Source organism: Mus caroli, unplaced genomic scaffold, assembly GCF_978045245.1.
Source record: "Mus caroli unplaced genomic scaffold, Mus_caroli_1 scaffold_6, whole genome shotgun sequence".
Taxonomy (NCBI): Eukaryota; Metazoa; Chordata; class Mammalia; order Rodentia; family Muridae; genus Mus; species Mus caroli.
In genome coordinates this window covers 132,111,847-132,256,025 of record NW_028227261.1, presented here as the reverse complement: position 1 = coordinate 132,256,025, position 144,179 = coordinate 132,111,847, and the positions used below count along the sequence as shown (strand labels likewise).

Sequence of the window (144,179 nt, the reverse complement as noted above, 5' to 3'; positions counted from 1 at the left end):
ACTGAAGTGAGTTGGTCTAAAGAGGGTGTTTGATGTAAGCCAGGAAGAGCATCCAGCACCAAAGCTTGAGAAACACTGATGTTTAAAGATGCTCTGTTTCAGTGAAGGTCCTTTCATTATTCCTTTTCCAAACCGGGTCCTCTCTTCTGATAAAAACCTTCCCAGGAATACAGACGTGAGCCCTGGAGTCATCCCAACTCCTTGGCCTCCTTCTGTGCTCACTGAAAATCACCAGTAAGTCTTTTTTTCAACAGATTTTTTTTACTTCTGCACCTCGCTTTTCATTTCCAATATCTTAGCCACCTGAGTAAAACCTTCTAAACATGGAGGACTCTTATCTGGACCCTTGATCCAATAATTTATCAGTTTTGTATTGTGTCTGTTTAAGAAAGGGCTCTGAACAGCCCTTCTCTTCAAAGTCATGTCCTTGGTGCACAAAAATAATAGTCCTTTTAAAAACCGTGTACAGGTAATCTTTTATAAACTTTAACATCTTAACTGTATTATTCTCTACTAGAAGATATGGAGTAGGTACTGTGAGGAAATCTAATAATAAGATAAACTATAGGGCATAATGGTTTAGCAACTTATCCAAATACATATAAACAAGGAATAATACATTTGAAATTTGATTTTCTAAGTGTTGCTCTGTTGGCTTTAACCTCTGCTACACTATGTCACCTCCTCTGAAAATGCAAAATTTGCAAAGACCATGATATTCTACATGACTTTGTTTTTCCACCTAGACTTTTGCCTCTGTCTCACACATTCTTAACTACTTGTTTAGTCTTTCCCAAACAGATAGTTTGGATTTCAGAAAAATATTTACCTTTTTTTTTTCTTTCTGTAATGGCACCATTTTAAATGTATTTAGTTAAGTTGTGTATTATGGCCAAGGATCAGAATCAGCCCCGAGAAGAGGTGCTCTGATGCCTGCTGTGAAATTACTCCTCTGCAAGGAACAAGAATGTTGTAGTGTGTCTTGGTGCCAGTGGGCCCTCTGCACTAGTCTGTGGATATTTTTTTTTTTTTGAGACAAGATTTTACTATTCTTAAGAGTGTGTGATTCTTCTACTTTCTAGTTCTTCAGTGATGGGACTGTACACTTATCATCACACCTGATTCAGCCTATGGATTTTGGAAACCACGATTGAGAGCAAGGTTAAAAAGGCATTTAATCAAGAGGAGGCCAGCTAAGAGAAACTACCACTCTCTGTTTCCAGACTTGCCCACGGCTTTCAGAAGGAGGCAATTTTCTAATGGTTATGTCATTCACTGATCAAAGACATGCATCCATTTCTCCACTGCCACAGAGCAAAGTCCTGAGGCCAGCACAGACTCAAATTCTCAGCATGGCATTTAAAACCCTCAGTGATTTATCACAAACCAGCACTCCAAAGACATTTGTCACTTATCCCTTCCATGCTCCAGGAATATTAATCTAAACTTTCAGTTTAAACTTTGAAAAATCTCTTAATAAACATTATTAATAATTTCCTTAAGCAAAGACTGATCATATTTAAATCTTTTGCTTCCTTCTTCCTTAAAGCAGTAAGAGATATAAGGGATGTAGAAAGGGGAGGAGAAGGGAAGAAACACAGGATTTATTCTCTAAGGCCCTGTATCAGAGTGTGTTTTCCAAATACAGCTATGGGAATATTTTTGTTCTATCTACTTTAATTACTATTTTTAAAGTGTTTTGTTACATTTTAGTTGTGTGTATGTGTGAGAGAGAAAGTGAGAGACAGTGTGTGTGTGTCTGTGTCTATGTCTGTATTCATGTGGGGGGGGGGGGTTACATGCCACATGGTGATATTTAGAAGACAGAACACCAATTAAGGAGTTATTTTTCACCTTCTACAATGTGGCTCCTGGGACTGAACTCTGGTCATCAGGTTTGGCTGCAGATACCTTTACCAGCAGAGCCATTTTGACAATCTCTACTTGTACCATTCTTAGTGAGGTACATCCTTACTCACCATGAATCTGGAGCCTGTACACACTTCCAGACAATGAATATGACAAAAATACTAGTGCTATATGGTTTCCAAAGGTAGGCCACAGTCAAGAGAGGCCACACTTCACTTATCCTTTGGCCTTTGAACTCTGCCAGTTTATTGCAATGAAGCCAAACCAGAATTTTTGGAAGTGGTCCACACAAGCAGAAGTGAGAGCAACTCAGGTTTCCAGTTATTATCAAGGGTTGAATTGCAAGACATGAGATAAACCCATTATCTTGTTCTATATCCTGAACCCCGCCCCTCCCCCCCCCCATTTCCAAGCCTAGTAAACTCTTCTAGTTTTGAGTAATTTGTTATAGTCACAATATGAATAAATCCTTTGGGCAATGAAGCATATAAACAGCATTTTGATCAGAAATTTGAACTACAAGTGACCAGGAAGCAACTCTGTTTTTTGGATTATTTTAATCAGATTTTCACACTGAAGTCTGATACCTGGTACCTGCAGGTCTCTATGGACAGGCTCTCACCTCGATTTCCTTTTGTGCCTGTTCATTGTCTCTGTGTCATAGGCTTGTCAGGGGCTTCCCTTGGGCACCACTACATTCACTGGTGAAGACTTGCAATGTTATTGATTACAAGTTGTCTTGAGAAATTTGAAGTAGTAACCTTAATCTGTAAGTGCTCTCTAGAAAAATCACTTTGGGGACTAAGACATGGATCAGTAGGGGAAAGGTGTTTGTCACTGGGTCTGAAGATCCAAGTTCCTTTCCTGGGACACACATGGTAAAAAGAAGCAGTCAATTCTCAATGTTTCCATTTAGCTATCATACCTGCTCTTAGGCATGTACACGCATGCTCACACATGCACAAACACACACATGCACAAACACACACATGCACAAACACACACACATACACATACTCACATACACAGTAACAAACAAATAAATAATTGCAAAATTACTTCTTAGGACAGAACTTCTTCCGTCTCTTTCTTCCCCAAGACCCAATTCCATAGTCTCCTGAGACACAATCTTCTCAGTCTCACACCCACCTCTGTAGCAAGTTTCTCCCTTTCATCTTAGACTCCTTCCCTGATAGATTAAAAAGAACTCCTATCATCTTCCTTTCCCCAACTCCTTCCAATTATTCAGCCTACAACACCAGTGGGCATTCTCTGAACACATCAGCTGAACAGGTCAAGAAAATAGGCAACACACAACCATTACCCTCTCTAAAAATCCAGGAAGGGAACAGAAACCAAGGAACAAAATACCCATCCAACAAAGACAAATCCAGAAACCAGCACCTAAAGCTTTAATTGTCCCAAACCCAAATGCCAAGAAGCCAGCATAAAAACACAATCAACAATGGCCAGGATAAAATGTGCCCACTAGAATCCAGCTATCTAACCACAGCAGATCTGGAATATTCCCACATAGCGGAAACACAAGATAATACCTTAAAACAACCTTTATAAATGTGATAGACATCCATAAAATGAAATTAATAAATCCTTTAGAGAAGCTAAGAAAACAGAAATGAACAGTGTAAGGAAATAAATAAAACTGTTCAAGACCTGAAGCTCAAAAAAGAATCAATAATGGAAACCAAAATGAAAAAAATTCTGGAAATAAAAAAAATCTAAGAATTTGAACAGGGACTACAAAGGCAAGATTCACCAACAGAATACAAGAGATGGAAGAGAGAATCTCAGACATTGAAGATATGATAGAAGAAGTGGATACATTGGTTAAAGAAAATTATATATATATTCCTAACAGAACACATCCACAAAAACATGAGACAATATGAAAAGTCCAAACCTAAGAACAATATGTATCATCATCATCCTCATCATTGTTGTTATTATTATATAACAAGCTCAAAGGTCCAGAAAAAGTTTTCAACAAAATGATAGAAAAAAAATCTCTCTCACCTAACAATGGAGATGCCTATAAAAGAAATCCAAATAGACTGGACAAGAAAAGAAAGTCCCCCTTATCACATAATAATCAAAACACTAAACATATAGAATAAAGAAATAATAGTAAAAGCTGCAAGGGGAAAAAGTCAAGGAACATTTAAAGGCAGACCTATTAGAACCACACCTGACTTCTTAATGGAAACTAAACATAAGAAGGGCCTGGACAGATGTGCTACAGACTCAAAGAGACCACTGACACCAGTCCAGAGTACTATACCCTGTAAAACTCTCAATCACCAGAGAGGAGAACACAGAATATTCCATGATAAATTCAAATTTAAAGAATACCATGTATAAGATTATCCCTTACAAATGTACTAGAAGGAAAGTTCATATGTAAGAAGATTAACTACACACATGAAAACAGGAAATAATCTTATACAAGCAAAATCAAATGAAGGAAAACACATATGCAGAAACATACATGCCACCAACACCAACACTAAAATACTAGGAATTGACAGTTGTTAGTTATTGATATTTCTCAATATCAATGCTCTCAGCTCCCTGATAAAAAGATACAAACTAACAGAATAGAAAAGTGAACACTTTCTAGAATAATGAATACACAGCTTATCCAAATTTATGTAATACAATGCAAGTGTTGCCAAGAGGGAAGATCATAGTACTAAGAGACTATGTTAAGAAGAAGAGGAGGAGGAAGAAGAGGAAGTAGAAGAGGAAGAATAAGAAAGAGGAGGAAGAGGAAGTAGAATAGGAAGAAGAAGAAGAGGAGGAGGAGGAGGAGGAGGAAGAAGAAAGAGGAGAGACGAGGGTGCTAATACTAGCAGCTTAGCAGATGAAAGCTATAGAACACCAAAAAAAAGTAAATGGCAAGAAATAGTCAAATTCATGTCTGAAATGAACAAAATAGAATCAAAAGGAAGAATATAAATAGTTGCTTCTTTGAGAAAATCAATAAGATAGAAAAACCCTTATTTAAACTAAATAAAAGGCAGAGAGAGATTCTCTAAATTTACAAAACCAGAAACAAAAAGAGGAACATAACAACAACCATGGAGAATGCTAAGAACATACTTTAAAACCCTATACTCTACAAAATTGGAAAATCTAAATGAAATAGATAATTTTCTATCACTTACCAAAGTTAAATCAAGAAAAGACAAACAATTTAAAATATACCTTTAACACCTAAGGAAATAGAAGTCATTAAAAGTCTCCCACCAACAATGACAGCAAAAAAAAAAAAAAAAAAAAAAAAAAAGCCCTTCCGGTCAGCAGCAGTACCGGGTCACCTTGGGCACAGAGTCTGCAGACACCCCCAAGGTCCCTAGAGGACTCTCCATTCAATCTTAGGACCTCTGGTGAGTGGAAGACAACTTCTGTTCCAATCCAATCTCTCGGGACTTGAGACAGCATTAGGGAAGCAGAAAAACCTGCCTGACCAGAGTCACAAGTCTCTTCTGGTTGGCACCAGCACCTGGTCACCTTGGGTGAGGAGTCGACGGACACCCCCAAGGTCCCTAGAGGACAGCTTCTGAGATAGACCCCGTTTCGGGCTCCAGACATCCAGGCACCTTCCCTGCCAGAGGAGAGGTGTCCACACTGCCCAGGAGGGATTTGCCAGAGCACCTGGGGGAGACATCTTGGTTCCTGGATCCCTCTGAGAATAGTCTGCCCAGGTGAGAGTGTGGACTACAGACTAACAGCTTCTGGGACAGGTGGAAGCCACACAGATTCTGAGACAGGCTCTGTTTCGGGCCTTCATCTTCTGTCAGGAGGCAGGTCCCAAAGCCAGATATCTGTGCACCTTCCCTGCAAGAGGAGAGCTTGACTGCAGAGAGTGCTCTTGCTCAGACCACTGAAACTCAGGAGAGGGCTAGTCTCCCAGGTCTGCTGATAGAGGCTAACAGAATCACGAGAGGAACAAGCTGTAACCAGAGACAACTATAACAACTAACTCAAGAGATTACCAGATGCCGAAAGGCAAATGCAAGAATCTTACTAACAGAAACCAAGACCACTCACCATCATCAGAACCCAGCAATCCCACCTCACCCAGTCCTGGGCACGCCAACACACACAAAAACCTAGACCCAGATTTAAAAGTATATCTCATGATGAGGGTAGAGGACATCAGGAAGAACAAAATACAGGAGAACACTGCTAAAGTGTTACAAGTCCTTAAAGAAAACAGGAAAACACAACCAAACAGGTAGAAGTCCTTAAAGAAAAACAGGAAAGCACATCCAAACAGGTGATGGAAATGAACAAAACCATACTAGACCTAAAAAGGGAAGTAGACACAATAAAGAAAACCCAAAGTGAGGCAATGCTGGAGATAGAAACCCTAGGAAAGAAATCTGGAACCATAGATGCGAGCCTCAGCAGTAGAATCCAGAGATGGACTAAAGAATCTCAGGTGCAGAAGATTCCATAGAGAACATTGGCACAACAATCAAAGAAAATGCAAAATGCAAAAAGATCCTAACTCAAAACATCCAGGAAATTCAGGACACAATGAGAAAACCAAACCTATGGATAATAGGAGTAGATGAGAATGAAGATTTTTCAACTTAAAAGGCCAGCAAATATCTTCATCAAAATTATAGAAGAAAACTTCCCAAACCTAAAGAAAGGGATGCCCATGAACATACAAGAAACCTACAAAACTCCAAATGGACTGGGCCAGAAAAGAAATTCCTCCAGACACATAATAATCAGAACAACAAATGCACTAAATAAAGATAGAATAATAAAAGCAGTAAGGGGAAAAGGTCAAGTAACATATAAAGGCAAGCCTATCAGAATTACACCAGACTTTTCACGAGAGACTATGAAAGCCAGAAGATCCTGGACAGATGTTATACAGACACTAAGAGAACACAAATGCCAGCCCAGGCTATTAAACCCAGCCAAACTTTCAATTACCATAGATGGAGAAACCAAAGTATTCCACGACAAAGCCAAATTCACACATTATCTTTCTAAGAATCCAGCCCTTCAAAGAATAATAACAGGAAAAAAAACAAAAAAAAACAAAAAATCAAAAAAACAAGGACGGAAACCATGAGCTAGAAAAAGCAAGAAAATAATCCTTCAACAAACCTAAAAGAAGACAGCCACAAGAACAGAATGCCAATTCTAACAACAAAAATAATAGGAAGCAACAATTACTTTCCCTTAATATCTCTTAATATCAATGGACTCAATTCCTCAATAAAAAGACATAGACTAACAGACTGTCTACACAAACAGGACCCAACATTCTGCTGCTTACAGGAAACCCATCTCAGGGAAAAAGACAGACAATACCTCAGAGTGAAAGGATGGAAAACAATTTTCCAAGAAAATGGTCTGAAGAAACAAGCTGGAGTAGCCATTCTAATATCGAATAAAATCGACTTCCAACCCAAAGTTATCAAAAAATACAAGGAGGGACACTTCATACTCATCAAAGGTAAAATGTTCCAAGAGGAACTATCAATCCTGAATATCTATGCTCCAAATGCAAGGGCTGCCACATTCATTAAAGAAACTTTAGTAAAGCTCAAAGCACACATTGCACCTCACACAATAATAGTAGGAGACTTCAACACACCACTTTCATCAATAGACAGATCGTGGAAACAGAAACTAAACAGGGACACAGTGAAACTAACAGAAGTTATGAAACAAATCGATTTAATAGATATCTACAGAACATTTTATCCTAAAACAAAAGGATATAACTTCTTCTCAGCACCTCATGGTACCTTCTCCAAAACTGACCATATAATTGGTCACAAAACAGGCCTCAACAGATACAAAAATATTGAAATTGTCCAATGCATCCTATCAGATCACCATAAACTAAGGCTGATCTTCAATAACAACATAAATAATAGAAAGCCAACATTCACGTGGAAACTGAACAACAGTCTTCTCAATGATACCCTGGTCAAAGAAGGAATAAAGAAAGAAATTAAAAACTTTTTAGAGTTTAATGAAAATGAGGCCACAACATACCCAAACTTATGGGACGCAATGAAAGCATTTCAAAAAGGAAAGCTCATACCTCTGAGTGCTTCCAAACAGAAACTAGAGAGAGCACACACTAGCAGCTTGACAACACACCTAAAAGCGCTAGAACAAAAGGAAGCAAATTCACCCAAGAGGAGTAGACTGCACGAAATAATCAAACTCAGGGGCAAAATCAACCAAGTGGAAACAAGAAGAACTATTCAAAGAATCAACCAATCCAGGAGCTGGTTCTTTGAGAAAATCAACAAGATAGATAAACCCTTAGCCAGACTCACTAGAGGGCACAGGAACAGCATCCTAATTAACAAAATCAGAAATGAAAAGGGAGACATAACAACAGATCCTGAAGAAATCCAAAATATCATCAGATCCTTCTACAAAAGGCTATACTCAACAAAACTGGCAAACCTGGATGAAATGGACAAATTTCTAGAAAGATACCAGGTACCAAGTTAAATAAGTATTAGATTAATGACCTAAACAGTCCTGTATCCTCTAAAGAATTAGAAGCAGTCATTAATGGTCTCCCAACCAAAAAAGGTCCAGGACCAGATGGGTTTAGTGCAGAGTGCTATCAGACCTTCAAAGAAGATCTAATTCTATTTCTTCACAAACTATTCCACAAAATAGAAACAGAAGGTACTCTACCCAATTCATTCTATGGAGCCACAATTACTCTGATACCTAAACCAGAGAAAGACCCAACAAAGATAGAGAACCTCAGACCAATTTCCCTATGAATATCGATGCAAAAATCCTCAATAAAATTCTCACTAACCGAATCCAAGGACACATCAAAACAATCATCCATCCTGACCAAGTAGGTTTCATTCCATGGATGCAGGGATCGTTTAATATACGGAAATCCATCAATGTAATCCACTATATAAACAAACTCAAAGACAAAAATCACATGATCATCTCGTTAGATGGGAAGAAAGCATTCGACAAAATCCAACACCCATTCATCATAAAAGTCTTGGAAAGATCAGTAATTCGAGGCCCATACCTCAACAGGATAAAAGCAATCTACAGCAAACCAGTAGCCAACATCAAAGTAAATGGTGAGAAGCTGGAAGCAATCCCACTAAAATCAGGGACTAGACAAGGCTGCCCACTTTCTCCATACCTATTCAACATAGTATTTGAAGTCCTAGCCAGTGCAATTCGACAACAAAAGGAGATCAAGGGGATACAAATTGGAAAGGAAGAAGTTAAAATATCACTTTTTGCAGAAGATAAGATAGTATTTATAAGTGACCCTAAAAATTCCACCAGAGAACTCCTAAACCTGATAAACAGCTTCAGTGAAGTAGCTGGATATAAAATTAACTCAAACAAGTCAATGGCCTTTCTCTACACAAAGGATAAACAGTCTGAGAAAGAAATTAGGGAAACAACACCCTTCTTATAGTCACAAATAATATAAAATACCTTGGTGTGACTCTAACTAAGGAAGTGAAAGATCTGTTGATAAAATCTTCAAGTCTCTGAATAAAGAAATTAAAGAAGAACTCAGAAGATGGAAAGATCTTCCATGCTTATGGATTGACAGGATCAATATAGTAAAAATGAGTATCTTGCCAAAAGCAATCTACAGATTCAATGCAATTCCCATCAAAATTCCAACTCAATTCTTCAAGGAATTAGAAAGGTCAATCTGCAAATTCATCTGGAATAACAAAAAACCTAGGATAGCAAAAACTCTTCTCAAGGATAAAAGAACCTCTGGTGGAATCACCATGCCTGACCTAAAGCTTTACTACAGAGCAATTGTGATAAAAACTGCATGGTACTCGTATAGCGACAGACAAGTAGACCAATGGAATAGAATTGAAGACCCAGAAATGAACCCACACACCTATGGGCACTTGATCTTTGACAAGGGAGCTAAAACATCCAGTGGAAGAAAGACAGCATTTGCAACAAATGGTGCTGGCACAACTGGTGATTATCATGTAGAATTCGAATTGATCCATTCCTATCTCCTTGTCCTAAGATTAAATCTAAGTGGATCAAGGAACTCCACATAAAACCAGAGACAGTGAAAACTATAGAGGAGAAAGTAGGGAAAAGCCTACAAGATATGAGCACAGGGTGAAAATTCCTGAATAGAACAGCAGTGGCTTGTGTTGTAAGATTGAGAATCGACAAATGGGACGTCATAAAATTGCAAAGCTTCTGTAAGGCAAAAGACACCATCAATAAGACAAAAAGGCCACCAACAGATTGGGAAAGGATCTTAAACTTCCTAAATCAGATAGGGGACTAATATCCAATATATATAAAGAACTCAAGAAGGTGGACTCCAGAAAATCATTTAACCCCATTTAAAAATGGAGCTCAGAGCTAAACAAAGAATTCTCACCTGAGGATTACGGAATGGCTGAGAAGCACCTGAAAAAATGTTCAGCATCCTTAATCATCAGGGAAATGCAAATCAAAGCATACCTGAGATTCCACTTCACACCAGTCAGAATGGCTAAGATGAAAAATTCAGGTGACAGCAGATGCTGGCAAGGATGTAGAGAAAGAGGAACACTCCTCCATTGTTGGTGGGATTGCAAGCTTGTACAACCACTCTGGAAATCAGTCTGGCGGTACCTCAGAAAATTGGACATAGTACTACAGGAGGATCCTGCAATACCTCTCCTGGGCATATATCCAGAAGATGTCCCAACCGGTAAGAAGGACACATGCTCCTTCACATGTTCATAGCAGCCTTATTTATAATAGCCAGAATTTGGAAAGGACCCAGATGCCCCTCAACAGAGGAATTGATACAGAAAATGTGGTACATTTACACAATGGAGTACTACTCAGCTATTAAAAAGAATGAATTTATGAAATTCCTAGGCAAATGGATAGACCTGGAGGGTATAATCCTGAGTGAGGTAACCCAATCACAAAAGAACTCACACAATATGTACTCACTGATAAGTGGATATCAGCCCAGAAACTTAGAATACCCAGTATAGAAGATACAATTTGTAAAACACATGAAACTCAAGAAGAATGAAGACCAAAGTGTGGACACTTTGCCCCTTCTTAGACTTGAGAACAAAACACCCATGGGAGGAGTTATAGAGACAAAGTTTGGAGCTCTGACAAAAGGATGGACCATCTAGCGACTGCCATACCAGGGGATCCATCCCATGATCAGCTTCCAAACGCTGACACCATTGCATACACTACCAAGATTTTGCTGAAAGGACCCAGATATAGCTGTCTCTTGTGAGGCTATGCTGGGGCCTAGCAAACACAGAAGTGGATGCTCACAGTCAGCTATTGAATGGATCACAGGGCCCCCAATGGTGAAGCTAGAGAAAGTACCCAAGGAGCTAAATGGGTCTGCAACCCCTTTAGCTGTTCCTCTTATAAGTGGAACAACAATATGAACTAACCAGTACCCCCCGGAGCTCGTGTCTCTAGCTGCATATGTATCAGAAGATGGCCTAGTCGGCCTTCATTGGAAAGAGAGGCCCATTGTTCTTGCAAACTTTATATGCCTCAGTACAGGGGAATGCCAGGGCCAAGAAGTGGGAGTGGGTGGGTGGGGGAGTGGGTGGGGAAGTGTGTGGGGGACTTTTGGGATAGCATTGGAAATGTAAATGAAATAAATACCCAATAAAAAAGAACATTAAAAAAAGCAAAGAAAATTCAAAACCACAAAAAATAAAAATTAAAAAAAAGACAGTGCTACACAAGTTTATCACAGCATTGTACCAGACTTTCAAAGAAGAGTTAACACCAATACTCCTCAAATTATTTCACAAAATAAAGACAGAAAGAACATTACCCAATTCATTCTACATGGTCACAGTTATCCCAATACTCAAACCACAGAATGACTTATAGAAAGAATTATACAGCAATTTCCCTTTTGAACAGAAATGCAAAAATCTCAGTAAAATATTTAAACAAACCAAATCCCAAGAACATAGCAAAAAGATCATTCACCAAGATCCAGTAGGTTTCATCCCTGAGATGCAGAGATTATTCAAAAAGAGAAAATCAGGAAATATAATTCACCATATAAAGAAACTGTAGAAGAACAAAGGTATGATCATCTCAACAGATGAAGAAAAATCCTTTGATAAAATTCAACACCCCACCATAATAAAAGTCTTGGAGTGTTCTGGATACAAGTAACATTCATAAACATAGTAAAGGCAGTTTACAGCAAGCCTGTAGTTAACATGAAATTAAATGGAGAGAAATACAAAATAATTCCACTAAATCTCCCCATATCTATTCAATAAAGTCCTTGAAATCTTATCTAGAGAAGTGAGACAATGGAAACAAATCAAGGGGATGTAAATTAGAAAGGAAATAGTCAAAGTACATTTATTTGCAGATGATATGATAATATATACAAGCAAAACTAAAAATTCCACCAGAGAACTTCTTCAACAGATAAACAACTTTGGCAAAGAGGCTAGATATAAGAAAGATCTCCCATGCTTATGGATTGGTAGGATTAACATATTAAATCCTATGAAAAGTAAGCTACCAACAGATTCAAGACAATCCCCATCAAAATTCCAATACAGTTATTTATAGATCATGAGATGACAAATCTCAACCTCATACAGAAAATCAAAAGGTCCAGGATAGCTAAAAGAATTGTGCACAAAAAAAAAGAACTGCTGGAGAGATCAACATTCCTCATTTCAAGTTGTCCTCCTGATGTGTAGTAATGAAAACCACATAGTATAAAAGCAGACATATTGATCTATGGAATTGAATTGAAGAACCAGACGTAAATCCAAACACATGTAGAAACCTGATTATTTTTAAAAAATAAAGAAGCTAGAAAAACATACTGGAAAAAAGACAGCACCTTCAACAAATGGCGTTTCTCAAACTGGATGTCAACAGGCAGAATAATGCAATTAGACCCGTATTTACCACTCTAAACAAAACTCACGCCCAAGTCAATCAAACACCTCAACATAAAAACAGACAAACTGTAACTGATAGAAGAGAAAGTTGGGAACAGCCTTGAACTCATTGGCACAGGAGACAACTTTCTGAACAGAACACCAATAGTGACAGCCCTAAGATAAACTAATAAATTGAGACTGAAAAGCTTCTGTAAGACAAAGAATACCATTAATAGGACAAAGCAGCAACTGACAGAATGGGGAATTTTTTTTACCAACTCCAAATTCAATAGAAGACTAATACTCAAAATATATAAAGAATTCAAAGTAAGGATTAAAAAACTCCAAATAATCCTGTTTAAAAATGGGGAATAGATCTAAACATAAAACTTGCAGTATGAGAATCTCAAATGACTGAGATACACTTAAAAGATTAGCCTTAGCCACCACAGAAATGCAAATAAAAACTACTTTGAGATTCCATCTTACATCTGTCAGAATGACTAAAGTCAATAACATAAGTGGCAGTTTATGCTCACAGGATGTGAAGCTAGGAGGACACTCCTTCATTCCTGGTGGGAGTATAAACTTGTACAGTCATTATGGAAACCAATATGTTGGTACCTCAGAAAGTTAGGAATCCATCTTCCTCAAGATCCAGCTATACAATTATTGGGCGTATATCTAAAGGCCACTCCATCATACCACAAGGACCTTTGCTCAAACATCTTCATTACAACATTATTCACGATAAGTAGAAACTGGAAGCAACCTAGATGTTCCCCAACAAAAGAATGGATAAAGAAAATTTGGTACATTTACATAATGGCGTATTACTTAGCTATTTAGAAAATGACATCACTAAATTTGTAGGTAAATAGATACAACTAGAAGAAATCATCCTGAGTGAGATAACCGAGACCCAGAAAGATAAATATTGTATGTACACACTTGTAAGTATTTATCTGTCAGTAAGTAAATGATGACCAAGCTGTAATCCATAAGCCCAGAAAGGTTGAGTAGAGAAGATGGGTCTTAAGGAGGCACACATGGATCTCCCTGGAGGTCGGCAGGAATAGAATAGATCTTACAAGTGGACTGGGCCTAGGTGGGGGTGGGAGTGGAGGCATTAGGTGGTGGGGAGATAGGGAGTAGGGAGAGAGTGCAGGAGGCATAGTTGGAACATGGAGGGATGTCATTTGGGGGGAGGTGTGGAATCTTAGTGTAGTAGAAACTTCCTGGAATCTATGAAGGTGATCTTAATCAGGACTCCTAGAAATGGGGGATATGGAGTTTCAACTGGCCATCTCTTATAGTCAGACAGGCAACTAGTGATGGAATTTGGTCCCACCCACAAGGGGCCTTTCCCCCTTGATCACTAATTGAGAAAATGCCTTACAGTTGTATCTCATGGAGACATTTCCTCAACTGAAGCTCCTTTCTCTGTGATAACTCCAGATGTGTCAAGTTGACACAAAACCACCAGTACAATTGACCCCTTGTCAACTTGACACACAAACATATCACTAATAAACCTCAACCCTTAGTTTCTTATTCATCCCCAAGATCTAAATAACTTTAAAAGTCCCACAGTCTTTACATAGTCTTAAAATTTCAATCTCTTTAAAATATCCATCTCTTTTAAGATCCAAAGTCTTTTTACAATTAAAAGTCTCTTAACAGTGGGCTCCACTAAAATAGTTTCTTCCTTCAAGAGTGAAAATATCAGGGCACAGTCACAATCAAAAGCAAAAATCAATCTCCAATCATCCAATGTCTGGGATCCAACTCATGATCTTCTGGGCTCCTCCAAGGGCTTGGGTCACTTCTCCAGCCATGCTCTTTGTAGCACATGCTTCGTCCTCTAGGCTCCAGATGCCTGTACTCCACTGCTGCTGCTCTTGGTGGTCATCTCATGGTACTGGCATCTCCAAAACACTGCATGACCCCTTCAGTCCTGGGCCGTCAATTGCAACTGAGGCTGCACCTTCACCAATGGCCTTCCATGGCCTCTCACAGTGCCGAGCCTCAGTTGCTCAGCATGACCCCTTCATGCCTTCAAAACCAGTACCACCTGGGTGACCCTTACACATTACCAAGTCCCGCAACAGCAGGAATACAATCTTGGCTATCTCTGGAACACAGCCTCTTTGTGCTTTCAGAAAACACTTCCCAGAAGATGTCACCTCAACGATGCTGGTCTCTTCTTAATCACCACTAATTTCTTAGCTCCAGCTAACCAGCAACAATACTCCCAGTCATGCAAAGGTTTTACTTTAGTAGTTCTGGTATCTTGTTAATCACAGCTGATTCTTCAGCCCCAGCTAACCAGAACCACAGAATCTTCACAATCCAAAATAGCAATGGCCCTGAAAAGTCTTTAATTTTCCGTCTGAAATTTCACAAACCAGGCCTCCATTTTTCTGCACTGTTCTCAACATTATCTTCCAAACTCCTACACAACATCTCACAGAGCTGTTAACAGCGAATGGATCTTCTGGGCCAAAGTTCCAAAGTCCTTCCACAGTCCTCCCCAAAATATGGTCAGGTTGTTACAGGAATACCCCACTATGCTGGTACTAATTTGTCTTAGTCAGGGTTTCTATTCCTGCACAAACATCATGACCAAAAAGCAAGTTGGGGAGGAAAGGGTTTATTCAGCTTATATTTCCATACTGCTGTGCATCACCAAGGAAGTCGGGACTGGAACTCAAGCAGGTCAGGAAGCAGGAGCTGATGCAGAAGCCATGGAGGAATGTTCTTTATTGACTTGCTTTTCCTGGCTTGCTCAGCCTGCTCTCTTATAGAACCAAGACTACCATCCCAGAGATGGTCCCACCTACAAGGGGCCTTTCCCCCTTGATCATTAATTGAGAAAATGCCTTACTGTTGTATCTCATGAAGGCATTTCCTCAACTGAAGCTCCTTTTTCTGTGATAACTCCAGCTGTGTCAAGTTGACACAAAACTAGCCAGTACAATGTATGTATGTATGTATGTATATATATATATATATCCGTGTTTACATAATATATATGTTATGTATTTTCAATTAAAATTATAATTAATTTTTAATGTTATTTATTGACATCTAGGAAGTCAATAAACAGAAAGCTGTCAAATTTGAAAATCTAATTAAAATATTGTAAGAACCACACACACACAAAATTTGTTTTCTGAAAAATGGAGAATCATCCTCTGCTTTAGAATATTTGTCATAGCAGTCTGTGCTCAAGAACAAAGTTTACGCAGCATTGAGGAAAGGGAGGCAAAATGGCCCCATTCTGTGAGTTGTAAAAGGGCCAATACTCTTTATTCTAAACATCCCTTTCTCATTACCAGTGCCAGAGTGCTTCCTCCCTTCCCCTGCTTTGTATGTCTATATTGGTGCCTTTGCCTAGAAATCCCCACACCTCGTGGTTGGAGTCTAGTTTAGACTGGACCTTTAAGTAGCCAGGCCTATAACAATCTTATCCAGATTTTTCATTCCAGGGAGATTTGTTTGTAATGTTTTTAGACCTTTTCTTGTGATTATTTGAACACATGCATAATGCTCTTACCTGAATAGTAAGCTCCCTGCTGATCTTTATTTCCTTACAGGATTTATCTTGATGCCTTTCACAGATCCTCAGTGCACATTTGTTGAGTTAAATTTCTAATGAAAAGGAATGCCGAACTAGAAGGTGTAGTGTTATAAGTTTTATTTACCATGCTGTATGGAATATGATTTACAAATTTCGACTTTGAATATCAATGTGAGTCTATGTATAGGCATGCATTTAGGTATGATGTAAGTTGATATGCCATTTCCCACAACATTCCTAGAAACTATATTTCTCATCTTTTGGCCTTCATTGGTGTGTAAATTCACAAAAGTGTCTAGTCTGCTTCAGAAGAAGTTTGGTGCAGAAATTTTTGACATTTACTTAGTGTTTAATGTAGGTAATTGCTAGAAGTTCACAGTAAATATTTAGTTCAGTTTAAGAATTAACAAATTCTTGTAAAATCTGACTGTGAACATTTTAACACCGTAAATAAGTGACAGAAAAGTAAGAAAAAGAAAGAAATTTTAATATTTAGTACTTACCCTAAATTTAATTTTTTAGCATTTAGCTATCCCAAAGTATTTGGTAGATATATTAAAGAGTTTTGACTTTGGGAATGATAGAAAATACATATAGTAATTTTTATAACACATATTAATAAAGGAATAACTTCTTACTAATAATAGGACATAAACCTTTCATTCAACAATATTACTATCAATCTTTCTTTACGGAATATTCTTCAGCTACAGCACTCCAAGTTACCTAATCATCTAGTTTCAAAGGAGTCTGTGCTAATGTTATACTAATTCTTAAAAATGAGTAATTGAGATATCAGATGCAATGTCTCACATAACTCAGCCAGGATCACAATGCCAGAGAAAAATCTACATCACCTCCAGACATCCTGCTGTAATTAGGATACCCCCAGAACCCAGAAATTGCAAGGCAACAAATATTTGTGTATCTGGATTCTTCCAGGTTATGGTGGGGTCTTAGCAGCACTGTCATCAACCTTTGTTTTTCTCCCCACAACACAGTAGTGACTGAGAAATAGCAGAGAGCAAAGGATAAGGACCCCTGTAGGACTGTGGTCACCCTGCTTCAGAAAAGAATAGAGATGGAAACCTGACATGCATTATGTATAACTACTGTGAGTGACGGTTTAATGATAAACGCTTGATATTATGGCTTAAGTATTTTTGTTACTTGGCCACTCATGATTTTAGAATCTGGCACAGTATATTCAGGGGCCTCTCTAGACATCTTAAAGTACAAATGCTGCCATTGCAGTGGTTCTGGGAAGCCCCCAATACTCGGGTATAGGAAACTGAAGGTTAGCAACAGAGATGGAGTTTTCTAGGCCCTGTCATGAGCCTAATTTTGGTGTGTGGCTGGTACATGCATCTAGGTCAAGGGTGACAGATAATGAAAAGGAAAGACAATCACGATCTAGAAGTTAGGGTTGGTACTAGCTTTGGATTGAAAGAACAACACCCATACCTGTCCATTTTTCTCTGCCCTATGGCACTGGAAGTGAAAATCATTTGCCATTTTGGACAAGATGGACCTCAGAAATCCTTCTACATATATAATACCTTACCCAAATTGGACAAAAAGATTTTTAAAAATATAGTAATATGTAGTGTATCCCCTAAATTCTATATTCTGGCTACTTGCCTTCCTTGAATACATAGAAATCTGGTCAACTTTAAGTGAACCATCATGGGGCTGTATCAAGAGCACCAAGAAAGAGAGCAAACTGTCCTCTGTTTATATATGTACACAGCAAAGTTTGCGGAGAACGTGACTTGACTGATTCAATGTGTTTCCAAAGGAGAAAGGTATATTAGATTCCTGAAGGAAACAAGGCTGAGGAAACTTTGGCCATAAATCAGCAATTACTGGTAGTTAGTCAATATCATAGGTTTGATAAAGTGCCAGGGCTTACTAATGGTATGAGAACATTAAGACGTTGGTCACAAAGTCACAGCAAGTCCTTGTGCAGATTTACTTTGAAGCTGTCTGGACTTGGAACTGCTGCTCTGAATAACAAGTGTAATGTGTTTCTTATGTCCTCATTTCCAGGGTATTTGGTTGTGCTCACACTTGCTGAAAGCAAAAGCAGGCTAGGATGGACAACAGCTGCAGAGGTGACCTTGCTGCACCACAGCTCTGACACATGGAAGTTAAAGTATCAAACTCAGATATTTACAACATGACCCAGAATTCTACCCCACAAATTCTGCTAATGTTGGCTACCAGGCTCCTCAATTATTTGCAAGATTGGAAGTTGAAATCTTCTGAGATTAAAAGAATACCTACTCATGCCATCACCTCATGGTTTTTACTTTGCACCAGGTTTCATAGTAAAGGAACATGGTTTGACTCTTCCCAGTTCTAGGGACACGTAAGACAATCTAAAGGAATGAAAATAAATGTTTAACTCGAGTTGATACATTTGCCCCACACCAGTCTCCATCTGAAGTTCAAATATTTATTGCTTTGTAATATTAATACATGTTCATGGGAAGTCTTAGGCACAATATTTTATAAATCAAATGATCTTAAGCTTTTTACTCAAGATATAATTGAGGGTTTTCTTGCATCCTTGTCATCTGGGATCTTGTTATAAGTTCACATTGAAGACCCTGCTTACACCCAAACTTAAATTCTTCCTTTTAATATGATCCCTGAAAGATTCGCAAGCACATGGGGCTTGGGTAGTACTGGCAGATACTCATAAAAAAATACCTGCTAGTTTTCTTATTCATAGTTAAAGGCAGAGAACATTGTAATAGACTATACTAACAAACAATTTGTATTTAAGACTGACCCTTCATTTGAAGTGAGCAAAATTTTTAAAATTTTATTTTATTTTAATTAAAATAATGACAGTATTCTTCCCTCTCCTCCCTCCAATCCCTCTCATGTTCTCCTGCTACCTCAAGTTCACAACCTCTTTTCCTTTATTGTTATTTTTTTTTAATATTTTTATTACATATTTTCCTCAATTACGTTTCCAATGCTATCCCAAAAGTCCCCCATAGCGCCCCCCACTTCCCTACCCACCCATTCCCATTCTTTTGGCCCTGGCATTCCCCTATATTGGGGCATATAAAGTTTGCGAGTCCAATGGGCCTCTCTTTCCATTGATGGCTGACTAGGCCATCTTTCGATACATATGCAGCTAGAGACAAGAGCTCCGGGGTTCTGGTTAGTACATCATGTTGTTCCAACAATAGGGTTGCAGATCCCTTTAGCTCCTTGGGTACTTTCTCTAGCTTCTCCATTGGGAGCCCTGTGATACATCCAATAGCTGACTGTGAACATCCACTCCTGTGTTTGCTAGGCCCCAGCATCGTCTCACAAGAGACAGTTATATTTGGGTCCTTTCAGCAAAATCTTGCTAGTGTATGCAATGGTGTCAGCGTTTAGAAGTTGATTATGGGATGGATCCCTGGATACGGTAGTCTCTAAATGGTCCATCCTTTCATCACAGCTACGAACTTTGTCTCTGTAACTCCTTCCCTGGGTGTTTTGTTCCCAATTCTAAGAAGGTGCACAGTGTCCACACTTTGGTCTTCATTCTTCTTGAGTTTCATGCGTTTAGCAAATTGTATCTTAAATCTTGGGTATCCTAAGTTTTGGGCTAATAACCACTTATCAGTGAATACATATTGTGTGAGTTCTTTTGTGATTGTGTTACTTCACTCAAGATGATGCCCTCCAGGTCCATCCATTTGGCTAGGAATTTCATAAATTCATTCTTTTTAATAGCTGAGTAGTACTCCATTGTGTAAATGTACCATAATTTCTGTATCCATTCCTCTGTTGAGGGACATCTGGGTTCTTTCCAGCTTCTGGCTATTATAAATAGGGCTGCTATGAACATAGTGGAACATGTGTCCTTTTTACCGGTTGGGACATCTTCTGGATATATGCCCAGGAGAGGTATTGCTGGATCCTCCAGTAGTACTATGTCCAATTTTCTGAGGAACCGCCAGACTGATTTCCAGAGTGGTTGTACAAGCTTGCAATCCCACCAACAATGGAGGAGTGTTCCTCTTTCTCCACATCCTCGCCAGCAACTGCTGTCACCTGAATTTTTGATCTTAGCCATTCTGACTGGTGTGAGGTGGAATCTCAGGGTTGTTTTGATTTGCATTTCCCTGATGATTAAGGATGTTGAACATTTTTTCAGGTGTTTCTCTGCCATTCGGTATTCCTCAGGTGAGAATTCTTTGTTCAGTTCTGAGCCCCATTTTTTAATGGGGTTATTTGACTTTCTGGAGTCCACCTTCTTGAGTTCTTTATATATATTGGATATTAGTCCCTTATCTGATTTAGGATAGGTGAAGATCCTTTCCCAATCTGTTGGTGGTTTTTTTGTCTTATTGATGGTGTCTTTAGCCTTGCAGAAGCTTTGTAGTTTCATGAGGTCCCACTTGTCAATTCTCGATCTTACAGCACAAGCCATTACTGTTCTATTCAGGAATTTTTCCCCTGTGCCCATATCTTCAAGGCTTTTCCCCACTTTCTCCTCTATAAGTTTCAGTGTCTCTGGTTTTATGTGAAGTTCCTTGATCCACTTAGACTTGACCTTAGTACAAGGAGATAGGAATGGATCGATTCGCATTCTTCTACATGTTAACAACCAGTTGTGCCAGCACCATTTGTTGAAAATGCTGTCTTTCTTCCACTGGATGTTTTTAGCTCCCTTGTCGAAGATCAAGTGACCATAGGTGTGTGGGTTCATTTCTGGGTCTTCAATTCTATTCCATTGGTCTATTTGTCTGTCACTATACCAGTACCATGCAGTTTTTATCACAATTGCTCTGTAGTAGAGCTTTAGGTCCGGCATGGTGATTCCACCAGAGGTTCTTTTATCCTTGAGAAGAGTTTTTGCTATCCTAGGTTTTTTGTTATTCCAGATGAATTTGCAGATTGCACTTTCTAATTCGTTGAAGAATTGATTTGGAATTTTGATGGGGATTGCATTGAATCTGTAGATTGCTTTTGGCAAGATAGCCATTTTTACAATGTTGATCCTGCCAATCCATGAGCATGGGAGATCTTTCCATCTTCTGAGATCTTCTATAATTTCTTTCTTCAGAGACTTGAAGTTTTTATCATACAGATCTTTCACTTCCTTCGTTAGAGTCACGCCAAGATATTTTATATTATTTGTGACTATTGAGAAGGGTGTTGTATCCCTAATTTCTTTCTCAGCCTGTTTATTCTTTGTGTAGAGAAAGGCCATTGATTTGTTTGAGTTAATTTTATATCCAGCTACTTCACCGAAGCTGTTTATCAGGCTTAGGAGTTCTCTGGTGGAATTTTTAGGGTCACTTATATATACTATCATATCATCTGCAAAGAGTGATATTTTGACTTCATCTTTTCCAATTTGTATCCCTTTGATCTCCTTTTGTTGTCGAATTGCTCTGGCTAGGACTTCAAGTACAATGTTGAATAGGTATGGAGAAAGTGGACAGCCTTGTCTAGTCCCTGATTTTAGAGGGATTGCTTCAAGCTTCTCACCATTTACTTTGATGTTGGCTACTGGTTTGCTGTAGATTGCTTTTATCATGTTTAGGTATGGGCCTTGAATTCCTGATCTTTCCAAGACTTTTATCATGAATGGGTGTTGGATCTTGTCAAATGCTTTTTCCGCATCTAACGAGATGACCATGTGGTTTTTGTCTTTGAGTTTGTTTATATACTGGATTACGTTGATGGATTTCCGTATATTGAACCATCCCTGCATCCCTGGGATGAAACCTACTTGGTCAGGATGGATGATTGTTTTGATGTGTTCTTGGATTCGGTTAGCAAGAATTTTATTGAGGATTTTTGCATCAATATTCATAAGGGATATTGGTCTGAAGTTTTCTATCTTTGTTGGGTCTTTTTGTGGTTTAGGTATCAGAGTAATTGTGGCTTCATAGAATGAGTTGGGTAGAGTACCTTCTGTTTCTATTTTGTGGAATAGTTTGTGAAGAACTGGGATTAGATCTTCTTTGAAGGTCTGATAGAACTCTGCACTAAACCCATCTGGTCCTGGGCTTTTTTTGGTTGGGAGACTATTAATGACTGCTTCTATTTCTTTGGGGGATATAGGGCTGTTTAGATCATTAACCTGATCTTGATTCAACTTTGGTACCTGGTATCTGTCTAGGAACTTCTCCATTTCATCCAGGTTCTCCAGTTTTGTTGAGTATAGCCTTTGGTAGAAGGATCTGATGGTGTTTTGGATGTCTTCAGGATCTGTTGTTATGTCTCCTTTTTCATTTCTGATTTTGTTAATTAGGATGCTTTCCCTGTGCCCTCTAGTGAGTCTGGCTAAGGGTTTATCTATCTTGTTGATTTGTTGAATTTGCTTCCTTTTGTTCTAGTGCTTTTAGGTGTGTTGTCAAGCTGCTAATGTGTGCTCTCTCTAGTTTCCTTTTGGAGGCACTCAGAGCTATGAGTTTTCCTCTTAGAAATGCTTTCATTGCGTCCCATAAGTTTGGGTATGTTGTGGCTTCATTTTCATTGAACTCTAAAAAGTCCTTAATTTCTTTCTTTATTCCTTCCTTGACCAAGGTATCATTGAGAAGAGTGTTGTTCAGTTTCCACGTGAAGGTTGGCTTTCTATTATTTATTTTGTTATTGAAGATCAGCTTTAGTCCATGGTGATCTGATAGGATGCATGGGACAATTTCAATGTTTTTGTATCTGTTGAGTCCTGTTTTGTGCCCAATTACGTGGTCAATTTTGGAGAAGGTACCATGAGGTGCTGAGAAGAAGGTGTATCCTTTTGTTTTAGGGTAAAATGTTCTGTAGATATCTGCCAGATCCATTTGATCCATAACTTCTGTTAGTTTCACTGTGTCCCTGTTTAGTTTCTGTTTCCATGATCTGTCCATTGGTGAAAGTGGTGTGTTGAAGTCTCCCACTATTATTGTATGAGGTGCAATGTGTGCTTTGAGATTTACTAAAGTTTCTTTAATGAATGAGGCTGCCTTTGTATTTGGAGCACAGATATTCAGGATTGATAGTTCCTCTTGGAGGATTTTACCTTTGATGAGTATGAAGTGCCCCTCCCTGTCTTTTTTGATGACTTTGGGTTGGAAGTCAATCTTATCTGATATTAGAATGGCTACTCCAGCTTGTTTCTTCAGACCATTTGCTTGGAAAATTGTTTTCCAGCCTTTCATTCTGAGGTAGTGTCTATCTTTTTCTCTGAGATGAGTTTCTTGTAAGCAGCAAAATGTTGGGTCTTGTTTGTGTAGCCAGTTTGTTAGTCTATGTCTTTTTATCGGGGAGTTGAGTCCATTGATATTAAGAGATATTAAGGAAAAGTAATTGTTGTTTCCTGTTATTTTTGTTGTTAAAGTTGGCATTCTGTTCTTGTGGCTGTCTTCTTTTAGGTTTGTTGAGGGATTACCTTCTTGTTGTTTCTAGGGCGTGGTTCCTGTCCTTGTATTGGTTTTTTTCTGTTATTATCCTTTGAAGGGCTGGATTCGTGGAGAGATAATGTGTGAATTTGGTTTTGTCGTGGAATACTTTGGTTTCTCCATCTATGTTAATTGAGAGTTTGGCTGGGTATAGTAGCCTGGGCTGGAATTTGTGTTCTTTTAGTGTCTGTATAACATCTGTCCAGGATCTTCTGGCTTTCATATTCTCTGGTGAAAAATCTGGTGTAATTCTGATAGGCTTGCCTTTATATGTTACTTGGCCTTTTTCTCTTACTGCTTTTAGTATTCTATCTTTATTTAGTGCATTTGTTGTTCTGATTATTATGTGTCGGGAGGTATTTCTTTTCTGGTCCAGCCTATTTGGAGTTCTGTAGGCTTCTTGTATGTTCATGGGCATCTCTTTCTTTAGATTTGGGAAGTTTTCTTCTATAATTTTGTTGAAGATGTTTGCTGGTCCTTTGAGTTGAAAATCTTCATTCTCATCCACTCCTATTATCCGTAGGTTTGGTCTTCTCATTGTGTCCTGTATTTCCTGGATGTTTTGAGTTAGGATCTTTTTGCATTTTCCATTTTCCTTGATTGTTGTGCCGATGTTCTGTATGGAATCTTCTGCACCTGAGATTCTCTCTTCCATCTCTTGTATTCTGTTGCTGATGCTTGCATCTATGGTTCCAGATTTCTTTCCTAGGGTTTCTATCTCCAGTGTTGCCTCATTTTGGGTTTTCTTTATTGTGTCTACTTCCCTTTTTAGGTCTAGTATGATTTTGTTCATTTCCATCATCTGATTGGATGTGTTTTCCTGTTTCTCTTTAAGGACTTCTACCAGTTTGGTTGTGTTTTCCTGTTTTTCTTTAAGGACTTGTAACTCTTTAGCCATGTTCTCCTGTAGTTCTTTAAAGTCCTTCTTGATGTCCTCTACCATCATCATGAGATATGCTTTTAAATCCAGCTCTAGTTTTTCAGGTGTGTTGGGGTGCCCTGGACTGGGCGAAGTGGGAGTGTTGGGTCCTGATGATGGTGAGTGGTCTTGGTTTCTGTTAGTAAGATTCTTACCTTTACCTCTCGCCATCTGGTAATCTCTGGAGTTGTTATAGTTGTCTCTGTTCAGAGGTTGTTCTTCTGGGGATTCTGAGTATCCTCTGTCAGCAGACCTGGGAGACAGGCTCTCTCCTCTGAGTTTCAGTAGTTAGAGCACTCCCTGCTGACAAGCTTTCCTCTTAAAGGGAAGGTGTACAGATATCTGGGGTTTGGACCTCCTCCTGGCCGAAGAAGAAGGCGGAAAACAGGACCTTTCCCAGATGCTGTGTTGCTTTGGCAGGTCACAGAAGCTGTAGGCTTCTGTGGTACACACTCTCAGCTGTGCAGACTAAGTTCCTAAGTTCAGTGGAGTCCTGGATCCAAGATGTGCTCCCTGCTCCTGAGGCAGAGGGCTCCTGTGCAGGGCAGACCACTGTCTTCCAGCTAGGAGGGTGCTGGATGTCTGTGGCCCCAAAAGGGTGCTGCCTCAGCAGCTCTGTGGCTCCCGCCTGTCCCAGAAGCTGTCTGCCTCTGTGGTCCTCACTCTAACCTGTACAGACTAAGTTCGGCGGAGTCCTGGAGCCAAGATGGCGCTCCCTGCAGGGCAGGTCACTGTTCTCCGGCTGGGAGGGTGTCGGATGTCTGCGGCCCCAAAAGGGTGCTGCCTCAGCGGCTCTGTGGCTCCCGCCTGTCCCAGAAGCTGTCTGCCTCTGTGATCCTCACTCTGACCTGTACAGACTAAGTTCGGCGGAGTCCCGGAGCCAAGATGGTGCTCTCTGCAGGGCAGGTCTCTGTCCTCCGGCTGGGAGGGTGCCGGAAGTCTGCGGCCCCAAAAGGGTGCTGCCTCAGCGGCTCTGTGGCTCCCGCCTGTCCCAGAAGCTGTCTGCCTCTGTGGTCCCCACTCTGACCTGTACAGACTAAGTTCGGCGGAGTCCCGGAGCCAAGATGGCGCTCCCTGCAGGGCAGGTCACTGTCCTCCGACTGGGAGGGTGCCGGATGTCTGCGGCCCCTAAAGGGTGCTGCCTCAGCAGCTCTGTGGCTCCCGCCTGTCCCAGAAGCCGTCTGCCCCCGTGGTCCCCACTCTGACCTGTACAGACTAAGCTCGGCGGAGTCCCGGAGCCAAGATGGCGCTCCCTGCAGGGCAGGTCACTGTCCTCCGACTGGGAGGGTGCCGGATGTCTGCGGCCCCAAAAGGGTGCTGCCTCAGCGGCTCTGTGGCTCCCGCCTGTCCCAGAAGCTGTCTGCCTCTGTGGTCCTCACTCTAACCTGTAGACTAAGTTCGGCGGAGTCCCGGAGCCAAGATGGTGCTCTCTGCAGGGCAGGTCTCTGTCCTCCGGCTCTCCTTTATTGTTATTGTTAAGAAATATGTGAATAGAACTGTGCCAAAATTCTATCACCTAAATACTACCAGTGTTGCTACTAGATGTCTTGATTCCTTGTGAGACGGGGTCAGCTGAAGTCTCATGAGGTTAGGTGCATACCTACCCTTGCCGTTATCTCATGCTTCCCTCTGTCATGTTTGTATGTTCCTAGGGATGGCCACTTACTGCAGGATACTAAGGAGTTCTTCCTTGGAGAAGACTAATTATCCCTCTCTTAGTAGTCATGAATTACCTGTAGCTCTAATCTAGGGTTGGGTCTCTGAGATTTTTCCCATGCATGTTGGTGTGTCAGCTGATCTTGTTGCTATTCATGCCTTCCTGAGGGTCCCATATTTTGAAATTTCATAGGTGTGTCTCCCCTTTGCTATCTAGAAGACACAGTCTCACAGCAGACTTCCTGGTTTATCTTCCTGCTACTCCTGTGATGCTTTCTCAGCCTTAAGCACGAGGATTATACTGTAAATGGATTATTTGTGGGAGGGCACATTCGATATCTTATTTTCGAACAGTTGTGGCTTTTTGTAATGATACTGTTCTGCTACAAAGGAGGCATCTATAATGAGTAGTATGAGCTATATGTATCTGTAGGTATAAGGATAAGCATTTAGAATGCAGTTAGGAATTATATTAGTTGAGAAATGTGGCAGTAGTATGCTCTCTTTTAAGATCCAAGACCTTACTAGCTATGAGTGGTTGGCTAAGTAAAGTACCGGATATGATTTCCTTCCTGTCAAGTGGGCACTAAGTACAATTGAGGGCTGTTGGTTACAACCAAGATACAAAGGCCACTATTTCACCTTTAGAGATATTTTCGCACGCTGAACACCGCTGTAGTCCATAAGCACAACATATGGGTAGGGCTATTGATTGATTTCCTTACTGGCAACTTGAATAGCACTTTCCAGTCCTATGGAACCTGGTCCTTGGGAAGGAGGCTGTTGGGTAGGCTGCAGTGTGAATCCTTCAGGTCCTGTCCCTGAAGTGCATGGTAGCTTCAACTATAGGAACTTAACTTTGACCACTTAGAGAAAACCAAGGGCAATAGCTTATATTATTCTGAGAGTCTTTTGGATGCCTACTATCTCTAAGTTTTTAGAGTCTAGCAACTAGAAAGGAGGTAACTTATGCCTGGTACTGGGGTTTTTCTTAGTCTATGAGTCTTGGGAAAAATTATTATTTCTGGCTATCGTGAATAGAGAAACAATAATCAAATCTGAGTCTGTGGGATAAGAAGTATCCTTTGGGTATATGCCCAAGTTTGGTTTAGCTGGATATTAAGATAGATCAATTCCCATCTTCCAAAACAACACACTGATATCCATAGAAGCTATACAATTTGCACACCCACTTGCAATGCATGGGTATTCCCCTTGCTTCACATTCTCACTAGCATAAGCTGTCACTTGTTTTATTGATTTTAGCTATTCTAGAGGGTATATGGTAGCATCTCAAAGTAGTTTTGATTTATATTTCCCTGCTGGCTAAGGATGTTGAACATTTTGCTTCTCAGCCATTTAAAAGTGGGAATGCCTTTAATCCCAGCACTCGGGAGGCAGAGGCAGGCGGATTTCTGAGTTCGAGGCCAGCCTGGTCTACAAAGTGAGTTCCATCCAGGACAGCCAGGGCTATACAGAGAAACCCTGTCTCAAAAAAACCAAAAAAAAAAAAAAAAAGTGGGAATGGTGAGACCTCCTGCAGCTCTTTTTTTTTCTTCCATATTTTCACTGGTTATTTTAATTTTTTCATTTCATTTTTTATTAGATATTTTCTTCATTTACATTTCAAATGCTATCCCGAATGGTTATTTTATTTACATTTCAAATGTTATCCCCATTCCCATTCTCTCCTCCACAAACCCCCTATCTCCTCACCCACCCCTGCCTCAATGAGGGTGCTTCCACACCCTCCTACCCATTCCCCACCTCAGCACCCTAGCATTCTCCTATCCTGGGTCATCAAGCCTTCACAGGACCAAGGAGCTCCCCTCTCAGTGATGTCAGATAGCACAATCCAGCTGGAGCCATGGGTACCCCCATGTGAACCCTGTGCTTGGTAGTTTAGTCCCTGGGGTAAGCTTTAGGGGGTCTGGTTGGTTGACATTGTTGTTCTTCCTATGGGGTTGCAAACCCCTTCAGCTCCTTCAGTTCTTGCCCTAACTCCTCCATTGTGGTCCTGGTGCTCAGTCCAATGTTTGGCTGCATTCATCCACATCCTTATTGGTCAGGTTCTAGCAGAGCCTCTCAGGGGACAGATATACCAGGCTCCTGCCAGTAAGCTCTTCTTGGCATCAGCAATAGTGTCTGGATTTGGTGTCTGCAGATGGGATGGATCCCTAGGTAGGCAGTCTCTGGATGGCCTTTCCTTCTTCAGTCCTTGCATTTCCTTTTGACAGGAGGAATTGCGGATTATTATATTTGAGGTGGGTGGGTGGCTCCTTCCCTCACCCGGGGTCATGCCTATTCACTGGATATGGTTTCTACAGGTTCTATCTCGCCTCTGTTGGGTATTTCGGCTAATGCCCTCTCTGTTGGGTCCTGGGAACCTATCAGTTCTATGGCGTCTTTTATTGTTCAGGAGTGTTTTAGTTGTCCTGGGTTTTTTGATATTCCATGTAAGTTGACAATTGTCCTTTCAAGGTTTGTAAAGAACTATGATGGAGTTTTTATGGGCATTGCATTGAATCTGTACATTGCTTTGGGAGGATGGCTATATTTATGATAACTATCTTATCCACCCATGAGCATGGGAGTTTTTTTTATTTTTTTGTGAAGAATTTGCAGTTTTTATCATACAGATCTTTCACTTACTTGGTTAAAGTTACCCTCAAGCCATTTTATATAATTTGAGGATATTATAAAAGGTATGGTTTCCTTGATTCCTACGTATGAACATCTTTCAGTTCATTTTTCATTTGGCTATTGATTGTTGTGACTTAATTTTGTATCCATCTACTTGTTTGAAAGTGTTTATCAGTTATATGAGTTTTATGGTGGAGTTCTTAGGATCACTTATGTAACTGTCATACAACCTTCAAATAAAGATACTTTGATGTCCTCATTGTCAGCCTCTATCCCCTTGATCACCTAGAGTTGTACTACTGCTCTAGCTAAGATTTCAAATACTGTACTGAACAGGTATGGGGAGAGTGAACAACTTCGTCTTGATTTTAGTGGAATTGCTTTGAGTTTCCCTTCATTTAAGTTGATGTCTGCTATAAACTTGTTGTAAGCTGCTTTTATAATGTTGAGGTATGTGCTCTGCATCCCTAACATCTTCAGGACTTTTATCATGAAAGGCTTTTGGATTTTATCAAAGGCTTTTTTTTTTTTTTTTTTTTTTTTTTTGCATCTAATGAAATCATCATGAGGTTTCTGTCTTTCAGTTTTTTTCTATGGTTTCTATGGGACTTAACTTTTATTCAGGGTGATATGTTCAGGTCTAACGTTATTTTCTACGTATGAACATCCAGTTTTCCCAGCACTATTTCCTTAATATGCTGTCTTTAATGATGCATGTTTTTAGAATCTTTGTTAATTATCAGATCTCTGTAGGTAAAAGCAGAATTTTTGGTAGATTTCGGGGGATCTCTGATATATCATATTTTCTGCAAATAGAGATAATTTGACCTTTTTTTTTCCTATTCTAGTCCCTTTCACTTCTTTTTCTTGCCTTATTACTGCACCTAGTACATCTAGAAATATACTGAAAGGGGAAAGGAAAGTGAATAGGCCTTCTTTGCTCCTAATTTTAATAGGGTTGCTTTGATATTTTTCTCTGCTTAACATGATACTGGCTGTGGGGTTGTCATGTATAGCCTTACTTATGTTGAGGAATGTTCTCTGTCATCCTACCTTCTCTTTATTATGAAATTATGTTGGATTATTCTGTATCTTTCAGGATGATTTAAGCTCATTTATATAATCTTTATATTATTGACTTACATGTTGAATGATCCTAGCATCTGAATAAATCCAACTTTTGATTGCTATGGATGATCTTATTAAGATATAACTGTACTCAGTCTGCAAGTATTTGATTGAGGATTTTTGCATCTATCCTCATCAGGGATATTGGCCTGTAGGTTTTGATTGTTGTTGTTGTGTCATTACCTGGCTTGAACACACTTTTTATGGTGAATGAGTAGACCACTGATCTCGTGATTTCTCCAAACAACCCTGTTTGATTGCGAAATACCCTTACAGGCTCATGTGTTTGAACACTAAGTCTCTGGTAGGTGCTTCTGTTTTAGGAAGGTTATAGAGCCACTGAAGTGTGTCAATAGGGGTGAGCCTTGAGCTTTATAGCTCCATCATGCTTTCCAACAGTACGTGTGATGTAATCAAGCATCTCTTGCTCCAGCCTACATCCTTCTTCAACATGATTTACTGTATATTACCCTAAATCGTAGCCAATATAAAACTGTTTTCTTTGCATCAGCTCCTTTTCTATGGCTGTAATAGAATACTCTGACAGAAAGCAATGCAGGAGGAGTTTATTTGGGCTTATGGTTCTACCAGGATAGAATTCTTCATCCTGATGTGGAAGGCAACAGACAAGGGAAGTGTGGCCGCAGGAGCAGGAAATGAGCTGATCACATTTTCATCAAGATACAGGAAGTAAATGAAAGGAACAGGAAGTGAGATGAGGCTATAAACCTTCAAAACCCTCCCATAATGTGCTGTTTCTTCTACCAAGGCTCTGCTGGTGAATGGTATCATAGTCATCCCCAGTAGCTTCTTCATTAGCTATGAACCAAGTGTCCAAATACATGAGATGCTAGGGGACATTTCACGTTTAAACCACTATAGTCCTTTAGGTTGCTTGTCCCATTCTGGGTCACAGCAACAAGGGAAGTAAGCAATAAGATTTCCATCATCAAGATTTGACTTCAGTGAAAGTAGGTCAAAACTCTAGCATTTAAATGCTTGTGTTGGTCTTCCAGGAAGGTACTTTTGTGTAGCTACATTGAGGTTTTCTCTCAGTTGCATCAAAAGCTATAGAAAAATAGTCATCATTAGGGAAATAAGACACACAATATGAAATTAGCTTATAAGCTCTCCTCTTATGCAGCAGTCCAACACTACATGAATGGCAATGTACTTAGTAAGTGGTAAATAAAGTGCTGGATTCCATAACAGATTGATCCCAACTGGCCATCATTAAATTTTATCTGGCCCGTCTCCAAGCTGTTTGTGCTGTTCTGGCAGCTGCAGGCTTTGGAGGGGCAGGAGGCCAGGCACAGGCGCAGAAAGGAATGCAGCCTGTAGCCATGCCTGGCGCCTTGCCCTTTTGTGTTCCATAGGCTGTGTGAGTCATTTAATTTGGAGCAAAAACCTCCTATTCTAGAGCAACCGAATCTTTCAGCATTAAGGGTGAAATAAGAAGCCAAAAAAAGAAATAACAAGAGAATCCTGGGTTTTAAGGAGGCTCATTCTTGGTGATACTTTGATGATGTTCATTAAAGAAGCAAGGATATATATATATATATATATATATATATATATATATATATACTTTATTTATTTACTTTACATCCTGACTGCAGTTTTCCCTCCCTCCTCTCTGCCCAGTGGCCCCAACTCCTCCCTTTCTCTTCAGATAAGGTGAGGCCTCCCATGGATATTAACTAGTCTTGTCATGTCAAGTGGTAGTAAGATTAAGCACATCTTCAATTGAGTGTATATGAGGCAGCCCAGTAGTAAGAAAGTTCTCCAAAGGCAAGCAACAGAGTCAGGATCAGCCCCTGCTCCCACTGTTAGGAGTCCCATATGAAGACTTAGCTGTATAACTGTACATACACAGAGGGTCTAGGTCAGCATCATGCATGCTCCCTTGTTGGCAGTTCAGTTTCTGTGGGCCTCTATGGGCCCAGTTAGTTGACTCTGTAGGTTTTCTTATGGCGTTTCAATGATACTTATTTTTCTTTTTAAAAATATTCTGGTAATCTTTTGCTCATTTTTAACCAGGAGGAAAAATGGAAGCCAATTTAGAAATAATTTTTAGTATCTTTTGAATGATTTTGAAATAGAGAATTTTCTTTTTTCAAAAAGGCTCTGAAGAACTTAACAAAGAAACTCTAAGCTGGGTGTGGTTGCCTAGGCTATACATCCTAGCATTTATGAAGTTAGTTGGGGTCTGAGGATGAAGCTGGATGTGGTTACCTAGGTGGTGAGTCCTAGCTTTCAGGAAGCTGAAGCATGAGGAATTTTTAAAATAATGTTTTCTATTTGTTCTTGGAGAATTTTCTAGATGTAAGTAATGTATTTTGATTTTTATCTACCCCACCCCCTGGACATCTCTCCTTTAGCTCCTTCACATGTTTCTCCTTTCAAGTTCATGCCTCCCTCCCCCCCCAAACCTAATGAGTCCATTCAATGTTGCCCCAACATGTGCACATAAGTGGGGCTATCTACTGAGCATAGTCAACTGACCAGGAGCTACACCTATAAAGGACTGACTCCTCCAGTAACCATCAACTGTAGTAGCTCCCCAGTTAGGGGTAGGGCCGCCTGTGCCCCTCCCTACCAATATCAGATGTTGACTATTCTGGTCTTATAAAAGTCTTTTGTATATAATCATAGTTGTTCTGGATTGTTCATGAGTTCAGTGGCCCTGTAATTCCCGGAAGAGTTTCAGTAATCCTACCTCTTCATAACTGCCTCTGAACCTTTGAGGAATGGAATGCACAGATGTCCATTTATGTCTGAGCTCTCCACCTCCACTTAAGTTCTTTGAGTTCAAACCCAGACTGAGCTACGCAGCAAAACCTTGTCTAAATGAAAAAAAGAAAGAAAGAAAGAAAGAAAGAGAGAGAGAGAGAGAGAGAGAGAGAAAGAAAGAAAGAAAGAGAGAAAGAAAGAAACTCTGAGAAGCAACTATACACAAAAGATCCTATTTAAAGATGTACTTAGCAGTTTTCCTGTATTCTTTACATTTTATTTTATGTGTGTGTGAATGTTTTGCTTAGATGTTCATGTGTACCACATACAGTCTTGGTGTCCGTGAAGGTCAGCAGAGGCTGTCAGGTTCTCTGACTAGAGCTACTGTCAGTTGTGAGCTTCCCCGTGGGTGCTGAACTCAGAATCTCTGCAAGAGCAACCAGTGTTCTTAACCACTAAGACATCTCCATCTCCTATGGAAGCACTTTTAAAGGAGCTGCTTGTGAGATTTATCTTTTTCAAGAGGTACTGAAGACATTCTTTTATGATAAAGACAGTATTGTCAAAGGGTTCTAGGCTTAGGGGAAACCTTATAATAAAAACTCACTAGCTGTTGTAAAGATTAATTTAAGTTACCTGTAACTTATTTTGAAGACTGCCATTCCTGGGGATCCATCCCATAATCAGCCTCCAAACGCTGACACCATTGCATACACTAGCAAGCATTTGCTGAAAGGACCCAGATATGGCTATCTCTTGTGAGGCTATGCCGGGACCTAGCAAACACAGAAGTGGATGCTCACAGTCAGCTATTGGATGGATCACATGGCCCCCAATGGAGGAGCTAGAGAAAGTACCCAAGGAGCTAAAGGGGTCTGCAACCCTATAGGTGGAACAACAATATGAACTAACCAGTAACCCCCTCCTTCCCCAGAGCTCATGTCTCTAGCTGCATATGAATCAGAAGATGGCCTAGTCGGCCATCATTGGAAAGAGAGGCCCACGGTCTTGCAAACTCTATATCCCTCAGTACAGGGGAAATCCAGGGCCAAGAAGTGGGAGTGGATAGGTAGGGGAGTGGGGGGGGGTATGGAGGAACTTTTGGGATAGCATTGGAAATGGAAATGAAGAAAATACCAAATTAAAAAAAAAGAATATAAACTGTATTACCTATTTTAAGAATATGGAGAAATATTTGTGACTCAATTACAAGAACAGGGCATACATCTTCATGTATTAAGGGAGATGAGTAACTCAGATAATTGTGGTCTTCAGATTTTATTTAAATGAACAGGATATGTTAACTTGGGGGAGGTATATTAATAGGTCTATAGGGGCACAAATAAATAGGTAAACGCTGAAAGCTTATTAGGATAATCATTTCTCTTCAACTCTACCGGAAGGCTGGGTAGGGTACTTGTCAATCATGTGTGAGGTCTTGGGGTTGATCCCCAGTGATGACAAGGATCTCCTGATGAGGACAAAACATCGAGGAGAAATGGAAGCCCTTGCTCTGTGTGAGCATCTACGTTAAAGCTGTCTGCCGATCAGGGCTGCCTTAAAGGAGTGCAAAGGCTCTATTTCTCTATTGTCTACCTGGTCCTTCTAAAGAGATGACACAATTGATGCAGATACAACTCTTTCAGAAGTGTCACCACATAAAGAGAAAGTTGGAGGGAGAACTCTAGCCAGAGCACTCAAGTTTCTGGCTTGAGTTTCCTAATTTTGGGCTCCACCCATTCTAGAACTGCAGAATTGAAGCTGCCTTAAAAAAAGCCCTAGGGTATCCTATCCCTCATCTCCATGCTACCTCTCTCATATTATTTCCAATCATTGAAAACTTTTATTAAGGGTAAGTGTTTAAGTAAATAAAGAAAGTTATAGAAAAAGACCGGTGGAAATGAACACTGTACACTCACAGTATGTTTTTAAATTTCAATGTATTTCAATATATTTCTTTTAGGCCTCTACTAATTTGGCTTATAGCCTTATAAGATTGTTTTAACCTATCTTAGTGACATTAGTTCGTGTTCATATATCAAATATGTTAGGAACTGTTCACTGGAAGGTATGAGGAGGCCGGCATTCAGGTCTCAGTTTCATAAGCTGCTTGCTGCAAATCTAAATCTCTGTCAATCCCAGAGTCACTTGAGGCTTTTCTCGTGACTGATAACAATGTAAAAAGTTAAACTAGAACAATCTTGAAGGCTCTACACTGACATTTTGCGTTGAAGAGTCTCAATTTCTGATCTTCAACATGTTTTAATAAATATTATTAATATTCACCCATTTGCATACTATTTTATCACTCACAAAGCACTTTCATTTATATGATCTCTTCTAAATTTCTCCAGTGTCTGTAAGTTAGTCACATTTCATAGAAGTGCCAGCAAGCTCAGAGAAGTTATAACTGATCTAGGATCACAGGTTACTGAACGTGGCAGCACTGGGCAGCCACGGCTGCTCCTGAGTTCATTCATTTGTCTGCCTATTGCATACAGTTACTTCAAGGTTGTGGTAATATGGAAACATGATTGGTTGCTATTGAATTGTAAAGCAATTCGTTATCATTTTCAGAGAGCGCCTTTGATTTAGAGGTGGAGAACTGGGTATCATTGACAGCTCTGAGATTATGACATGGACAATTCTTCTAATTTTAGAGCCTGCTTCTTGGTCTGTAAAAAACGGGTTTGGACTATATGAGCTTGGGACCTTTTTTAAATTGGCTTTCTTCTTGCTTAAAATTCTGATTTTCTTATTAGTTACTATGACTATTTTTAGGCTAATATCATGAAAGTTTAATACTAAAATGAAAAGCTCTTATGATCTGTACGATGTTGAAAACATAGACTAAAAGATTTCGATCGGTGTCTATTATTCATGTTCTTTGGTCTTTAGCATATTAAAACTCACTAACTATCCTTACTGCCTGAATTCTGGTTTTCAACAAGTTGGTTCATTTAAGATTTCACAGGGCCAAACTTGGTGGTGGTTCAGGCCTGTAATCCAAACTACCCAGGAGGGTGAAGACTAGGCAGGAAGGTTACAAACTCAAGTCCTGACAAGGGTACAGAGTGAGTTCAAGGCTAGTTTGGGAAAGTTAGCAAAACCCTACCTCAAAATAAAAAGTAAAAGGAAGACTGGGTTTCTCAGTTTTAGAGAACTGATCTAGTGTGTATGGTTACCTGGGTTCATTGGGTCAATCTCAGAAACACACCTCACACTCACACACATACGTACTGGCACACACACACACATGCACACACAGAGGCACAATCACACACAGGTACACACACATACAGGTACACTCACACACAAGCACACACACAGGCACACACATGTGGGAACATGCAGGCACATTCACATACACAGGCACACTCACACACAAGCACACTCACACACAGGCACACTCACATTACACACAGGCACACTCACTCACATTACACACAGGCACACTCACTCACACTCACACACAGGCACACTCACACACATAAGCACACTCACACACAGGCACACTCACACACTCAGGCACACTTACACACATAGGCACACTCACACGCACAGGCACACTCACACACATAAGCACACTCACACACAGGCACACTCACACACTCAGGCACACTTACACACATAGGCACACTCACACGCACAGGCACACTCACACACAGGCACACTCACATTACACACAGGCACACTCACATTACACACATGCACACTCACTCACACTTACACACAGGCACACTCACACACATATGCACACTCACACACAGGCACACTCACACACACAGGCACACTCACACACACATAGGCACACACACACACAGGCACACTCACACACATATGCACACTCACACACAGGCACACTCACACACACAGGCACACAGGTACACTCACACACACAGTCTACAGGCATACTCTCACACAGGCACACTCACACACAGGCACACTCACACACAGGCCCACACACACAGGCCCACTTTTACATACACAGGCACATTCACATACACAGGCACATTCATACATCCAGGCACACACACACGCACACACACACACAACAGCTCACAGATTATTTTGGCTGAGTTATGTGGAAAGCATGTGGCCTTGCATTTTCTAAGAAGTCTTGATTACAGAGAGCAACTAATTGGGATGGATGAGAGAAAACTAAGAGGAAATCACTGCAGGGACATTTTCATTTTGAGTGATGCCTTTACCTTCTTGGTATAGGATTTTCTGGTCATGCATGCTCAGGAGCCCAAGAGGTATCTATCCAACTGATGAACATTTCATGAAGAAAGTCATGTAAGAATAGTGGTGGGAGGGTGGTGCTTCAAGAGATCAGGACAAAGGGGAGTTTTGAACCTGCTGCTTCTGGGCACGCCTCCCCAGGGCAGCAGAACATTGTAACTTTTGAAACTAACATGGATGGATCCCAACCAACTTGCTGAGCTGGTGACTTTATGCACAATTAAGCCTTGTTGCGATTTTATTTTTAATAGTGCCATTACAGCGTGGGATGCTTTTCAGCTCTGAGAAACATTCCATTTAATAACTAGGCATTAGTTCACACACTAAATCAGGCCAGCACTAACTGATAAGCATCACTTCCCCCACCCTCTTCAGCCTTATTGTTCCCTGCCCACAAAGCAAAGCCCTTGGGAAGAGAAGGTTAGAGGGAGCTTTGCCTAAGAAATGATAATTCCATTTAGTCACAGAAAGGAAACTTTGCTATGAGCCTTTTCTTTTCTTATATGAATCAGTCTATTTCACAATCAACATTTTAAGGAACATTGAAATAAAAAATATAATAACCCTGGCCCCAACTCCAACACATACTTCAAAAGGAAAATAAGCAAACACTACCACTAACTACATCTTTGGGGAAAAAAAGTAGAAATTGAAAATAAATTAAAATGTATATAATAGAAGGCCATGCAAAAAGCATGCACCAAAGACATAAAAACAAATGCTAAAAGCAGCAGTTTGTAGTAAATAAATAAATATCAAAAACAATAAAACTGCTAGATGTTTATGAAGAATATGTCAATCAGTGTTCTTTTTTTTTTTTTAACATAAGAGTAACTCAAGAAACCACCACTACACTTCACATGAATTATTCTTACCAACCTGATGCTGAAAGAAACCATATCAAATAAAATGGGTAATGTATATGATTCCATCCACCTTAAGGTCAAAAGCTGACAACATTAATCTGTTAGAAGTCAGGATAGGACTGAAGAGATGGGTCAGCAGTTAAGAGCACTTGCTCTTTTAAAGAGGACCCAGATTCGGCTTCTAGCATATACATGCTGACTAACAACCATCTGTAACTCCAGTTCTAGGAATCCCGACAGTCTCTATTGATTTCCACTGGCATTGGGAATGCATGTGCTACACACACATTCACACAGGCAATCACTCCTTTTTTTTTTTAATAAATTTTTATGGGATATTTTCTTTATTTACATTTCAAATATTATCCCCTTTCCCAGTTTCCCTCCCTTCAGGAAACACCCTATCACATCCTCCCTCGCCCTGCTTCTATGAGAGTGTTCCTCCACCCACCCACTCCCACCTCTCTGCCCTCTATTCCCCTACTCTGGGGCATCTATTGAGCCTTCATAGGACCAAGGACCTCTTCTTCCACTGATGCCTGACAAGGCCATCCTCTGCTACCTATGCAGCTGGAGCCATGTGTACTCCTTTGTTGATGGCTTAGTCCCTGGGAGTTCTGGAGGCTCTGGTTGGTTGATATTGTTCTTCCTCTGGGGTTGCAAACCCCTTCAACTCCTTCAATTTTCTCTGTAACTCCTTTACTGGGAACCCTGCGCTCAGTCCAATGATAGGCTGTGAGCATCCGACTCTGTATTTGTAAGGCTCTGGCAGGGCCTCTCAGGAGACAACCATATCAGGCTCCTTTCAGCATGCATTTCTTGGCATCCACAGTACTGTCTGGGTTTGGTAACTGTATATGGGATGAGTCCCCATGGGACAGTTTCTGGGTGGCCTTTCCTTTAGTCTCTGCTCTACACTTTATCTCCATATTTGCTCCTTGAGTATTTTGTTCTCCTTCTAAGAAGGACTGAAGCACCCACACTTTGGTCTTCCTTCTTGTTGAGCTTCATATGGTCTGTGAATTGTATTCTGGGTATTTGGAGCTTTGGGGCTAATATTCACTTATTAGTTAGTGCATACTATGTGTATTCTTTTGAGATTGGATTACCTCACTCAGGATGATATTTTCTAGTTCCATCAATTTGCCTAAGAATTTCATTAATTCATTGTTTTTAATAGCTGAGTAGTATTCCATTGTGTAAATGTACCACATTTTCTGTATCTATTCCTCTGTTGAGGGACATCTGGGTTCTTTCCAGCTTCTGGCTATTATAAATAAGGCTGCTATGAACACAGTGGAACATGTGTCCTTATTACATTTTGGAGCATCTTCTGGATATATGCCCAGGAGTGGAATAGCTGAATCTTCCAGTAGTACTATGTTCAATTTTCTGAGGAACAGCCAGACTGATTTCCAGAGTGGTTGTACCAGCTTGCAGTCCCACCAGCAGTAGAGGAGTGTTCCTCTTTCTCTTCATCTTTGCCAGCATCTGCTGCCACCTGAGTTTTTGATCTTAGTCATTTTGACTGGTGTAAGGTAGAATCTCAGGGTTGTTTTGAGCAAACACTCTTTTTTAAAAAGTCAAAATAATGCTAACTTTGGGGGCAGGGCAATGGGAAAAGATCAGAAGGACATATGGGGTCTTCTCACTAGTAATTATCCAGTTTTTATCTGAGGACTGATTGTGTGAGTGTGTACCCATTTTTATCCAACTGTACAGTTATTTTTGTGTCAGTTTCTCTTTTCACTTTCCCTTTCCTCTCTATATTTTTCCTTTTTGAAGACAAAGTCTAACTCATTTATCGAAGGAAGGCACTGACTTTGCTGAGACTTTCCTCGAATTCCTGATCCTTCTACATGTCTCCCAAGTGCTAGGATTACTGATGGACAACCAGGACATCCAGCTTTTGTGTCCTTTTCTGAATATGCTTTATGTTTCAGTTAGAAACCAAATTTCAACTTGGGGCCCATCCCATGGGTGAGCACCAACCCCTGACACTATTAATGATACTCTGTTATGCTAGCAGACAGGAGCATGTTGTTCTCTGAGAGGCTTCACCCAGCAGCTGACTCAGACAGATGCAGACATCCACAGCCAAATAGTGGATGGAGCTTGGAGACTCTTATGGTAGAATAGAAGGAAGGATTGCAGCTCTGAAGAGGATAGGAACTCCACAGGAAGACCAACAGAGTCAACTAACCAGGACACTTGAGGTGCTCAGAGTCTGAACTACCAACCAAAGAACATACACAGGCTGGACCTAGGCCTTCCTGCACACATGTAGCAGACTTACAGCTTGTCTTCACGTGGGTCCTAACCAACTAGAGTGGATGCTATCCCCAAAGCTGTTGCCTGTCTGTGGGATATTTTCTAGCTGGGCTGCCTTATCTGGCTTCAATGGGAGAGGGAGTGATTAGCCTCGCAGAAGTGCCAGGGTTGGGGAATACATAGAGGGCCTCTACCCTCTCAGAGGAGAAGGGGAGGAAGGGATGGGAGAAGGATTGTGGGAGGGGGTAACCGAGAGTGGGGCAATGAGCAGGATGTAAAGTGAATAAGTAAAAAAAAAAAATTAATTAAAAAAAATAAATATAGTGAAGAAAGAAGTGTGGAGAGTGAATAAAAGACTAAATGAAGGTCTTTGCTTAAAAACACACACTTCATTTTAGAATGAGTAACTTCTGTAGTTTAAATGGAGTTTGAGTTCTTTATACGCATTAACTGAAGTCTTATCAGAAAATATAAAAGGGTCAGGTTTTTATTTTATTTTTAATAAATTAGCATGATTTAAACCCAAATTTTATTTTAGAATAAATATTCAGATTTACAAAAACTCTGTGATGAACAGATTGAGATGACAGACAAGCTGACTACACAGCTGTCCTTGGTGTTAAGGAGATGGAATGCTCTTCCTGCTGGCCTTGAACTCACTGAGATCTGCCCGCCTCTGCCCACTGCCACAGACCCTCTGGGCCCCTTAGAAGCCAGGTGTGAGGTCTTTACACTCCTAGGGCAAGGGCTTTCATACCCAAGTCATCGTTCTAATTAGGGAGTTCTGTTCTAGCTAACCATCTCATGAATAATGCAATACTCTAAAACCACATCCCGATCTACTTCCTAAACCACTGTAAATTCCTGTATACAGGAGCGACTTGGCTTTTATTCTAAGTGATAGTGTAATACCAGAGGCAATTCTGAATGTCACTGAACAGGCAACATTCTTCCTGAATTCCAAGCCCATGGTCAGCTCAAGGACTTTCTAGGACGTTTGAACACTGGTGAAGGCTTAGCTATGTCAGAATTCAATCTTAAAAGGCACTTATAATAGGATAATACTAAAAGAGAGCACGTGGATCCATACACCAGACTAACTCGGGAATAGAATATGAGTATATGGGTTGAAGAGAACGCCAGACTCCAGGAGGTGAGTTTCCGTGAAACTCTCTGCCTCGTGAGTGGCTTCCAGGCCTCTCAGCCTGTCAAGCTGACTCCACCGGAGTGTGTGGCAGCCCCCCAATGGCTGGAATTAAAGACATGCTCCACCACACCCAGTTCTAACCCTCTCCTTTTAGAACGTAGCTCACCAGGTAGTGTCACAGTTAAGAATGGAAGATGGAAATTGAGTTTGAAGTTTTTGATTAAAATTTCACTTTTGTGTAGATTACACAGCATAGCATAATTGTTTCACTTCATGTGGTGGTCTGGATGGGATACTTTCATATGCTGGGGCATTTCAATATGTGGTTCCTAGTTGGTCTGTTTGGGGAGGTGGAGGAGGTATGGGTATGCTGATGGAAGTCAGTCATTGGGCCTGGCTTTGACAGATCAAAGACTCACCTGTTCTGAGTTGGTTCTTTGTACTTCGTTGTTTGCAGTTGGAGATGTGAGCTCTTAGTTGTTTGTGCCACCATACCTGCTGCTTGCTGCAGTGCTCCTGGTATGTAAGTGATTCTTAACCATCTGGAATCCCAAGTCTCATTGTTTTGGCTGTGATGTTTTGTCACAGCGATGGAAAAGAAAGTAACATAAAATCAACAAATATTCTTTCTATTTTGCTTCTTCAAGAGAAAATTGGAAATGATGAGTGGTTCAGCATATTATTGAGTTTCCCATAAATAGGGCTGGAGAGACGGCTCTTTGATAGACCCCGTTTGGTTCCCAGAATCCACTTCTGACAGCTCACAAATGCCTGTAATTTCAGCTCCAGGATATCTGATCTCTTCTGCCTTCAATGGCACCTGAACACGTGTGCGCATGAACAGGACACACACACACACAGATTCATAAAAAATTAAAATAAATCTTAAAGTTTTTTATTAATGGAAACCTTGTGGAAAGACAGATTAACGACAACTAAAGAAAGGTTCATTTGAAAAGAAATGGAGACTTAAGGGAGACCCGTGACAGCATCTTCATCACAGGTGGTCAGGTGAATATGAGCCTGCAGGGAAGGTTTGTTTCTGAGGGCTGAAGAATTTGTATATTAATTGGTGGGTTGTGCCTGCTGAGAACTTTTACTGCTCTAGAAGTTCACATTCTAGTGCTCCTGTGCTGAAGTGCTTTTTTGCATAATACTTGGGTTGAGTCACCAAGTCCGAAGAAGCTCCAGGAGAACTACATTACTTTTGGAGGGCTATCTTTGGAAGGATGAGTAGCGCAAAGGTTCTGCAACCCGCTGCCAGTCCCAGAGCAAACAGGCCATTTCTAAACCACCACTGGCTTGGCTAATCAGCTCAAACCAGGGCAGTTCGGCAGCAGCCAGCCCGACCCTGGCCCCGCCCTTCGCCAGGTCCTGCCCCGCCTCCCGGCCCCGCCCCGCCTCCCGGCCTCGGTCTTCCTTCCGGGTCGCGCTGGGCCGGGCTCGCCGCCGCGGCAGCAGCACGGGATACTGGGAGCCGTCTCCTGCTGCCCACGCTGCGGGCTTGCGGCGAAGTTCGGCTCGCCCAGTTCCGGACCCTGCAGGGTACGGCGCTTTCTTCCTTCCTCCCTCTTCAAGGTCCCCCCTCGGCGTGGGCGGGGCCGGGCGCGCGCCACTCTGGGGAGCGCGGGGCGGAGGCTCTGGGCCCACGCGTGCCTATGGTGCAGCGCCGCTGTGCTGGCGGAGACCGGACGTGGGTGCCGCCGCCTCTTGTCGCGGCTCTCTTGGGCCTGGCACGCTCACGGCGAGCTGCGGACACTGGGCCTGCAGGCTGCGCAGCCCCGACTTTCCTCTCACGAGGGAAGGTTTCTGTCCAGGCAGGCTCGAGCCAGGAGATGCCAGGCTGCAGCCTTCTTTCCATCGTCTGGGGTGGGCCCAGCCACTTGTCAACTATGTTTTGCGATGGGGTTGGTATCCTAAGACAGGCACACTGCTTATCTTGCACACTCTCTCATCCTACACGATTAATGAGTACAGGGTCCCTTGTACTCCTCTGTCTTGGAGTAAGTCTTGGGTGGAAGTGAAGTCTTATCTAGTGGCGCTAAGAATTAAACAGTCTTGAGTAGTCATTGAATCCCATTATTTCCAGACTTGCGTACCAATTTGAAAAATTCCTGTCCCATGTTTTGGCTCTTTTGAACCCCATTCCATCTTTGTTTTCAAAGTCAGAGAGGTCAGGGCCTAAGACCTGATTGTTTGTGGTCCTGTTGCTGCTGTCTTACAGTGTTGTTTACAGCTGATGTTTTGCTTCCAAATATGGTCGTCGAATAGAAGCTTCTGGATCTTTATCAAGCCAGTCTTACTGCCCAGTCTTCTCAGCTTTGGAAGCGTTACTATTTGCCGTCTTCGCTGTTCTAACTTTGGAGTCCTCTTGGGCCTTTCATAATGTGGATTGTGACTGACCCCCCACCCCTCTGTCTGCACGTGCCCCATGGTTTGTTGTTTTACTCAGTTTTGGTGTGAGATAAATAATGCTGTGCCTTCTTGGTTATTACTGGCCGATGACTTCATCCTAATTTGTCGAGTTCTGTTCTTTTTCTTCCTGTCAAGTGCTGGTATATGGTGAACACTTGGCGCCTGTGTATTCTTGAGACCTTTTGAACTGATAGCAGTGACCTACTTCCTGTGGTAATGCCATGCTGCTCTTGTTTCTCCAGCTTTACAGTGTGTGGCGATTCAAACCTTGTCTGGCATATCATGAACATCAGTGGATATTTTTGTAATGAACATTTAGTTGGGGGCAGGTTGGATTCCTTTTGTGTTTGAGTGTTTGTTGAGGTAGAGCTCTCAATGTAGCCTTGGCTGGGCTCTCTTTGAGGTCTTGTTGGCCCTGGCCCCTGAGAGATGGGGCTAAAGGTATGTAGAACTGCACCCAGTTGAATTCCCTTGGGTCTTGCCCCTCCCTCTAAAATGCCTTGCCAGTTTTTGGAATTTGTAAATTTGCCTTCCCTTTGGTCAGTTGATTTAATGGCCATTCTTAAATAAGCTCTCTGTTTGCTCACCCCGTTTATCCTGTCAAGTTGTTCCACATAGAAACTGATTCCCAGTCACACGTCTGTTGACTTGGGATCTTGTCTTCATGTGTGTAATGTCCTGTTGGCCGTTATCAGTGATAACATAACAACATTCCATACCTGCTTTCAGCTCAGGCCAGCTCAATGCTTAAAGCTCTTAGATATCCCTTTGAGTTTCACCATTCCAACAAGGTATCACAAACAGAATCAAATTCCTATGCTGATGCAGTAGATGTGTAAATAATAATCACTGCTTGGTGCTTTGCTCTTTCCAGATAGAAAGTGTATATGTGTGTTACATATGGTGTGTGGTATAGCTTTCTGCAGCTTCTACTTAGTAGTCACCACTGGTGAATGTGTCTTTACATAGATGCACATGGCATCTTACCTTTCAAAGGCTTTTTTGGCTCATTATTTTAGGACCAACCTAATATTGAACCAATTCTCTCTTAGTATTTAGAATTACACATTCATTTCTGTTGTATGTGAAATTACTAGGTCATTTCTGCATGTGAATAGCTGTTTCTTATTTCTTATGTCTCTTTGCTTGGTGTCAGTTAGTCTTAGTTTGAAGATATTAAGTGGAGAATTCCAAGGGTAAACAGTGTGTAAGTTTTAAATCCTGTGCTATTCTGAGTAGTGTGATGAAAGGACATCCCTTCCTGATCTGTGAACTGTATCTTTTCCTAGTCCAGCTACGTATGTCCATGTATACATATGTGTAGTCCATATGCCCATTACATATTAAGTAACAGACCTGGCTGTCAGATCAACTGTATTCAAGCAACTTTTTTTTTTTTTAATTTAATGTTGCCAAATTTGGATCAAGAGTACTACTGACTTCAGAAATCCAAGCATGCCAAAGAGAAGCCAGCCATTAAGTACTTCCTTTATGATTATGTATGTATGGGAGTGCATACGTATAGAAAGAAGCATAATCTACCTAGCATTCTCTGCTATCCATGGACCACAGTGGGATTTCAAAACAGCTCCTGGTGATTGAGGGACATTACTGTATATATTTGCGTATTTGTTTATTTCCTTGGTGCACATGATTACATGGTTGGGTGAAAGGATACTTATGGCTTTTAAATTTGCAGAGATTCTTCCATGTACCCTTTAATACAACTGCTGATACGGAGACTAGGGAGGTGGGCGGGTGCTTAAGAGTGTTTGTTGCTTTTGCAGGAGACCGGACTTTGGGTCCCAGCACTCACAACTACCTGTATCTCCAGTTCCATGAGATCCAGTGCCCTCCTCTAACCTCTGTAGACACCAGACAAGCACATGGGACACATACATACATGCAGTCAAAATACTCATACACACAAAGTAAAACATGTAAATCTAAAGCAGTAAGTCTAAAAAAGAGATCGCTCGCACCCAATGTATGCAATTTATAATGCTGATTTATATGATTTTTGTCATATCGTTGTCATGAATGGTTACACGTTTGTGATTACTTCCTCTTGGAAGCCAAGAGTCTGTGGGTAATTTTGGAAGGCGTGAGGCTCCTAGATCAGAGACAAAGCACTGTCAGACTGTGGCATTTTGTGCTGTCTTCAGGGTGCTATGACAGTGGCCACATGACACTAGCACCTGTAGTCAGCTGTGTTAGAAGGAGAGAATCCTGACTCTTTCATAGTGAGCTGTAAGTAAACCTGCCCATCTTTTGGCTGAAGAGGAAACATGGTGATTCTTCTCCCGGATAGCTAACAAAACTGTGTGGTGTTATTCCTAGGGAGGCTTCTGTATCTACCAAGGCCATTTGCTGTAAAAACCAGTGCACTTGTGCTTGAGACATGCATTAATACACATTAATGCCATGTTGAGATATGGTCACATTTTACATTCGATAGTTTGGGGAAGAAAAATGCTATATTACTATTGTTTTAATATTGCATTTCTTTGCCTATTGATAGGGTTGAGTAACTATTTCTTTACTCATCATGTAAATTTTTGTTATGTATCATAGCATTGGCTTATTTTTTATGTGCTCCTCTTTTATTGATGTGTTATACCTTTTTGTATATTGGGCCATTAAGATTTGACAATCTATTCATTAATATTTTTTTCTCAGCATTGTTTCATTTAATTTTAATTTGTGTTTATGTGTATTGCTCCGTGTATGAAACCTATGTGGGGGTACCTGCAGAGGCAAGAAGAGGATGCTCTAATCTTCCCCTGGAGCTAGAGTTATAGGCTGTTGCGAGCTGCCTGGAGGAGGTACTAGGAGCTGACGTCAGGTCCTTGGGAGATCAGGAAGCATGCTAGCCACTGAGCCACCTCTTCAATCTTTAGAGCTTCTTCAAATACTGGTTCTCAGAGCTTTTGCTACATAAATTTCTTGAAACTTACATAATTTTAATATAATAATTTTATATATTTTCTTGGGATATGTATTTTCTTGGAATGCAAGTTATGACCCAGAGTGAATTTAAAAGAGTTATGCCATTTAGTTAGTAGGGACCTAGGATCCTGAACATGCATTTTTGCTGGACAAGAGATCTATAAATCTAAAAAAATAAAGCGAATGTACTCTGCTGTACAAAAATGGATAGATAGTATTTGGTTGAAGTAAATGCATATAGTTAGTATGGTTTTAGCAACTGGGGATTCTGTTTTCAACCTCACATCCTTAGATTTTAATGTGTGCGCCTCTCTCTCTCTCTCTCTCTCTCTCTCTCTCTCTGTGCGTGTGTGTGTGTGTGCACACTCGCGTTAAAAATTCAGGGTTCTTGCCCCATCTTGGGATTCATCCCATGTGTGAACACTAAACCCTGGCAGGATTGCTGATACTAAGATGTGCTTGCAGACAAGAGCCTGGCATGGCTGTCCTCTGACAGTCTCTGCCAGCACCTGACTAAGACAGATGCAGATATTCACAGCCAACCATTAGATTGAGCTTGGGAACTCCAGTGGAAGAGTTAGGGGAAGGACTGAAGGAGCTGAAGGGGATTGCATAGAAAGAACAACATTATCAACTAAGTGGACCCCTCAGAGCTCCCAGGGTCTAAGACACTGACCAAAGGGCATACATGAGCCAGTCTGTGGCTCCTGCTACACATTGGCAGAGGACTGCTTTATCTGGCCTCAGTGTGAGGGGATGTGCTTGATTCTGTGGAGGCTTGATGCCCCAGAGAAGGTGGATGCTAGAGGAGTGAGGTGGGAGTGGGTTGGTGAGTACCCTTTTAGAGGCAAAGGGGAGGGGAAATGAGGTTAGAGGGTTCATGGAGGGGGTCAGGGAGGGGAGAACATTTGAAATGTAAATTTATAAATAATAAAAAATAAAAAAGTTAATACCAATTATCTACTAATTACTTATTTTTGTAGCCAAAGAAACATACTAAATATGACTTAGGAAAGATGTAGGAAACTGCAAAAATAAACATTTTCTTACTAAGACCTTAAAAATTCAGTGTGCTTCTAAATTTAGTCTTTCCTATTTAATCTTTCTTGTCCATGATGAGACAGTGAAGAAAATGGTTAAGTGTAGATACCATACATCTGTAAGATACTCTGTCTGGTAGTTTGTGGTTACAAACACTTTCCCTGTGCCAGATAGTATGGTGGGCAGGAACAGGCTTTCCATATCTGTTCCCCAGAAAACCATTCAACTCATCCTTCAGCTCTGTTTAAAAAAAAAAAAAAACAACAACAAACCCACAAAATCCCTCTTTTGCTATTCTTTTAACTAAACTGAACAAGTTTGGTGAAATGTTTTAGAAGCTTCGATATACTTGTTAAAGAAACCTGGGGAAAGAGGAATGAGATCTGATTCTGCAAACTAGCCATTAGTATTCTTCATTTAGTTAATCCAGCCTCTTGTGTGCCTCAGTTTCTCACAAGACACCCGATGTCTGGAGATCCAGACTTACATCCTTGCTGTCTTTAGGGGATACTTGGAAAACTGGAAGTGAGTTCCTCAATTCCTTCAATTTCTATCATGGGCCTTCCTGCTTTCAAACCTGGATGGGAGTCATTTTTCTCCATTGGTTCATTGAAGAATGAATTGTGCTTTATACTCTGTATTGGAGCCTGTGTTTATCAGGCTCTGTCACTATAACAAATACCTGAGGATTGATTCAAGAAGAGGAAGGGTTTATCTTGGATCAGGATTTTGAGGTTCTAGTCATGGTCAATGTCCCCATTGCTCTAGGCCAGTGGTGGCATAGAACATTATGACAGAGCATGTGAGGAAGGCCTGTTGACCTCATGGAAGTTGGGAGGCATGGAGGAGCCAGGATCCCCATATTCTCTTCAAGTCCTTGTCTCCGGTGACCTCTTTTCAGTAGATCTCACCTCTTAAAGGATCAGATATCTCCTATGGTACTTAGCGACTGGTATCTAAGCCTTCGACACAGCCTTGTTGCAGTAGGGTCAGGGGCACTGAGCCACAGCCTTGGTGGAATTTTTAAAGAAAATCTTTTTGTTCTTAAGACATTTAAAAAAAAATTCTGTTTTGAATTCTGTATGTGTGTGTTTCAGTATGTGGATTTGTGTACACTAGTGTGGTGCTCTTTAAGGCCATGAGGGCGGCTGGAGATTCCCTGGAGCTGAGGTTTTAGGGGTCGTGAGCCTCCTGAGATAAGTACTAGGAACTTAACTGCAGTCCAGCGCAAGAGCAGTATGCACTCCTAATGGCCAGGTCATCTCTTCACCATTGCCAGCTACCAACAAACAAACAAAAAATAAAATAGGATGCTTACTTAATTGGAGTATTCACTTAGAAGAAGAGAGGCACTGGAAGGTTTACAATACTTTCTTCATATCTTTTTTTAAGATTTACTTATTTGTATTCTGTATATGTATACATTGTAGCTGTCTTCAGATACACTGTCAAAAGAGTGCATCAGATCCTATTATTACAGATGGTTGTGAGCCACCATGTGGTAATTGAACTCAGGACATCTGGAAGAACAGTCAGTGCTCTTAACCACTGAACCATCTCACCACCCTACTCATATCTTTTTATTGTGCTGTATGTTTTCCCATACGTTTTAAGCATTTAGTATTGACTTGTGATGACAGAAGAGAGGCTTTGCTAACTTATGTTCTCTCTCTCTCTCTCTCTTTTTCTCGAGCACGCGCTCGAGCTCTCTCTTGCGCACACACACACTCTCTCTCTGTCTGTATGTCTGTCTCAGAAACTTTCTGTTTCTTCTGGTTCTCCATGAGCAGCTCATGTCCTTAGCACAGATTTGCAGTGCCAAAGCTGTTTCATATTTGAGAAAATAGCTGTCTTTTACTTCTCTAATCATATCTTTCATGACTCTTTCTTTAATTTCAATCAGAGTTCCTTTGTGGCCAGAGTCAAGTCTCTTTTATGTATTCAGGGGCTGCTTTTGTACTAACAGAAGTTGCCCCCTTTTGACATTCTCTTTGAACAGTAAAATTTCAATATGTATACTCTTCCTCCTTGGAAGGCTTCAGGGAAGACCATGCATTTGATTCTGGCCTATTGTGCTTCAGGTTTTATTATCCATTTTCCTCCTTTTTCTTCATATCAAGATATGGGCCTTTTTTTTTTTTTTATGAACTTTGTCTTGAGGAGTCACCAATTTCATTTCTATGTTTATTTTAAGGTTGTTTATTATTCTTTTGTGGTAAATTTATATAAATCAGGAAATGTTTATTGAGCTCATATTGGCATATTCTTTATCAGGCATATTTCTCTGGATTGGAGGAACTCATAATCTGTTGTAAAGGAAACATCTTTGCAGCTGAAATAGGGCTATGAGAGCGAAGCAGACATGGATGGTCAACACATTTTCAAACGGACCTTGACTGAGATGAAGGAGTCATGACCAGCTGTACCTCAGCAGAGGACTTGACGACATCAGGCATGGATACTCACTGCGAGGGTGGGCAGGACCATGGGTCTCGGGAAGAGTAGGGGACATAGAGGAAACTGTGGAAAAGAAGGGAGCAGAAGACAGGTGCCAATGGGGTTGAACTTTGTTGTACCTGTCGTACCCAAACTCTTCCTTGAACATTTTCTTTCTCTGTATACCTGAGAAGGAGGAAGAGGAAGAGAACATAGGAGGGAGACTAAAAAGTTCTCAGAGAAGCAGAGAGGATATAAGGATGTGTGTTATTGTGCATGGCTAGAGGAGACAGGGATAAATGTTGAAATTAATTTAAATACAACTAGTTGAATGCAGTATGAATCATATTCAAATATAATTCCACTCTCCTGGCCTTTTGTTAACCTTTGGACTGAACCCCTTTCTTTGACTAGCAGTTCTTGATGCGTTTCAGTCAGATTCAGAGAGACAGGCATTTCATGACTGGTTCCCGCAGCATACCTGTGGCAGCCATTGGTACTGCTAGAGACCTCTCTCCACCCTTCCTCCTGTCACTTAGGGCCTCAACTCTGGGAGGCTATTGAAGTGGTTTGTGCGCCCTGCTTTTTCCACTGCCTGTGCTTTTCTGCCTGCATCATCTGTCTTCCCGTGTCTTTTCTCTTTCCTATAAGTTGCGAATCTACTTTTGAGTTTTAAACTTGTTTTTCAGGTTCTTGTATTCTGGATGAGGATCATTCTGTCTCCACTTTTTGTTTATTGTTGCGAACCCTTTTCTCTCTCCTAGACAGGCTTCCTAGATGTCTTGCCTGCCATCGAGCTTCCCTTGGCTTTCCTGACTCCCACCTCACTTCCATTTTCCATGGTCAATGTGTATCCCCCACCCCCATGTCTATCTCTCTTGACTTCTCTTTTCCACTGTTCATGCTTTGTATGTAATTGTATTATTTAAGTTGGTCAAGCATTTTATAATATGCAAGATGTGATTGAAAACAAGCTGTATTAGATATATGAGAGTATGAGAGTCTCAAGATACAACTTAAAATGGTAGTTATTTGTGCTCCTTGGTTGTAGTTGTGTGAAGTTTGCTGTGTCCTGGGAGTTCTTGTAGAGGGCATAGGTTTCTTATGCTCACAAATAAGCACCAGGGAAACCAGGAATGTTAAGCACGGTGGCTTGTTTCTTCAATAGAAGGGATGTGTATACCTGTTTCCCACCGAGAAGTGAGAGTGGATACAGTTGATAGCCTGGTGATCTGTGCTGTCTCTAGGGCCAGGCCACACCTAACCCCCCAGACTACTGTTTATCTCAGAATTTCCCTTCCTAGCCTTTGTCTTTAGCTTTGTTTCTTGGTCAGTAGAACTCATCCGTAAGGGAGGTGTCACATGTACAGTGTAGCTCCACACAATCTGTGGCAAATCACACCAGATCCTAGGGCCTTAAGCTGTAGAACTCATCTTTATGGAAGAGGTTACCTTTGCAAGAGATTCCATGTAGTTATGCCCTGAGCTTTATTGTGCACACGGATTTGAGATAGTTGTTGCCAGGAAACTTTACCCAAAATTGTACTGTATTTAAATATCTCTAAAGCAAACTGCTCAGTGTCAGACTCTAGAAGTTCGAACCAACTACAGGAGTTATGCTGAATGGCAATTCCTTCTTGACTCATGATCATTGATGCTCTGATGGCCATTTGTGGAGACCTCAAAGTTTCTCACCTCATAACCACGATCGATAAGTAATAACTAAACCTGAAGGCCACTGTCTTGCCAACTTTGACTTATTAACTGCAAAGTCATATTTTTTTTATGCTATGAGAGTCTTCACAATAGCTTTTTCTGTGAACTTGAAAATTTCTCCCTAAAGGTACATTTTATAATTCATTCCCTAAAGGTACATTTATAATCATTCTTTTGTAGTACTATAGTATTTTATATTAGTTTTTAAGCTTACTTTTATAAAAATTAACTAAAGATTCTCTTTAATTCAGAATTAAGAAAAATAGCATTTCCATTTTATATTTTCAATCTGAAGAAACTTGACCATATAACATATATTTACACTATATGACTAAGGTTTTACATGTGTTCCCTTAATGCAAATTTTAGGTTTTACACAGCTCAAAAATACTATTACCCATATGACAGGCTTGCTGGATTTTACATTATGTGTAATCTGCAGTGGTAAAAACTAGCCGAGATCCTTTTGTCAAGAATGATTGTGAGGACTGACATTACTGAAGATGCCTACCCTGCTTTGTAGATGTTTCCTAGGTCTCATTATACTGACTGAGAAGTAAGCCGGAGCTTAGTGTGAGGAAGAGGCAGTGTCGGATGTGCTGCCTGTTGTGGCAGGATTTTCACCAAACTGCTGTGCTGTAGCACAGGGCTTTTCTCCCTGCATGCCTCACTGCCTTTCCCCACAAGGTCTCTCTCTGGTTGTTCTAACTTTCCTTGTCCTGGAGGGTGCAAATTCCTCTCTGCTGCCTTCAGCAGCTGACTCCTTTGTGATTCATTTTGTAGTGGCTGAGTTTTCATGGGCATGCATCTTCAGAAGGGTTTTTTTTTTTTTTTTTTCCCTCTGTGTGGAAACAATGTTGCATATTTGTGCCTACAATGTCCATAATGTTCCCAGTTTGAAGCTATTTTGGTTTTCCAGTTCTTTTACTCTGGTCAGTGGAATCCCAAACTCTAAGGTGGTACAAATTCAGGCCGAGTGCATGGCGCATGCCTGATGTTGACACTGTGCATGCAGTTTCCTGGCGAGGGAGCCAGGTTCTTAGCTCTGGCTCCATGGACAGGATTCCTTCTGATTTGGGCTTTATGAAACTCCTTCCAAACATTGCCTGTGTTTGTAGGGAGTAGTAATTTTCTTTCCGGTTGTTAGTGTGTTCTGTTGTAGCCAGTTTGGCTAATAAAGTAGTCTGTGAGTCAGGTTAGCTCCAGTGCTTGTCCTCTGTTCCGGACTTTGCTGTTTCTCACAAGTGTGCGTTCTCTACACTTGTTTTACACATAATACTTTATTATAGCACTGGTTAGCATTTTATACAGCACCTCAATATGTTTAGACCAGGATGGCATAGAGAGGCAGAAGATGCTGGTGTGTATTCTTAGATGATTCTGAGCTCTTTTGGGTTTGTTCCATATCATCTTTCTATCAAAACGCTAAAATGCGGAGGAGTATGCATCAAGCTGCAGATTAAGAAACGTAGACCTTCCTTTGCCTGGGCTTAGTACTTCACAAAAATGAATTACTAACTATAAACCCTGCTAAACATGCTTCTGAGACAAATGCAGGACCATCGTTAGAGTTAGATGTTAGAGTTAGAGTTAGGTGTTAAGAGAGCAAGCTTGCTGCTGCCAGGCAACAGGGCTGGAAAAGAAGTGAGTGTTGAGACATGCAGTAAAATATAAAATAAAATATGAGTTTTCTAAGTTAGCAAAAGAAGTGCTGCCTGGCTCGTGGGACGCCTCAGTATAAGGAATGTAGATTGAATCTTGTAGTTCAGAAACAGCCATTGGAGGTTTGGGATAATACAGGTTCTACTTTGTAATCTTAGTGCTCACATTTTGTAGGCTGCAACATTGCTCTACTTAAATTTAAAAAAGGGGATGGTGAAGGGAGTTTTGTGTTCTTTTTCTACATAGAAGAAGTTGGAGCCAGGATATTACAAGTTCAGTTTCCCTTTTCATATTGACAAGTAGTAGGCTTTTTACCAACTTAACAACAGTAAGTTAGTAGAGATGGCTTGAAACAAGAGAGGCCTCCTGGTGTCTGCTTGACTGTGGAAGGTTACAAACTAGTCCAGAATTTTTTTTTAATTTTTTTTTAATTGGATATATTCTTTATTTACATTCCTTTTTTTCATTTTGCTATTTCTTTCTTTTTTCTTTTCTTCTTTTTTAAAAAAGATATTTTCTTTATTTACATTTCAAATGTTATTTCCTTTCCTGGTTTCCCCTCCAAAACCCCCTAATCCCACCTCCCCATTCCTGCTTCCAGGCCCTTCTACACGGGGGCATAGAGCCTTCACAACACCAAGGGCGTGTCTCCCATTGATTGCAGACAAGGCCATCCTTTGCTACATATGCAGCTAGAGCCATGGGTCCCTCCATGTATACTCTTTGGTTGATGGTTTAGTCCCTGAGGACTCTGGGGGTACTGGTTAGATCATATTGTTGTCCCTCCTATGGGGCTGCAAACCCCTTCAGCTTCTTGGGTCCTTTCTCTAGCTCTTTCATTGGGGACCCTGTGTTGTTAGTCCAGTGGTTGGCTGAGAGCATCTGCTTCTGTGTCTGTCAGGCACTGATAGAACCTCTCAGGAGACCGCTATATCAGGCTTCTGTCAGCAAGCACTTGTTGGCATCCACAAAAGAGTATAGGTTTGGTGGTTGTTTATGGGATGGATTCCCACATGGGCAGTCTCTGGATGGTCATTCCTTCAGTCTCTGCTCCACACTTTGTCTCTGTAACTCCTTCCATGGGTAGTTTGTTGTCCCTTCTAAGAAAGACCAAAGTATCCACACTTTGGTCTCCCTTCTTCTTGAGTGTCATATGTTCTGTGAATTGTATCTTGAGTATCCTGAGCTTCTGGGCTAATATCCACTGATCAGTGGGTGCATATCATGTGTGTTCATTTGCAATTGGGTTAGCCCACTCAGGATGATATTTTCTAGTTCCACACATTTTGCTAAGAATTTCATGAATTCATCACTTTTAATACCTGAGTAGTAATCCATTGTGTAAATGTACCACATTTTCTGTATCCATTCCTTTGTTGAAGGACATCTGGGTTCTTTCCAGCTCCTGGCTATTATAAATAAAGCTGCTATGGACATAGTGGAGCCTGTGTCCTTATTACGTTGGAGCGTCCTCTAGGTATATGCCCAGGAATGGTATTGCTGGGTCCTCAGGTATTACTATGTCCAATTTTCTGAGGAACCACCAGACTGATTTCCAGAGTTGTTGTACCAGCTCACAATCCTACTAACAATGGAGGAGTGTTCCTCTTTCTCTACATCTTCACCAGCATCTGCTGTCACCTGAGTTTTTGATCTTAGCCATTCTGATTGGTGTGAGGTGGAATCTCAGGATTGTTTTGATTTGCATTTCCCTGATGACTAAGGATGTTGAACATTTCTTTTTTTTTTTTTTTCTTTTTTTTTTTTTGATTTTTAATATTTTTATTACATATTTTCCTCAATTACATTTCCAATGCTATCCCAAAAGTCCCCCATAGCGCCCCCCACTTCCCTACCCACCCATTCCCATTCTTTTGGCCCTGGCATTCCCCTATATTGGGGCATATAAAGTTTGCAAGTCCAATGGGCCTCTCTTTCCAATGATGGCCGACTAGGCCATCTTTCGATACATATGCAGCTAGAGACAAGAGCTCCGGGGTTCTGGTTAGTACATCATGTTGTTCCAACAATAGGGTTGCAGATCCCTTTAGCTCCTTGGGTACTTTCTCTAGCTTCTCCATTGGGAGCCCTGTGATACATCCAATAGCTGACTGTGAACATCCACTCCTGTGTTTGCTAGGCCCCGGCATCGTCTCACAAGAGACAGCTATATTTGGGTCCTTTCAGCAAAATCTTGCTAGTGTATGCAATGGTGTCAGCGTTTAGAAGCTGATTATGGGACGGATCCCTGGATACAGCAGTCTCTAAATGGTCCATCCTTTCATCACAGCTACGAACTTTGTCTCTGTAACTCCTTCCCTGGGTGTTTTGTTCCCAATTCTAAGAAGGTGCACAGTGTCCACACTTTGGTCTTCATTCTTCTTGAGTTTCATGCGTTTAGCAAATTGTATCTTATATCTTGGGTATCCTAAGTTTTGGGCTAATATCCACTTATCAATGAATACATATTGTGTGAGTTCTTTTGTGATTGTGTTACTTCACTCAAGATGATGCCCTCCAGGTCCATCCATTTGGCTAGGAATTTCATAAATTCATTCTTTTTAATAGCTGAGTAGTACTCCATTGTGTAAATGTACCATAATTTCTGTATCCATTCCTCTGTTGAGGGACATCTGGGTTCTTTCCAGCTTCTGGCTATTATAAATAGGGCTGCTATGAACATAGTGGAGCATGTGTCCTTTTTACCGGTTGGGACATCTTCTGGATATATGCCCAGGAGAGGTATTGCTGGATCCTCCGGTAGTACTATGTCCAATTTTCTGAGGAACCGCCAGACTGATTTCCAGAGTGGTTGTACAAGCTTGCAATCCCACCAACAATGGAGGAGTGTTCCTCTTTCTCCACATCCTCGCCAGCATCTGCTGTCACCTGAATTTTTGATCTTAGCCATTCTGACTGGTGTGAGGTGGAATCTCAGGGTTGTTTTGATTTGCATTTCCCTGATGATTAAGGATGTTGAACATTTTTTCAGGTGTTTCTCTGCCATTCGGTATTCCTCAGGTGAGAATTCTTTGTTCAGTTCTGAGCCCCATTTTTTAATGGGGTTATTTGACTTTCTGGAGTCCACCTTCTTGAGTTCTTTATATATATTGGATATTAGTCCCTTATCTGATTTAGGATAGGTGAAGATCCTTTCCCAATCTGTTGGTGGTTTTTTTGTCTTATTGATGGTGTCTTTAGCCTTGCAGAAGCTTTGTAGTTTCATGAGGTCCCACTTGTCAATTCTCGATCTTACAGCACAAGCCATTACTGTTCTATTCAGGAATTTTTCCCCTGTGCCCATATCTTCAAGGCTTTTCCCCACTTTCTCCTCTATAAGTTTCAGTGTCTCTGGTTTTATGTGAAGTTCCTTGATCCACTTAGACTTGACCTTAGTACAAGGAAATAGGAATGGATCGATTCGCATTCTTCTACATGTTAACAACCAGTTGTGCCAGCACCATTTGTTGAAAATGCTGTCTTTCTTCCACTGGATGTTTTTAGCTCCCTTGTCGAAGATCAAGTGACCATAGGTGTGTGGGTTCATTTCTGGGTCTTCAATTCTATTCCTTTGGTCTATTTGTCTGTCACTATACCAGTACCATGCAGTTTTTATCACAATTGCTCTGTAGTAGAGCTTTAGGTCCGGCATGGTGATTCCACCAGAGGTTCTTTTATCCTTGAGAAGAGTTTTTGCTATCCTAGGTTTTTTGTTATTCCAGATGAATTTGCAGATTGCACTTTCTAATTCGTTGAAGAATTGAGTTGGAATTTTGATAGGGATTGCATTGAATCTGTAGATTGCTTTTGGCAAGATAGCCATTTTTACAATGTTGATCCTGCCAATCCATGAGCATGGGAGATCTTTCCATCTTCTGAGATCTTCTATAATTTCTTTCTTCAGAGACTTGAAGTTTTTATTATACAGATCTTTCACTTCCTTAGTTAGAGTCACGCCAAGATATTTTATATTATTTGTGACTATTGAGAAGGGTGTTGTTTCCCTAATTTCTTTCTCAGCCTGTTTATTCTTTGTGTAGAGAAAGGCCATTGATTTGTTTGAGTTAATTTTATATCCAGCTACTTCACCGAAGCTGTTTATCAGGCTTAGGAGTTCTCTGGTGGAATTTTTAGGGTCACTTATATATACTATCATATCATCTGCAAAAAGTGATATTTTGACTTCATCTTTTCCAATTTGTATCCCTTTGATCTCCTTTTGTTGTCGAATTGCTCTGGCTAGGACTTCAAGTACAATGTTGAATAGGTATGGAGAAAGTGGACAGCCTTGTCTAGTCCCTGATTTTAGAGGGATTGCTTCAAGCTTCTCACCATTTACTTTGATGTTGGCTACTGGTTTGCTGTAGATTGTTTTTATCATGTTTAGGTATGGGCCTTGAATTCCTGATCTTTCCAAGACTTTTATCATGAATGGGTGTTGGATCTTGTCAAATGCTTTTTCCGCATCTAACGAGATGACCATGTGGTTTTTGTCTTTGAGTTTGTTTATATACTGGATTACGTTGATGGATTTCCGTATATTGAACCATCCCTGCATCCCTGGGATGAAACCTACTTGGTCAGGATGGATGATTGTTTTGATGTGTTCTTGGATTCGGTTAGCAAGAACTTTATTGAGGATTTTTGCATCAATATTCATAAGGGATATTGGTCTGAAGTTTTCTATCTTTGTTGGGTCTTTTTGTGGTTTAGGTATCAGAGTAATTGTGGCTTCATAGAATGAGTTGGGTAGAGTACCTTCTGTTTCTATTTTGTGGAATAGTTTGTGAAGAACTGGGATTAGATCTTCTTTGAAGGTCTGATAGAACTCTGCACTAAACCCATCTGGTCCTGGGCTTTTTTTAGTTGGGAGACTATTAATGACTGCTTCTATTTCTTTGGGGGATATAGGGCTGTTTAGATCATTAACCTGATCTTGATTCAACTTTGGTACCTGGTATCTGTCTAGGAACTTCTCCATTTCATCCAGGTTCTCCAGTTTTGTTGAGTATATCCTTTGGTAGAAGGATCTGATGGTGTTTTGGATGTCTTCAGGATCTGTTGTTATGTCTCCTTTTTCATTTCTGATTTTGTTAATTAGGATGCTTTCCCTGTGCCCTCTAGTGAGTCTGGCTAAGGGTTTATCTATCTTGTTGATTTTTTCAAAGAACCAGCTCCTTGATTGGTTGATTCTTTGAATAGTTTTTCTTGTTTCCACTTGGTTGATTTCACCCCTGAGTTTGATTATTTCCTGCCCTCTACTCCTCTTGGGTGAATTTGCTTCCTTTTGTTCTAGTGCTTTTAGGTGTGTTGTCAAGCTGCTAATGTGTGCTCTCTCTAGTTTCCTTTTGGAGGCACTCAGAGCTATGAGTTTTCCTCTTAGAAATGCTTTCATTGCGTCCCATAAGTTTGGGTATGTTGTGGCTTCATTTTCATTGAACTCTAAAAAGTCCTTAATTTCTTTCTTTATTCCTTCCTTGACCAAAGTATCATTGAGAAGAGTGTTGTTCAGTTTCCACGTGAAGGTTGGCTTTCTATTATTTATTTTGTTATTGAAGATCAGCCTTAGTCCATGGTGATCTGATAGGATGAATGGGACAATTCCAATATTTTTATATCTGTTGAGGCCTGCTTTGTGACCAATTATGTGGTCAATTTTGGAGAAGGTACCATGAGGTGCTGAGAAGAGGGTATATCCTTTTGTTTTAGGATAGAATGTTCTGTAGATATCTGCCAGATCCATTTGATTCATAATTTCTCTTAGTTTCACTGTGTCCCTGTTTAGTTTCTGTTTCCATGATCTGCCCATTGGTGAAAGTGGTGTGTTGAAGTCTCCCACTATTATTGTATGAGGTGCAATGTGTGCTTTGAGGTTTACTAAAGTTTCTTTAATGAATGTGGCTGCCTTTGTATTTGGAGCATAGATATTCAGGATTGATAGTTCCTCTTGGAGGATTTTACCTTTGATGAGTATGAAGTGTCCCTCCCTGTCTTTTTTAATGACTTTGGGTTGGAAGTCAATCTTATCAGATATTAGAATGGCTACTCCAGCTTGTTTCTTCATGCCATTTGCTTGGAAAATTGTTTTCCAGCCTTTCATTCTGAGGTAGTGTCTATCCTTTTCTCTGAGATGAGTTTCCTGTAAGCAGCAAAATGTTGGGTCTTGTTTGTGTAGCCAGTTTGTTAGTCTATGTCTTTTTATCGGGGAGTTGAGTCCATTGATATTAAGAGATATTAAGGAAAAGTAATTGTTGTTTCCTGTTATTTTTGTTGTTAAAGTTGGCATTTTGTTCTTGTGGCTGTCTTCTTTTAGGTTTGTTGAGGGATTACCTTCTTGTTGTTTCTAGGGCGTGGTTCCTGTCCTTGTATTGGTTTTTTTCTGTTATTATCCTTTGAAGGGCTGGATTCGTGGAGAGATAATGTGTGAATTTGGTTTTGTCGTGGAATACTTTGGTTTCTCCATCTATGTTAATTGAGAGTTTGGCTGGGTATAGTAGCCTGGGCTGGAATTTGTGTTCTTTTAGTGTCTGTATAACATCCGTCCAGGATCTTCTGGCTTTCATAGTCTCTGGTGAAAAATCTGGTGTAATTCTGATAGGCTTGCCTTTATATGTTACTTGGCCTTTTTCTCTTACTGCTTTTAGTATTCTATCTTTATTTAGAGCATTTGTTGTTCTGATTATAATGTGTCAGGAGGTGTTTCTTTTCTGGTCCAGTCTATTTGGAGTTCTGTAGGCTTCTTGTATGTTCATGGGCATCTCTTTCTTTAGATTTGGGAAGTTTTCTTCTATAATTTTGTTGAAGATGTTTGCTGGTCCTTTGAGTTGAAAATCTTCATTCTCATCCACTCCTATTATCCGTAGGTTTGGTCTTCTCATTGTGTCCTGTATTTCTTGGATGTTTTGAGTTAGGATCTTTTTGCATTTTACATTTTCCTTGATTGTTGTGCCGATGTTCTCTATGGAATCTTCTGCACCTGAGATTCTCTCTTCCATCTCTTGTATTCTGTTGCTGATGCTCGTATCTATGGTTCCAGATTTCTTTCCTAGGGTTTCTATCTCCAGTGTTGCCTCATTTTGGGTTTTCTTTATTGTGTCTACTTCCCTTTTTAGGTCTAGTATGGTTTTGTTCATTTCCATCATCTGTTTGGTTGTGTTTTCCTGTTTTTCTGTAAGGACTTCTACCTGTTTGATTATGTTATCCTGTTTTTCTTTAAGGATTTGTAACTCTTTAGCATTGTTCTCCTGCAATTCTTTAAGGGAGTTTTGTGCTTCCTCTTTATTGTCTTCTGCCTGTTTAGCAGTGTTCTCCTGTATTTCTTTAAGTGTGTTATTAAAGTCCTTCTTGAAGTCCTCTATCATCATCAGGAGATATGCTTTTAAATCCGTGTCTAGCTTTTCCGGTGTGTTGGGGTGCCCTGGACTGGGCGAAGTGGGGGTGCTGGGTTCTGATGATGGTGAGTGGTCTTGGTTTCTGTTAGTAAGATTATTACGTTTACCTTTCGCCATCTGGTAATCTCTGGGGTTAGTTGTTATCGTTGTCACTGTTTAAAGATTGGAGCAGAAGCTGTGTTCCACTCACCAGCAGTCTCTAAATCCTGCGGCAGGGGTCGTGGGTAGCTGACGGTACCCCGTGCTGGTCCAGCCGGAAGAGGCCTGTGGTCCTACTCAGGCCGGTTTTCTGCTTCCCTAACTAATGCAGTCTCTGGTCCCGTGTGCAATTGGATTGGAGCAGAAGCTGTGTTCCACTCTCCAGAAGTCTTAAGATCCTGTGGCGGGTGTTGTGGGTAGCTGGTGAGTGTCAGCCGACCCTGCGCCCCAGCTGCCCCGGTGCTTTTGTGACCGGAAGAGGGTTGTGGCCCTATGTAGGCCGGATTTCTCTCTCCCCAACCAGAGCAGTCTCAGGTCCCGCGTGATTGGACTGGAGCAGAAGCTGTGTTCCACTCACCAGCAGTCCCAAAATCCTGCGGTGGGGGTCGTGGGTAGCTGGCGGGTGTCAGGCAACCCTGTGCTCCCGCTACCCCGGCGCTGATCCGGCCGGATGAGGCCTGTGGCCCTACTCAGGCCGGTTTCTGCTTCCCTAACTAATGCAGTCTCAGGTCCCGCGCAATTGGATTGGAGCAGAAGCTGTGCTCCACTCACCAGAAGTCTTAAGATCCTGTGGCGGGTGTTGTGGGTAGCTGGCGAGTGTCAGCTGACCCTGCGCCCCAGCTGCCCCGGTGCTTTTCTGACTGGAAGAGGGTTGTGGCCCTATGTAGGCCGGATTTCTCTCTCCCCAACCAGAGCAGTCTCAGGTCCCGCGTGATTGGACTGGAGCAGAAGCTGTGTTCCACTCACCAGCAGTCCCAAAATCCTGTGGCGGGGGTCGTGGGTAGCTGGCGGGTGTCAGGCAACCCTGCGCTCCCGCTACCCTGGCGCTGATCCGGCCGGATGAGGCCTGTGGCCCTACTCAGCTGAACATTTCTTTAGGTGCTTCTCAGCCATTTGGTATTCCTCAGTTGAGAATTCCTTGTTTAGCTCTATATCTCATTTTTAAATAGGGTTATTTGGTTCTCTGGAGTCTAAGTTCTTGAGTGCTTTGTATGTATTGAATATTAGCCCTCTATCAGATGTAGGATTGGTAAAGATCTCTTCCCAATCTGTTGGTTGCTGTTTTGTCCTATTGACAGTGTCCTTTGTCTTACAGAAGGCTTGCCATTTTTATGAGGTTCCATATGTCAATTCTTGATCTTAGAGCATAAGCTATTGGTATTCTGTTCAGGAAAATTTCCCCTGTGCCTATGTGCTTGAGGCTCTTTCCCACTTTCTTTTTTATTTCAGTGTATCTGGTTTTATGTGGACCTCCTTGATCCACTTGGATTTGAGCTTTGTACAAGGAAATAAAAATGGATGGCTTTGCTTGCATTCTTCTACATGCTAATTGCCAGTTGAACCAGTACCATTTGTTGAAAATGCTGTCTTTTTTCCACTGGATGGTTTTAGCTCCTTTTTCAAAGATCAAATGATCATAGGTGTGTGGGTTCATTTCTGGGTCTTCAATTTTATTCTATTGACCTACCTGCCTGTCACTGTACCAATACCATGTAGTTTGTTTGTTTGTTTGTTTGTTTTTAATCACAATTGCTCTGTAGTACAGCTTGAGGTCAGGGATGGTGATTCCACCACAAGTTCTTTTATTGTTGAGAATAGTTTTCTCTATCCTAGGCTTTTTGTTATTCCAGAAAAATTTGCAAATTGCTCTTTCTAACTCTATGAAGAATTGAGTTGGAATTTTGATGGGGATTGCATTGAATCTGTAGATTGCTTTTAACAAGATGGCCATTTTTTACTATATTAATCCTGCCAATCCTTCCATGAGCATGGGAGATCTTTCCATCTTCTGAGATCTTCTTCGGTTTCTTTCTTTAGTGACTTGAAGTTCTTGTCATACAGATATTTTACTTACTTAGTTAGAGTCACACAAAGGTATTTTATATTTTTTGTGACCATTGTGAAGGGTGTTGTTTTCCTAATTTCTTTGAATAGAGGAAGGCCACTGATTTGTCTGAGTTAATTTTATATAGAGCTACTTTGCTGAAGTTGTTTATCAGGTTTAAGAGTTCTCTTGTGGAATTTTTGGGGTCACTTAAGTATGCTCTCATATCCTCTGCAAATAGTGATATTTTGACTTCTTCCTTTCCAATTTGTATCCCTTTGACCTCCTTTTGTTGTCGAATTGCTCTGGATAGGACTTCAAGCACTATATTGAATAGGTAGGGAGAGAGTGGGCAGCCTCATCTAGTCCTTTATTTTAGTAGGATTGTTTTTAAGTTTCTCTCCATTTAGTTTGATATTGGCTACTGGTTTGTTGTATTTTGTTTTTATTATGTTTAGGTATGGGCCTTGAATTCCTGATCTTTCCAAGAGTTTTATCATGAAGGTGCATTGGATTTTGTCAAATGACTTCTCAGCATCTAATGAAATGATCATATGGGTTTGTTTATGTAGTGGATTACATTGGTGGGTTTCTGCATATTGAACAACCCCTGAATCCCAGGGATGAAGCCTACTTGATCATGATGGATGATTGTTTTAATGTGTTCTTGGACTTGGTTTGTGAGAATTTTATTGAATATTTTTCCATTGATATTCATAAGGGAAATTGGTCTGAAGTTCTCTTTCTTTGTTGGGTCTTTGCATGGTTTAGGTGTCAGAGTAATTGTGGCTTCATAGAATGAATTGATGACAGACAAGGCCATCTTCTGCTACATATAAGCTGGAGCCATGGTCCCTCCATGTGTACTCTTTGGTTGGTAGTTTAGTTCCTGGGAGCTCTAGGGGGTCTGATTGGTTGATATTATTGTTCTTCCTATGGGGTTGCAAACCCCTTCAGCTCCTTCAGTTCTTTCTCTAACTCCTCCACTGGGAACCCTGTGCTCAGTCTAATGGTTGTCTAAGAGCATCCATCTCTATATTTGTCAGGCTCTGGCAGATACTCTCAGGAGGCGGCTGTATCAGGCTCCTTTCAGAAATTTAATTTAAAAACATAGTTTGGCTCTCCTAAAATATTTCTTCAGGCATAGATTGAAGCAAAACAATAGGTTAGAAACCTCCAGAAAAGTATGGTTTATTATATTTTTTATCAAATTCTGATAAACAAAATTTTAAAAATTATAGTTCAGAATTGTCGACAAATGCTGAGAAATATAGCCTAGTAGGAAAATTATTTTATGCTTTTTATTTCATGGCTTTTCTATCAGTATGCCAAACTTTGGTCAATGTACTTCTCTTGAGCTATTTTGAATTCTTAACTTAGAACTAAAACTGTTTGTTTAACCTCTGTTTCAGGCTGTCTCATCTCAGCATCTGTAGGTGAAAGCAGCATGCATGTTTCAGACACGTGGATGGGCACCAACTCCTGCGCTTCCCGTGTGTGTCAGGTGACCCGTCGAGCCAGGGTGAGCGATTCCTAAGAGTGTGTGGCAGCAAATTAGTTGCCAGGTAGCTGAGAACTGCCCTAACAAATAACGCTAAGGGTATAGATTAAATGCCATCTGTTGATCTGTGATATGTAAGGCAGTTAATTTCCTTGGTCTAATTAACTGTCATCTCGAAAAACTGTATTTCCATGATGTGGAATCTGTACGTAGCATGTTTGGGAGAATCAAATAATTAACCACAGGGAATCATAGGACCGTGGTGTTGGTTCAGTAGGTAAAGGTACTTGCTGTGCCTAACAATAGAGGATTGTTCCTTAGAAGGTGAAAGTATGTCAGTGCCTGAGATGAGCTGAGGTAAAAGTGATGTTTGTAGTCTACGATATATTTTAAATAACATTAATTTTAAAAGTTCAAGTAGTTGATATTTCTTGAGTGATGGTTATTTTATATAAAATATGACTTTGAGATTCATATGTCTTCCATTGCCATCAGCAATTTGTTCCCCCTTTAGCATAAAGCTATATATGTCAGTTTCTTACAAATTATATTAGGTACATTGTTTATGACAGAGATCATATTTATAGTTGACAACTTACATTTTCAGATTTTATTTTGGGAAATGACACACTGGGGATAATGCCTCTTTGTTGCTGTATCCATGCATTTCTTTCTTTCTTTTCTTTTCTTCTTTTTTTTTTTCTTTGCTTATTTAAATTATTTTACTTCACCAAGCCATTCATTTTGTAGACCATCCTTCAGAGTTCATGCATCTCACCGAGGACACCTGACCTTTTGAAGCTTCATAATTCACGACTAGATGTCACCAGTCTTTCCCATGTTAACAGTTCTGACCATGTTTTATTATATGTGCCTTCGGCGTCGAGCCAGGACAGCTACAAGAGGAGATATGATGAACAGCCATAGGACTATAGTGTCAAACAGCCGGACTTCCCCTCTCAATGCAGAGGTGGTCCAGTATGCTAAAGAAGTGGTGGATTTCAGTTCCCATTACGGCAGTGAGAACAGTATGTCCTATACCATGTGGAATTTGGCAGGTGTACCAAATGTCTTCCCAAGTTCTGGTGACTTCACGCAGACGGCTGTGTTTCGAACTTATGGAACATGGTGGGATCAGTGTCCTAGTGCTTCCTTGCCATTCAGAAGAACACCATCCAGTTTTCAGAGCCAGGACTATGTGGAACTTACTTTTGAGCAACAAGTGTATCCCACGGCTGTCCATGTGCTGGAGACTTACCATCCTGGAGCAGTCATCAGAATTCTGGCCTGCTCAGCAAATCCCTACTCCCCAAACCCTCCAGCTGAAGTAAGGTAAGACTCATTTTCTCATTCTAGTGACCCAGGTCGTGTGGATAGAAGGCTGAGCTATGTCAGCACTGGAGTGTTTTGGTTTGATTTGTTTTTTTGTTTATCTTTTTTCTTTTTGGCAGCATCCTCTTAAGTCACTTAGATACCTCTGGTTTTCAGATTTCTTTTCTTAATGTCCTGATGAAGAAGAGAGATCACTCACATGAAAATTTAATGTATATTTTCTTCCTAAAACACCACACATTATACTCATAGATTATGTTGTTTGCTTGTCACGGAGTTTACAGTACATGAAAGGTATAGTTTGAGGTAATGGGAATGTGGTGCAATCTGCAGTGTCACTAAGTACTAGAACTTCTAAACTTACATTAAAGCCAACATCATGCTGCTGTTTTAAAATACTGTTAAGTACAACTCAAGATACTCCTATAGAGTGAAGCTGTCGAGAGGTCCTTAGGAGATTAGCATTGATGTTAGGTGAATGCTTTCATAGTCAACACGATCATTTAAAAATACATGCTAAGTTTGACTGAATTGCTGAGTTCCCCTGGAAGTCTGTTTCCATCATTAACCTGTAGAGCAGCCCCATGACTCTTGTTTTTGTAGAGTTCTTAGGGTGTGTGTGTGTGTGTGTGTGTGTGTGTGTGTGTGTGTGAGATGATCACATAGGCCACTTGTCTAAAGGTATGGAATGCAGCCATGCATACATGTCCTCTCCATGTGCCTGTGACCTATCCTTTCCACCCAGAGAAAAACCACTTGGTATTATTTCCATGTCTCTGTAGATACAAGCGAATAAATATAATATTCTTCTTCATCCATACAATAATTAGTGCTCAGGTTGTTTTGTAGCTGACTTGTTTCACTATGTAGCAGTGAAGCAGACCACTCCATGCTTTTTTCCTGTAGCTGCATGTAAAGTGTCCCATCTGTGCGCCCTGTTAATTTACTACTGCGTAGCTGATGGGTGCTTAGCCTTTGCCACTCTTCTGCTATCACAAACATTAATGCAGAGAATAAAGTTTCCATTCATCACTTCACTTCTCTGTAAGTCTTTGTGTGAGATAGATGCCCCCAGAAGAATTGCTTGGCCAGAGAGATACGTATCTGTATGGAGCCATATTTCCCTCTAAAGGGTCTATGCCTGTTTATATTACCACAAGAAATGTAAATGTGGGCATGCTTTGCTGAAATGCTCACAGTGTTAATAACTTTCATAGTTTTGTAATTAATTTGGTGAAAATGTTTTTGTTATTTTTATTAAGATTCTTTAATTGTCTCTGAGGTTGCATACCTTTTCCTATATCAAAGCACCATTTATGTATCCCTTCCTTTGATTATCTGATCATTTGTGTATTCTTTTGTTACTTGTTGATCTCTCCATTTTAGATCTTCATGTTAATCTTAGGAGACGCTGTCATTGGACATTTTAGTGTCTATCATGTGCTGTGTGGTTTTGTGCCTGTTGAGGATGCATCAACAATGTACATAATAAAAACCTTTGCCCTGTGAGCTCCTTCTAGCTGACAGTGCTTCACAGGCACCCTTCACAGGTACCAGTGAATTGTGGGGCCCCAGCAGCTAGTGTAAGAGAGGTAAAGCACAGGGCAGCCCCCCACTCCCCAACACACACACACTGCTGGCTGGCCTCTCTGTCCTGAGTGCCAAGGAACATGTTTCGACCCTGCCAAGAAACAAATACAGAGGTCAGCTCAACTATTGCTGGAAATTGCTTTGATAATTATTTTTTTTTTGCTTTGATTGCTTTGATAATTATTGTGTATAGTGTTGTTAATGAATTATTAAAAACACAAAACCATCATCTTATATACAGACTTCTTTCCTGAAAGGAAAAAACTAACCTCAGGAATTTGGACAGAATCTTTTCTCATGTGGGAATTATTTATAATATTCTGTCATTCTTTATCATCCTTATAAAGTTACCCACATTTTAAACACTGTGAACAGATCTGAGATTTATGGCACAGATGAGGCCTTTTCTCTCATCCCAGGTACTGCTGCATAGCTGATTTGATTGTGTAATATTAAAACTTAATTTGTAGATGCCTCTGATTTGCTTTATTGATTTTAGCTTTATTTCTCAGAAAACACCATTAAAGTTTAGGAGAAAAGGCATCAGATGAGTGTGTGTTCCTGCAAAACAAAACCTCTGTTTTGTTTTGGTTTTTGGAGACAGTTTCAGCCCCACGCTGTCCTGGAACTCACTGCAGTCCCCCTCCTCCTTCCTCTCGGTGCTGGGATTACTTAACTCAAAGAAGGCATTTTAAGTGTCACTGATTGTGAGCTTAAGAGATGCTTCATCATCTAAAGGGAAGATGAAAAGGTTCTTACAGATTCAGTAACTGTTAATATTTTGGTGAGTTTCTTTAAACAGTGGGAAACATTCATTGGGCATCCTTTCTCTGCTGGGAACAAAACAAAGAACCACACAAAGATGGCTTTTGTTCTGAGCTACAAACCATCCTGGAAGTGGACTGTGACATTTAAGGGACATGTCCTGGCTAGGGGGAAGCCAATGTGTCTGTGGCTCTGGGAAGGTCAATAGAGTGGTTTCCTCAAGGAAGTGAATTCACTCAGGTTGAGGGTGGCTCCAGCAGGAGGGTTAGGAAAAGTGGAGAAGGATGACACTTTCCAAGCTTAGATCAGAGTTGAAGAAGGGAGAGAAGCCCAAGCTCCATTAGGGGCAGCAAACCTAAGAAGATGGATTGAAGACGTAAACTAGGGGTTTCTGGAATTAGAGGTCTCAGAGCTGACTGGGCACTGGCTTTCCAGAAGCTACAGTGAGATTCATGTGTAGTCATTTACTGTGGAAGATACCAACAAGGAGAGGGGACGTTCAGAAGACAAGGGTACAATTCTGTGTGGTTTCAATCTCCTATTCCAGTCTGACTACCTGTCAGTCCTAGCATGGGCTGTAGGAATAGAACGAGGACCGACAAACCTGGCTACATGCTGCTCAGGAACCCAGGATAGTTTTCTTAACAGGGTGGCAGGTGAATGTTCCAGGGAGCAAACCAGAACTGTCTGGAGGATAAATACAAGACAGGGTCTTGCGAGTGGGAGAAAGGAGTCAGCTACTGCCAACTATATTATATGGTAATTGACAGATCATTCACTTTGCTTAATACACAGGCATTAGAAGACAAATGAAAGAGCAATACCATTTATCATCAAATTACTACCACTTATATCCAATTAACATGTGTCTTGAATGAAGAACAATTTCACAGTAATGTGTGTATCTTTGTGTGTGTGTAAGAAGGTGCAGTCTCTTTCCTTGTAGTAGGGAGAGTTCTGGACTGTTGCCATTTGTTTAATTGAATACTTTTGTGACATTTAGGAGTTGAAACGAATTCGAGAATGTTGGAGAGTTCAGGAATTTTATGTAGGGAATGAGCTTCCTAGGTCTTAAACATTCAAAGATTTAAAAGCCATGCTTTCATAGTTTTTGTGAGTTTGTTAGCCAACAGCATAGGAAATCACAGGCAGTTCTACTGATTTGGGTGTCTTTTGGGCTTTTTGCTTAGTGCTTCTTAAAGGAAAAGGAAAGAGGTAGTACAAAGTGATCTGTGGCTGAGGGTTAGAGAATAGGCTGGCTCAGGGCCACACTTTAGGAGAGAGAGAAAGAAGGTGAGGAGGAAGGCAGAAAATGACAAATTGGTGTCGTACTAACGCAACCAGGATAATGTTATTTGGGGAGTAATGTTTACTGATTTGTTTCTTTGTTTTTCCAGTGCTCAAAACACTTTGATAAATCAGTGACATTAGGAAAGCCGAGCAGCAGTGGCTGCCATGGAAGAATTTCCTGCCAAAGGAAGTTGCTTAAGCAGTGGTTTCATGAATTTCCGAATCCTGGTTCCCTTAACCTTGTAGGCCTGGGATGGTGATTTTATCAAGAAGTCAGAATTGAAAGACCAGGCCTTTCACACAGAATGGCAGCTTGTTACTTTCTAGTTAGTGATGGACTGGACTGTTGTCTCTTAAGTACAAAGGCAAGCCCTTTTATTTGATGGGTTTTGTTTTTAATCTTCAGAAGAGAATCTTCAAAAGATAACACATAAGGGGGTGATATTTATGGTTATAGAAGCTATACGAGTCCCCCCTGTTAACGTTGCTTGTTTTCTGGTTTATGACGTCCTTGGGGATGAGTTTACTAGAATTCCCGTGGAGGAATCTACTTCTGAGTGTATCCAAAGGAAAGGAAATCACCTCCCCAAAGCAGCTGTGCTCCTGTGTCCTCCGCAGCACTGTCCATAATAGCGCAATATAGATTCAGCCTCAGTGCCCATCAGCAGATGAATTTATAAAGTAAATGCAGCATGTATGCTCAATGGATATTAGCCAACAGTAAAGAAGTATACAATTTTTGTCATTTGCAGCAAAATGGGTGGACATTATGTGTTCTTCAGTTAAGTGGAATAAGCCTGACATAGAAAGACCAGCACCCCATGTTCTTTCTCATGTTGGAGTAGTTCAGGAATTATACGTAGGAAATGAGCTTCCTAAGTCTTAAACAGTCAAAGATTTAAAAGCCATGCTTTCGTAGTTTTTGTGACTTTGTTAGCCAACAGCATAGGAAGTCACAAAATAAGAACAACTTAAAAGGAGACTAGTGACTGTTAGAGATTGAGATCACTATTATGGGAGTAAGGGATAGATTAGGAAGCCTATGTTTGATCACTGTACATTGCATACAAATTTGAAATATCACACTAAATTCCCTGAAAAGAAAAAAATTTAAAAGAATTCTAACTGAACTTATGCTTTGATTCTTGATGGTAGGAATGGACCATAGATTCCTTCTCTTTTCTCTCAGGGTTGGGGCTATATGTTCTTCTTCGTTCCTTTTTGGCACATGTAAAGACTATCAGAATGCATATCAGTGGCTTCTTCTTTTAGATTTCTTCTTGAGTTTTATAAAATTGTGTTTATTGCAGTTTCTATGTGCCTTACTCTAGTTATTTTTATTTAGGGTCAAGGAACTAAATAGTCTGTTATATAATGGAAACAGTATTATTAGATACTATGCCAAAAATTTAAATATTAACCAGTGAATTATAAATTCCATCATCAGGAGATATGGCTCACTTTGGAATTAGAGATTACTGTAAACAATTGTGATCCTTTCAGTGGTCATTCTTTTATTCTGCATGCTATAAGCTCTTTGGGAAGCAATTTTTAAAATATTATATATTGAGAGTTAAAATATACTTTCTTCCCCTTTTATTAAAATAGATTCTTTTCTCATACAATACACTGTGATTTCAGTTTCCTCTCCCTCTGTGCCTCCCAGTTCTTCCCCACCTCCCTGTTATCTGGATCCACTGCCTTTTGTTTCCAATCATCAAAGAATAGGCCTCTAGGAGTTAATTATAAAAGTATAACAAAATAAAATATAGTACAATAAGATGGAACTATCTTATCAAAGTTTGAGAAAAAAATCAACAGAAGGCAAAGAGCCTAGAAGAAGGTACAGGAATCAGAGATCTACGTGTTTGCACCCTCAGGAATCCTATAAAAACACTAAACTGGAAGTCATAATATATATGCTGAGGACCCAGTGCCGACTCGTGCAAGCCTGGTGCATGCTGCCCCAGTCTGTGTTAGTTCATATGAGTTTTGTTCATGTGAATTCAGAGAGATTTTTTTCTTGGTGTTCTCCATCTCCTGTGACTCTTGCATTCTTTCTACTTCCTCTTCCTCAGTGTTCTCTGAGTTCTGAGGGGAGGGATTTGACGGGAAATCCCATTTATGGATGAGTGTTCCAAGGTGTCTGTCTGTTTGTCTGTCTGTCTGTCTCTCTCCCTCTCCCTCTCTCTCTCTCTCTCTCTCTCTCTCTCTCATTTCTGGCTGTGGGTCTTTGTATTTGTTCCCATCTAGTTTAACAGGAAGCTTGACTGATGGTGGCTGAACAAGGCACTGATCTATGCGTATAATTGGAGCTCTTTTATCACTACCTTTTATTTTAGACCAGTAGTATATAGTTCTACCCTAGGTTTTTGGGCTATCTAGTATCATGTTCTTCCAACTTCTAAGCAGTGTTGGGTATGGATTCTGTTATGTGGAGTGGACCTTAAATCAAATCAGTTATTGGTTGATCACTTCCACAAGCTTTGTGCCACCATTGCCCTAGCAAATCTTATAGGCTGAACATCATTGCAGATCAAAGGGGTTATGGATAACTTGGTTTATGTTTCTCTTTTGATAGCATGAAGTTATTTCCTGTACCAAAGATGTTAGAACATAGGGGCGAAGGCTGTATGTAGGCACCAGCCCAACTTCTCCATGTTCAATGAGTTGTGTAGGTTCTGCAATGGAACCTGGCTGTCAAAGCAAAATTTTGTCTTGGAAGCAGCCTGGGTTATTTGGGGTTCCTGTGGAGCCCTTTTGGCCAACAGCACAATTTGATGTAACCTAATTCCTTTGGTAAGAAGAGTTAGCCAGTTAATTCTCTGTCTCCCCATTATTTGGTGATATTATTTAGATTGACTTCCGTTTTAGGGCTTTAGTGCTGTGAAGAGACACCATGACCAAATCAACTCTTATCAAGGACAGCATTTAATTGGAGCTGGCTTTTGGTTTCAGAGGTTCAGTCCATTATTATCATGACAGGAGGCATGGCAGCATCCAGGCAGAGACAGTGCTGGAGAAGGAAGTGAGAGTTCTGTATCTTGATCTAAGGGCAGGCAGCCCGAAGGGGACTTTCTTCCACAGGCAGCCAGGAGGAGGGTCTCTTCCACAGAAGTGAAGCATGAAATTGGAGCTCAATGTTCACCCCCACAGCCATGCATTTCCTCCAACAAAGTCGCACCTATTCCAACAAGGATACACCTCCTAATAGCATTACTCCTTGTAGGCCAAGCATTCAAACACACGAGTCTATGGAGGCCAAATGTATTCAAGCCACAACACCTTCATATATGTATATATTTTAGGAAATCACTGCTGTATTAGGTTTTCCATTCTACTCCTCAAATGACAGTTGTAGTTGTGTATCCCTGTATTCTCTCCTTTGTTCCCCCATAGGTCACCATGTCATGCACTCTTTCAGTTTCCCATTATTCATGATTATCAGTTCTATTTCCTTGTACTATTTGTATACTCTAGTCCCTTACACTATACTTATTCTCTGAGTATCTGTAGATTGTAGCTTGCTTATCACTAACTAAGCCAAAATATTCACATGTGATTTGAATAGGAAAGGTCCCCAAAGTCTCATATATTTTAATTTTTGGTCATTAGGGAGTAGAACTACTTTAAATAGACTAGGAGATGTAGCCATGGATAGGTATGGTCTTGATGGGGGAAGTGTGTCACTGGGGGTGGGGGGGCAGGATTTGGGATTTCCGAAGCTCAAACCAGGCCCAGTGGCTCTCTCTCTTCCTGCTGCCTGCCAATCTAGATGTAGAACTCTTGGCTCCTTCTCCTGTACCATGTCTGCCTACAGGCTGCCATGCTTCCTGCCTTGATGATAATGAACTAAACCTCTGAAACTGAGGACAACCCCCCAATTAAACTCTTTCTAAGAGTTGGCATGCGTATGATATCACTCCACAGCATTAGAACACTGGCTAAGATACCACATGATCTGAGGAAGAGATGAAGATCTGCAGGAGTCAGAATATAATTTTTCTAATTTTTAAAGCTAAGTTGAAATATTGGACAGGAGAAAATGACATTCTGTTGTTATATATTAGATACTTGTTAAATTTTATGGATATAGGTGTGACTAAAAGAATAAAATATGGCAATTCAGGATAAGGGCATATAAGACAATTTCCTGAATATCTGGACTACATTTTAAAAATAGGAAAACATTGCTTGTAGGCTGAGTCCATAAAGTGCTTGAGGACATGAGTTTCATTCCCAGGTCCCATATGAAACAGAAGGACATTGTCTTTGTTAGGGTTCCCATTGCTGTGAAGCAACACCATGACCAAGGCAACTCTTATAAAGGACAGCAGTTAATTGGGGCTGGCTGACAGGTTCAGTGGTTCAGTATCATCATGGCAGAAAGTATGGCAGCATCTAGGCAGGCATGGTGCTGGAGGAGCTGAGAGTTCTACATCTTGATACAAAAGCAAACAGAACTGGCAGAACTTCATGCAGCTAGAGAAAGGTCTCAAAGCCCACCCGTAATGTGACTTCCTCCAACAAGGCGACATCTATTCCAATAAGACCATACCTCCTAGTAGTGCCACTCCCAGCGCCAAGCATATTGAAATCGTAACAGGCATGGTGGTGTACACTTGTAAGCTCAGTGTGGGCAGAGGTGGAGACAGACTTAACAACAACAAAAACCACAACCCAAAGCAACCAAGGTAAGTGGTGCCTGAGGAATGTCCCTCCTGGTTGTCCTCCTCTGGTCTTCATGCAAGTGCTCCTGCACACGTCCTCCCCACACTGAAGGAACATGGGATTTTGAGTTTTCATGGGGCCAATAACGGAAATGAAAACTGCTGAAGAGGAGATACCTGTGGAGTAAGAAGATCAGCTTGGCTTCCGAGTTAGCTGAGAATCTGCTTTATTATGTGTGCTTTTTTTTCTTTTTTTTAGTCAGAGTTTATTATTTTGTAAAACTGAATTTGGTTCTTAAGACATCTTTAACTATTGATTCTAGTCTTTAGCCAATGTGAAATCTTCGGAAAAACATAGAGCTTTTAGATGGCTTGTAGAAATATTTTTAATAGAGATATCTAACATTGAGGTTTTTTCAGTTTTAAAAATAATATTCTGGAAGTGAGTCTTGTGTTTGGTTCTTTTCACCTTATTTGGTCACTTTACTTCACACTGTACTAGTTGGGTAGGGGAGTGTACCCTAAGTGGTAGATCTTATTCTAAACTGTAGGGACGTTTCTTTCTTTGGCAGATGGGAGATTCTTTGGTCAGAGAGACCCACGAAGGTGAATGCTTCCCAGGCTCGCCAGTTTAAACCTTGTATTAAGCAAATAAATTTCCCTACAAATCTCATACGACTGGAAGTAAATAGTTCTCTTCTGGATTATTACACCGAATTAGATGCAGTTGTGCTGCATGGTACGAAGGACAAGCCACTGCTCTCTCTCAAGACTGCTCTTGTAGACATGAATGATCTAGAAGATGATGACTATGAAGAGAAGGATGGCTGTGAAATGGATGCTCTTAACAAAAAGTTTAGCAGTGCTGCCCTTGGGGATGGGCCACATAACGGGTATTTTGATAAACTACCATATGAGGTAAGCCAAATTAGTTGCAGTATTAAATATAACTCCTGGGGTTTAATGCTGAAATGGATGCTTGCTTAGCTGGTTATCAGAAGAACAGCAGTATTGGAGAGGCATATAAAATCTAATGTGTTAGAGATTTGGGGTTGGAAAACTAAAGACACTTAAAGAATTTAACTTTTGTTCTCGATTGACATCATAGATTCTGGATAAACTATTAATTTGTGTTGTTCTGTCAGCACATAGTAAGAACTAGGTACATACATTGATAATACACTGTACTTCACTTTTCTTAATTGTTCAGTATAGTAGCATGCGCCTGAGTTTATACCTGTTATACTGGGTATTAATAGGTAAATGCTTATCCCACTTCATAGCCACAGTTTCCCCGAGGGTCATCTTTACCAGCCTTAGTCTATATTCTATTTGTAAGTTTTGGCCTAGGCTGCACAGTATTCCTAAGAAACTTGTTTGATACCTGGTGTGAAATCTTATTTTCAGTGTGTCTGTCTTCTTAGGGAGCCCTTCTGGGGTTATTTAGCCTCTCTAGCTCCAGACATCAAATGCGAGAACTCGGTAGCTATGTGATGTCAAAATCTCTCCCCACCTGTTTCTAACACCCTGGGGTTGGGTAGACCAGGTATTTATGCCTCCCTTTGAAAACAATTGTGTGATGCTAAAAACAATATGGTTAGTTTTTAAATGAAAATTTTAGACCTGGATAACCCCTCTAGATATTATTCTTATAAATTGATGGGTGTTTTACTCTCCAGTATAATGATATAAGTAGCAATCTCAAATGGAATGATTAGGCAGCCTCTTGAGTGCCAGAGTAATAACAACTGTATCTGTTGAACGTTTTACACTTAAGATGCTGTGGCGCATCTGTAAAGTAGCTAAAGCTGTTAGTATAGAAAAATATAAGGGTCCAAAGTATTCAGTCAATAGGCACAGACCTAGGGCTTTACACAGGCCTTTATTGGGCAGGGGACATCACAGATTGTGCAAGACCATCCATACCTTAAAGGGGAAGGGATGCTCCATGGGAAGGCTGAGTTGGGAGAGAGAGGGGCATGAGATGGTGATAGTGTCATTCCTTGGGGCTCCAATATCTGTGTGACAGCAGTTCACCTCTAGAAAGTGAGTCAGCTTTCATTTTTGCCCACTTCTAAAAAATTATTAAGATAGGAATTTAGATTTAATATATTCAAATGACTTCAAATTTTAGCAAAACCTGATAAAAATGCCTAGCTTTTAGCACTAAAAGGAATGATGGAGGTTGAGAGGAGAGAAGAGAATATTCAGAGATGCAAAACATCTGTGGCTTGCTAGGAACACCAGCGTTTCTGTATGCCAGCGACATTAGATCTGTCAAGGAAAGAACAGGACATGTAAGTGGATGGAGATGCCACATGCTAGCTGTATTCACACAGACAGCAGCTGCAGGGTCACCCTTGCCTTGCTGAACTGTCATCTCTACTCTATCAAAGAGCATTGAATTTACCGTGAGCTTTGCAGTTTTTTCATCCAGCCAGCGGTCTTCAAGATGCCGCCTTTTTTTCAATGCTTAGTAAAACTGGTTGAGATGGGGTCAAAGATAATTTAGAATTAGTAAATAATTTGCTGAAAACCTAGAGTAGATACATGATTATAGTATGCTTTATGGTTTTTGTATAACATTTTGAATGGGAGAGAAGAATATGGAATAATAGCTAATATTCCAGAAATTGCCCATATTAATCAGGCAGCTTTATATACGTGCTTTATTCTACAATGAAGAACATATAAATGAAAGAATGTGTTTGTAAATTTGTTGTACTTCTGGCCTGCCCCAGCCATAGGAAACAGGGTGGGGGTTCAATAGAGTAGGAAGGTCTCTGTGATATGGATTGTGAAATTTTAGCTTGTTTATATGGTGAAAGGAAAGAGCCTATAGATGGTTTCAAATATGTATCAAAGGTTTAGTCAGTACAACACACTCTACACTTTGGTCTTCCTTCTTCTTTAGCATCATGTGGTCTATGAATTGTATCTAGGGTGTTCTGAGGTTTTGGGTTAACATCCACTTATCAGTGAGTGCTTATCATGTGTATTCTTTTGTGGCTGGGTTACCTCATTCAGGATATTTTCTAATTCCACCTATTTCCCTGATTTTGTACCTCTCAGAATGGTAAAATTTTAACACCAGTGTTGGCAAGTATTTAAGTGGATGGAGACTTACATAGTCTATGAGTATATAAATTGGTATGCACATTCAGAAGGGCAACTTTTAAATGTATGTCTCTTATCCTAAAGATAGATTGCCAGTTTACCTAGATGAACATGCATACATAACACATACAGTGATATTGCAGTATTATTTGCAATAAGAAAGAAAATAGCAGGAAATAAATCAGTAAACATCTGTTGTTGTTATGGTGTCACATGTGTAAAATAGAATAGCGTGGGTCTGCTTATATAGATAAAGATGTACAGGATAGATCATTAAATAAGAAAAGCAAGTTGCTGAGCAGTGAATATACTTTGGTTCTTTTAGTGCATACCCAAGAATAGAAGTGCATCTTATCTGGAAGAGATCAGAAAACAAAGCAAATCAAAACCAAACCAAACCAAAAAAATCCAACTGTTAATAGTGCTGATCTCCGGAGTGTGTGTGGTTACCTGATTTTCCAGCTTTCTTCTGTAGAAAAGTAATTTTAAGGGGGTTCTGCCTCCAGGCTAGTCCGTATAACTCTTGAATAAAAGACATGGAGTTGCTGTTTTTATTATCTAGCTGTGTGGTACTGTGCTGAGCAGGCTCTGAGCTGTTCTAACCTACATCCCAGCCATAGGCGCCATGTGTATCCTCAGGATGGACGTCATGCTCATGGTTCATCTCCATGGTCCAGCCACCTCATGATGACCTCCTTTTCCCTCTACCTTTATGTTCCTCATGGTCCCTACCTTAGATCCCACCACTTGATCTCAAGCTCTGTTTCCACCTCCCCCCTGCCCTGTCACAGGCTTTAGCATTTTATTATGCAATCAGAGATCTTTGGGGAGCATTCATTACAGAACATTGGTCAATACAATGCCCATGCCCATGATCCTGGGGCACACACTCAGCACCTGAACACACACGCACAAGACCAACCCCAACACTTTTGTGTTTGCTTTTATAAATTTTTACCTCTATATTTTTGTTTGTGTAATAATGCTCATGTCAACAGGGCTGTATGAACAGTGAAAAATCATTGTCATATTTGTTTATGATAGAGACCCTTCAGTGGTACTTCAGTGGAGAGAGATTGGGTTCTTATTGAATACATCATGGATTCTTAAAGCCAGTAAGCAGGTTTAGGATCAGGGGATGGAAAATTGCTAAGAAGCATTATAAGGAGAAGGGAGCATTTAAGCTGACCTGAAATAATGGGGTTTGTACTCAGAGACAAGTGATCTAACTGTACCTACATCATAGAAGATGATGCGGAATCTTGCTAACTTAGTGATATAGTATTTTTTAGTTTGTTTTGGTAAAAGCTGTGTTTTATAAAGCAACATAAGATAGGCCTTGGAGAAAGTCTAGAAAAAAGTTTCAGTCAGAGCTTTTATACTAATAATTTTCTGTATCCATGTTTTTCTAATAAATACGTACACAGGCATACAAACATCCTTAAGTCATTTTACAGCTTACTTCAAATGCTAAACAGAAATAGCAAATGTACCCCAAGCCTCACTAGATACATGTTAATCAGCAACTGCTCATGTTTTATAAATAATTTTTAAATTGATCTTAAAGATTATATTGTTGTTCAATTGAATGTTAGAATATTCCACTCAAAACAGTGAAATCTGATCTAACATTAATACGGAAACTGAAGAAAATCATTTATATTAAAAGGTATAGTTAATTACAAAATCAGAAAATTCACATAAAATCATTTATGTTAAAAAAAAAAAACTTAACCCCTCTCATCTAAATAAGGTTATTGTCATTAAACAAATATGCATTTTTAAATTCTGATTCCTGGTTCAGTTTAAGGCACTTAAGCTACTTCTTTGAAAACTAGTTTAGAAAGCTCCAACTGGAAAACAAATCTTGGACTAGCTCAAATGGATAATTGTAATTAAAGTTATCTTTTTGTTTCTAGTTTGTTAATAACATATGCTATCCCATGGTTGCTGGGAGCTGCAGTCAGTGGGGTCTGTCTTTTCCCTGCTTTCCTGGACTTCTGTATTAGCTTGCTTCCTGCTTCATGGAGAGCCCCTGTGTTTGAAAACACAAAGCATACTGTGTCACTATAATTTGAATCCTCATTCCTTTCAGGGAATCCAAGTGATGCTCGAGTAACCCCATCCTCACCACTAGACTCTTCCACCCCTGCTTTGCCCCTCACGTATAAGTGGCACTTGCCTGGAAGGCGTATACTTGCATGTCTCCAGTGAAGCTGTGCTTATCTTATCCTACTTACTGATGCCTCTAGAACTCAGAGTTCTGGCTTGTATAAAATCTTGTCTATGAAAATTTTTATTATTTCAACAATTACCAGTGTGTATATCTTTGTGCTATATAAAAATGAGAATTTGAGCAATTCTTAAATGAAATGCAATCTAATGTATGTGTTGGATAATGTGGTAAATGTTGATTTATCTACTTTGTAAAGATAATGTTTGAAGTAGTTTTACTGCTCTTTATTAGCCCACATTCTGTGTGTGTGTGTGTGTGCGTGTGTGTGTGTGTGTTTAAGCGATACTGTCCTTCACTGTTGATGATCTTGGCTTTCTGTTTTATATAGCTCATTCAACTGATTCTGAATCATCTTTCACTACCAGACCTGTGTAGATTAGCCCAGACTTGCAGGCTCCTCCACCAGCATTGCTGTGATCCTCTGCAATATATCCACCTTAACCTGCAGCCATACTGGGCCCGGCTGGACGATACGTCACTGGAGTTCCTACAGGCTCGCTGTGTGCTTGTCCAGTGGCTTAATCTGTCTTGGACTGGCAACAGAGGGTTCATCTCTGTATCAGGATTTAGCAGGTAGGTATAAAACCTTGTTGCAGCTTTTTTAATCAAGAGACTAGACTTGTATATAAGAATGTTCACAGTACAATTTTTAAACTGTATTTGTATATTTAATAAGAATAAAAAGATTGATATTTATAAAAATGAACAAGTGCTAACCATCCTCCTCAGATAAACTTCATAATGATGTAAGGACCAGCTGTATTCTTTACTTCTTATTTAAATCCCAAGTGACTTTCAACCGAACTGCTTTTTTTCTTTCTCCATATTTTCAGCACAGATGATTAACACATTTAAAAAACTATTTCCAAATCAAAATCTACCTCTCTAATGTGATTTGTCAGAAATGGAAAACAATTTATTACAGAACATTTTTAATTAAATCTTAATTACATGTGCAATACATCACCCAAATTTAGAAGCTCATTTAAGCTAATTATGTTGAAAATGAAATTGCATTCTAAATAGAGGACGATGCTTGCAGACCTGCCCAGGTGTTTCTGCTCCTTTCTATTTAAGCATTTAGTTTCCTTACTATTAAATGTCACCTGTTAAACATTTGAAAGCTAGCAAAAGTGCATATTCATTTAGTAATGCCATAGTAATTTTTCTTAGGATACAAACAGGTGCTTTTCTCTTAACTTGGATGATTGTTTTTGTATGTGTTATATGACTCCATCATTTTTATAAAGTCGAACATGGAGTGGAAACTTTGGAGACAATATCTGTTGTTTTAAATGAATACATGCTCCTTTATCTCGCATGGATCTGTACAGTCCCAGCTCTTTTTATTACTATTGTTTGCATTCTGTTTTGAGACAAGATCTTGCGAAGTAACCCTGGTGCCCTGAAATTGTTTTGTAGCCCAAGTAGAATTCTGTCTTGGGATTTCCTGCTTCAGACTCCTAAGCAGCTGGGATTGCAGGGATGTGTTGCAAGGGCCAGCTACAGAACTTTCTATGGCAGGAGGGCAGCATAGGCAAGGAAAAGGTAGCATAGTAGGTTTAGGCTTTGTGGGTTAAATTGTGTTGGGCAAGAGGAGTCCTGCTTCCTGTGACTCAGTCCATGTGAGAAAGAGGGAAGAGAGAAAGCGAGATAGACTTTGCTTCTGAGGTCACCTCTGAGACCCTCCACCACCTTTCCAATAACTTGGCAGCCCAGGTTTTTGTATTGGGGTACTTAAATTCTAGTGAGGCCTTAGTCCAATGCTAGTTCTCTCTACTTCAAAAACATTCCACTTGCAAAGTGTTCTCACTACTAAGACCAGTAAGAACTGAAACTGTCCATGGCTGTTTTGAGCATGTATTGTTGACCATAAACTAAGGTAAACAGTATGAGACAGTAGTGTCAGTAAATGTTGCTTTATGTTATAAAGGTCTAGTTCTTGTCTCACTGTTTTGCAGTAGAGAAATTAATTTTCTATTTTTAAAATTAGGAATTTAGGGTTTGACAAGATGGCTTAGTGCATAAGGGCACTTGCTGCCTAAGCTAACAACTCTCTCAGATCCCTGGGATCCACAAGATAGAAGCTGTCAAGTTGTCCTCTGATCTTCACGGGTGCCAGGGTGTGCATGCACCCACATGTATGCACACTGATGGTAAATACCTGTAATAAAAACAACATTAAGTGGGGCCTGTTTTCACCCTATGAATCAAGGCATGGTAGCAGAAGTTGTCAAATATGTAGTTATTTGTGATGTCTAAGTTAACCCTTTGTTCTATGGAGAAGAAAAACTATGAAGATAAACAAACATGTTGTTTACTTTCATAAAAAGTGACAGGTGGCAGCTTGTGACCGTGGAAGCTAAGGAGACAATGGTGGTGAGGTCTGACTTTGGCACAGTGATGTCTGTGACCATAACAGCAGTGAGTGTACTGTAAACATTATATTAAACAAGTTCTTAAAAACTCTGTAGCTTGAATAGGAAAAAGAAGAGGAGGTTGTGAGGAGAAATCCCAGCAGTCCTGTTCAGTGGGACTGGCAGTGAATAAGGTCTTGTGTGTCAGTCAGAGCTCCAGCTTTGTCAATAGCAGGTCTGCTTCTGGCTTCTAGTTCACCTAGATTCCTTGCTCTGCCGCCGCCATCTGTGCAATGACAGACGTAATAGTAATATATCCGTTGTCGTTACCCGGATTGTACTGTGGTGGTTTAGTCCGTCAAACCACACATTTTTTGCGAGCATCCCTTTCAGCCGCAGCCACTGTTCACATTTAGAAGTGTGTTTAAATACAAAGAGAAAGGGTTCTTAAGGGCATGATGGAACTTTGTCTGCTGATTGCTTTGGATTCTTTGACTTGACTGAAGTGACAGTCATTATGACTCGGAGGCAGCCTTCTCAAAATAAACAATAAATATGCATGACTTGATTATTAATGAATCATCTATGAATAAGTGGTGGTCTATTTATACACATTAGTCTGAAGATTTCTTTATATAATATTTCAATGCAGCAAGGCACGTTTACAGTAGCGGCCACTGGTGAGCTGTGCTGGATGAGGGTCTGGGAAGAGGCTGGTGCTGCTTCTGTGGCCTAAAACCTTATCTGTGGAAGTTAGAACTGGGTGGATTTTAAACAGTGTTCTAGGGACTTTTGTCATGAGAACAGAAAAGTTGGTTAAATTGAAATAAAGAATTTAATCAGTTATTAAAACCTACTTCTAGTGTCAGATTCATGAGTACCGCCCATGTGTACCATTACTTGTTAAAGTCAATTCTATCTGATTCTCCTTTGCTTACACATTCCTGTCTCTTAGGTCTTGTGTATTCACTTGCCTCCCTGCCTGTTTGTGTTTTAAATTGTATCATATTATGCTGTTTAAAAGCCTAGCTCCATTTTAGCAGTGCTGTCTTTCTTTCAGTGGGTGCTGTGTCTCTCTGATGCTCCTCCCTCAATGCAGGATTTTACCCCTCATACTCATTTTGTCAGGAAGCATTTTGGGTGCTTTTTAGATTCAAGGACCTTGTCATTTATTGCCTTGGTTGATTTCTTGTTGCTAAGATAAAAGGCCCTTTTGAGGAAAGGGGCTTATTTTGTTTTACATTTTCAGAGGGACACAGTCTGTCTCTGGCAGTAGATGGGGAAGGCATGGTAGCAGGGGGAGAGGCTGGCTGTATATACACACCGAGGAAGTAGAGAGAGTACAAACTAGAGACATAAAAAGCTCTATCCCCTTGCTCCTCAGCACAAGGCTAGTGGTCCACGACCTCCAGTGAAGCTCCATGCCCTAAAGGTTATACAACCTTCCACAACAGCACCACCAGCACATATCATAGCAGCAGACCTAGCTCAGGAGTCTTTATATGAATGTAGGCTCATAAAACTCTTAGAGAGACCTTGGAAAAAATGATGGGATGTCTCCATCAACTACCAGCACCTCAGAACTTAGGGAACCCCATAGAAGAGGAGTGTAAGAGCTGGAGGGAATGGACAGGGCCTTCAGGGTTCTTCACTGGTTCTTCTTTCTAGCTTTTGTTTCTGTTTTTATGGCATTCCTGAGTTTGTGAATGAGTGCATCTTTGATTCTTGTATCTTCTCTTGCACTCTTATCCTTTTATTGATTTGCCTTGTCCTACCTTTCACACGATGGCTTTTGTTTCTGTTTTATCTTATTTTATACTCTTTTGTTATGTTTTGTTGTTACCTCTTAGAAACTCATTCTTTTCTAATGAGAGACAGAAAGAGAGTAGATCAGGTTGGGAGGGAAGCTGGGGAAAGGCTTGGAGGAGTAGAGAGGGGAAACTGTCATCAGGATATATTATATGAGAAAATAATCTATTTTTAATAAAGGGAAAAATTAAAATGAAGTTCTAAAAAGAAAGTAAGTAAACCCCTCAATATCAAGTAATCGTAGATAAGAATTCACAATGTAGAACAAGCAGGCTGGAGGAGATAAGTTATTCTCCTTCCAAGTGAGCCATCTCATGATTGAAATGAATAACTAGTTGATCAATGAAAAATAGCCATGTAACTGCATGAAATAAAACTTCCACGAGGCACATTAAGAAATGATTCATGTATGGTCAGTTAAGTCTGTTGCTACTGCCTTTATGAGATCAATATATTATGTAAAGTTGGGAAGAGAGAATGTGAGCATATTGATTAGATAGCCTGCTCAGAGTGAAAATATGCATATCTGAGCCTTGGAGGGAAGAAAATCAAAAGCAAAGTGGCAGTGTAAGGGGGTCATGTCTTTATTGTGCTTTCTGACTATCATCAGGTCACTTGACGTCTTCCTGTTTGTTAGTGATGAGGTTTTGGGTGACTAGTTTGACACTCCTCTATAAATTCTTTGGAGAAAAAGTTTTTTATGATGGCAGCAAAGAAAGAAAAGAAATTCCCAGTTATTTTAACTCATATATGAAAAGGAAATCTAGATAAAAGTGCTTTGCCCCTTAGCAAAGATCTTCCTTACTTAGCAAGGAAGTAAGACCAAAGCTTCTAGTTCTAAGACTTCATTTATTTCTGTGAAGTCACTTTTCTAATCTGCAAATCATTTAAAAATTATTAAATTAATAAATAGGATTTTTGATCCATTGAAAGCCAGCATTCATTTTTAGATTGCTAACTTATAAATGAATGACTCACCATAACTGCTTGTATACTCACAATGAAGTAGCAGTGTTAATTTGTCCAGTTTGGGGGAAATAGTTTGATCCCATGCACAGAAACGTACCTCTACTCACTAAAGCTTACTTTTAGAATGGGTCTGCATAGATAGGGCTCCGGCACTAAGAAGGGAAGTGAACACAAGCTTCCATGCCTAGCCCAGAAGCTATGTCCAGATGACAGCAGCTGGCAAAGGAGAAGCTGGTTCTCTCACTGGAGTTTCCCTGGGTATAAAGACCACACCTAGGACAGGCTCCACATCCAGCAGTAGATGGCCAACACAAAAATGAGCTCAAGACTATTTTTTTTAACCTTACAGGTCTTTTGTTTAGATATCATGCTTTCTAATTTTGTGCTTTTATGGGATTTGTGTGTGAATGAAAGTGTGTCTGTGGCTATATATGCATCTTAGGCTCTTTGACTTTTTTTTTTCCTGTTTGTTTTCTTATGAGGGAGAGAAAGAAAAGGTCTGGATTTGGGTGGGTGGAGAGTGGAGGCTCTGGGAGGAGTTGAGGGAGGGGAAATTGATCAGAATATATTCTATGAAAAAGTCGATCTTCAATAGAAAGGTGAAACGTGAAGTAGTTTTGTTTAATTGGAAGATTAAACACATGCATTTCTTACCTTTTTTGCTGCTATGGCAGACTACCCTGCTAAAAGCCGCTTCCACAAGGAAGAGTTTGTTTTTGCCTCATAGTTCCAGGGGACAGTGTGCCATGGCAAGGAAGGCATGGCAGCAGGGCATGAAGCAGGTGGTCACATTGTTGCTGCAGTCAGGAAGCCCAGGAGAGATTGCTGGTTTGCAGTGAACTTTCTCTTTTGTGTTCAGACCAGGACCCCAGCCCATAGAACAGTGGTATCATCAGCGAACGTTGGGTCTTTCTACCTCTATTAACCTAATCTAGATCATTCTCCACACAACTGCCAGAGGCTACTGTAATCTCAGTTAATGCTCACAGACATTCCCAGAAACTAACATATTCTAGATAATCTCTCATGGACATACCTAGGTGATTCTAGATCTATAAAGTTAATAGATAATACAAACCATCATTCTATATGTAATGCTAAGGACTGTATGTGCCAAGGACCTGTTTCAGTTGCTGAAGAATATGAAGAAGCATACAGAATTCATTATAAAATGTTAGTAAATACCTGCTCCTAGAGGCATTTGTAGATATGGCTGCTATGTCACATGTGGGTCAGTGAATGACTGAGAGGAGAGAAGCCATGTCTATGCTCAGTGTTCTGACCTTTGAACATCTGAATAATTAGTAACCTAACATTCCCTGAAAAAAAGCAAGCCTGAGCCTACCTTCAGTCTGGTGTCAGGAGGCCTGGACAGGAAGCTAGCCTGAGATGACCACCAGTCTGGCATCAGACACACCTGGACAGGCTCCAAGGATGGAGAGCAAGATGGAGACTAGAAGGTTTCTGCCTGGGTCCGAAGGCTCCCCCTGGGGGTGAGCCCAAGACACATGACCCTTGCAAGGGGCCACTCAGGCATGCCTTACCACTTCTCTCTGAAGTGGTGGTGTGGACAAGGAAAAAACTCCTTCCCTCTTACCCCCTCATCACCTGCTGTAGGTGCGATTCCTGGCCCTGGGGTCATGAGAGAAGGAAAATTCACCCTGCATCTAGCCTGAAAAGCATAGTAGAGCTGACCCCAGATGTGGTGGTTGCAGGTGAGCCAGCACCAAGGATGTGAGCGTGCAAGAGCTGGCCCTGCCTCTTGTCTGTAGCATGGTAGTGTCTGGTAGGGAGAGAGCCCCTCCCCTCCCTTATGCCCTCACCACTGGTCAAGGTGGGAGAGCTGGTACGGAACAGGAGAGCAGACTTTGTCCCTCACCTGCTGCAGCACTTGGAAGAGCAGACTCTGTCTCACTTGGGCAGCACAGTAGAGCTGGCTCTGGATGTGGGGGTTGCAGATATGCTGGCACTAAGGGCCTGAGCCCAGGAGATCCAGCCCTGCTGGGTGGTAGAGTGGACAGGGAGAGACAGCCTTCTCCCCTCCTCATCCCTCTCTATGGCATGTAGGAGAACTGGTCCTGGGGTCATGGGATGGGAAAAGTGGCCATGTCCATTACCATCTGCAACACTCTGGAAAGTGGGGCCTGCACCTCTCCTGGGCACAGAGTAGGGCTAGCCCTGTTGTGGGGGTTTCTGGTTAGACAGCCCCAAGGGTGTGAGAGTATGAGAACGTGAGAGCCAGCACACTGACCAGCTCAGATAGCTCTCAGGCCTAGATCTAGGGCTTTGAATTAGCCTACCCCAACATCTACCCCACAGATGAACTGATGGTGTGCATGAAGCATCTGGTCCTACAGATCCAAAAGTACAGGATCCCCATGACACAGGGCAACAAGAGGATATCCAAGAGGAGTCCCAGTGAGAATCCAGTCTTGATAGGGTAGCAGAAGCCAGAGGCCTGGAACCAGACCAGTGAGTTGTTGCTGTGAACATGTGCAAGCAAAGAGGTGTAGACAGAGCATATAGTGCAGGGCACACTGTGACATGCTACAGCTTCTACAATGATTCTGGATTCTTTTTTTCTCTGTTTGGGGGGAGATTGCAAGGGTGGAGGGTAGGTACAAAGGGAGGGGAAGATGAGTGGAATTGGGATGCATGGTGTGAAATTCACAAAGAACCAATACAAAATTTTAAAATGCTAATAAATAAATAAATTGTATTTAGAAAACCAGTGGGAAACAGATTATGTGAGAATTGCATGTGAGTTATTGGAAGTTTGTCACCACTCAGCAATGCCACCTTTGAAGTGGAACTAGAACCTAGCTGTCACCATGTTTAGTACTACCCTGGGAATTCAGTGGGCAGTCCACTGTTCCCTAAGAATTGGAGGGTGTCCTGGTGGTGCTCTGTTCTTTCCCTTGTTCCTGTCAGTCCAATTATAGAGAAACCAGTGCAGTCTTGCTGTGACATAGGTGTGATATCACTCCTCTGTTCAAAGCTCCTGGGAATAGGGAATCATTCTCTTCCAAAATGAAAGCCAGAGCCTTTTGTGACACAGGAAGTGTTACATGTTCTCTGACTTACTGATTGCCCCTCGTCCTGTGCCTCCTGCATCAGTTTCTGCCCCAGCCAGTGCCCTTGCCCGTCTCTTTGATCAGAATGTCCCTTCCTTTGATGCCTGCTTTAGTTACCTCCTCAAGGAAGGTTCGAACCTTCCCTACCCACTTGCTGAGACTTCTCTGACCATGCTTTGGTTGTCCTGCTTTGCTTCTATCTCACCCTCGACATTTCCCCACTCACTGACATACTGTTCACTTTACTTATTTGTTTCTAGTCCCATCTCAATAAAATGTAAGTCAGCTTTATGAAAGTGAGGACTGTGTTTTATCCCTGGTGACTCCCAGTGTCCCCTCATGCCATAGTGGAAATTCAATAAGTATTTACTGAATGAATCAATGTCCTGGATGAATACTGAAGAATTCAAGTAATATAATTAGCAGAAGAAATAGAACTGTAGGAGATCCAGATCAAGGAGTCACAGGAGAAGCATCTGAGTCTTAAGGAAGAACTGTGCCTGTTGTGAAACATCACAGACAATGACACTAATAAGACAGGCTATTTGAATTTAGAGTTTAAAAGGAATGGGTGCATTTAGGAAGAGCTGAAAACGATTAAAGGAGACGAGCAAGTCATGCGGAAATGTGTGGGCTACTGGGACTTTTTCAGTATTTAAAGCAAATCAGGAACAACCAAATTTTTTTGTTTAAAGGGGAGAGGTACTGGCAAGATGGTTCAATCAGATAAAAATTCTAGCTGCACTATCCTAATTACTTGATTTCCATCCCCAGAGCCAGCAAAAAGGCAGAAAGAAAACTGACTCCACAAAATCACTTTCTGAATACACACACATGCACATAAATTTTTTAAAGACTAAAACTTTGCTCGCCAAAGTTTAACATATTTTTAATGTTTGAGGGGTGCTTCCATCTTTCCGAACTGTTTTCATATAGTCGGTGTTCAAAACCATGAGGCAATATGATGGGTACTGTTCAAGTCTGCCATTGATAGCAGAGAAAATGTTGAGATGTGGGTATGGTGGTTTGAATAAAAATGGTACCCATAGACTCCTATATTTGAATGCTTGGTCATTAAGGAGTGCCACTACTTGACAGGATTAGTAAGTATGGCCTTGTTGGAGGAAGTGTGTGTGGTGGTTTGAATATGTTTGGCCCATAGAAAATGGACCTATTAGGAGGTGTGACTTTGTTGGAATAGGATCGGCTTTGTTGAAGGAAGTGAGTCCTTGTGTAGGCAGGCTTTGATGTCTCCTAGTGTTCAGGCTCCTCCCAGTGGGGAAAAGAACCTCCTCCTGGATGAATTCAGATTAAGATACTGAACTCTTCAGCACCATATCTGCCTGCACAATTCCATGCTTCTCACCATGATGACAATGGACTGAAACTCTGAAACTGTAAGCCAGCCCCAATTAAATGTTTGCCTTCATAAGAGTTGACCTGGTCATGGTGTCTCTTCACTGCAATAAAACCCAAAGGAAGACAGAAGTTGGTACCCGGGACCAGGTTATTGCTATAATAGGCCGGGCAATACTTTTGTTTAGAGAAATATGGATTTTGGAAAGCAATGGAATGCTTTAAATGCCATCCGAATTTGAATATGGAAGACATTGGTGCTGAGGTTGATATGAACTCTGGGGGCCTGGCTTAAGAGGTTTCAGAGGAAAAGAATTTTAGTATATTGCTTAGAAATCATTTTTGTGATAATTTGGTGAAGACTACGCCTCTTTTTGTCATTGTCCTAAGAGTCTATTTGTATTAATTGCATTCACAAAGGAAGGCTCAAAAAAGCCTAGTTTAGACTTTGTCCTGTGGTCCACTCTTACGAGGAACATTTTGACCAACTGTAGCAAGCTTAGAAAGGAAAAAACACAAAATGTACAGTTCAAAGAGGAAGTAGGGTGGAGCTTAGTCCTGTGTTCAAGGATATTAAATGGAATGAAGAGAGTCATGATCTCTGGGCAAGATCCAACCCAGCTAAGCTTATTGTTTATACATTTGCAGTTAAAAAGGGGGATAGTTGGCTGGGCGTGGTGGCGCACGCCTTTAATTCCAGCACTCAGGAGGCAGAGGCAGGCGGATTTCTGAGTTCGAGGCCAGCCTGGTCTACAAAGTGAGTTCCAGGACAGCCAGGGCTATACAGAGAAACCCTGTCTCAAAAAGGGCGGGGGTAGTTATATCATGTTAGGCTTTATTATGACCTGGTTATTATTTTCATTTGGGCATAAGGAGATATGACTATGTGTCAGATTGACAAGGGATAGTTTATGATGGCTACTGTCAGTTGTCAACTTGATTATACCTGGAATGAACTACAACCCAGACCTTGTGAAAATCTTGTGGAAAGGTAAAGAAAAGCTCATGTGTCCAGGTGAAGTAGTACATGCCTCTAATCCCAGCACTCAGAAGACAGACACATGTAAATCTCTGAATTCAAGGTCAGGCTGCAGAGCAAGTTCCAGGACAGACAAACTTAGGCAGTGAAGGAGCTGGAAAACAGAAAGCTGGTGATGATATCAAGGAGGGCAGCGGTCCCAGCCCCAGCAAGCAGCAGAACTTGACAGCTTCAGCCATGTGGCTGTTGCTTTAGAGTCAAGAATAGAAGGTGTTACTGGGACAGTTGATGCTGGTTACCTGGAGCTAAGAAATTAGCAGTAATTCAGAAGAGACCAGCAAAAGTCAGGTGAAATCTGAGAAGTATTTTCTGAGAACACAAAAAAGCTGAGTTCCAGAGTCAGACCTTTTGCTGGCAGCTAGTCTTGGTAATGTTTAAGAATCACCTAAGTAGTACTGGTTGTGAAGGCATGAAAGGGTCATGAATAGGCTTGGCACTGTGAGAGGCCAGGAAAGGCCCTTGGTGAAGGTGTAGCCTCATTTGCAGGTTGAAGGGGTCATGCAAAGAAGTTGAGGCTTGGCACCATGAAGAGAGCCTCTGAGAGGCTACTGATGAAGCCTAGTTGCAATTGAAGACCAAAATGTACTTGAGATGCCAGTACCACAGCATGACCATGAGTAACAACAGCAGCAATGGAGTGGAGTCAATGAGAGCCTAGGGTGCTACAGAGGGCAGAACTGGAGATGTGACCTCTTTGGAGGATCCCAGAAGATCATGTAGAGATCCCAGATATTAGAACAAGAATCTGTGAGGTTGCCTTGGAGACGCCAAGATGTTAGAGATATTAGAGCCATGGACTATCTGCCAAGGAAAACTGCTAACAAGGAATGGAACCAGCCCAAGAGAAATAAGTGTGTTGCAGTCATCAAAGCTGAAAGGAGTCATCAGACATGGAGATTCAGAGTTTTGAGTTTGCTCTGATAATCTTGCTTTGGTCTAGTATTTCCTCACTACGACATTTTGGAACAGTAATGTATATCCTGTGCCATGATATGTTGGAAGTATGTGATTTGGTTTTTGCTTTGGATTTTACACGTGATTACAGTTAAGAGACTGCCTGAATCTCAGAAGAGACTTTGAACTTTGGACTTTTAACATTCTTGAGACTATTGGGGATGTTTGAAGTTAAACTCAATGTATTTTTCATTATGCTATGGCTAGGAATTATCCCTATAGACTCGTTTGTTAGAACAAGCCTCTGGGGACTAGGGAGTGGAAAGTGATGGTTTGAATATGCTTTGCCCATGGGATGTGGCCTTGTTGGAATAGAGGTGCTCTTGTTGGAAGGAGTGTGCTACTGTGTAGGCCAGCTTTGAGGTCTCTTAGACTTAAGCTCCTGACTGTTTTCAGATCAAGATGCAGAACTCTCAGTTCCTCCTCCAGTACCACATCTGCTTGTACAATGCCATGCCTCTTACCATGATGATAACAGACTGAACCTCTGAACCTAGAAGCCATTCCCAATTAAATATTTGCATTTATAAGAGTTCACTTGGTCATGGTGTCTTTTCACAGCAACAAAACCCTAACCAACCTTATAACTATGTTACTGTCTTTTCACAGCAACCAAACCCTAACCAATCTTGTAACTATGTTACGAGGAGGTGGGCTTTAAGGTTTCAGAAGTCAAATCTAATCCTCATGTTTTGTTCTCTTCCTGCTGCCTATTGATCTAGATGTAAAACTTTCACCTACCTTTTTCACCATCATGTCTGCCTGCATCCCACCATGCTTCCTGTCATGATGTTAATAGACTTGACTAAACAAATGGACTTGGCTTACAAATTCAGTCCAACTAATAAGTGACAACAGTACAGTTGTTATGTTTATATATATATATATATATATATATACACACACAGACACACACACACACACACAGACACACACACACACATATATATGTTGTAGGTCATCTCCACTCCAGCAGAGACAAGAATGACAGGGCCACCACTTGACACCATCCTTGCCGCCCCCTGAGACACGAACGACACGGACACCAAGTCGGGTTCACACAACAGCTTCTTTACTTGTTCTCCTTCTTGCAGCTTTTCTTACAACAACTCCCCTTACAACAGCTTCTCTTACTACAACTAGCTTCTACTTAGGGCAAGGGCTAAACAACAAAACTTCTATTCTCCCGCCGACTGACCTCATCTAGCTCCACCCCACCTCATACAATCAGAATTAACACTCCAGGCACAAGCTCAGGTTGGTCACCGATAGGCTGACAGGTCTGGATCATGAGAAACAGTCCAGCCTGGCAGGCAGCCCACACATGCAACCTCACTGCGCATGCTCGGGCAAGGCAGTAAATATCTTGGCCCATGCGGCTGCACCTGCTTCCCACATGTATATATATCCTAAGCTAGCCTAGGTATTTTCCAGATTAAGAAGCCCATCTGACTTGTTTCAGGATTTCTTTTTTTTTTTTTTTTTTTTTTTTTTTTTGGTTTTACGAGACAGGGTTTCTCTGTATAGCCCTGGCTGTCCTGGAGCTCACTTTGTAGACCAGGCTGGCCTCGAACTCAGAAATCCGCCTGCCTCTGCCTCCCGAGTGCTGGGATTAAAGGCGTGCGCCACCACGCCCGGCTTTTTTTTTTTAATAAAGTTTATAATATCTTTTTTTTTAAAAAGATTTATTTATTTTATTATATGTAAGTACACTGTAGCTGTCTTCAGACACTCCAGAAGAGGGAGTCAGATCTTGTTAAGGATGGTTGTGAGCCACCATGTGGTTGCTGGGATTTGAACTCCTGACCTTCGGAAGAGCATTCGGGTGCTCTTGCCCACTGAGCCATCTCTCCAGCCCCAGGATTTCTTAATTAAACCTGTCATTACTGTGTATAAAGTATATTACCCCATTCTGAATGGGCATTGTTGAGAGTGATATATACTGAGAGACTAGGGTTTTATGTTGTAGATTTTCCAGCTCGGATATGAATTGCAGGTAAGCAGAACCATCTCCTCTGTCATCTTAATCTCTACTTAGTATTAGCTGACTTTGTACCGTGTTAATCCGTGTGAATTCATTTTTCTTCTCCATGAACATTTCAGCATGCAGTAAGATCCCAGTGAATCAAGTTATGTATTTCCTTTAGTAGAAATCTGTTCTCTTAACTGTGTCTGTTAGGAGGTGATACAATTTCAAAGTTTTTACAAAGGTATCATTTGATTGTATAAAATTTCCATGGATTATTGTTTCCACAGGTTTCTAAAAGTGTGTGGGTCTGAGTTACTACGCCTTGAATTATCCTGCAGTCACTTTCTTAATGACACTTGCTTGGAGGTTATTTCTGAAATGTGCCCAAATCTACAAGACTTAAATCTCTCATCCTGTGATAAACTCCCACCTCAGGCTTTTGGCCATATTGCCAAGTTATGCAGCCTCAAGAGGCTTGTTCTCTATCGGACAAAAGTAGAGGTAAGAATAACTCATTTGTGGTTTTCTTAATAAAATATCTGGCTGAATAGTTAATTGCTTTCAAATATTATTGTGATTTCTCATTTTAAAAGAGGTTATGACATCATGTGAACACTCCAAAATAATTAAAGCATCTTTAGTCACTTCAGAGTGATAAACTTTTCAATGATGTTCCTGATCCCTGGGAAAGCAATGTGTAGGGTAGGACAGTGAGCCAAGTGCTGGCAGAGAGTGACTTGGAAGAAAGAGTGGGGAGGCTGCTGACATGCAGGAGGATTTTCACTTGAAGTAGGAGGAAGCAAAGTGCGTGGTATTAGAAGTGGACATCGAAGTAAAATAATTAGTGGTACCGTAGTAACTGGGTTTCATGTTCACAAAGCGGGATCTGTCGTGTGTGCTTACTTTTCTCACATATATCTGTAGGACATATTTCAATGTTAGTATGTGTTAGTACCTAACTTTTCATTAACTGTACACTGTGTGTTATACTACATTCTACTCGCCTTTCCCTAAATAATTATTATAGTGGGATTTCTTGGACCTGCCAGCAGAAGAATAATGACATAGAGGCTTATTAATATTTATATAGCTTAGGCCTAGCTTAGACTCCCTCTTAGCTAGCTCATTGAACATAATTAACCAATCTGTTCTAGTCCATGTCTGCCATGTGGCCCCTTACCTCTCTTTCCCCCAAGGCCTGCAGTAGCCCTCCTACCAACCCAAGCTGCATGGCCTGGAAGGGGAGATCACACTTGCACACACGTACCGCACTCTGCCTCCGGCTAGTGTCCAAGCCTATCTGAGAGTCCGAGGTTGCTAGGAAGCCACTTCTAGCTCTGGGAAGCGCCTGTTCCTCGCCTTCCTTCCAGAACTGTTCTCTAGGCCTAAGCTTAGATTTACTGCCCCACATTGGGGGCCAATATTTCTGGCTTTCTACAAACGTGTCAGCTATATTAATAAAGACACAGAGTCTCTTGTATATTTAAAAAGCGTAGGCCTCTAGCTTGAGCTACAGCTTCTCTAACCTGCCAGCTGCCATGCCTGGTCTACATCTCTGCTCACGTCAAGCCCATCCACCTCTGAGCCTCCTTGCTGATCCCTGCCTCTGACTTTCCTCCCATTGTCCCTTTCTCTCAGCCAAGAAGTGCACCTTCCAATTCTGGTCCAGTTATTGCCCAGCTCTTTAATAAAGCCACCCAGAGAAGGCCTTAGGCAGATGAGAAAGAACAGAGACACCTTAACACAGTCACTCCAGCAGATCATGATTTTATTTTCTGTGTTCATTTTATAACATGTCTGACTCATGACAGTCTTCTGTAGAGAGTTTCCACTTGCATAATCTTGTTACTGTGAGACAATGATACTTCAGGGATGCAAAGATCCTGTTTCTTCCTTCTTTCTCTTCCAGACAAGTAGGCCTGCTTTTGGTTAGTTCAACATTCTTACTTAATTCCAACTCGGAGCTCTGTCCATCTTCTTGTCTACACTGTTTTCCCAGCATGTTTTGTATCTTAATAATTAACAGTGGTATTGTTCATTTAAAATTTTAAAAGATGGCTCCTTGAATAGTGGTTAAAATAAAGTCTCTCCTTATTTGCACCTCTTACTTGCACACAGTTTTATTGTCTTTTAAACATTCCTACCAAGCTCTAGCATGATCACTATTTTCCTTTTTGTATTCTGTTTCTTCATATTAGGATATACAATTTTATATATAGTGGTGAATAATGCCCTTCTTTTTCATTGCCCTGCTTCTAGGTTCTAGAATAGAATCTGGTCTGGATATGACATGAGTAAATATTTTCTAAGTGAATGAATTCAATAAAAGAACTGTTACATTTCTTAAAATGCTATACCAATGACTTTCTCACTATAATGAACCTTTACGAATCTTAAATGTTTTTTGGTTCAGGGTGTTCAGCATCTTAGTATTTCAGTTTCTCCCTCTAAGATAAAAATACAGGTCTCATTGGGTCATTATGGTGACTAAATTATATGCATTGTATTTAGGCAGTTCCTAGAGCAATATAAGCAACTGATAAAGGTTGTAATAACATTGTTACAACTGTTTTGTCGGATAATGTTTTACTGTGAAGGGAAAGAATGTCCTCACTATTGTATTCAAATACTTTTGGTGGATCTATATACTTATTTTACTTGATCGTTCATTTCTCATCGGGAGTTTCATTTAGAAGTTATTACATTCCATTTTGCACTCTGATAAAACTTCTGATCTGCTCATGTAGGTCTTCTTTTATGTCTTGATACATGTTATAGTTTTCTTAACTTAGATCCTAAGTAATTCTGACCACGTTTATATGTTACACGTTATGCTTTCAGGTGCTGTTTTTCTCTTTCGTTTAATTTTTACTGTTTATTATTAATATATAGGGGAGCATGGGATTTTAAACATATTTATGTCCTATTTGTTCCCCTTAATGAATGCTTACAATTGTTCTAGTCATTTTGGGTCTGTGGAGTGTAGCATGGTATTGTCTATTTTATGGCTAATATCCACTTATAAGTGAGTACATACCATGCGTATCTGTTTGGGTCTGGGTTACCTTACTCAGGATGATATTCTCAATTTCAATTCATTTACCTACAAAATTTATGATGTCTTTGCTTTGAATAGCTAAAATGTACTTCATTGTATAGATAGAATACTTTCTTTTTTCCATTCTTTAGTTGAGAGACATCCAGGTTGCTTTCACTGATTTCATTTATTTACAAATAAGACTACTATGAACATAGTTAAACAAGTGCCCTTATGGTATAGTGGGGTGTCTTTTGGGTATATACCAGGAACGGTATAGCTGGGTCTTGAGGTAGCACTAGTCCTGGTTTTCTGAGAAAGCATGAATTGATTTCCAAAGTGATTGTACAAGTTTGTACTCCCATCAGCAATGAAGGACTGTTCTCCTTAGCTCCACATTCTCACCAGCATGTGCTCTTGTTTGAGTTTGTGATCTTAGAGATTCTGACTTGTGTAAGATGGAATCTGAGCATCATTTGATATGCATTTCCCTGATGACTAAGGACTTTGAATATTTCTTGGCCATTCCTCTATTGAGAATTCTTTCTTTAGCTCTGTACCCCATTTTTAATTGGGTTATTTTGGTTGTTGGTGTCTAACTTCTTGAGTTCTTTGTAAATTTTGGATATTAGCCCTCTATCTGATGTAGGGTTAGTAAAGATCCATTCCCAATCTGTAGGCTGCCATGTTGTCCTGCTGACAGTATCATTTGCCGTACAGAGGCTTTTCAGTTTCTTGAGGTCTCATTTATCAGTTGTTGATCTTAGAGCCTGAGCCATAAGTCACCCACTGTACCAGTGAGTTCAAGACTGTTTTCCTCTTTCTGTTTTATTAGGTTTAGTGTATCTGGTCTTACACTGAGGTCTTTGATCCACTTGGACTTGAGTTTTGTGCAGGGTGATAGATATGGATGTATTTGCATTCTTCACATGCAGAAATCCAATTAGACTCAGACCATTTGCTGAAGATACTTTCTTTTTTCCATTGTATGGTTTTGGCTTCTTTATCAAAAATCAAGTGTCCATAGGAATGTGGGTTTATTTCAGGGTCTTTGATTTAATTCCATTGATCAACCTTTCTCTTCTTATACCAGTACCATGCTGTTTTTATTAGTATTGCTCTGTAGTACAACTTGAGGTCAGGGATGATGATACCAACAGAAGTTCTTTTATTGTTCAGGATTGTTTTAGTTATCCTGGGTTTTTGTTTGTTTGTTTGTTTCTCCATTATGTAGTTGAGAATTGCTCTGTCAGGTTCTGTAAAGAATTGTGTTGAAATTTTGATGGAGATTGTGTTGAATTTGCAAATTCCTTGTTGTAAAATGCCCCTTTTCACTATGTTAATCCTACAGATAAGTCAACATGGGAGATCTTTCCATCTTCTGATATCTTCCTCAGTTTCTTCCTTCAGTGACTTGAAGTTCTTGTCATATAAGTCGTTCACTTGTTTGATTAGAGTTAAACCAAGGTATTTTATATTATCTGTGGCTATTGTAAAGGGTATTGTTTCCCTGATTTCTTCCTCAGCCCATTTATCATTTATATTAAGGAGGGATATTGCTATTTTTCTGAGACTTAGTTATTTGTTCAGTGAGAAGATGGTCATGAGTACCACTATTTCAGTGGCCTGTGGAAATGAGAGCGAGTCATCAGTTGGTGGAAAATTGTCAACTGTCTTTTCTTGAATAGGATTATCCATTCTAAAGTGCCATGTTTTTATTCTTGCTTTTACTGTATATGATATATACACATACAACTTGTTGGTGTCTATTCTTTATGCTATTAGCTTAGTGGCATATTTTATGTGACTGTATAATTTAGATTAATAAACTATAGTTTTAAAAGACAAGCAAAATTCTATGTTACTGGTCAGTGTACTATATAGTCTGAGACCCTTTAAATGAGATAATGCCTCAGTTTTAAATTTTCTGATTATTTAACTTCATTAACTTTGTAATATACTTAAGTATTAAAGATGACATTGAAAAGAAAATAAGGTAAAATCGAACTTTCAGGGTATCTCTTAGCTAAAATGATTTGGGAAAATAAACTTTTGAAATGTTATTTACTCATATGACCTAATTGTCAATGAATCATTAATCTGTGATTTTCTTAAGTTTTCCTAGAGACTGATGCACTATGACTGAATGTTTTTTATAGTGTGACTTAAGGGATTGAGAGCTCCTGTCTAGAGTGGACATTTATATATACATACTGAAGTCTAGAGAGTGCCAGTTCTAGTTTCTCCCACTTATATAAATATGGATGTAAAGTCTTCCACTGTATGGATGTATTATATAAGGTCTAGATAGTGCCTTATCTTACCTACCTACTTTTTTGGTGAGCTATCTGCTAAATTAACAATTTTTAATGTTGTGTGTATAAAATTTGGGTTTTTATTTATCTAAAGTTTGAAAATGATGTGTTTTAGTGATATAAGTGGTAGAGTCAAAATTGAGAAATTTGCTTAGGCTGTTCCCTTTAATGCTTCTCGAACCTGTTTAAGCTCTGCCCATGCCCCCTCACTTCATTACTTCCTCATTTGGGATCTCCACCAGAGTCCTCATAGACACCAAGTAAAGCCTGGAAGGGAGAAGGTGATTTCAGCTGATTTCTTTCCAGTCAGGCTGCAGACACCTCCCTCCCTCCTTTCTTCCTTTCTTCCTTTCTTCCTTTCTTCCTTCCTTTCTTTCTTTCTTTCTTTCTTTCTTTCTTTCTTTCTTTCTTTCTTTCTTTCTTCTTTCTTCCTTCCTTCCTTCCTTCCTTCCTTTCTTTCTTTCTTTCTTTCTTTCTTTCTTTCTTTCTTTCTTTCTTTCTTTCTTTCTTAAAATGACTCAAAATAACTACACATCTAACTACCCCAATAGCTTCTCTCAGAACTCTCACCTGGTTCACCATAATAGCCATCTATTAAGTTTCTTTGCTTCCTTTTCTTTTTACCCTACTTCCTTCTCCATATACAGAGCAGAATGATCCACTTAACATGTATGGCCATGCCAGGTCATATTTATCCTCAGAATCTTTTTTTTTTTTTTTTTTTTTTTTTTGGTTTTTCGAGACAGGGTTTCTCTGTATAGCCCTGGCTGTCCTGGAGCTCACTTTGTAGACCAGGCTGGCCTCGAACTCAGAAATCCACCTGCCTCCGCCTCCCGGGTGCTGGGATTAAAGGCGGGCGCCACCACGCCTGGCTTATCCTCGGAATCTTACAGCTCTTCTTCAGCCCCTTACAAATAAGTCTCTGGCTTCATTCCTTACTTCTTGCCTTTTTCCAACATAATGTTTTCATTGATTACTTGGGAATTTCACATAGTGCACCCCAATCGTACCCACTTCCCAGTCCTCCCAGGTCCATCCCATAATGAAAGCATTTTTCACTTCCTCCTTTCTACTCCCACATTCTTTGTTTGGCTTAATGGTGTTGGTGGATGGAAATAAGCAGAGATAAAGAAGGCAGTTAGGTGACTGCCCTCTCTTAACTTTCTGCATAGTCATCAGCAACATGTACAGACCTGAGGGTCTGATTTCAAGTGCACCTTATTACCCTGAAGATGTATATGAAGGGGAAAATAAGATGAACTTGAGCTTTCTGGGAGCGGTTGTTTCATTTTTAAAGGGTCATTATATTGCACACTGCAATACTTACTTGTTTAAGTTAACATTCTCACTGCGATGTCCAGGCTGTCACTGAACTTCTGGACTTGAGGAGGCTTTTTGTCCCCATCTCCTGAGTAACTGGGATTACAGATATGCACCACTGTGCCATCTCAACCTTCACCTGCAAACTAGAAAATAGGCAAAAATCAGTATTAGAGTATTGACTCTATTATGGAGTATTGATGTTTCAGGTCAAATTATGATAAGAAAGTTATATTTTATGTTTCTATATAATCCATATTAAAAAGTATAATATGTTTGTGTAATTTTGCAAAACTTAAGTCTGTCTGTATAACAAAGATTTAGAGGGCTTTGGAGACATGTTTTAGTTCTAAAGTTTGGTAAATTTTGTGATGTGTTCTGTTTGCTTTGCCATTTAGCTCTCTGACCATTCCAGTCAGAGTAGGTGATGTTTCCATTTCCCAGATGTTGAAATTGAAGTTTTAGAAGATATGGCCCAAAACAATATTTTCATTCAGACTTGAACTCAGGTCTGCTAGCTAGGCTAATATAGATAAATTTGTAAAATATATAAGATCTTAGAAAAATTACTCTAAAAGCTTGGCTGCTTCTGTTGAAAACACTGAAATCTTTTTACCACTTACTCTTGTTCTGATCTGTCCATGAGGGGTGTCCTACGGATAAGTCCTCTGCATTTCCTAGAGCAGTCTGGGTTACTGTTAACAGTTTGAGCATGTTTACCTTTTTTTTTGGAAAAAAAAAATGTCTGGAGTGGGAAATGAGAATGGAATGGCAGATATCTCAGTAAGGATGCCGTCCTGTTGCTTAGCAGCAGGCAAGAAAGCCAAGAGTGTTTTTTAAAAGTTGGACTTATAAATGGAACACCTGCATCCAGTTTTGATTGCCTCACTTCAAGAATGATAGAGCATAAATTGAAAGAATCTGAAGAAGTGAAAAAACTGATTATAGGTTTTGTGGGGAACTAGTATATGTCAGTAATCCACAAGTATAGTTCAGCAGCTGTTTACTGGCATAGTGGCTGTGTCAACAGTTTCAAGGACACCTTTGTCCTTGATGAACTAGCATGCAAGAAAAGTAGTTGATCTTCACTTGTGTTGGAGAAGAGAGTGCCTATTTTCTTTTTCATGTGTCATTTTAGTCTGCAAAGTAAAACCTCATACCAGCCTACTGATAAAAGTGCTTTGATTTTTTTCCACAAAAGACATGTGAATTGTCTTTCAGACACACTGTAGTTTGATTTGGTGCCATAATTTTTTTTCTGGCATACAGATATGGTGGTCCCTAACTGCTTTTTTTTTTAACCTACTTTTAAAACATAATGTGTGCTGACAGACACAGTTCAACTAACAAACAGCCTATATAAAACCAGGTAAGGGAATGGCCTTTCTCTTAGCAGAGCAGTTGATATTAGTAGGAAGAAATAATTTTGTCTGCCTATGTCAACTAATGCAGGCTGTATTAGCTGTCATCTAAAATGTTGTCTATTTCAGTAGGTTAGTTTAGCTGGTGAACATGAGGCAGAGGGATATTATGATTTGATGCCTATTTGGTGGCATTCTTTGGAGAAGGTTTAAGTGGTATAGACTTGCTGGAGGAAGTAAGTCACTAGGGCTGGGGTTTGAGAGCTTAAATCTTTGTCCCACTTCCAGTGCTCTCCATTGCTGTGATAAACATCATAATCAAAAGTAACTTGCTTGGCATATACATCCCATTTACAGTCGGTCTCTGAGAGAAGTTGAGGCAGGACCTGAACCTGGAACCCTGCAAGAGGAACTGCCACAGAAGCCATGGAGGAAAGTTTTTTTTTACTGGTTTGTTGCCATGGCTCACTCAGCCTGCTTTCGTATACAACACAGGACCACCTGCCCAGGGTTGGCACAACCCATAGTCATCTGGGCACTGTCACATCAATCATTAGTCAAGAAATGCCTCACAAACTCATTCATAGGCCAGGTTAGCTGAAGAATTTTCTTAATTTTGATTCCCTCTTCTCAGATGACTATGACTTTTGTCAAGTGAGGAAAAACTTAGGCAGTACATTTGACATGATAAACTGTGAGTACTGTGATTAGGAATAAACCCTTTCTCCCTTAAGTTGCTTTTATTGAAGTAACAGAAAAAGGAATTAAGAAATTATTACCTATTCTCTCATTGGTGAGTCTTAAGGACAAACAAATGAAAAGACATGTTTGGTGAGAATGGAAGGGCACTTAGAGTTATGTGAATTAAAGTTCTTAAGACATCAACATAAAAGAGGCTAGTGCCTTCTTATTGGGAGCATATTGATCGTTTAAAACAATGGATTATGACATTCTCATACATGTATGAACATACATATATGTACTGTCTTAGTCAGGGTTTCTATTCCTGCACAAACATCATTACCAAGAAGCAGGTTGGGGAGGAAAGGGTTTATTCAGCTTACACTTCCATACTGCTGTTTATCACCAAGGATGTCAGGACTGGAACTCAAACAGGTCAGGAAGCAGGAGCTGATGCACAGGCCATGGAGGGATGTTCTTTACTGGCTTGCCTCCCCTGGCTTGTTCAGCCTGCTCTCTTATAGAACCAAGACTACCAGCCCACAGATGGCCCCACCCACAAGGGGCCTTTCCCCCTTGATCACTAATTGAGAAAATGCCTTACAGTTGGATCTCATGGAGGCATTTCCTCAACTGAAGCTCCTTTCTCTGTGATAACTCCAGCTGTGTCAAGTTGACACAAAACTAGTCAGTACAGGGACTTTGTTAAAAAATGCTCCATTGCCTTCTTTTGTCCCTATCCCCCCTTTCTGCTGGTCCCCTTTCTCATAGTTCATACATGTTTTTACGTGTATTTTTAAAAATCTAGATTATAAATATGAGAGAACAGGTATTTCTGAATCTGTCTAGTTTATTTTATATATTATTATTTTATTTATTTACATCCCAAATGTTGCCCCCTCTCAGTCCCCACTTGCAGAGTTCTCCCCCTCCTCATCCCTCTCCCCTTAGCCCCTGAGAGTTTGCCCCTCCCAGGCATTTCCCCTCCCTGTAGCATCAATTCTGGTTCCATCTATTTACCTGCAAATTACTTAATGCCACTTTTTTTAAATGGGCAAATAATACTACATTGTACATATATACCACATTTTCTTTTTCTATTCATAATAGTTCATAATTATCCTGAATAATTTAATAACATGGCTCTTGTGTCCATTGTGTGCCTTACCACTTATTAATTGCCTTCATTTTAGCTCTTTATCTTAAGTGTTGGGGCTTGTTAGACTCCTCTCCAATCTGGATCGCCTGTCAATAGGTGGTGTCATTATGGAGGTCTTATTTAGGTGACCATATCATTGAGATTTCATGGGGGAAGCTTTTCTACTATATATTGAAGATAGGGTGTCACAGCAGATAGCATGGTTCTCTGGATCTACAATCTTTCTGTCCCCTCTTCTATGATATTCACTGAACCATAGATATAGGTATGTTGCATAAATATAGGTATGTTGCAGATGTATCAGTTGGGGTTGGGCACACCAAGATTAGTTATTCTCTGCATTTTGACCAGTTGTTGATTTCTATAATAGATCCATCTGATGCAGAAGAAAACATATTTGATGAGGGATTAGAGCTACTACTATTTGTGGGTATAAGGATAAGTATTTTAAATGCACTTAGCAAATATACTGGCTTAAGAGAAGGGCACTATAAAGTTCTTCTCCAGAATCCGGGACCACATCAGCCATGGGCACTTGGCTAGGTAAACAATACGATTTTGTGATATCTCAATAAAAAGAAAAGAAGTGCTTTCAGAAGAAGATATAGTCTTTTGACCAGAGTATCTTAGCTTGGCATCACTTAAATCAGTGGTTCTCAACTTGTGGGCCGCAGTCCCTTTAGGGGTCAAATGACCCTTTCACCTGAATCACATATCAGATACCCATCATATCAGATGTTTACATTAAAATTCATAACACTAGCAAAACTAGTTATGCCGAAGCCATTATATAACTTTATGGTTGGGGGTCACTACAACATGAGGAGTTGTATTAAAGGGTCACAGCCTTAGGAAGATTGAAAACCACTGGTTTAGATGGATAATGTCAAATAACATATACTTCAGATTCCTCTTCTGAGCTTTGGTGATAGTCTAACCCCTTAGCTTTGATAGAAATGTGACATGTATTCAGTATTACTTATCTAAAGGAAAGATGAATTCAGGTTTTTATGGTGGGCAAGATTTACCGTGGTGGAATGAATAAGTTCTGATTGGAGAGAGTCAAGCAAGACAGATGTGTAAATATGTAGTCGGAGATTGTGCTCCTATATACATGTATGTTATTGCAATGTGGCAAGCATCTGAACTTTGTACTGCAATTGGTACTTTAAATTCTGAGTCTCTAATTTAGAGTAGGACATGTCTGTAGTTAGGTTTAGAGAACATTTCATTTCAAAGGCCTGGGTAAGCTTTATTTATACCATTTATGATCTTTAATCAAAAGTCTAACTTTTCCACTACAATATTGATTGATCTTAAAATTCAGTTTGTAAAAGGTAATATTTTCAGTTTGTGAGTATGTTACATATTTGAAGTCTATAAAGAGAATAGTTTGTAGTAGATAGCTTATTGGAAAACTGTTAAATAAATTTAAATATTTGTCAACTCTTCAAATTTACTGAGTTTGATAATCAGAGATTTAAAAAAAGTTCAGAGAAATTCATGTGTATGTGTGAGTTCTAAACTGAATTACTGTGTTCTTAGGATTCCTTCAAAGATATCTTCAGTAAAATTATGAATTTTCATTTAGTGAATATATTTTAATAAAAATCCAAATTTATTACTTAGAGATTTTGGACTGAAGTGTTTGGAATATATTATGACCAATTAAATTACACTTGTTTGTAATCAAAGAGTGTCCTTAGTCCATATTTTAGGCAGTCTCTGTCTGTAATATATATACTTATTAAATGCCCCTTTATCAATATGCTTTCTGGGAATCATGTTTTAGAGTAGAGAATGCTGATTTGAATACAATCTTCCAATATTGAGTGTTATTGGAGGCTTTATTTTAATTAGGGATAAGGAACAATTAATTTTTAACACCAAGCTAAAAAGGGGAAGTATCAACTAGTATGACAATTATAAGCCTACATTACCATATTAAAGGAAACAAAATGTTCTGAATATATCCACTGTGAAATGTGAATGGTGTTCCTAGGTAACTCAACTAAGCCATAAATCTAGACTTTCTGAAAGTAAGATAAGTATAAATGTCACCATAGTTGGCATGTCTTAAAAAACTGTCAGTGAAGATGTGAGTCCAACCTCTTTTTTTCCTGCTAATAAATGTCTTGTAAGAGAACAAGTAATAGTAATTAGTAATAGTCCTCGGTAACCCCATGGGACTTCTTGTCTGCTTATTCCAAAGTTTCACATCTATTATCTGTTTCCTGACCTGTCAACACTTTCCTTGAAATTAGATGTTTAATAAGTAACCATTGCAGCATCTTAACTATTTGGGAGCCTCGCTGAGAACACTATTAGTAAATTTGCTGAAGAAATAAAAGAGGAAGGCAGCCATGGACTGAGGCTGAGAAGGAACCTTCACATGTTGTTACTAGAATATGGTATTCTGTCTTGAGTCCTTCCCAATCAGGTACCTTGGGTCCAGGAGAATAATGCATGTTGTGGTTTTCGGCTGATTGCATTTTGTTTTTCTCTCTGTTCACAATCCTTTTCACTACATTGTCATTTACTCCTTTACTTTGTATTGTACCAATAGTCATGTGACCTACATGAATATTTAATTATATATTTATAATTTGGCACTGTGTTTTGAAACCTATAGGGGCCAATACTGGGCCATTGGATTCTGAAGCTGCTGCTTTTATTTAAGTTTTAGGTAGAATGTAGAAGAACTCTTTCTTTTCTGAACATATATTATACTAGATGACATTTTCTCAAAGTACAGTTTGATCATTATGCATGGTTCCAGTCACTCCTTAACATACTTTTTCTCATAATAATTTGACTAGAGTTTGAAAATTATAAACTCATTTGAAAGAGAACATGATGCCTTGCATTTTTAAAGCTACTACTTAAATTATTTTAAATTATATGTGCATCCATTAAGTAAGTTTTACAGAAGCATCCAGTAGAATTTATGGACTTAGAGTCCTAAAGGATACTTAGAGCCTTAAAGCGAGTTTTAGAAAACGTTTAACCTTTGACTGTTGAATGTCTTTTTTTATAAGTACTCTTTATGTACTTTGTATATATACAAAAATGTTGCATGTAGTCACTAATGTAGAATTATTTCCGTTGGGTAAATATTTTACATCAGTGGTTCTCAACCTTCCAAATGCTGAGAACTATGAATATAGTTCCTCATGTTGTAGTGACCTGCAACATAAAATTATTTTCATTGCTACTTTATAACTGTAATTTTGCTAGTGTTATGAATAATAATGCAAGTATCTGTGTTTTCCAATAGTCTTGGGTGATCCCTTTGAAATGGTTGTTTAACTTCCCAAAGGGCTCACGCCCCACAAGTTGAGAATCATTGTATTAGATACTGTAGGTCATATGTTCTCCAGCACAGACAACTAACTCTATTTCTGAAATGCAATAACATCTATAAACAATGCTGAAAGACTCCTGTAGAGTTTTATTTACAAAAACATCTAGCAAGATACAGTTTGCCTGTGAGTCGTAGCTTGCCAATGTTTACCCTACATGATCAAGTCTCCCAAAATCTGATCATCTTCTATATGAACAGTTAGTTTCCATTCCTTGCTTCAACATTAGTCCAAGTTCTTTCATTCTAAATATATAGACAAAGACTGTTCTGCAATCATTGTGTGATGTGTTTACTAGATGTAGAGAGATTGTAAACTGATACCATAGATATAGTCCCTTAACCTAGACCTGGCTTGTCACCACTTAGCTGTGGGGGGTGGGGGAAACATTGGAAATTGGGTCTTTTCCATTTGTGCTTTGCTATTGTATTCCAGCCTTTGGTTTATCTGCTTTGGGTCCTTGTTAGTCCCTTACAACATCTCCTCCTTTGTCATCATTCCTGTCCTTCTACATTGCAATCCTTTGATCTCACATCTCTCTTTCAGCAAAGATGAATGAGGTCCTTAAACAGGAAGTTTCTTTTGTTCTATGATAGTTCCTCTTAAAAGTCAGAATAAAAATGATAGTTTTCTCAATTATTCATAACTTTTATAATTTCCAATTTAATGTGAACACTGGTTAAATTTTTGTAAAATATTTGCCAAAGTACATATATATTCAGGCATATTTTTCTATATTTTAAAGTTACTTCAGACACTCAGCCATAAATGGGATATCTCCATCAAATTTCTCCCCTCAGAGTTCAGGGAACCTCTAGGAAGAAGAAGTGGAAAGAATGTAAGGAGCAGAGGGGATGGAGAACACCAAGCAAACAAGGCCCTGTGAGTCAGCATGGGCAACGGCCCTATGACCTCACCAAGACTGAAGCAGCATTCACAGGGCCTGCACCGAGTCTTCTGCATGTGTATCATGGTCTCCAGTCTAGTGCTTTTATAGGATTTCTGAGTGTGCAAGCCAGTGGGTCTCTGATTCTTGGGCCTTCTCTTGAGTTCTCTTTGCTGTTGATGGTGACTTATCCTGTCCTTCCTTGATGTGGTAGTTTTTGTTTTATCTTATTTTATTTTATTTTTTTAAATGAATGAATAAGTGAAAACTACCCAGCAGGGTAAAGCAGGTTAACAATCGAACTGTCATTTATCCCTGCTGTGAGCTGTGAAGTGGCACTGGGCACATCATTATATCATCGGTCCCTCCAGGGCAGGCCTCATGTTCAGGAGTACTTGGCCAACATACAGTGGACCACACAGGTTTTCTGTTTTTTGTTTTTCTGTGTGGTTTTATTTGGTTACAATTTAGTGGGTTTTGATGGTTTTGTTTTGGTTTGTTTTTTTTTTTTTAATATAGTTTTATTTTCTTGGTTAGTTTGGGGGTTTCTTTGTCTTTTGAGAAAGAAAGTTCATGGGTAGGGAGAGGGAGGGGATCTGGATTGGGGAAGGGAAAGAATATGATCAAAATATATTTAAACTTAAGATTGTTTTATATAATAAAAATATAATTTAAAGTGGGGGGGATTTTGTTGAGATAAAGAATGTATTAAGATGTTTCTAGATTAAACTCTTGATTCAAAAGTAAGTTGGGCCAGGTGAAGGGTTGTCTGGCTAAAAGCATTTAACTTAAGGGGCAAAGAGCCCTTGCTGATCTTGCAGAGAGCCTAGGATTCGATGGCTCCCAACCCTCTGTAAACACAGTTTCAGGGCAGCCAATGCCCTCTTCTGGCTTCTGCAAACACCAGGCACAGTTGTAGTGTACATTCATACATTCACATCAGCATTCATACACATAAAATAAAATAAATTAGCATAAACTAAGTGATAAATTGTTTTTTTAATGAGTTAGGAAGATGTACTATTAGGCTTGTACATTAAAGTTACAGTCCCTTCATGGAGCATCACCACCAACAAAGGATGGAAAGCTTGTGAGAGCCAGAGGTTGTGGAAGACTGCTATAAATCAGTATCTTCTGGTCACACAGAACCTTTGTATTCATGAACTCAGTCAATATGCTTCCCGCCAGAACCTGCACAAGAGCAAGAAATAGTAAATAAGTGTAGATGAAAAAAGGACTCAAAAGTCTCACTTCTAACTGAGGTGCTAGTCGCAGCTGGTGGCTGCTGTGGGAGGGCCAGTTTTGAGAATATGGCCCTATTTTGTGGCCATTTTCCAATGGATGGTCTGCACACATTCATATCATATAGGCAGGTAATTTGATTTAATGAATTCACCTCAGAGTTCATCTCAAACAATTCCAAGAGAACATTGCTGTCCAGCCTAGGTTTGGCTACTCCAATCTGAGTGATGGTGGGTTCTCAGGCTGTTGAACGAGAGTCTTAGAGAAAGGGTTCATGTCCGTATATACAGATAAACCCAAAAGGACTGTATTCTATCTGTTATGCTCAGAACGGAACTAAGGTTCCTGCTGGCTCTGCAGTGACCACAGGACTCCTGCAGAGTGGGATTTTCACACGTTTATTAGGGATAGCATTGGAAATGTAATTGAGGAAAATATGTAATAAAAAATATTAAAAAAAAAAAAAGAAGTCCTGGTCCTAGAAAAAGATTTCTGGTCTTAGAGAGGAGCTGTCCAAGAGGGCCTCAAGGGAGGAGCTAGAGAAAGTACCCAAGGAGCTGAAGGAGTCTGCAACCCTATAGGTGGAACAACAATATGAACTAACCCGTAATCCCCAGAGCTCATGTTTCTAGCTGCATATGTAGGAGAAGATGGCCTAGTTGGCCATCAGTGGGAAGAGAGGACCCTTGGTCTTGCAAACTTTATATGCCCCAGTACAGGGGAACATCAGGGCCAAGAAGTGGGAGTTGGTGGGTAGGGGAGCGGGGGGGGGGGGGTGCGGGGGAGGGGGTTATAGGGGACTTTTGGGATAGCATTTGAAATGTAAATGAAGAAAATTATCTAATAAAAAATTGAAAAAATAAAGAAATAAAATGTAGGAGTAAGGAGTGAGGTTCTAAGAAGTAAATGAAAACAGCTATTAAAAACAAGCTGGAGCTGAGTGTGGTGGTCCACAACTCCAGCACTGGGGAGGCAGAGACAGGCAGAGTTCTTTGAGGTCAGCCAGGTCTGCATAGCAAGTTCTAGGAGAGCCAGTACTTCACAGTGAGATCCTGTCTCAAACAAAACCTAGAAATTAACAGAATGTAAACAACAAGACTAAACAACAGAACTTGTGGAAATGAACTGATTGGAAGTCCAGGAGATAAATGATAACTTTTTGTGATTTTAAAATGAATAAATGAGACAAATTCCAATTTGTATACAAAGAATAAATTGCTGACTTAACACCATTTGAAGAGTCTGTTCATTTATAGACACTGGACATCGGGTACTGCTTTAATTTCTTTTTTTTTAATCGTTTAAGGGAACCCTGTACATTTAATAAATGTCATACTCACTCTATCAATCGCTGTATTATATACATCATTATATATCAGTTGCTCCAAAACAAACTACATTTATTATCTCACTCAGGTCTATGACTCATGTGTCCCTCATGGTAGTTTTGGCTCTAAGGGAACCCAAAAAAGGCCTCAAGGGAGACTAGAGCAGGTTGTCAGCTGGGGTTCTGTTCATCTCAAAGCTGACTGTGTCTGGAGAACCACCTTCCAGGCTCACTCCCTGGGAACCTGCAGAATTCTTCTTCAGACCGTGGGTCTCTCTCTTCCTTTTATTCTGTTCAAGCCTTAAACTGATTCGATGGCACATTAGGGAGGGCAGTCTGCTTCATCCACTTATTTAAGTGTTAGCCCAAGTGTGTAATATTTGATCAAATATCTGTGAACCCCGTGACTCAGTCATATCCCATTACCAGTCACCTCCACTGTACACAGTTTGTTAATGAGTTCCTCTGAAAACAGAAAGTCAGCTCTGTGCCTGGAATGTGGGTGTCTGTGATAACATGTGGACGTATTTTCAAACCACTACAAACACTGGTACTTGGGAGAGTCTAGTGTTTATTGAACAGAAGTTACAGAAGGAAGGAAGTAGGAGTGTCAGGGAAGTAGTATTGGAAGTGAATATTATTAGTATAGACAATACAATCTTGTTAAAAAAAGAAGCAATACATAGTGAAGACAAATGTGATGTCATCGCACTGCTAGTTGGGTAATACAGTGAAGCACTTCAGAGACCCTTCAAGTTAACTTGTCTTGATGTGGCCTATCTAGTTTTCACATGCTAAAAATTACATAAGACTGTCTTACAAGTATTGTGTTATATTAGAAACAAGATATAAAACCAAGATAAACTTTCGCTTAGCTTTAAAAAATACTCAGTGGGGTAATAGACTGAAGTCTAGTATTTTCTAATGCTTTCTGTAATTAGTATTTTATTTGCTTGAAGTGATTTTGCTTTGCAGGAAGTACTTCATTACCACAGTGCTATTGAGAATTATCTGGGGTTTAGCCAGACCTTCTCTCCTCCCTCAGCGATCCTTTTCCCTTTCTGAATACATATGAAATTTAATAATTTGTTAGTAGTGTGCTCTGCACATCACATTTGAATAGCTTTTTTTCCTAAGAAGAGAAACTGGAATGTCTTTTTCCTTTTTTTTTTTTTTTTTTTTTTTACATTTGTTGAGGGCAGGCATGTTATGAGATGAATTGGCACCTTAAATATATTTGTAGGAGCTTACAATATAGTTCCATGGCTAAGAGCACTTAATGCACAAGTGTAAGGACTTCAGTTCAAGCCTCTATACCTATGTAAACAGCAGAGAATGGCCTCATATGCCTGGAAACGCAGCACTGGGGTAGAGCAAGGAGAATTCAGGCAGATCCCAGGAGCTCCCTGGCCAGCCACTCTATCTGAAGTGACGACAGACCCTGACTCAAAGGAGTAAGGTGGAGATCGGAGAGAGAGGAAGAAAGTAGAAATCCTTCTCTGGCCTCTTTGTGTACATTTGTGTACACACATACACACACACATGCAACTGAAAATGTATTTTAGTTATTGTGATTATACATCTGTCTAGCATACCTTTGGATGTTTAGTGGTCAGACATTTTTATTGCAGAGGATAGATGGGATTAAATGGCAGAAACATGACTAGAAAGTGCATGTTAGATATGATTCCGTCAGCATCTGCTACTGACAGGTGCTCAATGGTTGTTGGTATCTTTGTCAGCAAAGAGAATCCTTTGACATTAAAGTCACCAGCTCAGCCCTGATTTGGGGTGACTCTATTGGCAGTTCCATCAGACTGCAGCTGATCAGTGAATGTCAGAGCTGCTGCTGCTCTTCAGAAGTGTCACCAGCCCCCTGGGGGTTGCTCCCCCCTCCCTGTCACTCTTGCTTGTACACTCTCTCTCTAGTTCTAGCTCTCGATCTCTCCCCTATTGCTCTTAAGCAGACTCCAAATGCTTACCTGAGAAATAAACTGATAGGCCATGGGGAATACAGATGTCTTTAGACTATGTAAAACCGTACTAAGTGATGACTTACATGGAGACTGCTAATGATTACCTTGAAACCAAGCCAGTCAATGGTGGGAGCACCTGGGGACTCATTAAATGGCATTTGTGGACTCTGTAACCTAGGTTTTCAGCTGTATTTCAGGAAAAGCAGTGACAGCCTTTAATGTCTAATTGACCCCTTCTCTTTGTTTCACGTTCATTCACTTTCCGCCTTTGCCTCTGATGTGCTCCCTGATGGCAGCAAACAGCACTACTGAGCATTTTGAACTTCTGTGCAGAGCTTCAGCACCTCAGCCTGGGCAGCTGTGTGATGGTAAGCACTTGAAAATTCTTCAGACTCGATGGCTTGCTTCTCTTTTTGTTCCCATGGGTGAGGTTTACCCGACTCACCCCACCACATACATATCCATATACTTTTGCCCCACACTCAAACTTTTTTTCCCTTAAATTGGAGGGTGTCTTTGAAGGACTTACCTTTACCATAAAACAAGGGAGCACCGTGTGGTGGTAAGAGCACCGTCTCCGGCTGGTTTACTGTTGGGCAGATAGCACACTCAGATATCAGTGGTTTAGTGAGATATTCACAAAACTCAATTTCAGTCCTGAGATTAATTCTCAGAAATATGGTAGAACATAGGTGTGTGATTGCTGTGGGATTTTTGACTCCTTTGTCAGGCACAATAGAAAGATCAATGTCCTGTATTGGGACTCAGTTGTGTTTTATTTGTTCTTTTTAAAGTTTTACTACTCTGTGAAGTCCAGATGCTGGATTCTTAGGTTAGAAAACATCTCTAAACCTTTAAGATTTAAACTTCTATATGTCTATAGAAGAGGTAATGAGAAGAGTAAAACGTGTTTCATCTAAACTACATAATTCCATGGTCTATGGGTTATCCTAAGACTTAAGGACAGTTGAACTGTTGGGATCTGTGTGTGCACGCCTACACATGCACAGAAATGAGTCTTCCTATGGAGCAATCCATTATTATATCCTGCGGTACCTACAACCAAAGCAGATGTAAGAGATTTCCAGACCTGTCCAACATTGCAACCACTCAGTAGTGAGTCCTAAATAAGAACAGTCAGAGAAATCTTGTATCTTTTAGATCCTAATTGGACATCTTTATAGTTTACCATTTGGTTCAAATATGTCCAGAAATTTAGAGTATAGCCTAGAGAAACCTTTTATAGGGATGTATGTAAGGTATTCCCACCTCTTGTGTTCTGTAGTCCCAGTGCTTAGGTCCTGGAAAGTGCAAGCATGGACCCAAACAGTTCCAGTTTCCTGGGTCAGTCTTGGGAACCTACTAGATTCATGTACTTCAAGTTCAATTCCTACCTTTGTAAGCTACCTTGTAGTCTTCTTTGGAGCCCTCTAGTAGCTCTTCTAATGGATCCCAGTGGCCCTCGATGGTAGTTTCTATGACAACAGACCAGCTGCTTGACTACATATTGCTTGCCTGCCCCACTAAGATTAGTAAGGGCCCTATTTAAGTTTACTCAAAATATTCTATTGTTTGTTATTACCACCCCACTCTTAAATTGAAACATCTTTTTCTGGGAAATCAGGCCTCTGGCCACAGTTTGAGTTGGAATTTGTGTGTGTGTGTGTGTGTGTACACACATACATACATAAATATTCATAGTTAAAATTACATGTACTTTAATTCAGTGTTTCCAAAGTTGATCTGTGGAAAATTAGCCCTGAAGAATTTTCAATTACAAAAGAGTTTACATATGAGGATAGAGCAGGGATTCCTAATCAAGATTAGCAAGTGACACTAGTGTCCTCCCTATAAAGAAATCAGTTGCCTTTGCTTAACTCTTGCTTCCCAGTGTTCCTGAACCATGAACTCACGTTCCCGTATTACATCTATTAAAATGTAGCTCACTATGGGAAACAGAGCTGTCGGTAAACTGTTTTAAAGTGAAGTGTGTGCTTACCAGTCAGATGCTACTGCACTGATCTGCACGACTAATGCACCTAGGGCCTCTTCCAGGTGCTAGCATTCTTTGTAAACTGGCTTTTCCTTTAATTGGTGAAGAGAATAAAACAGTTATTTTTGAATAGATGGATGGTTCTTTCACTTAAATTTTGGGGGGTTGTTTTGTTTTTAGAACACAAGTCTGCTTTTGCTTACTCAGTTTAGTTTAAATCTCAGCCATTACAGTATCACGTGAACTCATGTCCAGCAGCCTTGGCAGGAAAGTTGTTTCCGAATTTGGCAGCAGCGACTGTGCCCATTTCCTGACTCCTTTGGTTTTGCTTGGTTTGCCTCCAGGCTTTTCTGCTGTTGCTGCTGTTCCTGTACATAAGCACACCTCTTCCCCAAGGAGCGTTCAGTCCACTTCAAGCATACGCCGCATTAGCTCTCAGAAGAGTTGTATGTCTCCTTTCCCTTTGGAAGTGTGCCTAGAGCCAGCACCACACATGTACCTGCCTTGTAGAAGCCATGTTCCCAGCACCCCTCCGGAGGTTCTGGGACACCATCCATATTCGTCCAACTTAAAGTGTTGTTATCTATCATAATAGAAAATAGCAGCCATGTAGGTAATAAAGCCCCATAGTAATCTGAAGCTTGCTTTGATAATTCATTAATAATTTAATAATTCAGTCTTTTGTCTTGAAAATACTATCAAGTTTGTAAGCAAACATACCAATTAAAATTAAGTAAAACCTACCAGTGACTATTTCTCCAAGGTTGTTTATTTCTCTGTAAATGGAGTGTAGGAGGTGAACAATCCAGGCTGTTTGTGAATGGGACTCCGCATTCCGCTGAGAGGTCTAGACTCTGCTCTTTAAGACTGTATGTTCACACATTGGAGCTCAAGGTTAGGACTAGAGCTCTGGTCATCTCGTTCCCATGTCAAACTGTAGACTGGGCAAAGGCACAGTACCCTTCCTCCCTTCAGGATTCTTTCTAGAAGTATCAGGCCTTTGCAGATTTATTTCCTACTATCCAGAACTTAATCATATGGCTCACTTTGTAGCACGGGAAGGTAAGAAATATAGTCTATATTCTGAGTCGTCATGGGAGCCATTTAAATTAGGAGTAAAAGTAAAAACCTGAATGAGTGTAGTCAGGCCCAGGATGAGAAACAAGTGTGTAGGAAGAGAACATATGTAATGCCCTGAACACTCTACATTCATACCTAGTTTCTACTGCCATGCTGTCAAGTCTGGTAACTGATGGACAGTTGGAAATATACTAGTTTCCATTTTGTATGATGTAAATACAAGATACAAGCCAACTTTTGAAGGCTTAGTATGAAAAATGTAAAATATTGTAATAGCTTAATATTGATAACATGTTGAAATGGTAGTGTTACAACTAGAGAAGATATTTTGTTAACATTAATTTTGTTTCTTTATGCAATTTAATGGGTAAGTAAGCAGAGTCCATGAGTTCTTTGCACTATTTGGTGTTTCTTGAAGTAATTTAAAGTTGTCTGGAACCCGCTTGCATTTCCTTAGGTGTTCTGTTAATTGTTAGCCTCTAGTCAAGCTTTCTTCTTTATGGTAGGTCCTTGGTTACTAAATGCTTATCTGTATCATGAAGAAAGTCCTGGAGACTTTAGTCCTTAACACTGGTTAGCATATGATAGTCTAAAGTCCTTTTGTATTGTATGTTTAGTCTATAAATTCATACTTAACCCCAAACTATTATCCTAACTAGTAGTTACAGCATTTCCACACAGTTTTAGAGACTACCAAAACATATATCTTTGTCAGGGAAAGATAAAATACTCAGCTAAGTACATTAATCATACATAAAGTAGAAGAAACTAGACGCTGCCAACAGGTAGCTATGGCAGTGTTAAAACAGTAGGCAGAAGTACTACTTGGAATTTAATTCATTTATAATTATTATAATTATTAATGAATTTAATTCATTAATATTCTATCTAGTTCTATTACATGGATCTTATGTGATTTTTTTTGCTTTGTGTGTGTAAGTATGCATTTGTATGTGAAAATGTGCATGCACATACATGTGTAGACAGAGGTCATTGTCACCCAGATGTTAATGTAGACATCTTCAATAGCACTTTTCTGTATTTTTGAGGCAGGGTTTCTCACTGAACCCAAAATTCACCAATTTGGCTAAACTCTCTGGCCATGGAGCCCCAGTTGTACCCCTGTTTCTCTCAGTGCTCTGATCACAGGTGCTTGTGACCACCCTGGGTTCTCCATGGGTGCTGGGGATCATACTAAGTCCTCCCATGCACACGACAAGCTCCCCACTAGGTGAGTGATCTGCTTAGCTCTTTACTCTCACCTTTTATGAAGCACTGAGAGATTTGGGATGGGTAAGCAAATGTGCATTAACAAGGACATGGGTGTGTTTCTTAGAAAGCAGCAATAAGAAATGATTAAGAATGTTCTAGGGAATTTATCTTTCTGCCTGTGATGTGTAGAACTTAGAACTCTTTGATTTCCAGATTGAAGATTATGATGTGATAGCCAGCATGATAGGAGCCAAGTGTAAAAACCTGCGGACCTTGGATCTGTGGCGATGCAAGAATATCACCGAGAATGGGATAGCAGAGTTGGCTTCTGGCTGTGTTCTTCTTGAGGAACTTGACCTTGGCTGGTGCCCCACCCTTCAGAGCAGCACTGGGTGCTTTGCCAGACTGGCACGCCAGCTCCCAAACTTGCAGAAACTCTTTCTTACAGCTAACAGGTCTGTGTGTGACACAGACATAGAAGAACTGGCATCTAATTGTACCAGATTACAGCAACTGGACATATTAGGTAAGAGTAGAATATATAAATATTTTTGTAAGAGTAGAATATATAAAGATTTTTAAGTTTGCATACAAAATGATGGAGTTTTAGTGGGATTTTTATACCTAAATATCATTTTACTTTATTCTTACTCATCCCCCTTTCTTTTCTTCCACTACACCAGAGCCACCTTCCTGGGCTCTACTTTCTCCCAAGTAATACTTGCTTTTGCTTTCATGTCCAGTGTATTCCATTACTCTTCCCCCACTGTACTCCCGTAATGTTTCTTCTCCTCTCCCCACAGTCTCCTTTCTACTATCATAGGAATCCTTAATTAAGCATACACACATATATATGAATGTAAATCAAGAACACACATGTGAGAGAGAACCTGTGGTATTTGTCTCTTGTAGTCTGGTTTATTTTACTTAGCATAATTATCTTGAGAGGCTTCATGCAAATGCGCATGCATTTTCATGCAAATGTGATGGTTTCATACTTTCTTCATAGCTGCATAAAATTACATTCATATATTTATCAGGATTTTCATTTCTTCATGCCTTGGTCCATTGCTGGACATCTAGGCTGGTTGCTGTCACTGCTGTGAACAGTGCATCAATAAACATGGATATGAACACATCTCTGTTGTGTGTTGACCTGAGTCCTTCAGGAACAGTGTGGTGGAGTCTTTTCAGAGCCTCAGTGCCTGTACCAGTTTACGTTCTCATCCATACAGTATAAGGGTTCCTCTTTCCTCATAATCAACATTGGCTGGCAGGTGTTGTCATTTGTTTGCTTGCTGAAAGCCATTCTTCCCAAGTCAGGGGTTGGGTGGGTAGAAGCTTAAAGTAGTTGTCTTCTGTGTTTCCTTGGTGGTTAAAGATGTTGAACACTTTTTCAGATAATTGTACTTTTTCTTTTTTTTTTGAAACTATCTGCTTAGTGCATTAGCCAACTAGATGGCTTCTTCTGGTGTTGTTTATTTCCTTATATAGGTTCCAGCCTCCTTTCCAATGTACAGTTGGCAAAGATTTTTATCTTCCCATTCTGTAAGCTGTCTCTATTCTAGTGATTATTTCCTCTGTTAGGCTGAAGTTTTTAAATTTCATGTAATCCTATCTGGAATAGATATCTTAGAATCCAAATATATCTTGGGGTTGTTTTCTGTATTGGATATTGGAGTCTTTTTCAAAAAGTCCTTGCCTATACCTACATTTTGAAGTGTTTTCCCTGTGTTTTCTTCTGGCACGCTCAGAAGTCTTTCTTTAAGGTCTTTGATCCATTCTGAATTGATTATTGTGGAGGAAAAGAGATAGGGATTATTTCTTCTATAGGTGAGCAGCGAGTTTTCCTAGAACCATTTATTGAAGAGGGTTCTTTCTAATGTGTGTTATTGGCAATTGTTGCAACTGTGTTCATCAGAAAAATTGTTCTGTAGGGCTTTTGTTGTTGCTGTGACCTTATCCAGTGGCTGTATATAGTGAGTCTGATAGCTTTCCTTTCTTTTCCATGTTGTAGAACATTTGGAGGAGTGTTTGTGTTTAGCATTTCCTTAAGAGTTTGGTTGAATTTAGTGGTGAATCCATCTGGTATTGGCCGGCCTTTCTGGGAAGACTTTTTTCTTCTTATTAATGTCTCAATCGTATTTCTTGCTATGGATCTAAGTTGCTTACACACTCTTGATTTAATTCTGCTACATCACCTACACATTCTTCTAGATCTTTCTTTTCTCAAACATTTTCTAGGCATTTCCTAGTGTTACTGGTTTTCACTGGAATTACTCCTAACTCTGTTTTCATCTTTGATTTCATGTATTGTTATTTTAGTTTCCATTAATTTGTATCTTGATCTCCCCTCTTTTTTGCTACCTAGTGTTTTTGAATGAATCTTCTAAGGCATCAATAGGTAATTTGTTTGAGGGATTTTTTTTAATATAAAAAATTATTTCAGCTTTCCTCTTAGAACTACCTGAACTGTTTTTCAAGATTCTGGTATGTTGTGCTTTAAATTTCATTTGATTATAGGAATTTTTAAAAATCAACTCTATTTATCACTCAAAAATGTTCAGTCCCCAAGAATTTCTATAGTTTTTCTTCATGTTGATTCTAGTTTTATTCCACTGTGATGAGATGGAAAGTTATTTCAAGTCCTATGTGTTTGTTAATATTATCTTTGTGGTCCAAAATGTGACTACCTCTAGATTGTTCCATAGGTGGAAGAAAAGACTGTGTTCCATTGGAACAGTGTAGATAAACTGCTTAATCAAATTGTCAAGTAGTTTACGTCTGAAACTGCATTGTTGATTTTTACTTTGGCCTAACTAAGATGACAGGAGATATGAAAGTCACCTAGTATTATTTTATTGTACCCACCATACTTATGCTCCTTAGTGCTCAGTTTCTGAAATCACAGCTTCCAACATTTAGTGCATATATATTTACATATACATTTTGTTGGTATTAATTTTCATAGTTTCTAATATGTATTGGCCTTCATTATCTATTCTGCCTAGCTTTGGTTTAAAGTCTACTTTATTAGATATTAGAACATTTAAGCCAGCTTGGTTTTGGATCCTTTTTGCTTGATAGATTGACTTCTGTACTTTGACTCTTAGTCTGTGGGTGTCTTTACCAGTGAGGTATGTGTCTTGAATACAACAGAAAGAGGAATCTAATGTTTTAGTCTGGTCATCTAGGCAGTGTCTTCACTGGTGAGTTAAGACAAGTTACCTTTAAGGTTATTTGTGAGAGATGCTTACTAATTCTTGATTGCTTACTTATTATTTGTAGTAAGTAGTTAGTAATTTAATAAATTAATTTTACTACTTAATTTTATTAGTTGTCTTCTGCTTTGTTGGGTTACTATCTATCTCTTCTTTTTTCTCTATTAGTATTAAGGTTGTTGATGTTGTTGTTCCTGTTGGATATGATGGATTTCTTCCATACATTTGTTTAAAAGCCTTGACTTAAAACCTAATTGTAGACCTTTTGCAAAGAAGCCAAGTCAATTTGCAATAAATATTTGTCCTGATAATACTGCTTGGTAGAAAGTATAAGATACATTGACAGAGAGAGAGACAGAGACAGAGACAGAGACAGACAGAGAGACTGAGAGAGAGAGAAAGAAATGGTGAGTTTCTCAGTGCAGCAACATAATCTCATAATTGAACTTTCCAAAAGCTTTATGTACTCTAAATAATTAACAAGTTTTGGTACAGTCAGATTCGTACGACTCATATTATCCATTTTTATTAAAGACAGAAAATGAATGCATTTGTAAAATGAATTCAACTTGGATTTTTAAATTTTTTATTGTTAAACTCTGGATTTAAAAAAACAAACAACAACAACAAAAAAAACTTAAATCACTGCCCCTAGCAATTCTAGATTTTAGGAGTTGTTCTTCCACAAGGCAGCTCTGTTGAGAATTGTTCAGAATCCCGGAATTCCATTTGCCTTCACTGCATTTGTCCACAAGGAATCCATGCCAGAGGCACCAGCAGTGTGGCCACTGGTACTATTTGGCCCACAAATCGTGATAGAATGTATGAACTCAGCACTTGAACTGTCTTTGGCAATATGTCAGTGCTGATAAAAATGAGTCTCCAAAGTGCTTGCATATACTTTTCTCTGTATTTAATATTCATCAAGGGAAAACCTGAAGCTTTTCAGCATCTGGGTTTGGTTTTGGTTCAAATTTCTCCATGTCCAGGTTTATGATACATTCATAGATGATGCTTATATTGTTGTACATGACTGATTGTGAATAACCTTAAGCACGCAGTCATACAAAATTTATACACTTTGGACCAACTGCTTAATTTGTGAAATATTTAGCCTGATCTTCACAGCTAAGGGAGTTATAGCATTGTCTTTTCATAGATGAAACCCAGCATTTCCTATGAGAGAGAACCAAGCCACAGGCCTGAGATGTTGGTCCTGTACTCAGTCTCTGCTTCTGTGCGAGTCTCATTTTCTTATTTCTTTTCCATCTGACCTGTCTTCTGCTTAACTTATCTTAGCTCTTTTATAATATTATAAAAGTTCCAGAATATGTAGAAATATTTTGAAAACTGCCATAAACCATCATGGTTCCCAAGAATAATAAAAGTCAGCCACAGCCTTTTACTGTGATGGAAGGTTCACTTTACTGGATAGCGCTTTGTTATTTAAAACCCATTTTTCAGCTCTTTCCTAAAAACAATACAAGCTATCAAGTAACTATGAACAATACTCATAGTCTGAAAGAGATATTATAGAACCACAAAGGAGTCAGTCACACTAATTGAGCAATGGCCATCTGATCTCACTTAATTGAAGCCCATTTGATATAAAATATTATGAAGATACAGTTTTATCCCTCAAATCCCATGCTTAGAAGGTACAGTCAGACCTCAGCAGGGATCACCTATCAAAAGGCATAGAGCCATTTTCTTTCCTTCTCCTTTAAAAAAAATAATTCTTTGATCATGTTTTTCTTCCTCCGCTATTCCAAAATTCTTCCCAGGTTCCTACCCACCCAGCTTTATGTGTTCTCTTTCTCGCTCACCAAAAACAAAACAAAAATCCCCACAAAAACAAAAATCAAAAGAAATAAACAAAACACCAGACAAAAAAGAATGCCAAAATGAACCTAAAAGTCCACCAAAGTAGCATGCAGTCTGTTCTGTGTTGACCTACTACTCCTAGGCATGGGGCCTGCTCTCAAGTGTGGTTGATACATGCAGTGGGCACTCACTGCATTCAAGGAAACTGGTTTCGCTCTGCCACTAGGTATCAGTTGAAGTCTCTTAGCTTACAGGTGTGAGCCTGTGTGTTCTCCTCTCCCTCTCAGTGCTGGACCCCAATAGGTTTGCACTTGTGAAGGTCTTGTGTGTGCTGCCCCAGGCTCTCCCTTTCCTGTCCTACATGTTCCTCCTGCCCCTGTCCTCTGCAGCACATTAGTGTGTATTCGAAAAGATAGCTGCTTCCCTCCTGCTTATGCCTATTCTCTCCTCATAAAAGCCATCCCTGCTGCCCTGGGCGCACAGCCAAACACAACAGTGCCATCCCAGCTTTCTATGTCCTTGGGCATTGGTATTTATGGACAGTGATGGCTTTGCCAAATCCCAATTCCAGGGGGAATCTGGACAGGTTTAGCTTGGAACCTGGTGCAGACAGGTGGCAGGAGGTTCCTTATCATTGCCACTCTGGATACAGTGAGAGTAATGGGTGTGGAAAGTCCTTCCACAGAATGAGGTTTGTGTTATTGTGGTCTGGGAGTGTAGATTAGTATAGAGCACTTGCTTAGCGTATACAAGGTTACATGATAGAAACAGAATGGTCCAATCCTTTGTCAGTGTATATGCATATGTGTTATGATGTCCTCCAGAAAAGCTGTAATTAAACCAGGTGTATTTTATAAAGAGCATCTCTTAGACTCATGTAACATTTGGTATTTTTTAAGTGTCTATCGTGTGTTAGATGCCTTTCATAATTTATGAAATTTACCTTCCGACTGGATATCCTATGATACTCCAAGTTGACACAGGCAGAAGTCACTTGCCATTCTTGATCACCTTCCAGCCACCCACCATAAGACAGTGAGCTGTGTTGCGTCATTTGTTTTATGCCCTGGTCAGTGGTGCCCTAAAGCAGACATGTCCTGCCCACTGTTTGTTCCCAGGCCTGAAACAGGTTTTCAAAACCGTTAGGATAGTTGCTCCGCTGTGATTGGAGGGTGAAATAACAGCATCGCTGTCTAATGGGCACCACACGAGTTGCTGTGAGTTAAGTATGGTGAGATGTGAATATCCTTTTGCCTTTGGGTAAAGAAGTAAGGGAGTGGGCATTCAGGAACATTAAAGTAGCAAAGGAGACAGATGATGGACAGAAGAGAATCGGCAAGGTTCAGATTCCCACTGTCAAGTTGTCTGAGAATATCCAGTTTTACTTTTGTTAAGCAGAACCATTTAATATAAAGTATTTTGTTTTTAAAAGTGCTTTGCTTTATGTAGTGAGAACCCCCCCACCCTGTCCAAAATATCAGAAGATATGTGGTTTTAGATCCCTGAGACTATGGATTCTGTGCGTTTTGTGTTCTTTACTTTTTTGTTTGTTTGTTTGTATAGCACTCAGCCCTACATTAAATGCTGTTGATTTATTTGACTTTTCTTGCACAGTAATTGTCTCAGGGTTACTGTTGCCATAATGAAACATCATGACCAAGGCCACTCTTATAAAAAAGAGCACTTAACTGGGAGCCTTGCTTACAATTTTGAAGGGTTAGTTTATTGCCATAACAGTAGGGAGCACTGAGGCATGCATGCAGGCATGGCGCTGGAGACATTGAATGAGGGCTTTATATCCTGATCTACAGGCAGTAGGCAGAGAGGGGCACAGGGCTTGGTGTAGGCATTTAAAACTTCAAAGCCCCCACCCCTGTATAGAAGACATTCAAATGTAGCATCTGCAACATGATCCAAAGACAGGAAGGCATAACGTTACAGAGAAGTTACTCAAAGCCTGGGACATGAGTACTCTCAATCCACTCAGTGTCTGAAGGAACTTGAATGAAAGATTATATTGTGTTTGTGTCGTGAAAAAAAAAAGTGCTTTGCTTTAATAGTTTATTTATTTTACATGAGCTTAAAATAAGTTAAAGGAGCTCATTATTAGTATGGGTTTTTTTTTTAATAAATGCTTTGTTTTTTTAAACAGGAACAAGAATGGTAAGTCCAGCATCCTTGAGAAAACTCCTGGAATCTTGCAAAGATCTTTCCCTACTTGACGTGTCCTTCTGTTCCCAGATTGATAACAAGGCTGTGTTAGAGCTCAATGCAAGCTTTCCGAAAGTATTCATAAAGAAGAGCTTTACTCAATGAGTTCATACCTGTTCTGTCACTAAAAAATCATGCTTTGGTGGCTTCTTTTGGGGGTGGCTCTTCTGTTTGTTTGGTTTTTATAATGATGAGAATTAAGGCATTTATAGAATTTAAAGGAAAATGTAAAATTATCCACTGAATCAAGTAAAAATGTAAAGAATGCTCCCTAAAATATTACAGGCACTTTTCTTTAGGAATGTGTAATCACTGATATTATTTCCCATTATGTTGATCAGTGGTATGCTTTAATCAGTAATTGTATGTTAAAGGAATAATATGGAAATATTCTAATTTATTTTAAAGGAATACTTTGAAAAATAAAGTGATCATATTATTTATGAAAAATAAAGTTGATTTTGCACATCTTTCTTTGTTAAGAATCATTATTAAGCCTTATGACCTGGCAAGGGTGTTGGTTGTTACACAGACTGGGAGAGATGCTGAGAGTGGGAACACTGAAGTTACAGCTCAGCATCACAGTGCTTACCTCACGCTAAAGCACCAAAAAAGGAAGTGAAAAGATCAGCTGGAGGGAGAGACCCGCTTTAATGTAGTTGTTTTGTTGTTGTTGACTTTGTTTAGTTGTTTACTTTGATGCAAGGCTTTCCATGTAACCCAGGCTAGCCGCAGGCCCAGCATCAGGAGACTGCTTTTGCTTCTAAATGAGATTGTTTTCAAGCTGACATACTAATTGTTCAGCTGCAAAATTAGTAATTTTCCCACTTTTATCTGCATTTTTCTTTGACTGCTGGATATATTAAAACATAGGCAGATTCAAGTATAAGGCATCAACTACCAACTGAAGTAGTTTTCTAACTGCTGAACAAGTGCCTTACAGATGCATAAGCCTTGGAGGCTTCGGGCTTCTCAGTTATTTGTATAACAATGTATATATGGATTCATTTATATTTTTCTATAATTCAGAACTTAAGTAATTAAAATTCAGCTGTAGTTCAGGATCAGGAGGAGGAGAGGAAAAATTTGTTACATAATGAATTTATTGAATTCTTTCTCCTCTTTAGAAAGTAGACAAAAATGCATTGTGGCATTCAGGGGCCCTATTAACCCTGTAGTATATATAACAGAGTTTTTCTACCCAGCACAGAAATGTGATATTCTAATATCCACGTGCCCAGCAGTAATTCCGTCGGTTTGCGCTGTTTGATTATCCACTTAATTGTATTTTAATTTCAAATGCCGTTTCTGTGTTTGAACTCAGTTTCTTATTGCTCACTAGTTGAATGAGGCCAGCTAGTAGCTACCATGTTGGGCATGTGGATGAAGAACCTTCTCATCATTACAAGAAGCTTTTGGATAGCAATAGTTGAAATGTTCTCATAGCATAATTCATTTACAAAAAGCGCATTATCACACAGTATCTTCAGGCAGTTTTTAAGATACTCTCACTAGTACATATATAAGGGCACTTTTTCATTCAAAGGTGTTAAGCTACTAAATTTATACATAAGCAAATGGCAGGCATTCAGCATATATTTATTTAACAACTAATGTATGTATTTTGAGTTGTCACACTTTAAAAGTGTGAATATCATACATTACTATTACTGTGTTTATTCTTATTTAGACTCTAAGAATGTAATATGAAATTTAAAGTAGTTAGGATTAACACAATCTCTCCATTGAAAGAAGGGTATGAGAATTACCACCCTGTTCAAGCTACAGTCGGCTCTGCCTGGTCTTCTGTTTGATGGAAATAAGAATGCTGGGGAAGAGCTTGGTTGGCTTCCACCTTCATGCACGGGGACTTTATTTTTGTCTCTGAATGGATGTAAACATTTCTAATGTTTTATCCAGTGAGTAGGAAATGTATAACTGATTACAAGCTCTCATCTTGAGCTAGCAGATTCCCTTTGCTAAATACTTACATAGCTGGCGCAAAGCACTGTACCAAGTTTGCGTTTCCTAGCGCACTTCACCCTTGTTCTCAGCCTGTTGAATTGATGCCATCGCTTACCCATACTACAGAGGAGAAAAGCATGCACAGGACGTTTGGTGAGTGTTGAAGACCGGCTGGTGACAAAGCCAGCATGCAAACCCAGGGCATTTAACCTGTGTCTTGTAAGTGTTCAGTGTGACTTCTGCTCTAGAAGCGAGACCTGGAGACCTGTGGAAGAGCTACACAGCATCTATGGGATTTGGGAGCTAAGAGGCCAAATGGAAACCTTGCAACATGGCTCTACTAATGGGAAGAGTTAAATACATAGAAAGCTTTCACTCAATTTAGATTCAAAGTGTCCTATCATGGAATTTAATTCCAGAGACTGAGGAAGTAAAGAGCCCAGCTAGCATGTGTGAGTTCCTGTGTTCAATCCCCACCCCACATGCACCACACACACACACACACACCGTGTTTATCTGCTGAGACTGTTCTGTAATAAGAATTTGAGTGTAATTATATATGTCCTTTTGAAGATATATGTTGCCAAATATTTCTTTGCACAGGTAAGTGAGACACAGTTTTTATAAAGCATATTCATTACCTGAAAGGAAGGCATTGATGAACTTTTGGTTAATTTTTTTCCCTCTTGATAGGCTTCTTTTAGCACATGCTAGATTAATCACTTCTAGCTGAAGGTTGGACAAAGACCCTCTACCAAATACTTAAGTGGATTTTGAAATCAGAAGTTACGTTTGCGTTTGTATTAAGCTCCTAACATGCTGGTCCAAATAATTTGAACTACAGCTTTATGTTTGTAGAGGTCCTGTCTACCTGTTGATAGTACACTGAGCTATGAGGAGACTAGATGTTTGAGTGTGTTCCACATATAATACTGTTTGCCCTAAAGTTTTTGGTTGAATTCATTACAAAACACTATCAAGTCTGTAGCAAAGGCTAAAATCAAAAGCAGTTCAGTATCATATTGACTATCTCATTCATTCTTACCATAGATAAGGACATAGCAGCCTTGAGTTCAAAACAAACAACTGTCATAAAACTATACTAAGCCAACAAACGAACTGCTCTGTGGGAGGGTAAAGCAGGGTGTTGGATGCTTCAACCTGGGAGAACAAAGGAAGACCATTCTTGCCATCCCTGGTTCTACAGCACAGACTGAGTGAAATAGATGCTGAAAAGTATCTGCTGGTGAATGGCACTGTAAATGAGCCCAGGTTGAAACTCCTTACATTTTCATAAAGCTTAAAACAACACTTTTGTACCACACAGCACCTCTGGTGACAGCTGTCCACAGCTTCGGCTACAGGCTGTGTGGAGTCCCTCTTTCTTAGAAAATATTCTTTCCTGGTAAATTGTTCCATTACAAAACATTCGAAGGCCATCACTTCAGTCATTCATTCCTGGCATTAATTCCTCAAATACGCTATAGTCCTTGATTCGTCAATACCCAAGGGAAGCCATTTTCCTTGTTTCTAATTGCTGTTACTGACTATTGATGTTCCTTGGTGTTCTCCATTCTTCAACTGTTCTTGCCAAAATTAACTTGATAGTTAAGCAAGTTTATTCTGCACACATTTCTTCATCTGACAAAATAAAACACAAGTGAGTTATCACTGATAAAAAGACTTTTGTTGCTTTGTTAATGTTTCAGTCAATTGAGTTGAAATTTTCTTCTTTTTACTATTGTATATTCTGTGGTAATAAATATCCTTGTTTTACATTTTTTTTTAGCAACTGAAACCTATGGATCAAAAATGTCTCTATGAGTGTTTGTTAATTCTAACACATAAAATATTATTTTAGGTCATCCATTGTTTGATTGCATGTTAAATGCTAAGCTTTGCCGTCTAATTTTATAACAAATAATCTTTATTCTTTTATGCCTTAAACACATGGTACTTACAGTTTACTGATTTTCATGTTTTGATATTATGGATACTGGTGCTGAAAGTAAAAAGAAAAAAAATATTGTGGTCTGATGATCTGTGAGACACACACAGTGCTGAACATTGCAACTTGGTCATTAGAGTTTATAGTGTGCCACACAGATAGGCAAAAATGACAAGAGCATGCAGTACAAGTGTCATCTAATCCCCTCAGCACCTCCTCAGCTGTGCCATTTGCATGTGAAGGTAATTGTAGACAATGTGTAGCCAGGATACAAATAAACTTTATTTGTAGCCAGAAGAACTTTTCCTGGGGTTTCATGTGTTACAAATTAAAAATTCTTTTAACATGCAGGTATTGCAGTTATTAACTTGTGAGGCAGTATTATGACTCTCTCCCTAGGATGTTTGCCTCCTGAGTGCCAAGATTAAAGATGCTAGCCACCATGCCTTGCCTTTCTTTTTTATAAACTGAAGTCAAGCCTCTTCTTAGCCCTGATCTTCCTTACTTTTCCACTTAGATCTTAAAATATAAAATTCACAACTATTAGAAAAAAACTAATGTATTTACTATAATGCCTAATGATTATAGCTTCTGGTCATTAAAATTTGAAGACAAATAAATGACTACTCAGCTTTTTATGTACCTGACAAAGTTTTGTAGTATTATTAGTGTTTAAGTGGGGAAAGGAAAATTAATTGTGAACATATTTCTATAAGGTTTGCCACAAATACACTAAAGCCTTAAAACTTTTATTTGCTGGTCCTTGATGTGGTTCATGTCATACCTGGGTAGGACTGTCGGCTTTCTCCCTCCTTTGAAAGCTTGCATGGTATCTTCTGATGCATGAAAGCCAGTTCTTAGAAAAAGGACATTCAGGTCAGTTCCAGCTCAGGTGTCTCAGGGCCCCATGCTAAAGTGTATGGTGTCTTGAGCTTAATTTCCACCTCTGAGGGGGAAAATAAGGGCAATAGCAGCAGACTTTGTATTTGAGGAGTCTTTTGGACAGTCTGGCTAACAACTCAAAGGAAGGCTTCTCAAGTCTAGTATTGGAGATTTTGTTAGATAGTCTTTGGTTCTTGGTAGCAACATGATAACCCTAAGGGTATAGAAGTGGCACACACACATTTATCCAACACTTCTCTAATGACATCATGGATATGGGAGGAAAATCGACAAGCACTACTTTACTGAATATAATCCCTAACAACAGTCAAAATGTGTCCTTATATCTACATATAAGTGTACTCCTCACCCCTCATCAAGGAAACGTGTCCTTGCAACAGAAAAAGACCAAAACAGAAAACCACAACCAACCAAAATAGAGTTGTAGAGCCTATCCCATCTTCAGGGGAACATGAAAGAAGAGGAGAGAGAAAGATGGAAAGAGCCAGGTCAGAGTTTGTTGTGAGATTGTCTCCTAGTGATGTCATAACCTACACCCATAAAGTCTTCTCACCAACATAATTGTCTGAACATGAACTGAATAAAGACGATGTGAGTGCCAATGTGGATTTGGAAAACCCCACAAGGTCATAACCCTACTCAAAGTGCTAAAAACAATCAATGGATACTGAGGACAGGAGAAATCATCTTCTGAGTGGAAGAACACACTGTTTAGTAATACATGGTAAACCCTCAGGACATGCATAAAAGTAACATTATACACACAGAACAAGTTATATCTAGGAATACATACATATATATATGTATTATAGCAACAGAAATTATATACATACATATATATATGTATGTATATAAACAAATTATATGTATGTGTGTGTAACAAAAATTAATGGGAAAGAAGGGCAAGAATTTGAAAGGGAGCATGGAGGGAGAAAAGATAAATAAGAAATTTAACATATTCTTTTACTTACTCGCTTTATATTCTGCTTACTGCCCTCCGCCCAGTCACCTCCACCCCAAAGTCTTGTATGTGCAAGCAAATGAAGCAGGAAGGAGCATCAGTAAGACTCACACGTGCCTGCTGTATGTCTTAGTGATGGGTGTTGGGAGTTTGTTTGGAGTTTGACATTGTAGAGAGCATTACTGTTAGCAGACTTTTTAAACTTTTAAGCTGTTTTTCAGCATTACATTTAGTTTCTTTTAGCACATTAGATGCAGTATGTCATAACTTGGTAACCACTGTGAAAATCTTGTCACTGATCCTTCAATGCCAATCACTGCCTTGTTTGCATGCTGACTATATATTGTTACATTCCTGGTTTTCACCTGTAACTGTTAGGAGAGCTAGCCCTCTGTCAAAGGTCATTACATTAATCACAAATCAAATTAGTTATATGTTTTATATAAGCATTGGTGAGGTTCAGGGGTTTTTTTCCTCTACACAGCAGACAGTACATTTAAAATACTTGCTTATAAATGTGACTATTAGATGTAAGGTTTTCATATTTGGCATTTTTTTTAGATGAAAAGGGTGTTTCTATCAGAGCTGACACTTTGACAGGTTGTGTTTCAATGTGTTTTATAAAGTGATATAAAGAGTGGCAATATCACTATAAAAACAATTGAAAAGCATTACAGCAATATCATCTTATGATGTGAAACACTATAGACTATACAAAACCCCACTTCTGTTGGAGGGAAGGTTCTGTGCAGATAACTAAAAGATGTTCTGAATTTTGTTTGTAAATACTGTCCTTATCTAATGGTTTCCATTGTGGTGTATATTTTGAGATAACAGGTATCAGTGTCTCACTGGCTCACGTGTTTAGCTGATCAATTCAGAACACTTTAGAATGTAACGGAAGGTTTGGGGTAACAGATTTGTATCACAGCCCTTATGGACAAGACACACCACCTTGTAAACCATGGCTCATGATATGTAACTAAATGTGAGAACTTACAAATGTGCAAACACCAAATGCTAAGTCAAGATCAAGTGTGCTTTGAGCCTTTGGTGTTTCTAGCGCTGCTTAGCCAGGCTGCATTGTGTACGCGTCCCTTCAGATTTAGTTCTGAACAAGTGCTGTGAGTGCCACCATACTAACCAATCGCAACCAAAACTGCCAGGAACACCTTGGCGCAGATTCCAGACTGTTGCATGCTGAGTTAGTGTTTTTACCGTGCATCGGCATTTTCTGCCTTTATAGAAAACGATGATGAAATTACAGAGAATAAGGATTTTCAATATCCTGTCATTCCTTAGTATATAAGTATTAGACTAGTATATCTTTAAATTGTGCCAAAATGTTTGATTTTTTTTAACAATTGTTTGAGTTGCTCACCAATTTCATACAAAATCATTAAACATATTATAGCTTGGGATTAAAATAAAATTTCCAACTACGTCTAAAATGACCTGAAATGTACCTCACCTTCTTTGTACTATGCATTTACGTGAAGCAATCTTCTCAGCATTGATAATTATTAAATAAAAAAAATTGGCCTGGCTTGATGGTGCACACCCTTAATTCCAGCACTCAGAGGCAGAAGCAGGTGTATTTTTGTAAGTTCTAGGCCAGCCTGATCTACAAAGCGAGTTCTAGACAGAGAAACCCTATCCTATAATTTTTTTTAAAAAGTCAGTTCTTAGAAATGTGGAAGATGATGCAGTATCAAATATCAGTTAAGTTTTAATTATTTATGTAAAATAAGCAATCACATTCATCTTACTGGTATGTGACATTGGCTCTCAATAAATAATAAAATCATTTACAGAATAAATTTAAAATAAATTTAAAATAAATTTATGATTTATTTATTATCAGTAAATGTTTGACTTGTTTACTCAGTTTAAATACCAGTATACACTTGGACTCACGGAAAAATTTCTGAGGTGCGAAAAGAGTCACCGGTGCAAAGCTTTTTAGAATTGCTGATCTAGGAGAGGATAGCCACGGACTATGGAGTGGTATCATCTGCAGCCATGCTTTCTAAACCCTTAGTGTGTGGTTCTGGCACTAAATAAACTTTAAATGAGTTTTCAGGGGGTATTTCTTTGTACCTTCTTGGTGATTAAATTCTCCTGTAGTTTGTAAACTTACACTTCAGTTAAGGTTTAATACAATATTGGCTTCCTTTTAGTTTAATAATGTATCAGGGTGGGGCTTGGAGAGAGGGCTCAGCTGTCAAGAGTGCTCGCTGCCACCCTCTGCAGAGGACATGACTTCAGTTCCCCACAACCACATAGCAGTTCAAAGGCCTCTGTAACTCCAGATCTGGACAATGTGACACTTTCTTCTGGCCTTCATGAGCCTCAGGCAATGGTGAGCAGACACACATGTAGGTGAACACTTAACAAAATGAAAATAAATATTATTTTAGGAAGAAACAGAACTCTTCATAATTAATTATGCTGTTATTCCAAAAGCTTTATTCATAAGCAAATTCCTGGTGAGTGAGGATGGAGTGAATGGCGTACAGTAAGCAGCTGTACATCTATTTGGTCTGGATCGTGATACTTTTGTGCCAGGCTCAGGTTGGGGTAGAAGAGGTATATAGGACTATTCAGTGAGAATTTTTCAGAATTTGTGTGTGTCCAGAAGAAACTCTAATGTATTGGGTGACAGGAAATTGGTGTCCTGCTAGCTTAGCCTCATGGCCTTGAGAAGCCAGTGTGGACACTCTGATGGTGAGGTGCTATAAAGTGTCTGATGTTGATCAGGCTCCTGCAGAGTTAATCTGTTAATATCTGGAGACTTTAGTGTTTCTGAACACAGTTTGGAAAATGTTACTGAGCATTGTTAAATGGTAATAGGTATTCACTACAGCATTCTTAAAAAAAAAAATCTGCCAGAGAACATGCCTTGTTATTTGTTTCAAATCAAAATATTTTATGTATGATTTAAGATTTAAAAGTTATTTAAAACTTTAGGGGCATTATTCTTAAAATACGTATCTCAGTTCAAGACCAGCCTGTCTACAGAGTAAGTTTCAGGATAGCCAGGGATACACAAAGAAATCCTATCTTGAAAAAGGAAAGAGGGAAGGAGAGGGGAGGGGAGGGGAGGGGAGGGGAGGGGAGGGGAGGGGAAGGGAGGGGAGGGGAGGGGAGGGGAGGGGAGGGGAGGGGAGGGGAGGGGAGGGGAGGGGAGGGGAGGGGAGGGGAGGGGATCTCTAGTTTGTGAGTACCTGGTTCCAGTCCTAAACACAATAAAAACAAACAAAAGAAAACAATGTGACATTTTTCACTGACTCAGTAACTAAGTTTCCTTTTTATCCACATATTTGATATTACTTTTGGTATCTTAAACCAAAACCACAGCCTAAGAGTTGGGAACATCTACAGGAACTTCTGTACCATCTGATAGATTTTACATCTCCATGTAGCAGATTGCTGTCAGGCTGCTTTAATTGAGAGTTATTTGTTGTGCCTGTCCACAAGCTAATTCAATCATCAATTGTATAATAGAAAAGAGGAAAACAGGTTGGGGGTTGATTTTTGATTGGTGACAGTTCTTTTTTTTTTTAATTAGGTAATTTCCTCAATTACATTTCCAATGCTATCCAAAAAGTCCCCAATACACCCCCCCCCAGTCCCCCACCCACCCACACCCACCCCTTGGCCCTGGCATTCCCCTGTACTGGGGCATATAAAGTTGGCAAGTCCAATGGGCCTCTCTTTCCAGTGATGGCCTACTAGGCCATCTTTTGATACAAATGCAGCTAGAGACAAGAGCTCTGGGGTACTGGTTAGTTCATAATAATGATCCACCTATGGGGTTGCAGTTCCCTTTAGCTCCTTGGGTACTTTCTCCAGCTCCTCCATTGGGGGCCCTGTGATCCATCCAATAGCTGACTGTGAGCATCCACTTCTGTGTTTGCTAGGCCCCGGCATTGTCTCACAAGAGACAGCTATATCTGGGTCCTTTCAGCAAAATCTTGCTAGTGTATGCAATGGTGTCAGTGTTTGGAAGCTGATTATGGGATGGATCCCTGGATATGGCAGTCTTTAGATGGTCCATCCTTTCTTCACAGCTCCAAACTTTATCTCTGTAACTCTTTCCATGGGTGTTTTGTTCCCAATTCCAAGAAGGGGCACAGTGTCCACACTTTGGTCTTCGTTCTTCTTGAGTTTCATGCGTTTAACAAATTGTATCTTATATCTTGGATATCCTAAGTTTTTGGGCTAATATCCACTTATCAGTGAGTACATATTGTGTGAGTTCCTTTGTGAATATGTTACCTCACTCAGAATGATGCCCTCCAGATCCATCCATTTGCCTAGGAATTTCAAAAATTCATTCCTTTTAATAGTTGAGTAGTACTCCATTGTGTAAATGTACCACATTTTCTGTATCCATTCCTCTGTTGAGGGGCATCTGGGTTCTTTCCAGCTTCTGGCTATTATAAATAAGGCTGCTATGAACATAGTGGAACATGTGTCCTTCTTACCGGTTGGAACATCTTCTGGATATATGCCCAGGAGAGGTGTTGCTGGATCCTCTGGTAGTATTATGTCCAATTTTCTGAGGAACCGCCAAACTGATTTCCAGAATGGTTGTACCAGCTTGCAATCCCACCAACAATGAAGAAGTGTTCCTCTTTCTCCACATCCTCGCCAGCATCTGCTGTCACCTGAATTTTTGATCTTACCCATTCTGTCTGGTGTGAGGTGGAATCTCAGGGTTGTTTTGAGTTGCATTTCCCTGATGATTAAGGATGTTGATTTCAGGTGCTTCTCTGCCATTCGGTATTCCTCAAGTGAGAATTCTTTGTTCAGTTCTGAGCCCCATTTTTTAACGGGGTTATTTGATTTTCTGGAGTCCACCTTCTTGAGTTCCTTATATATATTGGATATTAGTCTCCTATCTGATTTAGGATAGGTAAAGATCCTTTCCCAATCTGTTGGTGGTCTTTTTGTCTTATTGACGGTGTCTTTTGCCTTGCAGAAACTTTGCAACGTTATGAGGTCCCATTTATCGATTCTCGATCTTACAGCCCAAGCCTTTGCTGTTCTATTCAGGAATTTTTCCCCTGTACCCATATCTTCGAGGCTTTTCCCTACTTTCTCCTCTATAAGTTTCAGTGTCTCTGGTTTTATGTGGAGTTCCTTAATCCACTTAGATTTGACCTTGGTACAAGGAGATAGGAATGGATCAATTCGCATTCTTCTACATGATAACCTCCAGTTGTGCCAGCACCATTTGTTGAAAATGCTGTCTCTTTTCCACTGGATGGTTTTTGCTCCCTTGTCAAAGATCAAGTGACCATAGGTATGTGGGTTGATCTCAGGGTCTTCAATTCTGTTCCATTGGTCTACTTGTCTGTCGTTATACCAGTACCATGCAGTTTTTATCACAATTGCTCTGTAGTACAGCTTTAGGTCAGGCATGGTGATTCCTCCAGAGGTTCTTTTATCCTTGAGAAGAGTTTTTGCTATCCTAGGATTTTTGTTGTTCCAGATGAATTTGGAGATTGCCCTTTCCAATTCGTTGAAGAATTGAGTTGGAATTTTGATGGGGATTGCATTGAATCTGTAGATTGCTTTTGGCAAGATAGCCATTTTTACAATGTTGATCCTGCCAATCCATGACCATGGGAGGTTTTTCCATCTTCTGAGATCTTCTTTAATTTTTTTCTTCAGGGACTTGAAGTTCTTGTCATACAGATCTTTCACTTCCTTAGTTAGAGTCACGCCAAGGTATTTCATATTGTTTGTGACTATTGAGAAGGGTGTTGTTTCCCTAATTTCCTTCTCTGCTTGTTTATCCTTAGTGTACAGAAAGGCCATTGACTTGCTTGAGTTAATTTTATATCCAGCTACTTCACCGAACCTATTTATCAGGCTTAGGAGTTCTCTGGTGGAATTATTAGGGTCACTTATGTATACTATCATATCATCTGCAAAAAGCGATATTTTGACTTCTTCTCTTCCGATTTGTATCCCCTTGATCTCCTTTTGTTGTCTAATTGCTCTGGCTAGGACTTCAAGTACAATGTTGAATAGGTAGGGAGAGAGTGGGCAGTCTTGTCTAGTCCCTGATTTTAGTGGGATTGCTTCCAGCTTCTCACCATTTACTTTGATGTTGGCTACTGGTTTACTGTATATTGCTTTTATCATGGTTAGGTATGGGCCTTGAATTTCTGATCTTTCCAAGACTTTTATCATGAATGGGTGTTGGATTTTGTCAAATGCTTTTTCAGCATCTAACGAGATGATCATGTGGTTTTTGTCTTTGAGTTTGTTTATATAATGGATTACATTGATGGATTTTCATATATTGAACCATCCTTGCATCCCTGGGATGAATCCTACTTGGTCAGGATGAATGATTGTTTTGATGTGTTCTTGAATTCGGTTAGTGAGAACTTTATTGAGGATTTTTGCATCAATATTCATAAGGGATATTGGTCTGAAGTTCTCTATTTTCGTTGGGTCTTTATGTGGTTTAGGTATCAGAGTAATTGTGGCTTCATAGAATGAGTTGGGTAGAGTACCTTCTGATTCTATTTTGTGGAATAGTTTGTGAAGAACTGGGATGAGTTCTTCTTTGAAGGTTTGATAGAACTCTGCACTAAACCCATCTGGTCCTGGGATTTTCTTGGTTGGGAGACTATTAATGACACTGCTTCTATTTCTTTAGGGGATATGGGACTGTTTAGATCATTAACCTGATCTTGATTTAACTTTGGTACCTGGTATCTGTCTAGAAACTTCTCCATTTCATCCAGGTTCTCCAGTTTTGTTGAGTATAGCCTTTTGTAGAAGGATCTGGTGGTGTTTTGGATTTCTTCAGGGTCTGTTGTTATGTCTCCCTTTTCATTTCTGATTTTGTTAATTAGAATACTTTCCCTATGCCCTCTAGTGAGTCTGGCTAAGGGTTTATCTATCTTGTTGATTTTCTCAAAGAACCAGCTCCTCGATTGGTTGATTCTTTGAATTGTTCTTCTTGATTCCACTTGGTTGATTTCACCCCTGAGTTTGATTATTTCTTGCCGTCTACTCCTCTTGGGTGAATTTGCTTCCTTTCGTCCTAGAGCTTTTAGGTGTGTTGTCAAGCTGCTAATGTGTGCTCTCTCTAGTTTCTTTTTGGAGGCACTCAGAGCTATGAGTTTTCCTCTTAGAAATGCTTTCAGTGTGTCCCATAAGTTTGGGTATGTTGTGGCTTCATTTTCATTAAACTCTAAAAAGTCCTTAATTTCTTTCTTTATTCCTTCCTTGACCAAGGTATCATTGAGAAGAGTGTTGTTTAGTTTCCATGTGTGTGTTGGCTTTCTATTATTTATTTTGTTATTGAAGATCAGTCTTAGTCCATGGTGATCTGATACAGTGCATGGGACAATTTCAATATTTTTGTATATATTGAGGCTTGTTTTGTGACCAATTATGTGGTCAATTTTGGAGAAGGTACCGTAAGGTGCTGAGAAGAAGGTATATCCTTTCGTTTTAGGATAAAATGTTCTGTAGATATCTGTCAGATCCATTTGTTTCATAACCTCTGTTAGTTTCACTGTGTCCCTGTTTAGTTTCTGTTTCCATGATCTGTCCATTGGTGAAAGTGGTGTGTTGAAGTCTCCCACTATTATTGTGTGAGGTGCAATGTGTGCTTTGAGCTTTACTAAAGTATCTTTAATGAATGAGGCTGCCCTTGTATTTGGCGCATAGATATTCAGAATTGATAGTTCCTCTTGGAGGATTTTACCTTTGATGAGAATGAAGTGCCCTTCCTTGTCTTTTTTGATGACTTTGGGTTGGAAGTCAATCTTATCAGATATTATAATGGCTACTCCAGCTTGTTTCTTCCTACCATTTGCTTGGAAAATTGTTTTCCAGCCTTTCATTCTGAGGTAGTGTCTATCTTTTTCTCTGAGATGAGTTTCCTGTAAGCAGCAAAATGTTGGGTCCTGTTTCTGTAGCCAGCCTGTTAGTCTATGTCTTTTTATTGGGGAGTTGAGTCCATTGATATTAAGAGATATTAGGGAGAAGTAATTGTTGCTTCCTTTTATTTTTGTTGTTAGAGTTGGTGTTCTGTTTTTGTGGCTGTCTTCTTTTAGGTTTGTTGAGGGATTACCTTCTTGCTTTTTCTATGACGTGGTTTCCGTCCTTGTATTGTTTTTTTCTGTTATTATCCTTTGAAGTGCTGGATTCGTGGAAAGATAATGTGTGAATTTGGTTTTATCGTGGAATACTTTGGTTTCTCCATCTATGGTAATTGAGAGTTTGGCTGGGTATAGTAGCCTGGGCTGGAAATTGTGTTCTCTTAGTTTCTGTATAACATCTGTCCAGGATCTTCTGGCTTTCATAGTCTCTGGTGAAAAATCCGGTGTAATTCTGATAGGCATGCCTTTATATGTTACTTGACTTTTTTCCCTTACTGCTTTTCGTATTCTATCTTTATTTAGTGCATTTGTTGTTCTGATTATTATGTGTCGGAAGGAATTTCTTTTCTGGTCCAGTCTATTTGGAGTTCTGTAAGCTTCTTGTATGTTCATGGGCATCTCTTTCTTTAGGTTTGGGAAGTTTTCTTCTATAATTTTGTTGAAGATGTTTGCTGGTCCTTTGAATTGAAAATCTTCATTCTCATCTACTCATTAGCCATAGGTTTGGTCTTCTCATTTTTTCCTGGATTTCCTGGATATTTTGAGTTAGGATCTTTTTGGATTTTGTATTTTCTTTGATTGTCGTGCCGATGTTCTCTATGGAGTCTTCTGCACCTGAGATTCTCTCTTCCATCTCTTGTATTCTGTTGCTGATGCTCGTATCTATGGTTCCAGATTTCTTTCCTAGGGTTTCTATCTCCAGTGTTGCCTCAATTTGGGTTTTCTTCATTGTTTCTACTTCCCTTTTTAGGTCTTGGATGGTTTTATTCAATTCCATCACCTGTTTGGTCTGGTTTTCCTGCAATTCTTTAATGGATTTTTGTGCTTCCTCTTTAATGTCTTCTACCTGTTTAGCAGTGTTCTCCTGCAATTCTTTAAGGGATTTTTGTGCTTCCTCTTTAATGTCTTCTACCTGTTTAGCAGTGTTCTCCTGCAATTCTTTAAGGGATTTTTGTACTTCCTCTTTAATGTCTTCTACCTGTTTAGCAGTGTTCTCCTGCAATTCTTTAAGGGATTTTTGTGCTTCCTCTTTAATGTCTTCTACCTGTTTACCAGTGTTCTTTTGTATTTCTTTAAGTGTGTTATTAAAGTCCTTCTTGATGTCCTCTACCATCATCGTGAGATATGCTTTTAGAACCGGGTCTAGCTTTTCCGGTGTGTTGGGGTGCCCTGGACTGGGCGAAGTTGGAGTGCTGGGTTCTGATGATGGTGAGTGGTCTTGGTTTCTGTTAGTAAGATTCTTACGTTTACCTTTCGCCATCTGGTAATCTCTGGGATTAGTTGTTATTGTTGTCACTGTTTAAAGATTGGAGCAGACTCTGTGTTCCACTCACCAGAAGTCTTAAGATCCTGTGGTGGGTGTTGTGGGTAGCTGGCAAGTGTCAACAGACCCTGTGCCCTAGCTACCCTGGTGGGTGCTGGTCTGACCGGAAGAGGCTTGTGGCCCTACTCAGGCCGGATTTCTGCCTCCCCAACCAAAGCAGTCTCAGGTCCCGTGTGATTGGACTGGAGCAGAAGCTGTGTTCCACTCACCAGAAGTCTCAAAATCCTGTGGCGGGTGTCGTGGGTAGCTGGCGGGTGTCAGCCGACCCTGTGCTCTAGCTACCCAGGTGCTGGTCAGACCCGAAGAGCGGTGACAGTTCTTAATGTTTAAAATGTAACATAACTTTTAAAGTATCATGAAAACAACTAACATTTGTTTTTCTAAAGTCCAGGAACAAAGGAGAAGGGCAATTTCTTCTGAGCATTGTTTCTTCCAAAACAGTCATATTTATGTGTGGTCACAAACGTTTATACATATGCAACTAATTCAAGTCTCTCCAGTAAACATGTGTTTATTTTGTTAGGTCTTTTTGCATGGGAGGTCATTTCTACTGTGATTTTCTAGAGTACTTATGAGTTCCTGATCGGAATACAACAGAGGCCTGAAAACTGCTAATACGCAGCTCTGAACATACAAGTGTTCTTGCTTGAGACATTTTAGCTGTCAAATACTCTAAGAAAAATTCATGCTTCTTGAAAATGGGGTAACTTTAAGAGTTCTAAAAAGAACTCTACCCAGTACAGCCCCAAATAAATATTCCTAAGTCCTTATAATTGACAAAATCAGAAGGCTTTACAGTGTGTATTCTCTGTCAGTGGTATTTGTATGACCACGTGCAGTTGCGCAACAAAGAGAAAAATTATTTGGATCATGGAGGAGAGTTGTTCTCTTTTCTATTGTGAACATCTTCCAATTTCCACCTGCACACAGCTTGCCACTGTCAATGTTCTTGTTCCCTCCTCTGGGTGCATTGGTTTTCCCAGGCTTAGACGGGAAGTGCTTCCTGCATCTCATCAGACTGCATTATTCGGAGCCTTACCTTCTCTTTATTTTTAACAGCCACTAGCATTAGTTGTCAACCCCCAGCCTGAAACCCCCCTACATAACCCAAATTTGGCTGACTTAAAAAGTATTTTAGATGTTTAAGTAACAAATGTTAAAGAAGCTTTAATGGTTAGTCTCCGTTGTCAACCCAACTGGACCTGGGATCAACTTAGAGACATGCCTCTAACTAGGTCTGTAAGGGTGTTTACTGTGAAGAACAAGACCTGCGGGCACCAGATCTACAGGGGTCAGAGGGAAAAGCAATGTGCAGCTGCTGCCACTGCCACCCTGTTCGCTGACATCAATACCCAGCTTCAGCAGACTTCAAGGCCTGTTGGCAACACAAAGGTACATGTTCCCACAAATCATGGAGAAACCAGAAATGGCAAGCATGAGCAGTTGTCTTTTTTCTAGAAAAGGTGTATAACCTGTTCTTCTACCCAGAAGGCTGGGAATTGGAAGTAATTAATAGCCTGGTGATCTGTGCTGTTTGAAGGGCCAGGCCATATCAAGCTCCCACAACCAGAACCAGAGATACCTACGTAGCCTAGAGGCCCATTACATTATCTGTATAACCAGGGGCTCCCCAAATATTCCACAACCAGAACTGAAGGTGGCTAATAGCCCAGATGACCTCTATATGACCAGGACTATGCTTGCATGCTTACCCCCAACCACTGCTTGCTGCTAACTATAAAGCCTTGCCCCGATAGATATTCAGGACTCTCCCACCGCCCAAACTGTCCTGCGTGATGATGGCGTGTTGGAGGGGCCCCGAGATAGCTCACGTACAATAAAGACCCTGCTGTGAGTTGCATCAGATTGCCTCTTGTCTGTGTTTTGGGGGGAATCACCAACATTTCCCTGGCACTACAAGATCACAGCCATTGCTCTTCTGAGTTGATATTAACTGGTGCCAGGTCTCCACCGCCACTGAAGTTCTTAAACATTCATCTCATAATTTCTGGGAATAGCCACAATAAGATAGGCAGCTTTGTGCAAGTCGTGGCATTATTGGTAGTCAAGTGGCCCTTCAAAGTTTCTGAAATTCTATGCCATTGGATATATTTGGAGAAACAAAAAGAAAAATAATTCTGAAACATATTCAGTAATTATCTGAAGAAAATGAAGACTAAAGAGATGCTTTGAAAAACTGTATGGAGAAGCAAATTCTTTGTGCTGAAATCTAACATAAATATGTCAATTGTCAGGCCATTATATGTTTGTGGGCTTGTACGTTATTTTTTGAAAAGCCCCTATGTTTCCGTTGTTTGAAGTTTTTCATTGATTTTGAAAATTGTATCCCTAGATAAATTGTGACATTTCCTTTCTACATGTTGGTACAATTTTACATTTCAGAATTGTCAGATAGATTCATTACTCCTATTTCTAAACACAAATGACCATAATTCAAATATGTATCATGTAGCAGGCTCTAAGCTACATAAAAACATTCTATCACTAATATATTTGGAGGCACATTGATATTTATATATACACTTTTATAAGAAAGATTTTGGTCTTGGATTTCATCTTTTTTACTTTTGATAGCTTTCTACTCTGACATTAGGTCTTTGGTTCAGGCTTAAAGAGGCCTATTGACATGTAGGTTTCATTAGAAACAGTGAGTAGAAACCTAAAATGTCCAGAGGTGTTAAACAGGGTGTCTCTTTCATAAGTGTGGCATGCCTCTCTTATGCTGCTGTAGCTCCTGTACAGAGAACAGTTTAAGCTCATGTAAATGTCACCTGTGACTTGGTATTGTATAGAAAATTTGTCCCTGTGATGGCAGAGAACGGAAAACAACAGGAATGGGTGGCAAAGACTCTAAGTCATTGGTTCTCAACCTTCGTAATGGTGGGGCCCATGCTCATTTTACAGTGACTCAAGCCATAAAATTTTGTTGCTACTTAACAACTATAATTTTGCTATCATTATGAATCATCATGCAAACACCTAATATGCAGGCCTTCTGACATGTGACCTCAAAGAGGAGAACCCCTGCTCTAAGTGGATACAGTGGTTATTAGGCCTGTTCAGATTCCATTGGCCCAATATTATGTGGCCAAACCAAACTTTCAATAAGCTTTTTTTTTTCCTGTAGAGAGTCAATAGGAACCATATGCAAAGGCTTTGGGATCCTGTACTTCTGAACAAGGACAAGCAAGGTTGCACACTGCACTGTGAGTGCTCCATCGTATGCCAAGTACTTAAACATATCAACAAAAAAGGAAACAAAACTGTGATTTTTTAAATGTCTTTAATTGTTTGAGATTATAATTTCATCCTTTTCCCTTCTTTTCCTTCCTTCAACACCTTCCCCCCGCCCCCCTGTATTTCTCCTTGCTTTGCTCACTTTCAAATTCATGGCCTCTTTTTGTCATTAATTGTGTGTGTGTGTGTGTGTGTGTGTGTGTGTGTCTGTCTGTCTGTCTGTCTGTCTGTTGGTCTGTGTATGTGTATGTTTGTGTGTGTTTATTCCTAAACACATCAATGCAACCTTCTCAGTCTGTATGATGGTACTTGTATGTATTATTTTTAGGGCTGACCATTTGGTATTGAGTAAACCAGTTGGAATGGTCTTTAAAGAAGTGTACCTTTAATTACATCCATCTAAATTCAAAATTCTTGGTAACTTGAGTACTGTGGGAAGTCAACATGTTTTCCTAAATCTGGACATCACTGATTCTGGAGGCCATGAGAAATCAGGTAAAGCATTACAGATGTTGCTGGGTTCTCAAAATGCTGCCATGCAACAGAAGGTGAGAAGGTGCCACACACACTGCTGTGTTCATTCTTGGCCATCACTTAACATAGAGTCACAGTCTCTTCCTGTTATCTAAGGAACTTCCCCCCAAGCTTACCAAGGCCACTGTCACTGTTCTCTTTCTAGTGCTGATTTATTGACATCTTGTTAACAAAGCACACCCTTCTCCAATTTTTATTATAGTTTTTATTATTTTCTTTAGAATTGTGGCAGAACCATGGAATTTTAATGTTTCTTTATTCAAATGGCACCTTATTAAAATGGATGGGAGATTAAGTAATAGTGTGATATTCCTCTTGTTTTCAATTTTAATATTCAAATCGTCCTAACTAGCTCTAAAATATGCAAATTACTAAAATACTGTTGTTACAGGGAGGTTTGTTTACATCATTATTTATAAGAAAAACCTGAAAGAGTGTCTAAAAGGTAAATTTCTAGTCCACAAACACTTTGAATCTGATGGCAGATAGGAACCACAGGCTCCAGCTGATTTGGAGGATGCTAATTTCCTTTCTAGCATAGATTAACTGTTCCAAGTAGTGTGTTTCATTGCGACAGTGCAACAGAGGAATACGACCTGCTTCCCACTCTCTCAACCCTCGATCCTTCCTCTTTCTACTTTCCACCTTCTACTTTCATGTCTTCTTTCTATCAAATCTAACCTGGACCCTTAGGGCTTTCAGAGACTGAACTACCAACCAAGGAACATACATGGCTAAACTTAGGCCTCCTTATACATATAGAACGGATGTGCAGCTTGGCCTTCATGTGGGTCCTGAGCTGAAGCAGGGGCTATCCTATACAAGATTTATCTTTCTAAGTCTATTTTTAGTTTAGCATGATACTCTACAGTTCCACCATTCTCCCTAACTGTGTGATCTCATTCTCCTTTGTGACCAAATACTCTATTGTGTATATATGCCACATTTTCTTACTGCATTCATCCCTCAATGGGAACCTAGACTGATTCTTTAACTTGCCTAGTGTGAACAGTGAAGGAATAAATAAAGATTGGATATGTGAGTACGTCCCTTACCTGCTGATAGAGTCTTTCTGGCCCATACCCACGGATGGTATACCTGCATCATATAGTATTAGTTCTGTAGGGAACCTAAGCAATCATTAAGAGGCTGGCTAGTTATGTTACTATCAGTAATCAAGATTTTTCCCACCCATGTGTAATCAAACACTTGTTTTTAATTTTTAATTTTCTTCATGATAACCATTCTGATTGGGGAGCTGGAATCTTAATGTAAGTTTGATATACACTCCCCTGATGGCTAGGGCAGTTTTTTACTTACTAGCCATTTATACTTCTTTCGAGACATATGTGTTCAGTTATTTTGCTCATTTATTGTTTGGATTATTTGTTTGTCCTCTATTTCTCTTTTTGAGTTATAGAATTTGAATGTATGTATATATGTTGATGCTTTTACATTAATTCATGTTTGTTTTTATATTTTCATTATTGTTTATTCCCTGTCCATAGCAATAAGTCTCTTTGTATGTGTGCATGTATGTGTTTTGAGTGTATGCACCTTCAAATGTGTGACACATGCAGGTGAAGAGTTTTTTATAAGGTTCCATCTACCTTATTCTTTGAGACAGTCTTTCATTTAACTTGGAACTCAGTGATGGAGAGAGTTTGGCTGCATGCATCCACCTATGTCTGCCTTTCCAGTATTGAGATTACAAGCACATGTGTAATTGTGTGATTGAGGAGGTATATGGACAAGCTGGGGATGATGCCTATGAATATGCACAGAGGTCTAATGAGAAGACTGGATGCCTTACTCTTGTCACTCTACTGTTTCTTTGAGACATGGTTTTGAGCCTGAAGCTAGGC

General features: G+C 39.9%; 1 protein-coding gene and 1 non-coding gene across 4 annotated transcripts; both read left to right on the top strand.

The window, feature by feature from the left end:
• The first annotated feature begins 42,845 nt into the window (after positions 1-42,845).
• Positions 42,846-123,743, top strand: Fbxl4 (F-box and leucine rich repeat protein 4). Of its 3 annotated transcripts, none has more exons than XM_021159721.2 (9): positions 42,846-42,960; positions 64,461-64,570; positions 65,300-65,881; positions 74,769-75,114; positions 79,878-80,122; positions 93,364-93,577; positions 112,039-112,110; positions 116,241-116,553; positions 123,225-123,743. In XM_021159721.2, the coding sequence occupies exons 3-9, from the start codon at positions 65,370-65,372 to the stop codon at positions 123,386-123,388; spliced, it is 1,866 nt and encodes a 621-aa protein (XP_021015380.1). In that variant the 5' UTR covers positions 42,846-42,960; positions 64,461-64,570; positions 65,300-65,369; the 3' UTR covers positions 123,389-123,743. The 3 variants fall into 3 exon arrangements, with proteins under 3 accessions (XP_021015380.1, XP_029332074.1, XP_029332073.1); XM_029476214.2 differs by having other exon boundaries at positions 65,285-65,881; XM_029476213.2 differs by lacking the exon at positions 42,846-42,960 and adding an exon at positions 43,304-43,322.
• Positions 85,869-86,001, top strand: LOC115031005 (small nucleolar RNA SNORA17). Its single transcript, XR_003836597.1, has one exon. It is a non-coding gene; the product is annotated as a small nucleolar RNA SNORA17 (small nucleolar RNA).
• Positions 123,744-144,179: the final 20,436 nt, after the last annotated feature.

What these genes read in the sequence shown, in the direction of transcription:
- Fbxl4 (XM_021159721.2), top strand. Translation starts at nt 65,370, where the DNA reads ATGTCACCAGTCTTTCCCATGTTAACAGTTCTGACCATGTTTTATTAT. An exon ending in AACCCTCCAGCTGAAGTAAG is followed by an intron (nt 65,882 to 74,768) that starts GTAAGACTCATT and finishes TTTCTTTGGCAG; the next exon opens with ATGGGAGATTCTTTGGTCAG. An exon ending in TCTATCGGACAAAAGTAGAG is followed by an intron (nt 93,578 to 112,038) that starts GTAAGAATAACT and finishes CCCTGATGGCAG; the next exon opens with CAAACAGCACTACTGAGCAT.